This window comes from Diadema antillarum, unplaced genomic scaffold (assembly GCF_040938485.1).
Source record: "Diadema antillarum isolate AM-2024a unplaced genomic scaffold, OU_Dant_1.0 scf00000188, whole genome shotgun sequence".
NCBI classification, from domain to species: domain Eukaryota; kingdom Metazoa; phylum Echinodermata; class Echinoidea; order Diadematoida; family Diadematidae; genus Diadema; species Diadema antillarum.
The window spans coordinates 768,194-883,235 of record NW_027271077.1 but is presented as its reverse complement, the minus strand read 5'-3'; the positions used below and the strand labels follow the sequence as shown (position 1 = coordinate 883,235).

Here is a 115,042-nt window from a genome sequence, read left to right as displayed (position 1 = left end):
CTGTGTGGTTTTGGATCAAGCAGACTACGAACGCTACAAGAGGGAGCACTCACTCGTTTTATGCAGTGCCGTATGGTTGGATGTAAATAACATCGACAGTACACACAGTACAAAACGTACTTTGCATGCATGAAGTACAGTGTGTGATGCGGATAAACAAGCACAAGCAAGACCGAGGGAGTGTAGATAATATAGCACAAGTTTGTAGAGTGCGTCCGCAAGGTGTATTCGCAGAGGTTGAGAAGAAAGGAGGGCGTGCACATAAACTGCGCTAGGACTTCATTATCGAATTTGACAACAGCTGACAAATTGTCTTTTTACTGAGCTACTGTTTCACTTCGCCCATGATCCATATTGCGTATGTCTTGCTGGAATTACCGGAAAGGACCTTTCATATGATGGAATGGACGTGACTGATGGTGGATGTTTCATCGTAGTTGCTTCTTTAAAGTTACACCCATGAGAAAGGGATAATTATCCGAATGTTATCCATTGATATTTACCGATTACGGGAACAGTGTCATGTGAGTCCCATGTGTTAATTTTGATGTTAGTGTGGTGTCTTCACGCCATCTGCACGTTGGACCTCTCTATTCTGCGGCCTGATTGGCAAGGCCCCTGCCCTAGCGCTAGGCTTTTTGGCTTGGTCGGGGAGGAGTTAGTGTGGGCGCTAGTGTACTTTCGCACCTGTCTGTCAAATGATCTCCAAACATGCACAAACTCACTCTAAATATCCAACAGCCTCGAATCGAGTGAGACCCAAGTCCAGTAGAAAAGGAATTTTCATCGTTTTGACTCTACTTGTTGGAATATGTCAATCGCAGCTAGTTCGTTTGCTCTGCGATAACTGCATTGCACAGGAGCAGACAGCGCAGGCGCAGCATGGTGTACAAAACACGTTCACGGCAGAGCCGAGCTCCATGATTGATCTGAATGTAGCTATACCAGGGGGGTGTTTCATCAATGTTTGTCAGCGCTGACAATCTCAATCACCATATAGTACCAGTCAGTGACCAGAGCATCTCATCCAATCAAAACCAAGGATTTTGCTGAAATTGTCGGTGCTGACAAACGTTGATGAAACAACTCCCTGAACAAGTTCTTCGTCTATGGTATCTTAAAAAAGATAATACTTTTTCCGCCTTTCTCTCAGCTTGTACCGAGTCGCGGTAGGCCTACTGATTGATTGAATGAGGATTGGGGTTGTTCGTGTTGTGTGTGTGTGTGTGTGTGTGTGTGTGTGTGTGCACGCGCGTGTGTATGTGTGAGGGTGTGTGGTTGTAGTTTTCCTTTTTTACATACAAAATTTCTTTTTCATTCGTAATATTAACAATGTGGAATTTATGATATTATGAAATTTGTGTTATCTTGTCTCGAATTTGTATATTGTTTACATGAAAAAGGAAGAAAAATAAAAGATTGACAAAAACAAAAAAGTATGTGTGTGTGCATGAAGGAAGCTTGTGAAAAATGTGGTTATAAGACAAGGGTGAAAGAATATGAAGCCTTTAAAGATAAGGTTAGAAAAGGAAAAGGGGGGAAAGGAAATGAAAGAAAAGATATTTAAAAAAATGGAAAAATAAAACAAGGTTTACAAAATAGAGAGTTCACTAAAAGATAATGGAAGGAAAGAATGAAGACTTACTTGCATTATATATGATAAAGGAAAGCAAGGGAGGCCGGAGGAAGCTACAACCGCTAACGCAAGACTTGGCCGAGGAAAAGAGAAAAGCAAATTTTAGCTTTTCAATGACACCATAGAAAAGCCGCTGTGTCGCTACACTCGGACCAAATGATTGACCCTTCGCATGCGCTCAACGTATTCGTACTCTGCTTGTGTACAGAGGAGCATTTCAAGCGATCGAGATTTTCCAACGATTTTCTGATACTTGTACATACTAAAAATGTTAAAACTTAACATCTATTCGACTTTGGAGACTCAGATGTAAGTATTTTTTAGGTTACTGAATAACAAGGGTGAGTTTGTGCATGTTTGTAGGTCATTTGACAAACGGCGAAAGTACTCGAGTGCCGAAGTGTGTACTGTCGTGTCATGCATGTGTATTGACCTGCTGTATTTGACATTGTAACTGGCTACATGTAGGCTAGGCTCGGCTCAGGACAGGGTCCAGGGATGTCGTGTACATAATCTACTAATGACGAATGTGAATAATGATGTAGCGACTAGCGTCTAGACACTATTCTGTCATCACTATTTGTTGCCGTTGACTGCCTTCTTATTTTGCCTCAAGAGTTCACTCCTAATTGCTGATGGATGAAAAAGGGTGTGCCGTGGGTGTGTGTGTCACAACGGGAGTGAAGTGCTGAGTGTCCTATTTATAAGGTGTAAATAAAAATCTTTCCGCTTCAGTCTGATTACCTCTAGGTTTAAAACACAAGATGTAGGTTTAGCCACCCTACTGGCACTACATTTTGTCAGTCCCTCAGTGTTCAAGGAAATGCCTTACAAACATATTTGTTTTAGAAGAAAATGTTCTTTTTTGTTTCCCCAAGATCTGTTTTTATGTTGGTTTGTTTTGCTGCCTATATCCCAACATTATAAAAGGGAGACAACACTTCTGATTCGGGTAGAGTTTTATCTATATCATATTATATTTTTATCTCTTATTTCTTTATTTTTTCACCTTGCACCCTACTGTAGTACAATACCGTACTGACTGATTCTGCAGGAGGCTGCCTAAGAATTTTGTTTCTCTTTAAATGTGCCCCGACATGAAATTATGAAGGTCTCTGTGATATAGAAATTGTTTTTCTTTCAATGTTCTACCTCTCAGCAGTGGAACAAACGCCATGCAATACCCAACACCTGGAGATAACTTTCCAGATTATGCCTCCTCCGAATGGGACGACAAATCTACTGACCCTGCTGACACCAGTGGAGAGAGTGGTTTCAGCCTGGCCATGGATGAGTCCAGCTCCAGCGTGACATTCAAGTTCACAGCCGACAGTGGGGATGACGCTGATACCAGCGAGAACAATTCGACCCCAAAGAGGTCCAAGCCACCAAGACCCCCACCTCCGAGGAAGCCCAAAGTGGATCCTCCCAGAGAAGAAAAAGTGGGAGACCTTGAGGTAGTCAGAGTGCGCTGGTTTTACCGCGAGGAGAAGAAGTGGCTGCCCTTCATTGGTTATGACTCCTGCCAGCTGGAGTGGAAGTATCGGCAGACTCTGGTCAAGTCCAATGGTGATGAAGAAGAGGAGATTGGGACAGTTGGAGTGAGGGGAGGACTCTATGAGGTGGACGTTGTCACAAAGAAGTGCCATGCTATCTATTGGTCAGGTAGGTCTCACATTGACACCCTCTTCTCATTAATTCTCTATGCTTCCATGATGTGGTATCCAACATAAAACTGATATCACACACTTTAAACTTTCTTGATACATCTGATGCTATTATTCTTTTCTAGATGAGAGGACTGTGTCATGTAAGAGAATATTACTGGGAAGAAGAAGAAACTGCTGCATGTGAATATAACCAAAACATGTTTTGACTAATGTTGGCTCATAGTAAAAGAGTTCTTTTACATCACTTAAGGTAGGGGTGGGTCTGAATGGCATTCAACCTGTAGGCTGCCACAAATATTTACCTTCAAGACTCTCTTGTGACAAGTATAGTAACTTTGTAACTGTGACTCCATTTTAGGGTGAGAGATGCATGTACCACTGTGGGGGATCTTGATGTTTTGGTGCTCTCCAAGGAATAGATATTAAAGGGATAGTACAGTATTGGTAGAGATGAGAATTGGGCTTTTAACTTTTTGCGAGATACCAAGAAAACACTTGCAAAATAGTACAGAGCATACCATTTTAAGAGGAATTCAAAGTTTATTTGATGAAAATCGGATGTGGAATGACTGAAACATCCAAAAACAAAGTAAAACAAAGCACTCGTTCTAAAGTGTGGGTCCCACACTTTACTAGAATCGCTCCGCTTTGGACATCTCAGCCATTTCAAAACCAATTTTCATCCAATAAACGTTGAATTTCTCATTATATTACATGCTCTTTCATATTTCATAAGAGGTTTCTCATTATCTCACCAAAAAATGTTAGAAACCTGAAATTAGGTCTCAACCAAAACTATACGATACCTTTAATGTTGAAGATCAAAGACTGAGATCCAAGGTTATCTGCTTTATAGAGCAAAGGTCATTAGGTAGCAATGCTTGTACTTGCAAAACTCTCCTGGTATTCATCTTTGGCCAATCTGGAGTAATAGGAGCATTGTCTACTTTACATGTACAGTATAGTTTTGGTTTCTCTCCATTAGTGTGCCTGTGTGTGTCTCCCTCTTGGTGTCCATGAAACTTTCAATAGCCACTTGAATTCTGTCATGATCCATACCTCCTCTCTGCAATTAACCAATTACACCCAAACTCGAGTCATGGGTACATTGTGTCTAACCTCCATGTTCCTGGTATCTATAGGGTACATGTCTGTAAATAGTCAAAAAGGTCATGTGAGGTCAGCTTCTACACTTTGATTCCTGCCAAGTTGCCTGCCACATTATGACATGTCCTGACCTTTTTTAGCTCACCTGAGCCAAAGGCTCAAGTGAGCTATTGCGATCGTTCTTCGTCCGTCGTCCGGCGTCCGGCGTCCGTCGTGTGTCGTGCGTAAACTTTTTACATTTTCATCTTCTTCTTGAAAACCCCAAGACCGATTTTTACCAAACTTGGCAGGTAGCATCCCTAGGGGGTTAGAATTTCAATTTGTTAAAATGAGCACCATGCCCCACCCAGGGGGCCCAAACCCCCCCCCAAAAAAAAAAAAAAAAAAAAAAGGAATCTTTAAAAATCTTCTTCTCTAGAACCAGAAGTGATAGAGCTAACTTAAGTTAACACTATGAGTTAGTACATTAATAACTGTAGTTCCAAGTTCGTTCATGGCAGATCCAGGGATGCCCCCTTGGGGCGGGGGGGGGGGGGGGTGGGGTTGGGGGTGGGAAGGTCCAAATGGGGCCTAAATTGTGTATTTTCATCTTCTTCTTGAAAACCCCTCAATGGATTTTCACCAAACTTGGCAGGTAGCATCCCTAGAGGGTTAGGAGCTCAATTTGTTAAAATTGGCACCATTCCCCACCCAGGGGGCCCCCAGGGGGGCCCAAACCCCCCAAAATTAAGGTATCTTTAAAAATCTGCGTCTCTAAAACCAGAAGTGATAGAGCTAAGCTAATACTATGAGTTAGTACATTGATGACTGTAGTTTCATGTTTGTTCATGGTGGAATCAGGGGTGCCCCCCTCCCTTGGGGGAGGGGGAGTGGGAGGGGGTTGGGAGGGGTCCTAACGGGGCCTAAATTGTACATTTTCATCTTCTTCTTGAGAACCCCATGACCTATTTTCACCAAACTTGGCAGGTAGCATCCTTAGGGGCATAGAATCTCAATTTATTCAAATGGGCGCTGTGTCCCACCTGGAGGGCCCCAAGGGACCCAAACCTCCCAAAATTAAGGAATCTTTAAAAATCTTCTCTAGAATCAGAAGTGATTTAGTACATTAATGACTGTAGTTTCAAGTTTGTTCATAACAGATCCAGGGGTGCCCCCCTTGCGGGCAAGGGGGAGGGGTGGGGAGGTCCAAATTGGGGCCTAAATTGTACATTTTCATCTTCTATTTGAAATCCGCATGATGGATATTCACAAAACTTGACAGGTAGCATCCCTAGGGGGTTCGGCTCTCAATTTGTTAAAATGGGCACCATGCTTCACCCAGGGGGGCCCAAGGCACCCCCATCCCCCAAATTAAGGAATCTTAAAAAAAGTGTTCTTCTCTAGAACCAGAAGTGATAGAGCTAAAATTGATACTATAAGTGGGGGGGGGGGGGGGGGGGGTCGGGAGTCCGAATTTGGACCCTAATTGTACATTTTCATCTTACTTGAGAATGCATGTTCCAATTTTGGTAGAGCTGTGTGTAATTTAGATTAGTGACTGCGTGAAAGGTGAACTTGCAAATACTCAGGTGAGCGCTAGACCCGCGGGTCTCTGGTTCATTTCATCAATTCACTGAATTAAATGTGGTGGTGAAAACTCGCACATTTACTTGTACATTGTATTATTGTCTTCTCATTTTCATTTTCCACATATGGCTTTTTAAATTTCTCCACTGCTTTTACTTGTTGTTCCATTCATCTATTTTACAATTAGAATCTAGATTGCACATTGTCCCAAGAGGAGAAGCAGTCTGGGCACTGCTCCATGTGACCCTGCATCACAAAACCAACAATGAGTTGCCAGACATGGATTTTTAGTTAAGGAAAAATTCTGAAAGAGCAGATTTTAAGCTTTAAAATGATGTACATGTATAACTCAATTCAACTGGACTCTCCTAACCTGTCTAAATATTGGAAAGAAAGCACAAACTCTGAAAAAGTGTGTACTGACAAAGAGGCCCTGAAGTATAGGGTGCACAGGATATAATCTTACCGAGACGTGCTCTGTGCAATGAATGGGACAAAAACAGGATGTACAACACTTGAATAGCAATAACAATGAAGGGATTATCAGGTTGAGCTGAAATTGAGCATGCTCTTTTAACACAGTCTGTATGGATGGCTAATGCCAACTTTCAAAGCAGTAGCATCATCCTTTCAGAAGTTGTTAGACTTGAAAGTGAAGAGTGTGTAAAGGGTTTTTGACAAACAAATGACAAGAGGCCTTTAACCCTAACTAGGCCGGGGGGGGGGGGGGGGGGGGGGGGGGGGGGGGGGGGGGGGGGGGGGCCTCCGAGGCCCCCCCCCCCCTCGACGTTCCGCGCAATGTATCGCAATCGCAAAAAGCTATCGCCGTGACGTGACTTTTTTCTTTCGAGTCTCCCGCATCTTTTGACACCAAATTTGCGACGGCCGGGCACGCGGTTCCAAAGTTACGCATAAATATGCACATGCATGTCAGACCAAAAATTGCTCAAAAACGTTAATTCGTGTACAGTTTCAATGCAAACTGTGCTTACTGGCAAATTTCATAAAAGCTTGATTATTTTGGTGTTTTATTGATTAAAATCAATGAATAACATATTTTCTTGTTCGGAGCGATGTCGCGGACAAATTTCATCGAAAAAACAATGAAAAACATAAAGTCGAAAAAACAAAGAAATAGATAAGAAATTCAAAAAAACAATAAAATACTTAAGAATTTTTTCTGATATCACAATTTTTTAAATTACATTTGCTAAGGACACTAAAAAGAATATTTACACAAAAAATGTGCCTGTTTTGAGCTTTATTTTGTGATTTATACCAATTAGTCTGATTTTATACATCATCATGCATAAATTAACATAATTTAGCATGAATAATGATTTTTTGAAAAATTGACTTCATGGTATTTTAGATTACATCATAGGCAATGTGTGTGCCAATTTTCGTCGCGATCGTGCGGTCGACGGCCGAGATCTGGAGGGGGGGCCTGGGAAGGCCCCCCCCCCCCCCCCGGCTCTATCAACTACCTAAATAGCCCGGCCTAGTTAGGGTTAAGACACGCCTAACCACACTATTCTACAAAAAAGTGTCCTAGAAAAACTGCTGAAGGCATGATTTCCCACTCGTTTTATGATCCCAAATTGTGAGAATAATCTAGAAGAAGAATTGCTCTTTCAGAAAATATGAAAAAACTCAGCTTTCACTAGGTTAACCTGTTTTATTTATCATTTTGAGTCCCTCACGTAAAACCAGTGTGCATGAATTTTGGCTGGTTTTGTGATTCATATCATGGTCACATTTGTATGTACTGTGTGAGTTGAATATAGTTTCAAAACATTACATTCCTACCCTTCTCCTTACATACATGTATATACAAAATGTATTTGTGTCATAAGATTTTTAAATTTGGTTTCTGCAGAAGACACAGTGGATGTCATGAGGGGGGACCTGGTTCTATGCAAGCAGCTCAGAACCCGTGGAGGAATGTATGGCAATGGACATTGAGAAGGAGCACCTGGAGCTGTTCTCTAAAGGCCAAGCACAGGAACCACCTGTCCAGCAGGGTAAAGGGGCACAAAAAGGTACCCCTCATTTGACCCTTTGCCATCACTAATCCTTTAGATTGGTGATCTCATAGTTTCTGTCAATCCTATCTATAGCAATGCTCAATGTACTCAAGTAGTCAAGAAAAATTTAACAGCAACTCCCAAAATTCTCAGAAGCAGCGAGACGTTTATTTCAAATCAAGATTTACCACTATACATAGAGATGTCATGTTATATTCTAGAGATGTCATAGAATATTTATCAACTACAGTGTATTTCATATTATAGTGGGAGCTGCATATTTTATGCAAAACACTTTCTTGTCATGTTTGTCTTCACTGCTGATGAAAATGGAGCTTATGTTTTTCAAACATATTTTTGTTTCATGTTATGGGGGGGATGTATTCCCTTTTTCTTTTGGCTTGTGCATTTGTAAAAATAGTGAATATAAAATTAATTTCCTATCTGCATTCTTTGTTCAGCATAAATGATACAGAAAGCAACATAAGTACGCTGTAGTTCATTTATTCTGTGTTACAAATTGTTGTAGTTCCTTGTTTACTCATTAAGGAACATTTAAGTTGAAACCAATAATATATCTGTTCATTGTACATAATATCAAAATGAAAAATGTAAATCTTGATGGACGCCTTTGTTCTGAAAGGAAAAAAGCATGTCATTAGTGAGAAAACAGATAAGTGCAAGTAAGCGCATTGTACAGATTCATCTCTTTATTCCCCATTCCTTTTCAACAGCAATGCATGAGCTTAGCTTCAGGGATTGCCATGTTGACTGGTACTCTTGCGAGGCTGTGTACTTCTACAGCAACTCTACCAGCTCCAGGATTGCGAGGTCCATTGGAAACACGTTTGGATTTTCAAAAGGTAAACTTTAGAAACCAACAAGTTTTTAGAATACAATGACTGATAATTTCTTCAAAAAATTGTTGCTACCATCCCCCAGAGATTAGCTACAAAGTGAATATGAAGAGAGAGAGAGGGAGAGAGAGAGAAGGATACACCTTGGTTTTAGTACTCATTGATGTCTCACACTGTCCCCTCATACAGCATCCACCAGTGGCTACAAGTTGGTACGGGGCTACCCGACTCCAGCCAGCCTGGATGACAAGCCACCACCCATCTCTCACCTTGTCTTCGTTGTTCATGGAGTTGGGCATGTCATGGACAAGAAGGCAATCATCAAGAATTGCTCAGAGTGAGTCAACTTTAGATAGATCACTTTCCAATGCATCAGTCTGTATCACTTTGAAGCAGAATATTGGGCACCCCTTAAGTTATGAAAAAAATAAAAAGAATTAATCATGAAGTAGTTTTTCTTTATTCTTATGCAATTTGCAGTTTATAACAAGCTACCATAGTGCTTTCATGCTACAAGCATTTATTCTACATGGGAACAGTTCATCTGCACTGGGAAGATCCAGAGTTTAGAAGATCTTATTTGATATCGTCAAGTACAATGTATCTATGATAGAGCTGTTCACTGTAAGGGGCTTGTGTATTTCATATATTCACATATTAAATACATCTTTAAAGCAAGTTTTTCTCGATTACCACAAATTTTATACAGCTTTCCCAAATATGCAGCTAATGATGCATGGAAATTGAACTCCATGAAACTGAAGTATCAAAATGTGTTTTAGAGGAACAGGTAAATTGAATTTCTTTTTAGTATCCTCAAGAAATTTACATTAGTTTGAATATACATTGTATAAGTGAGCAGGCCTATTTACCCACTACCTGTTTCTCTTGACCAAGTCTGAGGAAAGGAGCAGCTAAGGCCATCTTGAAACACCTCCCAGACCTGGTCTCCAGCGCCTCCACCCAGCGGGTGGAGTTCCTACCGGTGGAGTGGAGGTCGTCTCTCAAACTCGACAATGGGATGGTCTCAGCCGTCACGCCTCAGAAGCTCAAGGGACTCCGCTACGTCCTCAACAGTACCGGCATGGATGTACTCTACTACACCAGCCCCCTCTACAGATCAGAGGTAAAAAACTCAAATCCCAGGCCTCTCTTTATTAACAGGAGGCCTAATCCTTAGATGCTGGAAATTGCTAGACTTCAATGTTCTTATTATTTTCAAGCTTTTCTTGCCAAAAATATGTAGGATATTGAATAAGTCATAGCAATTTAACGGCACAATCCAAAAGAGCTGTCATTTTTTTTCAATGTATAATGGAAACCCCCCCCCCCCAAAAAAAAAAAACCATTTGTGATGGAAGTGTAATAAAGTTCATGTATATGATAATACTGTATATAATTCAACTGTATATACATGATGAATAATGCTTAATGTTTATGCATGTGTGTGTATTCTAGATCATAAAATGTGTGCAATCTGAGGTGAACGACCTGTATGAAGAATTCCGCCAGCGCAACGAGGGGTTCGAGCCCAACGGCGGGAAAATTTCTGTTTTCTCGCACTCGCTGGGGAGCGTCATCATGTATGACATCATCACTGGCTGGAACCCAATCCACCTCTATGATCAGTACTTGTCCCACGAACAGTGCCACCATCCCGACCTGAACTCGGTGACGCCGGATCACCATGACCTTGCCTCTGAACTCCACAAGGCCAGGATGAGGTAAGCACAGAACTTCAACATGTTCATCAGATTTTCTTTTAATGGAGTAATTTCTCTCTTATAAACATTATTTGATTTTAAAGAGTGGAAATTTGACAATACAAAATTATCCTGCAGTCTATGATAAGAATTGATGTTTTAGAGAGTGAAAATGAGGACCCGACCATGATGACTTTGATATATATCTTTCCTTCTCCCCTTCCATTGTCATTTTTTTTCCCCAGCCTTGATTTCAATTATGTGTACTCATGACAACTTTGTAAGACCCCATTATGAAAATCTTTTATTCAGTCTAGATTTTGTTCTTGTGGTCATTGTCAGTCGTGATGACAGTACGTTTTGCTCTTTTTCATGACTTACTGATATTCTAATTGATCAGAAAGGAGGTATTTCTTGATTGACCTATTTGGATTCTAACTCCATGTATAATATAGTAAATCACTGGCTAATATTAGATCATACACCAGAATCACATGGAATAATTATTCTAGTTATAGAGCCTGTTTATTGCAAGTTCTCCTAATAAAAAGAGAATGGGCTTTGCCAGAAAATATATTTTGACTCGTTTCCTTCCGCCCAGGGTGTCAGAACTTGAAAAACAACTCTTGGCAACTAACCAGATTGCTGCGGCTCTCCACAGACCAAAGCTCAATTTCAAGGTATGTGACATAATGTAGTCACATGATGACCTCTACAGACTTTCACCTCCTTCATGCATTTTGCATTTTGATTCAACTTTGATATATCATGATGATCACATCTATAAAATGACATAGATACATCTTTCTCATTCTTCTGCCAATGCTGTTGTTAACGTTTGAGACCTCTGCAGAATGTCTGTAATCTTTGTTTTGTTTTTTGTTTCATTTTCTTCATATGTCATTTCTTTTAACCAACCTTTGTTCTTGTTACTTGTTTGAGTAGGTCTATTGTTACTGCATAACCAATGCAAGAACCTCCAAGTCAGTGTGATTTTCTGGCTGAGTGATCCTAGTCATGCGTTGCAAGCTTCCTGATTGGCTGCCTCTGTGTTGTAAAAAAAGTGGAGATTTGAAGTGAAAGAAATGCAATGCCATCAAATGTCTGCATTTTATTTTGCATGGAGTCAAAAGGGGTCTGGGCTTTCGATCCTAGCAGAATCTTCGTCAGAGGCAAAATGACAAGCAGGCAGGGAAAGCAATCACATTATACAGACTGCATGCAACAAGAACAGTCAGGGACAGGCAAGGGACACAGAACAAATTAGAGGGTGGAAGGTCATGGGCAAGGAGCCCAACTGGTAAAGGGAGGGGGATTAGGGCAGGGTGGACAGACAGTAGGCAGAGGAGGGCAGTAATGATCCTGAGGACCATGGGGGCAACCAGTGAGGGAAAAGGATGAATGGGGAGGCAACATCAAACAAGATAAGGAACAACAGAGGAATAAAGAAAGGAAAGGAGTGAAATAGCAACAGCAAGGGGGGGGGGGGGGGGGGGGGCTGAGCAAACAGCGAGCCCTAATAAGGTGTACCAAGAAGAGGCAACAAAATGAAAGTGAGAGTCAACTAGCAAATGCAAGTAATCAAACATATCAAAGTATATATACACAAAGATGATAATAATACTAACAATAATAAAATGATATTGATAAAAGAAATTAATTTTATTTTGCAGTAGGAAAACATTACAGTCACAAAAGGAATGGAGAAAAGCTCCATGTCTATCACAGAGCCCTTGCCAAAGTTCATTTTCAATCTTGGTTGTGCAGGAGTCATGCTTTTGGACAACATAATTTTTTTTTTAACGGAAATAATTTTGTGTTATTCCTTATTGTGCTAGTCTCAAAGAAACAGTACTTCAGGGCAAACACATCGTCTTCTCATTCAGAACTTTGGACGATGATGAGGCACACCTGAAAATGAAATGATTTATAAGATTTGTGTACAAATGTAAGAATGGCGTCGTATGAGCAATTTAACCTTGGCTGTAGTTCACGCTCATTTGATGCATTTGCGCCGAAATGTTTATAGGATTTTCATGCTGTAATATGGACGTAGATTGTGAATTTTATCATTCACGAACAAGATTTACATACCGGTAGTCACATGACACTATTAACACGAGGATTGGTACATACAACATTAAATGGTTATTAACATTTGACAAGAGTTTACTGTACTTAAAAGACATATGACTGAAATTAAAGTTCTACAAGAATTGTCATGTATTTCATAGTATCTTTTATTTGATGCTGTATTTTTTAGATATTCTTGCTCTTGTTAGTATTTGATGACACTGAGCAAAGAATAATCATACTAAGCAGGGCAGACCTTTCCTTTGTCGTAGGTTGAGAATTTCTTCTGCGCTGGTTCACCGCTGGCCGTCTTTTTAGCACTGAGGGGAGTGCGCCCTCAGGGGAATGGATCCATCTCGCATATCATCCCCAAGGCTGTGTGCAATAGGCTATTTAACATCTACTACCCAACAGACCCTGTGGTGAGTCAAGTTACATGTATATATCACACTTTTGAAGGTTCCAAGGCATTACTGTACATTTACATAGCTTATATACATTGTATGATTGAAACGACTTGCATTTATGCATGTATTTACTTCTGTTGAAGAATTTTTGCTTTTGCAAGTACCGTATTCACTGGCGATTAATAAGGCTGCACTATTTAAAAAACCAATAAAGCAGTAAAGTCGGGGTGAGGCCTATACACCAGCACAAGCAAAATCCCTACTGTAGGTCTATTGTCTTTCCAACTCAAGAGACGCACCTACCTAACCGACACACATAATTATGTACGGGACTATGCAATGTGCCGACTGTTATTGTTATAGGAAACATTTAGAAACACATAGAAATAATTAAGTTTCTTATCAAAGAAAATAACATAGAAAAGTAGAATCTGAGGAAGTTTTGATCAGAACAAAATTCCTCTGAGTTTGTTTTTTTCTGTTTTTCATCTCCAATGTCGGGATGCTGCTTATCCAGCAGTGCGGCCTTATCGCTGGCGAATACGGTATGCTAATGAGGGAAGGGGATAGGAGGTTTGATGTAACACAACCCTGTTCCCTGATGAACGTCCCAAATCCTGAGCTACAAAATAAGCAGGTTGGTTGTCCAGAGACCACAAAATCATTGCTCTTACTACATCAAAGCAGAAAAACTTGTTTGTTAAGCACACATTTTAAGTCTGGGGGCTCCGATCCTCCCAACAGAGAAAATCTTTGTTTGCTGATGAAGTCATATTTTGGTTTTATGATGGTCAGTGAAGAAGTGTGTCATCTTGTGATTGCTTACCAGGCCTACCGCATCGAGCCCCTCATCCTGCGCCACTACAGCACCATCTGCCCCCTACAGGTGCACAGAATGGAGGGGCGGCAAGTGCCCTACCACACCATGAAGACCACCGCCCTCCCCAAGGCCCTCAAGACCAGCGAGGAGATGAAGGGCTTATCCGAAGGACTGCAAGAGGCGGAGCTGATGGTGGGAGGAGCGGAAGAGAAAACATCCCCCGGGTCATCCAATGCATCCTCACCACAGCATGTTCCCAAAACACAGTCACCAGGTAAGGGCCTAACAGCTTCTGAATGCACCGATGTCAAAAACTGAATCTTAACATGTAATTTCTTTCAACTTAATTTTGGATAACTGAAATTCATAGATAACTCCTTTCTAAAGATGGTTTGAATAATAGTAGATCTAGCAATAATTTCATCCCATGCTGCAAGGATTAGGGACTGTTTGAAACAATTGCAAACCTTTTGACATCTCCACTCCTCACCACACTGAACGATATACTACCGTCTATTCTGTACCCACATAATATAATGAATTAGTGTTTTACGAGGCAAGGACCAACGAGTGCATCTGTATACATGTTACAGGTGGTGGTGGTGTCATGAAGGCGTGGTTCTCCAGACCGGTAGAAAAGACTCCGGAGCTGGAGGCCCTGGAAGACATGGAGAGGGCCATCCTGAGGATAGAGAACATGGCTGCCAGCAACGAGAAGGAGGAGGCGGATGAGATGGAGAGTGTGGGTGAGTTTTAGTAGTAAAACTTGAATTGAAGTTTTAGGTTGGGTTCAGGTGAAGGAGTTCATTGCTTAGCTGTTTTTTTTGTGTGTGTTTTTTTTTAAATTAAGTATTCAAAAAGTGTAAAACATAATGTATGCTTGTCACAAAGTATGTCACTTTCGTTCAATTAACATGGTGAATGCATGTTTTTCTTTCTTAGCACACCACTATCGTAGGATCCAATTCAGATTACATGTTATTTTACTGTGCATGCATGATCACTGTCTCAGGGTTCATTATATGCATGTCTTTTCTGTATTGAATTCTTATGTATTTGTGGTGAGTGGTGTACGATATAGGTCAAGTTATGTTGTTTTCATTGCTTCAAGATCAACTATAAACCAGTTATCACAAACCATTTTTGCTCACCAAAGTTTTCAAAAAGCAAAGCATTCTGTCAAGTTTTTCAGTCTGTGGCAATGTGTTTCCAAATCATGGTTCCTCAATTCTAAACAGTATTATCCTCTATACATGCCATTTTTCATTTTCTTTTGCTTGAAGATGCTCAGCTCTTGTGATATGAATTTATCGAACTAGTCTTTTAGAATGCCTTGAGGTGTGATGTGGCGTTTTCTGTTTTGATTTCCATTTAGAACTTGAGCATCGCATAGACTATGCTTTACAAGAGAGCACACTGAGCCCAGCTTTCTACAATGCTGTTATTTCCCATGTCTCGTACTGGAAGTCCCCTGATGTAGCCCTCTTTGTGGTCACCCAAAGTTTCCCCGGGTATCCCATTTCAAAGCACATGTCAAAACTCTGAGGCGTTTCCCTTTGCTTTAAAGGTGGGTTTCGATCAATGATCAGTGCCAAAATTCCTCTCGTTTGGCAAAGTATTGCTCCCTCCTTGCTCGCCTCCTTTTTTTTCTAACTCTTCCAAAGACATGCAAATAATAAACACAAAATGCCTGTGCTTTGCTTTGACCCTTCAAAGCAAACTAAAACTAAATACAAACTGCTTTGAAATGTAACATGAACTGTGAACAAAATGCTGATTTTAACACTTCATTTGAAAAACAAACTAACTAATGTTGACAGTGAATCAACAGTCATCATTCCACTTTCTCAGCTTGAATGGGATATATTGAATGGAGTATGGTGTATCATTCAGTTGAAAACCCCTCATCCAGTCCCTCACTCTTCAGCCACAGTTTGTCTACATCTCCATGGCCCTGTTGCATAAAAGTTGAGATCGAACCAAAGTCAGAAAATTAACCATAAGTCTCGAAATAATCATTTTTGATTGGGTGACTTAACATCTGATTGCATTTTTTCTGCAACAGGGCCCTAAGATGGTCACTGCACCTGCAGCACACACAACTATTTCGTTTTTCCAAAACCACACCCTAACCCTTTTCCCTGCTATCAATGTTGACAGTTAAAAAGCACTGCCCCCACTCTTTTATGATTGGAACAAGTCAATGAGCATAATCCCCACATACAAGAAGATTCAACCAATCAGAACAAAAGTGTACAATGCATTTTGGACTTGTAACTATGGCAGAAAGAGAATTATTATCAAAATCATGACTGGCAGAATTTGTTTCCTTCAATTGCTCTCCTCATTGTTGGAATCACTATTCACTTGAATCAATGTAATTATGAACTTGGTACATTAAAGACACTTAAAGGCATAATTTACCATTTGCAGATGAAACAAAAACCCATCATTAGTGCCTTAAAATAGTTCTAAAATGTGAGTTTGGGATAGAAACAACCACTGTAAAAATTTGAATTGGTAAAATCAATGTTAAGTATTGTTAAATACATGTATACAAAATGTGAACAATAGTTATAATAAAAATGTTTCCAGACTAGACCGTATACAGTTATGGTTTATTGAGAAAAATACGTATATCCCTTTTTTATTTTAGGCTTTAGCGCAAAAAATTTTATATGATAGGATGTTTTGTGGTACAACAGACCTACTCATATGCATTGAATGTCATATCTTGAATTTTTTTCTTCTTTTTTTTAGATCACTGTTCCCAAAGGTAAACAGGACCTTTAAGAAAAATTGTCAGTGTGATAGTGTATTCTTGCACGGAGTGATAAAAGCAAGGATCCTAGGTGCCTCTAGTATAGCACAGCACTACTTTCCATCTTTGCCTCTTTACAACTAACACATTATGTTATCTGAAATCTTAGAACCCCCACCATTTGCAAATTGTGATATGCCATGAAATTGTGCTTTGTATCATGAATCCTCTAACATGTCTTCAAAAGTGTATCTTGAAATTACAATTCATCAATGTTGCAAGATTGTATCTGGTGGGAGAGTGCATGTATTTTTTATGTGTAGTCTTTGGCTTAGCTAAACCATGTATTGTTTTCTGAGCAGTAAGTCATACTTACAGTGTGAGTCGATCGATTCAGCTCTACAGTATTCTTTCCATTTCAGTGGTTGATTACTAAAATTTTTGTAATCAAACCACTGTGACATCACATCTAAACTGATCTAGTTTTTGATCAAATGAATATGAGAAAATGTACAAAATATTTGCTGTTTAGAATTCAAGGAATCAACTGTATAAGCATACATTTGAAATCATCATTAATCTACATGTATAATACACAAGAGCAGATACAATTCAAATGTTGTGCACTGTGATTGGTTGTTCCATTTATCCATTAACTACAATCCAAATGTCAATTGTAGTTCACCAAACAGTGATTGTTTTTAATATTGTTACATGGTTTTTCTGTTGTAACACTTCTTAGTATTGTTGCATGATGCTTGAAGGGAATTCCCCATTACCCACTCTATCTGTCTCTCTTTCTCTCTCTTGTGTGTCTGCAGCTTACAGCAGTAGTAGTAAAGGGGAGCATTGTGGAAGATATGTCTTCACGTTAATTGTGAAACCGGTAAATCAAAGAGTATTCAGGATCTGTCTTAATATTCTCCTTCTCTTTCTCTCAAGGTTTGTAGTTTAACCTTCCGTCATTCTTGCTAATGCATTGAATGTTTCTCGAAATTTTTCAAGTTTCTCCACTGGTGACGTCACCAAATACTATTCTTGCCCCCACCCCTCCCCCCCCCCCCCCCCCCTCCAGAGCTGGAGAATCGAGTTGACTTTGAGCTGAGAGAGAGCAACATTGGGAGCTCCTACCTGTCGGCGCTGACATCCCACACGTCGTACTGGGCCTCGGGAGACGTGGCACTCTTCATCCTTTCCCAGCTGTTCCCAGATTATCTCATCACCCAGTGAGGTAGACTCACTTAAAGTTCGTGTGTCCCTTTTGCGACCCCTGAAAAATTGAATTTCTTTCTTAAGCTGGTATATTTTAGAGGTAGGTAATTCAGACCTATGGTCAGAATGATAAGACTGGAAACTTCTTTATGATGAAAGGGGAAACAATAATTTATAGATTTCCAGTGAATTTATTTAGACCGTGACAAAATTGCATTGGATATTTTCTGTACAAAATGGAAGTGCATTCTTGAGTGACCTGGGTTAGATTTTTCATTTTTTCTTTTAACAACTCTATTGTTATGCTAAAGATTTCATGCATGATGTGGGGAGACATTATTCTTCAACCATGCGCAATTTTGCAATGTTTGCAAAAGGGATGTACGACCTTTAATGTCCTGAGGAGATATTCAGTGGATACCACCTGATGGTCATGACGCACCCTTCACTCCTGGTCTCCTGGTACATGTAGATTACCAGTAGATTAGTCTCCCACTCTGTCTTGTATGTTCTGCCCACCGTCTTGTTAACGTGCAGGTCATACTGATTTCCTTGTCATAGGAGATGTTTCGAATTCAGCTTACATATCACTTACAGAATGGTAACAGAAACAGTGGATCATTTGTTCTGTGGAATGGTAATCCAATATGTTGGATCGTGTATTTAGAAAAGAAAAAAGAAAGCAACATGGAGGAAATAGATGTGGAAGGGATGAACAGGAGGTCTTTGATTTTGGCAGTCTGAGGATGTGTGTGTACAAATGTAACCAAACCCCAAGCATTTCATTGATTAAATTTGTGTGTGTGTGTGTGTGTGTGTGTGTGTGTGTGTACGTGTGTGTGTAGATGTCATTTATATGTACGTATATCACTTTGATGTAGAAATATTTATTGATTTAGAGTCCTTGCAACCGTACTAATTTCAAAGGTCTGTCAGATAAAGCAACTTTGGTGTGAGGTTGCCTTTATGGTAGTTGTCGATCCAACAGTATTGTAGATTGTAATTTTCAAAGCAGTGTACACATACACCATCTTCATGATGCACCTTGTTTGGGAAGTTTGGGTTGTGTAGAATTTCCTCTCAACTTTCAGGTAAAGTGTGTTAACAGCCAATTTGTCACAAAATTTCAAGTATAAGTAGTGCAAATTGCATCAGTAATTTTTAGGGAGGTTACTTCCGATATGTCTTTGTAGATGAGAAGTGTTATTGATACAGCCGTTATTTTAAAATCATTATTTTGACCCCTTCTTTTACTTTGTGAGAATGAGAAAGATACTTCATAATAACTGACTGTTTGTACAGATTCTATGAAGTTTCAGGACTTGAAAAATGTATTTTATGAAATAATATTCAATGGTGGTTGTAATGCCAAGATTTGCTTGCCTTATTTATGTTGTGTACTCACTCTGAGGGAGCTCACAGGTATATAAAGCATGGTAATGTAAACGGTAGGATTCTATGTTAAGGTTGCAGTTCAGGAGGGAGATGAATGCATTGATGACATTGAATGACATACATTGTACATCATTCAGTTGAAATAGAAATCTACTCAACATTAATTGAATTTTAAGTAATGTGTACGACTTGTGTTTCCCTTGTTTTAAACTAAATACTTTGTAAATGTTCTACTACTCTGTCTTTGTAGATGAGAAGTGTTGAAAAATTTGTCTTGAAACGTTTCAATGAATGTCATCTTTCGTACTGAAAATGAAACAATGGCTTTGTTTTTTTTAACTGATTTGTTGATGTACTCTTGGATTTTATAATTCCTCTTTATGTATGATCTCTTCAGAAACACCAAATTTGCAGACAGAAATTACTTAATATGGATACTCAGTATGGGTTTTTTTTGTTTTTTTTTTTTGGGGGGGGTTCAAAACAGGGTAAAATCGATTGACATTGCATGTGTCTAAAATCAAACAAATTTTGATTTCATTTGGAGTAGATTTACGTAGCTGTAAAACTGTCTGTGGTTTAATAGGCTTATGGGGGGAGGGGCAAGAGGGAAATACGTTTTTTTGGTTCAATAATTGTCTGCACCATACAGTGAAAGTAAAATACTGTCCAAATTTGAGTGCATTGGTCATCAAACATGCTGTCATGCACTGCAAAAAGAAATAGGAGGGAATTTTGCTGAAAATGTGTTTTTATGTACAGTTTATTTGGAACTGTAACAGGCACTCTGATTTGGCTTTGTAATGAAAATATGAGGAACAGATTATGTGCAATTCTCTTTCTGCAAAGAGTTCAGTTCAATGTATATGAGATGATAACACTTTGGCAGAAAGAAATATGACTACTTCATAGCTTTTTTGATTGTTTAACGTATGTGTGATCTTATCAAAGACTTGTAAACGGATACTGTATGAGCCATTTCACATTTGTAATACTTTGTGAATCGGGGATTGTAAGACAATATCTTGAGTAGTTGATTTCATGATGGTGAACCACTTTGACAGATTGAGAAAAAAAGTATTATCCTTTTCCAAGAGAAAAAGTTATCGATTTCCCACCTGTTTAGACAATAGGCAAGGCAGTAGATGTGTCATAGGAGGCAGTATTTGTGCAAGTTGGTAATTTCACACCCATTAGATGACTATAGAAAAAAAAGTAAAACACTGTGAAATTTACAATATGCACAATATATGTTTATGCTGAAAATGTGATATTTATATAATGCAACTGAAAAGCTGCAATTTGTTGTAAAAAAAAATACTGTTGTTGTGATTGTATGAGTTTTTCTGATGGAAATGTGTTCTAATCTCTGCATCTTCCTCACAATTATATTTTTGGAATGGCTGTATACACTTTCTTTTTTGTGTGACATAATTGTGCAATCTGCAACTCGACTCCTCGCAGCAAAATTGACATTTGAGACACTCCTAGTGATGTCTTTGTTCATAACTGTACTTCTTGTTGAGTGTACGATCTGAAGAGTTTGTTCGCAAAAACCGATAAGTCCATATTTGCCAAATGGAGATATTTGTGATTAAAGGTCAAGAAAAATAAAGAGAATAAGAAAAACATTTTTGCTTCTTTTGACCATAACTTCAAAAATGTAACTTTATATGTAGTGACCAATATATCATTTAAAAGGTATTATTTTTGTACTTTATGACATGTACTGACTTCAAAATCTTCAAAAATGGACTTACCGGTTTTTGCGAACAAACTCTTCATCTGTTTTTAGGCAACCAAATCACAAGACTTAGAATAATTACTACCTTAACCAGAAAAGATACTTTTAGGGAAGCCAAAAACATAGAGCATGGTACACGTGTAGGTCACTGGAATTATATGCATTTGGAAATACTGTGGTTGCAAGTACTTTTGATGTAAGCATCATTGCTTTCTGACATTAGAATGTGTGGTCATTTGATTTAAATACAGATGGTTCCGGAAGAGGAGTGCATTTTAGTTTAGGCCGCATCCGACTAGATGAAATTGTGTGAACATTGAACAGTATCACTAGGAATTTGTGTCAAAGAGGAAAAGGAGAGAAATGATACTAAAAACCGCGAGTGCCATTCTATGTCTGAATTCAAATATTTGTGTGTAAACTTTGTGGAATGAGACAATTTGTGTATATATTGGATATGTTGTCTATATTGCAAATGATTTTCTGCAATGCCAGTGACAGGCAGCTGATAAATGTTACAGTTTACTAAAATGAAATACTGTCTGATTGTCAATTGTGATTGCACTAAATTGTTTTCACACACTAGCCAGCACATGATAGTTTTTTCCTCATCTGGAGACATTTTTGTTTAAAGTATAAAGAAAGAGAAACAACAAAGCTCTTTGTCTTGACATACATCTGTCAATACTGCTCAACGAATTCCCTCACACTCAGCAGTGTAAAGTGAAGTGCTGTAGAAGACATCTTTTTCAAACATCAGTCAAACCTGGTACATGTATAACTTCAAGCAAGTGCCATTTGCAATTTCTTTTTTTTTTCAGTTCTGCATGGTGTGAAGTTGAAAACTTGTCCCCCAAAGAGGAATAGGTACACTGCACTGTATTTGATTGTCATGATGTTTGCAGGGTGACGTTCAGGCCTGAGATAAACATGGAAAGTTTTGATACATGGCAGTTTCTCTGTTGAGGAGGACAAATTAAGTGCTCTGACACATGGCATTGCGTATTTTCCTTGGCATTGCTTCTTTTTCTGTCGAATATCAGGCACCTATGTGGTGATCAAGATTTGACAATCGGCAGCATTTTTGTTATACTTGATATCCCCGTGATCAGGACTGTTGAAAACTCTCAAATGCACATACTCTGTTTTTGTTTCTCGTATGTATACATCATAAGCACAGAGATAACTTGTTTTTGTAACATGTGGTAATCTCTGTATTGAAAAACCAAGTTGTAAAGAGGTGTGTAGCTCTTGTAAATGTTTACTCTTTGTATGCAAAGCCTATAAATATGAACAATGACACGTTATGCATGTATTCATACATTCCTTGCAGGCATAGCAGGGTATCAAGACCCCTTGTTTATAATGCCAAAGTCTTGTCAAATTGCACTCCCAAACAAGATGCGCCAGCACTGTATCATTTCACAGACTGTGTGCTATACCTTTTGCTAGCTGTACACATCCGTAACACTGACAAAAACAAAGCTCTGCAACTTATTCAGTCTTGTGTATTGCAGTATGCAATGATGATACATTCAAAACGTCTTGCATGTGTGGTTAAATGGCACTAAAAATGGAAACAATAGACAACAGTGAACATTTCAACAAAATTAGAAAAAATGTTGCAAAAAGAGTTGTGTCCAGTGTATTTTCAGCGTGTCCTACTCGCAACACATCTTTTTGAGGAACCAGCTTGATCATGTGACTCTAACATTTATTACACAAGGTATTTGGTACAAGCACTTTTCATTTTGTACACGGCAAAAGATGGAAATATGATTTTCCTTTTAGTTATTTTCAAGGGAATTGACTTCCTCTGTTTGTTTGAATGTGTAATGAATTACTGTCCTCAATATTACTCGAGCATTCATTTTATTGTGTGAAATGAGTGAAGAGCCCTTACCAGCTCCTGACAGAGTCACATGATCAAGTCACATGATCAAGGTGACGGATGTGTCCAGTGTTGTCGTGATGGGTAACTTGCAGAATTTGCATTGGTCGGAAAATGTTGTTGCTCAACAATTTCGCCAAAAGGCTCAATAATCTGTGTGCTTTCCAAATTGTTGTCATGTGAAATGTCTTTCTCAATTGAGGTATATCTGTCTAACTGTATTGTTTTGATTGCCAGCTGTTCAATGCTCCAAGATCTATTCAATGTCTTGCCATAGTCAGAAGTCACTGTGTGTAGGTGAAGTTATTGTATCTATCTGACCTGTGTTCGTGCATGTACTATTGTGATTTCAATTGATGAAGATGTTGACTAATACCAGTTGCAGTATGAAGTAACGTTAAATGGCCATGTGTTTACCACAAGCCTACTATATTGCAAATACCTTTAATACAAGTACATGTATATTGCTTTAATCCTGCAGTATGAAGTAGCATAGTGTCCATGGTACAAGTTTTACAAGTTATCTATTTTCATGTTATCATCTATTCAAACTTACCCACCAGCCTTGCTATTATTTAAGATGATTCAATTGCAATGCATCTGTCAGGCTACAAAAATGCTTTTGTAGTTCAAATTTCAAAGAGCAGGTTGGCTCAAAAGGTATTAGCGAGGTACATGTATTATTATTTTGATACTTACTGTTACTCCCTAGCTACCACTTTGTACTACTGCTTCTTAGTTAGATACGTAGTCACTTTGCATCTAGTATTGCAAGTACACTGTACATGTATTACTTGAATTCCTCTTCAGTTTTATCATTTGGACTTCTTAATTAAAGATTGTGCCAAGTGAGTGTACTTGAGAACTTTGAACCAGTCTATATACAAACATCTACTCACCATTACATTTCAAACATTGCACACACAAAGAAACAGACACCAGCGGAAAGACATGAATACATGCATTGCCAACATCGTGAATATTCAATATTCGATGTTGCCATTAGCACGATGGCATACCTCACCTTTCTTTTTCTTCCTCTTTTCTCCCAAGAGAGCTAGTGTTATCAAATTAGTTCCACTGACATTATCTCTGCGCAGTTACGCTCTATGCATTGGCATATTTAAAGTATGTCACGTCTGGTTCTTTGTTTCTAGTAATGATTTTTTTTTCTTCAGTGCATCGTAATTTGAACTATTGAACTACAGTTACGTGTACTTTCCACTTTCTGTGTGAGCATGTACGTACATGTAGGGCAATGGAGATCAGCTGTGCTCTAAACAAGCTTGCATCAGAGCTACCAAGTCTCGCGCATTCTGCGTGAGACTCAAGCATTTAGGGTCCGTCTCACGATCTCACGCATGGCACCCATTTTTCTCACGCATTGGGTGAAATCTGCAACTTGGGCCTATTAACAATGAGCATAGCTCAAAGGATTTAAGTGATAGTTGCAACTGAAGGCATATTTCCCTTTTGTCTTTCAAAATAAGTAAAAAATAGTCACTTAAGTTGCTCCTGATCGCACCATTAAGAGCTAATAATTTAAAAAGCTCCGTACTAACCCCTCCCACACCTTAGCTCGCGAGCACATGCGCGCGCCGAGACGTTGAGTCGTGAAAATCTCACTCATACACATTTTTCGAACTTGGCATCCCTGTTGCATGCATGTTCTTGGAAGTGTGTAGTATCTGTAGCTTATCATGCCACATCATTCCATGTCCGACACTTTGTCTTGGACATTCGTAATTTACCAAAGATTAGGGACTGATTAATTAGAGTTGAAGTTGTGCAAGTTCAGCTTATTCATTGAATGATTGCTCCACCGATTTTAGAACAACATTTTCAGGCTTGTTCGATAAATGAAGTCATCTCGTCACATATCTAAATACAAAGATTGTAAGAGGACTTCAGGTGAACAAATGATAACATGGTACTACAGTGTACTGTATGTGGGCAAAATCAAAGTACATGTGTATTTCAAAACTGTAACTAATGTACTATTACTGTACAGTATAAGTGGTTATTTTCGCGAGGGTTTAATTTTAGCGAATTTCGCGAATCACAGTTGGATCGCGAATTTAACAACATGCAAAAATGTCGCCATACACTAGAGTAGCAATACATCAACATCATGCGAAAATGTCTGTCACCTTCTAATTCGCGAAAATATCTGTACGCGAAAATAACAGCTTATACAGTATCTTGTATGTAGCATTGGGGGATGGCATCAACATGAATAGAAAAATTTTCATTAGGATTTCGCATTTCCCAAGTCTGCACTATGTATACAAATCAGTCTTATTCATTGGCCCAGTTCACATGATCTACTATGAAGTGTATTTCAAAAGACATACATCTACATCTAACTTCATTCATGTCATACATTCATGTGCATCCTGTACCACATTGTATATGGTTAAAGTTATATGTGCACACATTCAATGTGTAACCCGATTGTGTTAATCTTAAAACAAATAAAACGCCTAATCTCTGCAAATAATGTGTTGGACAGCGTATTCCATAAGTGGATATGTGTGTGTGAGTGGATATGTGTGTCTGTGTCTATCTGTCTGTCCAAATGAAAAATACTTGAGTGGATGTATGCACACTTTATGGTGGATTATTTAGTTACTGTCCTCATATCATCCACGAAGCTTTATAGCAGAGGACTAACTCGGGGGGGGGGGGGGGGGGGGGGGGGTCAACCTTTTCTACTGTCTACGTGTAGCTGAAGAAAGCAGTCAAGACTAGATTCATAATCTGACACATTTAGAGAGATTTTAGTTGCAATCATCTCGGGGAGTTTGCCCATAGGTACTGAAGTGATGTGAATTGCATCTGGCCCTGATATAAAGTTCACATGAAATACTGTACGTATACGACATCCGAGTGTCTTACATTCAGGCTAGAACACAGCACCTGAGCAATCCAGCAAACTTCATTTCACACTTGAAAGCACAGCAAAACAGTCGCAGTTCATGTCAAATATCTGTTCAGCTAATTTATTACTGCCATGTCATTGTGATACGAACAATCAGTTTGTTCTTAGAAAGGTGAAGAAACTGTATGTACTTTTTAATCTTCTTGAGAATAGCAGTGTTGATGACCTGATTCATCAGAAAATGCCACACACAGCCTTCGACCAATCTTAAGAGGATACACACCAAGCCACATGCAACTGTCCACTATTCTGCTGTGACATGCCAAACTTTACACTGTTGCATCGCTATAGAAATTCCATATATCTGCTTCATCAAATTCATGTTCATTGTTCATCTCCATTTTGAAGAGTCTCATGGTTTGCCCGGCGTGGGCTGTGGTAGTCTGCTTTTGCGCATGTCTGACTCCAGATCATAGAAGGACATCTCGTTGTAGCCATAGTACTCCTGTGTCTGGTAGGAATCTCCCTTGCTGGCAGGAGTGGCTTGGGCTGCAGGCTCAGCAGGCTTGGCAGGCTTGGTTCCCTTGGGAGCAGCTGCTGGCTTTTCACCTGAGAGATAGAGAAACAGGCAAGTCTGATTGTTTGACATGTTGTGGGGGCATTTTAATTCTGTAACATGTAATTTGCAGACAATACAGTGGTGGATCCAGAGGGGGTGCACCAGGTGCACTACCCTTTTTTTTTGGAAAATGAAATAAATTACAAATGGGGCACATGTGTAATTTTTAAAAGAAAACATGTCAGCCAATTGTAGTGGCACCAGAAACTTGCGCTGAAGCCTTTCTTTTTTTCTGCTTGTCAGCCGATGAAACCTGGAAGTGGCACGAGAAACAGAAAAAATGTAGCATGGGAGCCTTTTTTTGTGTCAGCTGATTAAACCTGGAAATGGCACCAGAAATATTTTTGCACCCCCCCCCCCCCCCGTTACAGAATTCCTGGATCCGCCAAAGCTGCAATATTTTGAGTAACTGCTAAAATCACTACTGAAACATCTTGAACAGTGATCCTCTTCAATCTTCACACAATAAAATATGTCCTAATCCTAAACAACATCACTTTCTAGACATGCGTTTTCAAACTGAGCATGAAAGTTCAAACAACTTTATGCTTTCTCTTAAACGTTAACTTTAATAGATTAATGACATAGCATCCCCATTTCACATTGCTTTTCAATGTATGATGAGTAGAGTCCCTGTATGCATGGTTTGTGTGTTTTCATCTTTAAACCGTGTTTGTTTGCTTGTCTGCTTATAACGAAATTTCAATACAATGAAAAAAAAAACCGAACAGACAAACTGCTGGTCCTGAGGACTTCATTGTAATTAATATACATTGTACCTAGCCCCGGAGACCGCGCTGCTTTGCGGCGGGGTCCTGGCGGCTACCTCGCAGTTTCGCTAAAGTGAGAATCACGAACAACTCCCTATTGCCACATACGGCGACTTCACGAATAAATCATGGGTAAATTTCTATCATAAACACATTGACAATAAAAAATGAAATATACATTACCCCATTGCCTTGGTTCTTTTCACCAATTTATCAGGAAACTGCAAAATTTTCCACATTTTTTAGGAGTAAGCGGCCTGCCCTAGTGGGAGAGCCGTGCTGCCATTTTGAACGTGTATGTCCATTAGTAAGCATCTACGCATGTAGCGAGTAATACGTAGCCTTTTGTCAAGGCCCTCTCGCTGTATGGTGTAGAGAGCCCAGCCGAGTAAGGTAGCGCGACTTGCTTCACTCGTCCGTTCGCTCGTCCGTTCGCTCGTCCGTTAAAGCGAGAGGGCTTTGACAAAAGGCTAGCATGCAACGTTAGTGAGCATCGGTGAGCTGAAGATAATTCGCCTTATAAGACAACATTTTCTGCATCATAAGCAACGAAATGCATCAAACAGTCGCCGATTTGAATCATTTAGGTTTAATCGACCCATGTAAGTATTCCTAGTAGTTTTTGTTGAAAAATTAAGGAAATATAGCGCCGGAACGGCACCCATTTTGTACAACATTAAGATCTGAATGCGAAAACGGCGCAGCCCCAACACTGCACGTAGTCGTTGGGGCTGGTCGCAGTTTACATTGTACCATACGGAAAATGATGAGAAATATCAAACTTTACTTGCCTGAATCTCCTGATGTTTTGTTTGCTTGGTGCATAAGGCCAACAGACAAGGACCTGTGGGAAGCTATCCAAGCTGCTGGTCGAACCTTTGCAATGAAAACAAACAAACAAACAAAATAATGAGGGAAAAGAAAAATGAACAAGCAGTAGGCCCTACATCCTAAAAAAATATGAATCCACCCCCCCCCCCCCCACCACGTGAATTAAATATTTCCTTTGATTTTCAAAATTCAAGATATCTGCATGTACCCTACATGATGTACATGTAGATCTATCTACAATGATACAATAGGTACATTTACTTTTGACCGAAGATCGGTCTGTATGAAACTATCTGGTCGTAGGGAATATGTTCCGCGGAGACTGCGTCTGGCTTCATGGATCCCCCCCTATAGGAGAGCGATAACGTCAAAAAAATAAAACACTCCTCCAGACAGATGGATCTTTCTGTCAACTTTTAGACTATTTAATTTTCAGGTCCCTCGCACCCACTGCACTGTTCAACTTCAACAAAGCAAGCAAGGACGCATGCATGGTTTCGCAAATGCAATTTGATTGCAATTGATAAGATTGGTTTTAATGAATGTTTGTCAATACAACGTGATAAAATGAAAGGTGCTTATATGCGGGTAATTAATAATGCAACGTAGGTAGGTAGGACATTAAAAATCAGAATCGCTTTACCTTTAATATTATAGATCTGGTCTAGATCTAGTAATACACTGTAGTGTAACGTTAGTATACTAGTATTAGCATAGCATCTATCTTGTACCACTCGGTTACGATGATGAACATTACATACAACTAAACGCATGGGACCACGCAGTACATCCTTTCTAATAAGATTATTCACGGTCTCTTCACAAATGCATCTTTGAGAGCCACAAAATGGGCATATTTGACTCACCAGATGGACAATATTTGATCTGAAGACACAACTTATCAAGGACTCCATCTTATTGATGCTAGTGCTGATGTGCAGGTCACTCTTCGTACTTTTCGCTACGTCGTCTGGTAGTTCTTCAGCGTCCCATATACATGTACTGGAAAATCCTTCACGCAACAAGCCCGTGACTGACAGGACCTAAACTGGGCTGCGGGTAAATACATCAATTTGCGTGTCTGCGCCTCCGGGCAACTACGGGCGAAATACGCGCAATATAGGTACAAAAATATTATGTACATTGTACTGTCATGTGCGGGCCATCTGTTTCCCGCAAGTCACACGGAAGGCTCGTCCGGAATGGTGTGACAGGGCCATACATGCAGATTCACAAATTTTTACATTTTGGGCCCTACCCCTTGGGTTAACACAGCTTTTGGACCCTTCCTCTAGTACAATGTCCGTATAATCTACAAAAGACCTGTGCTTTGAGTGGCGCCAGTGGCCTAGGTCTAACGTTACTTCTTCTTCTTCTTCTTCTTGGCTACTGGCCAACACCCTTTATAGTCAGGTCGCTTAGTGAAATTACCGTTACACGGCGGATAAAAGCATCAAATTTGGCATACGGATTCCTTTAGGACTATTAAACAATATGAGAGTTGGAGCCCTCTGGAATTTTTCTATTTTTAGGGTGAAAATGCTGAATTTTGATATTTCCTTATAATATGAGATTTATACTGTATTGCGTAAGTAATAGTCAGGTCACTTAGTGAAATTAACCATTACACGGCTGATAAAAGCATCATTTTTTTTTTCACACGGATTCCTTTAGGACTATTAAACAATATTAGAGTAGGAGCCCTCTGGGATTTTTTTTTTAGAAAAACACTAAAAAGATCAAATTTCAAAATGGCCGACGCTTAATTGGCAAAACCTTCAATTTTCATGTCATATGGGTGATACCATGACAATATATTACATTTGTTTTTGTATTTTGGGTTTGCTTTAGAACCTTGGCCTGAACATTGCGTTAGGAGCATTATATTCTTACGTGATGTAAAGTCTCTGAACTACTGGGGGAGAGGTATAAGTATGAGGGCAAAAGGGGTGGGACCTCCCCCCCCCCTCCTTAAAAAAATAGTTGTTCGCTTGTTCTTTTGAGTGCTTTTTTCCCCCTTTTTGCTCCATACACGGGGGATGAAAACATAAAATTTGGCGCAAGGATTCCTTGAGGACTAGGAAGCAATATTAGACTAACCATACACACACACACACACACAAACACACACACACACACACACACACACACACACACACACAAGATCAAATTTCAGAATGGCCGACACTTATGGCAAACCCATCACTTTTCGTGTGATATTACTTATAGAATGGTTGATACGATGACAATATTAGTATATATCTTTAATTTTGTTTTGGCTTAAAACCTGAATTTGGACATTGCGGTAGGAGCATTGTTTACATGTAAAGTCTCTGTATGGCTGGGGGAGGGGGTAGGGCAAAGGGGGCGGCCCTCAATTTAAAAAGTGGTGGTTCGCTTGTTCTGTTGCGTACTTTTTTTCCGTCTTGCTTTACACACGGCGGAAAAAAGCATCAAATTTGGCGCACGGATTCCTCATTAGAGTAAGAGTCCTCCTACAATTTTTAAGGAAAACACACACACACACACACACACACACGAAATCAAATTCCAAAATAAATCAATTCACAACAGATCTGAACTTATTATGTTATCACATTCCCTTAGTCAGGTCGCGTAATGTCAACATTTGGGCTTACCGTTAAGTTAGAGCGGATAAAAGCACCAAATTTGGAGAGGTGATCCTCTAGGACCTACTCATTGATATTAGAGTAAGAGCCCTCTGGAATTTTTTGATTTTTAGGGCGAAAATGATGAATTTTTAATATTTCTTTCTAATATGATATATATACTGTATTGCGTAAGTAAGGGAATGTGATAACATATAAGTTCAGATCTGTTGTGAATTGATTTATTTGTCATGGAACTGAAAATATAAACCCAAAATTGAGACCATGATCAACATCAAAGTATCTGAAACATGGAGTTGGTAGAATCAAATATAATGTGAAGGGTTTGTTTGCAAAAACCGATAAGTCCATTTTTGAAGATTTTGCAGTACGGTCTCTGTCATAAAGTTCAAAATAATACCTTTTAAATGATATATTGGTCACTACATACAAAGGTATATTTTTGAAGTTATGGTCAAAAGAAGCAAAAATTTTCTTATTATTCTCTTTATTTTTCTTGACCTTTAATCGCAAAAAAATCTCCATTTGGCAAATATGGACTTATCGGTTTTTGCAAACAAACTCTTCATGTATACAGTTTAAACAGACAGAAGATTCTAAAGAATTATTTTCTAAAATAAACAGTTTTCCTACTCAGTGGCGGATCTGGGTGCATGGAGGCGCACCGGGTGCGCCCCTTCTATTCTTTGTTAAAACAAAGAAATAAAATGAAAAAATGGAGGGGGAGGGCGTGCGCCCTTTTTGCACGCTGAGGGAGGTTTATTTTGCAGGAAAGGAACTAACTGACTATCATAGTCGCTTTACAAGAAACTGTATAGTATCCTTCTTTCCCCCAGAAGATTACCTTTATCATGTACATGTGCTTTCTGCTGTAACATTCCAAGGCAATATTATAAAGAGTACATACTTAGAGATCAATTTTTACCAGAAATGTCTTCTCTAACAAATGCATGACAACATTATTCCAATCCACCGTAAGTGAAATGATGCGATGGATATCAAAGTTTTTACAATAATTGGATTAAATTCCAATACTTTTGCTTTTAAGAATGTGATCCAGTGCATGGGATCGTTGTGTGATTTGCCAGCAAGACACTACTCAACCCTTAAAGTGTCTCTTGAAGAGTTCAAGGGCAAGTAGTGACAAGACAGATGCCTACAAGACATTAGTCATTAATGCTGTTCCAGTTAAACTCTGCTTTGGGAGTGAAGAAACTGTTGAAAGCTTTGTTATACACTCAGCTCAATGGCACAAATCAAGGTTCTAATCGCACCCATTATGGCATGAAAAGCGGGGAGTTTGCCATATAAGTGCTTGCCATTGTGGAATTTGATTTCGTGTGTGTGTGTGTGTGTGTGTGCGTGTGTGTGTGTTTTCCTTGAAAATTGCAGGAGGACTCTTACTCTAATGAGGAACCTGTGCGCCAAATTTGATGCTTTTATCCGCCGTGTATAAGCAAGACGCCGGATAAAAAAGTACGCAACAGAACAAGCGAACAACCATCTTTTTAAAAGGAGGGCCGTGGGGGGGGGGGGGGGGGGGGGGGGGGGGTCCCGCCCCTTTTGCCCTACCCCTCCCCCAGCAGTTCAGAGACTTTACATTACCCAAGAATATAAACAATGCTCCTACCGCAATTTCCAAATTCAGATTTTAAGCCAAACCAAAATAAAGATATATACTAATATTGTCATCGTATCACCTATCTTTAAGTAATATCACATGAAAAGTGAGGGGTTTGCCATAAGTGTCGGCAATTTTGAAATTTGATCTTATGTGTGTATGTGTGTGTGTGTGTGTGTGTGTGTGTGTGTGTGTGGTTAGTCTAATATTGTTTCCTAGTCCTCAAGGAATCCGTGCGCCAACTTTCATGTTTTTACCCCCCGCGTATAGAGCAAAACGAGAAAAAAAGTACGCAAAGAACAAGCGAACAACCATTTTTTTTTTAAAGGGGGGGGGGGGGGGGGGGTCCCGCCCCTTTTGCCCTACCCCTCCCCTAGCAGTTCAGAGACTTTACATTACACAAGAATATAATGCTCCTAACGCAAGGAGCCAAGGTTCTAAAGCAAACCCAAAATACAAAATCAAATGTAATAATGTCATCGTATCACCCATATGACATGAAAAGTGAAGGTTTTGCCAATTAAGTGTCTTCCATTTTGAAATTTGATATTTTTAGTGTTTTTCTAAAAAAAATCCCGGAGGGCTCCTACTCTAATATTGTTTGATAGTCCTCAAAGAATCGGTGTGAAAAAAAAATTGACGCTTTTATCTGCCGTGTAATGGTAATTTCGCTAAGCGACCTGACTATTACTTACGCAATACATTATATTACATCATATTGTAAAGAAATATCAAAATTCAGCATTTTCACCATTAAAATCGAAAAGTTCCAGAGGGCTCCTACTCTAATATCAATGAGTAGGTCCTAGGGGATCACCTCTCCAAATTTGGTGCTTTTATCCGCTCTGTAACGGTAAGCCCAAAATTTGACATTAAGCGACCTGACTATTAACCCTTAGTAGGGGCCAACCTAGACAGTCTTGCTTGTCAAGCCTGTGCCTTATAGCCAACCTATAACTAAAGTAGCTCTGTCCGCATTCGAGATACAATGTATTCTTGTATTTTCGCTCTTCGAGCTCGTGTATAAACATTATAAAATCCAGTAATGAATAAAATGAGGTTGTGGTCAATGGCAGTAGCATAAAATACCTCGGAGGTATACGCTAACCTATAGTAGGCCTACCTCTTTGCAAGGTTATGCGAGCTGAACTGCTTTGACGAAGGTTTGTCAGAGTAATGAGTCAGTGTTGGGCATAGATCCCATTCAATTTTAAGGTACATTTGGTTTGCATGATTTACTAGTATTCAAAAAGATTGAGAAGCTACATATCTCAGGCTTGGGGACTGGGAGGCGACCTGGTTACGACTGGAGTTTCGTTGCGAAGACATCTCCGCGATGTCTCTTGGAGACTAATCTGGTCTCCGAGGAGTCGTGAAAGAATCGAATACTAGCATGTTTTGGTTCCGGAGACGTTTTCCAGTCTCCAGTTGGTCTCTGAGACGTTTCCGCGACGCCTAGAAATTAATCTTGTCCGCGAAGTCTCCTTGACGTCTACGTGACCTCGGGGAGACGATCTCGACCCGTAGGGCCTATAGGCCTATACGGTGAACGACCGGAGACGTCTCGGCGATTCATGAGAAGATGGCGGGCCTATCATAAATTAAGGTCGAGGCGACGTCGAGGCAACGTCTCCTAGACTTGCTGGCGACTTAGTTGTCACCTTGAGTGGAGTCGTCTTATATAAAAGGTGAGAGCGCAAGCCATTTCTTGGTCTTAACCCTTCCAAACCATGAGTTACTGCGACGCAACGCCCGTGCAATCGTTTTTGTTTTTGTTTTTGTTTTTGTTTTGTTTTTTTAAACCCTGCCTGTTTAAACGGTTCTCGCAAAATTTTGCTCGGACATTGTCGCAGTAACTTTTACCCCGATATTACCCCGGACAGCCCTTCTGTCAAAAAGCTATTGCCGTAACATTCCTTCGATACACACGCATGCGCAATTAGTCCAAACAGAATGACACACCACTTGTCAATCACGCATGGATTGTTTAAACCACACCCCTTCGCGTATGAAGGGGAATGTTACATATAGAAACCTATATCCGCAGGTTTTTGATGTGTGTGATCTGTTTAAAAAAAGGTACCCCTGGCTCTCTTTTGCAGTTGTATTCCCTGAGGTGAGGACTTTAGTTCTCTGGCGGACGTTGTCCCGTCGTTGTCGGGGGTTGGGGGGGGGGGGGGGGTAAGGTCTGTTAAAACAGGGTTTTAAGCCCTTTTTACACTTGTGTTTCTTAACCCCGTACTTTCTCTGACCCAGGACTGTCGTTAGTCCCGTACCAATTTTTTCAGCTTTTTACACTCGCCAATAAATCCCGTACTAAGCTCTTGTCCTGGGCTAAGGAGAAAACTGACCTTTTTACACTCGTATTTCTTAGCCCCGTACTTTCCAAACCACATGAATATTCATGATTACGCTGTGCACTGTACAAGTACACGCACGCACCGGCAGCACTGATTTCTGATTGGTCAGTGGGGGTCGGACTTCGTCTCCGTCGCTTAGCCCCGGATGATTTTTTCGTTCTGTTTACACTCACTTGCTTGGCACTGCAATTGCGGTGCTAACCCTGCTATTTTGCAGGGCCAGATAGTACGGGATTATCGGTGGGGCTAGCCCACTTTGGCAAAAACAAGTGTAAACAGAAAGTGGGCTAAGGAAAGTCCGGTACCAACGGTGGGGCTAAGGCCCCCCCCCCCTTAGCCCCACCGTTGGTACGGGACTAAGCAAAAATTTACAAGAGTAAAAAGCCCTTTAAGGGCTTTTTACACTTGTGTTTCTTAACCCCGGACTTTCTCTGACCCAGGACTATCGTTAGTCCCGTACCAATTTTTCAGCTTTTTACACTCGCCAATTAGTCCCGTACTATCTCTTGTCCGGGGCTAAGGAGAAAACTGACCTTTTTACACTCGTATTTCGTAGCCCCGGACTTTCCAAACCACGTGAATATTCATAATTACGCTGTGTACTGTACACGTACACGCACGCACCGGCAGCACTTGATTACCTCGTTTCTGATTGGTCAGTGAGGGTCGGACTTCGTCTCCGTCGCTTAGCCCAGGATTATTTTTTCGTTCTGTTTACACTCACTTGCTTGGCACCGCAATTGCGGTGCTAACCCCTGCTATTTTGCAGGGCCAGATAGTACCGTACTATCGGTGGGGCTAGCCCACTTTGGCAAAAACGAGTGTAAACAGAAAGTGGGCTAAGGATAGTCCCGTACCAACGGTGGGGCTAAGGCCCCCCCCCCCCCCCCTTAGCCCCACCGTTGGTCCGGGGCTAAGCAAAATTTTACAAGTGTAAAAAGCCCTTTAGAGTCGCCACGAGTTCCAATGACTGAATCAGTCGCCGCGAAGTCTCCTCACCAAGGAGATCAGTGATCGAGATCAGTGAGCTCCCTATATCACCGCCAAATACTGTAAATGTAATTCCTATTGCTAACTTGTCGTCCTTTCGCTTTCCTGCTCTTAATAATAATAGTGATGATGATGATAATAATAATAATAATAATAACAATATCAATAATGATAATGATAATAATAATAATAATAATAATAATAATAATAATGATACATACATACATACATAGGCTTACAATTTCTATAGCGCCATTCTCCACTCTGATCAAATGCTCAAGGCCCTTTACATCAAAGCAAAAAGACCGAGAATACATACACCATAATAGAAGAAGATGAAAAGAAGACATGAAAGTCTGTCTTCAAAACGCACTGCTAAACAAATAGGATTTTAGATTACTCCTAAAAGATGTTATGGAGCTTGAGTCTTTCAGCTCACGTACCGGAAGTGAATTCCACAGTGTTTGTCCAGCGTGAGCGAAAGCTCGTTCCCCCCAAGATTTCCTAGAAAACGGAATATGTAAGAGACCAGAAGTTGAGGATCGAAGAGTTCGTGTAGGTTGGTATTGACAAAACAAACAACAAGGCAAAAAATCAAGGAACCCGGGAAATGTGTTGTTTGAAAGTTTGCGTGGTAATGTAAATGAGGATGAGAGGTTGGCGATAGTGCGCAATGTGTTTGCAGTCTTTGAAAGGACTATTATGTGACGACAGAAGACCCACACTAAGGCCATGGAAACTTGTTCTTGTGAAAACTTTCCAAGATTCGTGGTAACACCTTGCATAACTACTTATGGTGTTACCGCGAACATAGTTTTTGTTGCTTATATATAGTTCCATGTGTCATTCCTACGTAAACAAGGAAGTGCCAGATCACATATCAAGGTTTAATGTTCAGCGACACCATTGCAAGGAATCTGTGACATCAGAGTTACCATACAGGAGTAAAGATTTCAACAGGTAATGATCATCATGTCTGCGATGTGGGGATGCCGATGCGATTTTGGTCTTTGCAGACTGCTGGAATATCTTGCTGTTTTCATCACGTTGTGCCCTATGTACCTCCAAGGTTTGTAAAAATACGTAAATGTTAAAGGGATGGTACAGTATTGGTGGAGATGAAAATTGGGCTTTAACTTTTTTTGTGAGATACCAAGAAAACACTTATGAAATAGTACAGAACATACCATTTTAAGAGGAATTCAAATTTTAAGAAAATTGGGTTTGGAATAGCTGAAACATTCAAAAACAAAGTAAAACAAAATGATGGTAATAAAATGTGGGCCCCACACTTTATTAGGATCGCTCTGTCTTGGATTATCTCAGCCATTTTAAAATCAATTTTCATCAAATAAACGTTGAAATCCTCATGGAATTACATGCTCTTTTATATCTCATAGGAGGTTTCTCGCTATCTCACCAAAAATGATAAAAGCCTGAAGTTAAGTCTCAACCAAAACTATACGATCCCTTTAAATTGTGTTGTTTTATGAGGGTACACAAACGTGTAGAATTCATAAAAGTCCTTTACTCTGAAGATGTAATGATTAGGATGGTGTAGTTAATGTTTTGATGAATACATATCAAAGTAGAAGCAGCTCAACCAGAAATAAAAAAGAACACAGAAAAACCAAAGGGATACTCTTTAAAGTCTAGAATTTTGCAACGGGGGCGGGGGATCGGATTTTCACCAAACTTACAAACTGTGTCCATAATGAAGTAAGACATGGCGTTATGATTTCAAAGGTCAAAGGTCATTCGGGTCATAAAGAACATAAAATAGGCTTAATCTCCCAATAACTCAACAACGGATGATCAGATTTTCAATAAATGTATTGTGCAGATAACCCTAGCTCTACCTCTATGTTTGTGTTGAAAATACTGCCAAAGAAATGGCGATATTATGATTATGGCTGCTTGCTGGAGGTCTGCCAGCTAGTGGAACGAGGGATATAAAGTGTTTCAATCTACACTTGTACGATGTATAGAGGATACAAATCAGTGGAGGATTGTCAATTCCGAAGTAATATTATTGCATCACATGTAGGAAAGACGCGATATTGCAAAGTTTGAAAATGAGTTCAATGAGTTCAAAATGAGTTCATGCAGTGGCGGATCCAGTCGGGGCGAACCGGGCGCCCTCTCTTTATTTATTTATTTATTTATTTATTTATTGTGTTAAAACAAAAGAAATAGAAAAATGGGGGTGCCCCTTTAATTTTGAAGAGGCACCCCCCCTTTATGGAATTCCTGGATCCGCCCCTGCCATGTGCACAGCTGAAGACTTGGATGGGGCTCATCTTATAGAGTAATTACTCTTCCGTTACTGAAACATTTACACTACTATGACGTATAGAAAAACAATCAATGTGTTCTAGGAATGAGGCTGGTAGGCCTATATGTGATGATCTACTAATTTATATGTTGTGTGTGTGCAGGTGGATGTTGGTTGTGTATACGCTTAAACCGAAGTCGCTTTATCATTGAATTTTAGTGAAAATGTATATGACTGTACAAGTCTGACAGTGCAAGGCAACTTCTGTAAATTCTGAATGCGCATGACGTGTTTGGTGTAAAGCTTCCGTGTGTGTCGAAAGGCTACCTGAAAAAGATTATGAGAAATCTTTAAATGAGTGAGGTTGTTTTAAATTTCCATTGCTAGCACTATACAGTGCGCTTCGACGACCAATGTGATCCTTTACAGTTTGTTTATTCGAAAATATGTTAAATCGAAACAATAAAGGTTTGCTAATCCAAATGTGTTCATTCATATAGAAAATGAAATTAGACTCTTCCATCTGAATATGAAATGGAAGGCGCCATTCAAAGTAGATTACAAACAAGGAACCTCGGAAATGTATCGTTTAAAAAGTTTGTATGGTGATATTTGCGTCAACTCCGTATATATGTGTCTGTTGTCTTTGAAATGACTTTTATTTGGCGAAAGAAGACCCACAAAGAGTATGGAAACCGTCACTTGTAAAAACTTTGCAATGTGAAAAACCACAAGTATACTTACACATTGTGTTATACCGTGAACCTGGCATAGTTTTCTCTGACGTACAAGCTTCCATAGTCTTTGTTGCTAGGCCTATGGCACTCCTACGAAAACAAGGAAGTGCTTGATAACGAGATTTAGTGTTCAGCGACACCATTGCAACTTAACTGACATCAGAGTCGAGTCAGTAAATTACCAAACATTGAGAGTAGATTTCAACAGGGAGTGATCATCATGTGGGCAATGTGGAGAGGCGGATGCGATTTTGGTCTTTGCAGACTGCTGGAATATTTTGCTGTTTTCATGACGTTGTGTCCTGTATATCTCCAAGGTTTGTAAAATACGAAAAGTTTAAATTGTGCTATAAATGCAACAATGTAGAATGCACTGTAATACCACAGTGATCTTTATCTTGAAGATGTAATGATAAGGATGGTGTCTTTGATGTTTTGATCTCCATTGAATTATTATCTTTTTTTTTAATTGAATATAAATTATTCTGTAAAAACCAATCTCTATGTAAAGAAAATTCGGCATATTTTTTTCAATGTTTGGATACGTAGTAGAAAAATGTAAGCACACGTGGTCTGCATAAAAGCACTATATTGTTCAACAGCCTCGCTGTTCCATTTACCGTTGTGACTTGCTTCCGCATTTTGAAATAGGCCCTATTGTCTTAACCTCTCAGTTGCCACATCATCAAGACTCAGGTATTTCAACTTTTCAATAAGATTATTTGCGGCGTTAAATGAAAAGCTTCTTCCAAGTCTAGGGTAACCGCCGCAACAACTTCCCCATTGTCAACTGAGACCTGAAAATCCTCCACAACATTTTTGTCAATACAGAGGATGTAGAATTTTTAAGCCGAAACCATGTTGGTATTTTATTTAGCAGTTAAATTAACAGTTTAAAAGGTCGTTGACCCACAGAATGTGTAGACTTGTTTAAATGACAAAACTAGGAGCATACCAATTGGTGTATAGTTTGATGGATCTGGACTACCTCCTTTGTGAAGGGGTGTGGCTCGCACAATTTCCCATTGTTGATGTACTTTGCCTGTAGTTAAAGAAATATTTGTTAGGAGTGGAGTTAGGATATCATATGCTGAATCTTTTATGATACCTGCAGGAATTTGAATATGAATGCATGAATTTAGCCCAGTTTGATGATGTTGACATAACACAACTTGATATATCTATCCGAGATACTCTTAAATTAAAAAAGAAAGATGTCGAGCCCGTCAAATATTTTTCATGTCATTCTCAAATCGTGCAATCTCTTTTCTGCGAGGAGATACATTTGCAAAAAAAGAAAATTAATACATATCCTTTGAGCTGAAGGCAATGCCTTTATTACTGCCAACGTCATCACCTGATTTGAGAGGTTGATTTTTTCCCTACTTGGAAATTTATCATATTGAAGTGTTGTCCACATTGTGGCAGAATCACCGGAATTTTCAACAATACTTTCAGTAACGTATAATGACCATTTTGAAGCCATTCCCGTACCTTTTTTAAACAATATATTGTTCCCACTGAGCTTCACATGTTATCTCTTTCACTCATTTTGTGTATTTTGGATGAATTCAACCACGGTGTCTCTTTGTTTAGCGGGCATATTTATCAAGTATATTTGATATGCATTTATAAACATCGCTTTGAGAAACAACATCATCCCATGACACATTGCTGATATCTTTCGCAATCCATTAATGTCGATACTTTTTTAGGTTAAGACTAATAATCTATTCATAATTTACTGGAGGTGGTCGGGATTTACTCCATGCAGCTATAATCATGTATAGTGAAGGCTGAGACCAATAGGAACAACAACGCAAAATGGTATCTTGTCATGGGTGGAAGAAAATAGTACATCAATCAATGTCGATGTAGACGGCGTAACTCGGGTTGGCTTTGAAACAAGTTTTAAATCAACATCTTCAACTGCGCGATTTAAGTCTGGCTAGAGATGGCGGTGTTTTGAGCGGATCACAAAATGGAATCACCAATTGATACATAATCTATCGACATTTATTCTATATAAACATTTCAGCTGTTAAATCTGTCAAAGAGATTACAGGGCGAATCTGGACGTCGAAAATGAAATGGTTGTTCATTCATTCATTCAAAAGTGATATAAAATTTTTGATTCGAAAATGAAAAAGATTCCAAACATGAAACAATTGCTGTAATAAGTTAAATATAGACCATATGAAAAGTATTCATTTAAAATGTGATTTAAAAAAAAAAATAAAACAGCAAAATCCATCTAACAGCAATTGTAAAACTCTTCTATAATATCTCTTCAACAAACTAGACCTTATGTTCAACACAACAAACTTGATCATTTTTTTTCGGATGGTTAAATCCTGTCTGTTTTTCAAATGAATAAAATTTATTTTCATTCTCGGAATAACAAGCTGCCGAATAACGAACCGCTGGGATGAAGAGCCTTTAAAACGAGCGCTCGGATAATTACAACAAATAATACGATACAAACTTTGTTTTCTTCAATTTCGGATTAATGAGCCGCAAGTATATAATAACTATACTAATTTTTTCTTTGTCGGAAAAATGAGCATTCGGAATAACGATCATCAACCCATTGATCAAGGCGCCTATATGGGGCGCCTACACAAATTTTAAAGTCGCCCTTCCGCTTTCCCGTCCTAAGCATGATTGTATTGAACCTTGGAAATGTGTCGTTTGAAAGTTTGCATGGTGGTGCAAGTGAGAAAGAGATGTTTGCGTTAACACCATGTTTGCGTTGTCTATGAAAGGATTATTGTTGGCGAACGAATACCTATAGACAATAGAAACTGGCACTTGTGAAAATATTCCACGACTATACTTACTCATGTTGAATTGTTACAGAGACCTTGGAAAGTGTTCTCAAGTACAATTAAGTTTCTATGATTCAAGTCTTTTTGGTTATTGGCTTATGAAACTTCTACGAAAACAAGAAAGTGCCTGATCACAAGATTTAGTGTCAAGATAACTGTGAAATAAGACTCGAGATGGTAAATTTACTAAACATTGAGTGTCGATTTTAATGGGAATGATCATCATCATAATTATGTGGAGAGGCAGATGATCTTTGCAGACTGTTGAAATATCTTGCTGTTTTCACCATTATGTCCTATGGACACGTAAAGGTTAGATCATGCTTAATGGCACATATAGAACAGAGCCCTGTTTTATGAAGAGCTAGATTGATTATACATTTGATTTCTATCGTAAGTCTATGGCATCCTGTGCGTAAGGAAATTTATTATCGATTATATCTTTTGATAAAACGGGGTCCAGGGGTCGCGGAACGTTACCGGCCATAATTTATATCAGGGCCAATGTTACCCCATTCTCTCTCCCCATTTAGAAGGGAAGACGGAACCTTTGGAAGTTTGTAGGTATCTTTTCAAATTTCTGTTCAATTCATTTATTTTCTTTTCTTCTTTTTTTGACAAGTCAAAATAAGTGTGTGTGTGTGGGGGGGGGGGGGGATTGTAGCCCTCGGTTTCGCGGCCCTGTTAGAAGTCAAGAGGATGGTGCTTTTGGTGTTTTGATTTCCATTTACATTCCCCCTGAACTGGAAAAAAGAATCTAATCTATCTTTATTTGTATTTGCTTATAATCTACTACATATGTCTTATGTAAAATCATAACTGGCAGTCTAGCTATGAAGAAATTGGTGTAAAAATCGAGCTATTTCAACTGGAGGGGACCATTCTATGGCACAGAAATATATTACTTAGTACAATCCAGTGAGGTGGAAATTTTTTATTCCTACTCTCTAGGATAGTACAATCCATGTTATTGATCACTGGAAGACAACTGAGAGTGCCCGCCAGATGCTTCTGTTGCACCCCCCCCCCCACACACACACATTGCACAGACACCCCATTTATAAGCGTCGGGTCTCATGGGAGCAATCCTGAAGCGCTTCGACTTATACTAGTATGCTTCTCTGTGTCTGTTAATACAGAAAATCGCTGATCAATGAGACCACACGAAAAGTGGCTGAGAGGGGCATAACTGTCATGGCGACATTCGAGTGCATAGGAACTGATAACATACAAACTGTATGCACTACTTCCCACGGCATTTTACTTCCAGAGTGCAATATATAGGCTACAGAGATTAGAACCCTTCAGGAGCGCTCCTGAGCCTTGCCTCACAAGGGGCATAACTTTAGAGCGCTCCAATTAATTTCCGATTGTCTTGTCATGCAGAGATCAGAGTGCTCCGGATGCCCCGTTTGGTATGAACTGGAAAAGAAACCTCGTAAGTACCCACGGGGAAATGAGTATGGTCGTCTTGTATCGTGCAGCTGGCTATCACCAGACGTTGAAAATGGTACAAAACCCCCTCCAGGTCCTCCTCCTCCTTCTCCCACCAAATCCAAATACATAGGGAAATTAATACCATTTGTCATTGAAAAAATTAGCAGTTCAACCGAGTAAAAAGAATAAAGTAAAGCCAAAGGGATGTAGTCCTTGACAGGACTGCGTTTGGCAAAAGAAGACCCTACAAAGATCAGAATGTAGGAGTGAATTGAAGCGGCATTACATAGGGAGAGTGTCGGGAGGCATATAGTGACAGTCGAAAGGCACAGGTGAGCTGACGAAGGATAGTCAATCTGCCCGAAACGGCAAGTACTTCAGATATATTAGTTAGAGGCGTTCTCTGTTTCGGTCGTCGAGAATATTAGAAGCTCAGATCTGCTGTGGAGATCGGAGGAACTTGAGTTTCGAAGTGTTCCATAATTATGAAAATGGTTGCGATGATTTATAGGAGAGAACGGTGAGGCCATGGCTGTTTCTTGGACTTGCTTTTAGATTTTTTCATTTCATTTCAATTTATTTTCATATTTCTCACATAATATCACAATAAAGTATATAAATACGAAAATTATACAAAACATAATTTAGATGAGACTTCATCAGAATGTACAGAAGTTTGATTTGGTATAAACACGAGGTCTGTATGCATGCGAATTAAACTGTGGTCATAATGCGAAAAAATATGATGGGGCCTGCGTAAAAGCATTAGCTTGTACAGCCGCAGGTCCCGTGAGTAATCAGATTAGGGGAAGTTTAAAGTACGGATGTTTTTTAAGACCAACTATATCTGGGGAAACCGATTAAAACAAACAAAACAAAAAATCCAATTAAATATATGTCACTAAATAAAAATACAGAAAACAGGAAGGTCACATGTTGCAACAGTGAACAACAACTGCAGAGATTCAAGGGGTTTGTTGCAGAGTATAGAAAATGGCGTAACTGTATGTCATAAATACATAAGTAGAAGGTATTGATTTGTATTGATTTATTATATGCAGTCTGTATATATGTTAAGTTCGTTCTATAAGTTATAACTTACAATGTTTATTTTATGTATTTTGTATATTGTATTGCGTTTCATCATATCTCAATTTTTATATGTTCCATGATTTAATCTATTTTTCCTAATTTTTCTTCAGCGCTTAGAAACATCGTAATAAGCGCTTTATAAATGATATTTATTATTATTATTATTATAAGTAGAAGGTGGAATAATGAGATTTGTCGTGAATGTAAACAATACCGAAAGCTCAGGAGTAACATTCCAGCATGGGTCCTAGAACCAAGCATTGCGTGTGACCATAGTAACCGACAGCTGTCACGCGCGAGAATTTCGATAACCGAGTGGAACAATAGGTGCATGAACAGCGCAACAGGCAGACTGTTCAAAAATAGTGTTCATGGTTAGGATCCCGCCGGACTAAGGTGGGATAGACAAGGGGTAACATGTAAAGAGCAACAAGAACTATACACTATGCATGCCGTACAATGTAGCTGCTAAGAAGATATTGCTTCAGTTTTCGTTTGAATGAGGTTACAGAGGTACAACTTACAAGTTCCATAGGGAGTTCGTTCCAATATTTGGGCCCAGCGAACATAATGGTTTTTTTCGCGAAAATTGTTCGGGTACGTGGAAGGTGATATGCGTAACGTTGACGAGTTGGATAATCATGAACTGTATAATTTCTTGTAAACATTTGGGGAAATACGTCTGGTAATTGGCCAGTTGAAAATTGAAACATAAACAGGCCGACGTTGTAATAAAATAACTCGGGAAGTTTCAAAATTCTATTACTAACAAAAAGTTCGTTCGTGTGGGATAAATATCCAGTGTGGTTAACAATTCTAACAGCGCGTTTTTGTACAAGAAATAACGAATCAATAAGGTTTTTAGAAGCATTTCCCCACGCCAGAATCCCATAGTTGAGATAGGGAGATATCAAAGTTGAATATATGCTCTGTAGAATATTACTTGGAAAATGATAGCTAAGTTTGTTAAGAACCCCGGTATTTCTAGCAATAATTCTGCTTACATAATTAACATGGGTTCTCCAAGATAAATCACTATCGATATGAAGACCCAAAAATTTTGTACTGTTGACCTGTGACAGATCAATGTTGTTTATCTTGACAGAGAGAGGTAACACAGGTAGCGAATTACTGAATAACATATACTGAGTTTTATCAATGTTTAAGGATAATTTGTTCGCAAAAATCCAAGATTGGACAGAAACAAGTTCACTTGGTGGTACAAAACTTCAAAATTGCGTTAAACAAATACATACTGCTACTGAACGTTTTCGACGTGCACTCTTCGGAGTAGAAACCGCACGTATGAAACAAGTTCTTTATTTATTATGTTTATAAGCGCATCAGGATTTTGATGAGAGAAGAACAAATTTGTATCATCTGCAAAACAAACGAAGGAGAGAATCTTAGAGGAGTTCTGGATATCATTAATATATAAAATAAAGAGAAGTGGGCCTAACAAGGAACCCTGTGAAACACCACAAGAAATCAGTTTTGGTTGGGAATCGTGACCGTGAATACTTACAAATTGTTTTCTATTCGTTAAATAATCAGTGAACCATTCTAGCGCCCTTCCCCGAATTCCGTAATGATTTAATTTATAAAGTAAAATGTCATGGTCTATTGTATCAAACGCCTTGGAGAAGTAAAGGAAAACACCGACAGTGTGAGAAACATCATCTATAGCATGAGCTATCTTATCAATAAACTTGAGTAATGCGTGAGTTGTACTATGTTTTTTCCGAAATCCAAATTGAGATTCAGTAAATATTTTTGCCTGAAGAAAAAAATTAAGGGTGCGTTTATACACAAGCCTTTCGAGTATCTTTGAAAAAGAAGTTAAAAGAGAAATTTTTTATTCGGGCCACTACGTGAAAGGAGTTGGAGGCACGTGATGAGGATCAGGTCGTGGATTTAAGTAGGAGTTAGTTTGGTTCTGGATTGTAGGTTCGGGTCAGAAGATGTGCTGTTTGATGATGTATGCTTCCGTAACAGAACAATGGTGAAGAGGGAGAACTGCGTCGAAACTAACTATGTTGGAGGGTCGGATTTTGTTGTTGGAGATGGTGCCGATTGTAAGATGGTGATGTGGTGTTTGGTGAGTTCTACGAGAGGTTCGAAATGGTGGCGAGGTGTGATCTTGTGCTTTAGCTCAGGGAACCTAGGTGTATCTTGCGTTTACCCAAGGAGGTACTAGGCAAGCTTGCCTAGTACCTCCTTGGTTTACCTATGAATCTTGATGCGGAAGACGGCTTGTCTGTTCATGACCACGGTGGAATTGCCCTTTAGAATTGTCGGCTTGGTTTTTACGAAGATCTTTTGACTTCTTCTTTTATGTTCGATTTGGGCAAAAGAGCGTCGGACAGAGCGTTGACAACTGTAAGTCGGATGTTGTCAGCTGCGGTTTTGGTGAGAAAGCGAAGATTTGATTCTGCCCGGTGGATGATATTGGAAAGGGACTTTCTTGGCAAGTTGAGGCCGAGAGAGAGGACTTTGGGTTCTGAGTCAGTTAGTTGGTGCTGGCTGAGGTTGATTACTGTTTCCTTGGTTGCTGGTAGGGCGCGTCATGTTGCTTTAGTGGGTATCTTATAGGGCTGGAGGCTCGAGACTCTCTATTATAGTCGCGGAGACGTCTCTACGACGTTTCTGCGACGTCTCCTGGTATCTAAACGAGTCTCTCTGGAGTTGAGGGAGAATTGAACAAGTTCGATTTTTATTCAGAGACCCTTTCGAGTCTCCAACTGGTCTCGGGGGCATCTTGGAGGCGTCTCGGAGACTTAAGAAATCCCTGTGGTGAAGTTTGGCGTGCATTAAACAGTGTCATGAGTAGGTTTATAGTGCATATGGTTATTTGATGAGAGTCCCTTGACCTATAAAATATAAATGTTTACTAATTATTTCATATGTGAAAAATAAGTATAGAAGATCTTTTATCCTCCACACAGATGCAATGGTGTAGTGATTTTGACTTTAAAGAAAGAAAGATTTTATTTTGTTGCTCAATAACTGGTCAAAAGCAAATTTTTCTCTATCATAATATTTATGCAACCAATGAGACGTCAATCTACTCATCACAGCTGATCCGCGCCTTGCCCTTTTGGGTGACAAGACCTCCTTGCTCAATCAGCGTATTCTGAGAAAAAAATCCTTCCTAACTCATTTTTTTTTCAACTAAGCATTTTTTTTTTTAAGTTATAAAACAGTGTTAACAATGTCATCCAAGACTGATATTCTACACTATATTTGACGTCAAAAGAAAAAATGGCCTTTGTTTGTGTTCCTGAAAAGTCATGATCTTTGACATACAAGGTCTTGTCTCCCCATTGTATTATGTAATCGCAACAGTTACTGTTCAGTGAAAACATGAATTTTGACGCAGCTTCCAACATTCAGTTTGCCAACTTATTTTAGTACTTTTTTTTTTCATCCAAGGCAAGTTGAGTAATGTGTGAAATGAGAAGATTTTGGCATGCAGCAAGTGAGGAAATCTATACAAGTATCTGCATATTTAAGAGACAAGGCAGCTACTTTCAGACATGAGGCTTTTGGATGTCATGTCAATTGAACAATTAATTTTCACACAGTTTTCCCAATATCCTGTTTCATTTTTCGTTTTAATAAAATCAGTCATATTACCCAGGGGAATCTGCTACATAAAATTGATTCATGTATTCGTCAAGTATATATTTTAAAGCATGTAAATCTTATCAGTCTGCAACAGCAAATAAAATACAAATTGTCCAATTCTACGAAAATGCGATGCTATCTTCTCTAAAATGCTTCCATCATATCATGAGGCTTGTATGTGATGAAATTAAAGAGTACTACTACTTGACATATTTAACACTGCGGAAATGTACGAGGGCCTACTGTTTGAATGCTGTAATGTTAACGTGGGAATAACAAAGCTGTAATCTATGATACTTCTCAATTTAAATCTAAACGACTGAAATCCTACTATGTATAATTTGACTATATCCAGGTGAACGGGTCAATATCACAGTTCTTTCAGCTGGATTTTCAAACATTGAGGCAACAAATGATACCCAGTTGCAGTGCTATCGGAGCTCTCCATCCTCGGCTGCCTCTCGTGTCTTTGGCAGGACAGCACCAATACCCAGTGACACTTCACCTGACCCACCTGAAGCTGAATCTTATGGAAGTGGTATCAGACGTGTACAATTTCCAAACATTTCTGAGTGGGATGAGCAGGGATTCGGAGTATTCTACTGTCGTGGTTCACAAGAAGGATATGACGACCAAACAATATCATCATTCTTCAAAAGGAGTGACGGTATGAATAAATGATTGCTACATACAGTATGCAGGCTTACAGTTGGCAATATTATCAAATTTCTGATACTATAGGGCATCCTAAAACTTCTTCTTCAGTTGAATAGAGCCTCATGGCCAATGGCTGTACAGCTACATGTACCATAAAAAAGTAAATTTGATATTGATTTAAGCTTACGATCCGTAAGCATTATGATGCCATTCCGTCCCCTATGCAAGCGCAAAGCCCTGGCAGAAGGAACATGCAAAAGGAAATGCTATGAACACAATCATATTGGACGTTGTCAAAGGGATACAATATCATATTTTAGTGGAGGCGTATTTTCCCATTTAAATTGGGATGGATTCAGAGAGTTCAAAAAGTTCATTCCTCACTGGCCCCGTCATAAGCCTTGTGTGGTTGACACAAATGGTTTTTGTGTATGAATGACGTTATTGGCTTTTAATCTATGTGACCGGTTAAAAAGAGTAACAATATGGTAATTTACTGATGATTAGCATGATGCCCACATATTTTGTAGCCTGGTTGAAGTCATTTAAGGATGCTAGTTTTTGTTTTTGCTTTTATTTTTGTTTTCAAATTAAGATGATGTGTTTCGAGGACAAGTGTGAATAAGGACTAATGTGGACTAATGTGAATAATAATAATAATAAGGACTAATGTGAATAATGTGAATAATGTGAATAAGGACTAATGTGAATAAGAGAAACAGTCTCATGCAAAACGATTTACATCCTATACTCGAAATAAGCATAGTTACAAGGGGTTACAAGTCATACAGCTCACAAGTCATACAACCCACGAGTCATACAGCTCACAAGTCATACAGCCCACTAGTTATACAGCCCACGAGTTCGACACTTAGTAAATAAAGCCCATGAGTTCGACATCAAGTAAAATAAGCTCACGAGTTATACAGCCCATGAGTTCGACACTACACACAAAAGGCTTACGAGACCGACACTACGCTTAAAAGGCTCACGAGAACGCACTAGGCAAACAAAGCTCACGAGACCGACACTAGGCAAAAGAGGCTCACGAGACTGACACTAGGCAAAGAAGGCCCACGAGACCGACAGGATGAACAGCGCCACCTATAGACCAATTTATTGTATAGGGTGTCCTGATAATGGCATAAGAAAGATATGAGAGATGGAAAAGGAGAGTTGCTAGGGGATTACCCCTTTATTAGCCCTCCCTCGCTCTCTGAACTGCTCAAGATTTTTAATTGTGTTTACACGTTTGAGTGTTTGTGGAAAAATAAACAAACTTCAGTAAAAGTGCATGAAATGTTTCAACTTTAATTTCGAAAATGCCAAAACACCTTCGTTTCCCTTTCCGCAAAACATATACCGGTATACACCTGCTTAGAAAGAAAATAGAATAAAATGTTGTTGACATTAGAATAATGCCCAGGTGTGAGATGAAGTTTACAGGAAAATATTTCACAAAATGGTCAATGTTGCAGTGCACACTTTTCTTTACATGATATGAAAGGGGAGTAGTCATCTGCAAAGGTGCTGATTTAGTACAAATTCACAGAAAATGATATAATCGTTTGTTAAGGTAGCTTTAAGGATTCGGAAAAAGAGGATGCATCCATGAAAACAAAACAGCTATTCTATTTTATGAAAATGTACCGTTTTGAGGAGAATAATTTTACAAATGCAAGCCACAAATCGAGCTGAATCGCTGCGATATAAAACGTTTTCATTCGTTGAAATTTCATGCATATAGTTACAGAAAAATTACAAACTGAACTCTAAGCAGGCGGGTATAAGCAGTAGGATAGGATATCTAATAAGGAATATTTAACTAGCGAAACGAGAAAGAAAAAGGCAAAAAAAAAAAAACCCATCATGTCCACCGTCTATCTAAACATTTGGAAAGCCTATTAAAGGTAGCACGATGGCATCTAAAATCAAACCATACATCGTTCTTGTCCTCTATCATTTTTCATACATCTCTTTTTTTCCTTTTTTTTTTGGGGGGGGGGGGTCCCCATGAAGAGGACAATTTTATCTTAGAAAAAGAAATAGATTGGTAGCATTTTCATTTGAATAAAAAGAGATACTTGAAATTGGTGACAACGTCGCTCCCCGTAGCTTGATAGAACTGCCCTCTAAAAGCCATACGTGTAGAAAGACGTAGTTACTTGATAACGTTGATAATATGTAGAAGGTGCTGTACAATAAGTTACAATCTCTCGCTCGATAGCGTGACGAAATTGCACCCGTCAATATGTAATTTTCCCCTTCATGCAACACCCTGTACAGGTAATGGCGCTGTTCATCCTGTCGGTCTCGTGAGCCTTCTTGGCCTATACCGGGTGTCCCAAAAAAAGAGGAACGGTGGATTTTCAGTACCTTGCGGTCTAAAAGTTATATATCTTTTGACATCATTAGAAAGAACATTTTCCGCAGAAAACTATGATACCAAAATCATTTAATTTGGTTCAGTAGTTTTTATTCTACGCCAATTTCTGAAAATGCAGTCATTGTCAAATTTCGCCGGATTTTTGCGACTTATGAGATAATAATTTGAGTGCGACAAGCGATCCATACGGTGAATATTGTGTAAGCTCGGTGATCCATGTCAACAAAAGATACAACTTTTGTGTGTCTGTGTCTGTGTCTGTGTGTGTGTGCGCGCTCCCAATATGAAAGCGTTATCTTTCGTTGACATGGATCAACGAGCGCACACAATTCACCGTATGGAACGCGTGTCGCACCCAAATTATTATCCCATAAGTCGCAAAAAATTGAAAATGACTGCATTTACAGAAATTGGCGTAGAATAAAAAGTACTGAACCAAATATAATGATTTTGGTATCATGGTCTTCCGCGGAAGATGCTCTTTCTAATGATGTCAAAAAATATATCACTTTTAGAAAGCAAGGTACTGAAAATCCACCGTTCCGCTTTTTTTGGGACACCCGGTATAGTGTCGGTCTCGTGGGCTTTCTTTGCCTAGTGTCGGTCTCGTGAGCCCTTTGTGCGTCGAACTCATGGGCTGTGTGACTCGTGAGCCGTATAACTCATGGACTGTATGACTCATGCACCTATATTTGATGTCGGTCTCGCGGACCGTATGACTTGTGGGTGTCGGTCTCGTGGGATGACCCCGTTAGAAGCCGTATCCTACATGCTCAGAGTGACTGCTTTATCTTTTATGTATATATACTAGGTGTTTCAAAAAACATTTTCCACTTTTGATTCTTGATAATTCAAAAACTATATATCAGATAACACTGTCATTGATATGAGTGATAGCTGAATAGTGTACAATTTGGTTGAAGGTGGTTTAAATATGAAAGCATAAATAAGTTTAATGAAATCCATGATTAATTTCACAGTTAGGTTCCAGACTTTGCTCTATTTTCAACCCTCTGTACAAAATTTCACTTTGCACAGGGGTCAATGGGTGTGTATGGGAGTGTGTGGTTAACACCCTGACAATGGTCCTGAACAATGGCCGGCGTTTGAATGCTTCATTATTCATTCATGAGAAATTCCACTATCACAGCTAGTCTTTATTCAGCCTCTGGCAGTATCTGTGTAAAGTCAAACGCCTGTCGATACTGTCGTTGAGTCGCGTCAGTGCTCTCCCTACTTCTGAAAAACAAAATTACAATGAATACCTTCTGTTCTATCGTAAACGTGGTGACAGGAAGTAAAGAAAATCAATTAGAGTATATATACACTTGTGTATATGGAGCCTTAAATATATCTACTGTGAAACAAATCGCCCCAATGATAAATGCTGCCGAACTCTTTACCAAAAATGATCTTTTTATCGAAAAAGCGAAAAATTTGTCAGACTATTTAATTAGTAGACAGTTGTATTAAAATGAGGAACTTTAGATCATTTATGCTTATTTATATCCCAAATTATAAAAGCAAAATTTGAAAATGATTGCCAGGTGGAATGAAATGTGGTGTTTGCAAGCACTTTACCGTGCATGAATTCAGACTAGCAGTGCCCAGGGCAATCCACATGAATTATTGATTAAGCATTCATGTGACAGGGAGCGCCAGACTGACGCCTAGTCAACAGGTGGTTCAGGCATGTTCATTGTTCAGGGCCATTGTCAGCACACACTCACATACACATCATTGGTTCCTGTGCGAAGTTAAATTTTTGTACAGAGGGTTAAAATTTGACCAAAATCTGAAACCTTACTTCAAAATCAATCTTAGATTTAATGAAACTGATTTATGCTTTCACGTGCAAATTACCCCCAACCAAATTGTACACTATCCAGCTATTACTCATATCAATGACAGTTTTATCGAATGAATAGTTTTTGAAATATTTATGATCAAAAGTGGAAAATGTTTTTTGAAACACCTAGTATATAGTGCGAGAGATAGTTCCTTTCCCAAACGTGCGCGGTGCCTCATTGTGGGTATGTATATTGAAAGAAATTAGACTGAGGCTATGTGAATATGTATACGTGTGTGTGTGTATGTATGTGGATGTGTGTGTATGTGTGTATGCATACATATTCGCAATGAAAATAGACTTATGAACGTAATATATATGTACATGATTTTGTTTATAATCATTATGCTCAGAATTATGAGAAAATATGGTTATATGTCAGCAGCTTGATATAAGAATCTATTCATATATATTTTTTGGATATATGATGTTATTTTGATGATGAGATGAGGCTAGATTGGATATTTGTATTGAATTGAATGATTGATTTGTGTATACAAAGGAAATAATTCAGAAGATTGGTAATATATGAAATTGCATTACACATTATATGACACATCAGGTTATTTAGATAATAACTATTCTGTTGGTAGATCCTGAGGAAGGCCTGACTGATGACTGGCCGAAAGCTTGACTGAATAAAAGGGAGACTCAAGATCGAGAGCAACGTCCGCCTCAATCTAATTTCTTTCAGTATATATATAAATATATATACATAAATAGATAGATATCAGTCTAGTATGAAGTTATTTTGCAGCTCTCTAGTTGGACAGAAACGTAATCAACTATTCTTACCACTCTCAGAGAAGTGGTTAGTTTTGAAAATGACTTAAGCATCGCAACTGATTCGGGCCTACCCAGAAGCATCCTTGAATTGACTGAAGGCACAGCTGATTAAAATTTATATTATTCATTTGTATGAATGATGAAATCTGGCTATCACTGAGCACTTGTGTTCTTAGAATAATATGTTTCCAATGATCTATTATGTTTTCAGTGTGCGTGATGCACGTACGCAATATCAGTCCAGCTGGGAACACTTTTGTATAGTTCTCCGTAGGGCTCTTCTAAGGCAAGAATAATCTTAATGATAAAAATCGAAGCAACTAGATCAGTCAACTTTTAATTTGCACTCTCAGAGAAGCGATTACTTTCAAAATGAATCAATCATAGCCGCTGCCCCGGACCTGTACAAGAAGAATCCTTGAATTAAAAGAAGACACGGCTGATTAAGGTTTAGAGTGCTCCACTCAAGAGGAGTCTCGTGAGAGCTGATGGGAAACCTGTGATATTTAAAATGTTAATATGGGGTTTTCCGCCCAATATCATCAGATTAACATTTGAACTCGTGAATACGAGTTCAAGTATAACGATTTTCCTCAGCACTCTTTCATATGCACTCTCTGGTCCTTCGAGCATTCAATTTTGTTTCATATCATTGATCATTTTAGATTGTATTTCATTCAATTTTGAGAGAAATTTATTTAACTAAAAACGACTCGAAGTTGTCTGTCAGTTTCGCGCCAGCCGGACAGATGTTCGATTTTTCCCAAATAACACTTTCAATTTCAGTCGTAGGCACACAATTTTGGCGTTCTATGTAAATCTTTCTGCATTTTTTCTGATGTCATATCCCCTCTTTTGCATTCTTTTGAATGATATAATTTCATTTTTCGCAGTCTTATTTCAAATTGTATATACGTTTACCTAAATTGTATTTTATATATTTCTTTCATTCGACTTTTCCTTCTTCCATTATGCTGTTTCATTAAATCCCGCTTAACAGTATTGATGTAAAAGTTACAGAATTGTCATTACTCCTTTTTTTTTTTTTTTTTTACATATCCACCTGCATGCATTATTGCGTTTTATACAGCACATGAATGCAGGTCACATGACACTGCCTCTATCATTGCCACAATTGACCCAACCGGAAACCTGTGTTTAAGAGCGGCGCCAGTAATCTAGGTATAGTCTTGCTGGTTGTCAAATGCTTTACGAAAGCCAAACTTTGTCAGTATCGAGATCTAAATCCTGAATACACGATTGCATTCAAGGGGAGACCGGGTATAGTTGATACACAGGTATGTTGTTACATGATCATTTTCTCAAAATCAAAACAATTGACGGCATTATAAGCATTAAGATATCATAACATATCCAATGATCTCTGAGTGCGAAAGTTCATTATGTAACCATCCCATGAAAGAGTTGGTTAGAAAAAACAAATGCTTTTTCATATTTCTGAGTAAAATGTTGAAATATTCGATATTGTTTAATTTCATCAACACCAATGTTTGAATGACTTTTGCTGTCGGTATACACCAAAAAGTACTTAGAAATTACATCCAATATCTTATTTATTATTCTTATTTTTTACATATATAGTACAGTAGTTATTTTATTTTTGGTTATTTCCATATTTGTCAGTTGTTTTTTATCTATATTTTAGATTTTTCAGTGACTAATTCAGTGAAATTTAACTCATTAGTATAAACAACAATTCAGCCGGTTGGCTGCTATGTTGTAGTGTGTAGGAGAATCATACATTATGGCGGAGGCATACCAGTAACCATAGCGACATTTCAAGCTGTTTGCGTTTTTGCTTTTCTCATGAAGATGACGTGTTTCGAGGACAAGTAGTCCTCTAATGTGAATGTCTTATGCAAAACGATTTATATCTTGTACTCGAAATAAGCATAGTTAGAAGACGTATCGTACATGCTAGAGTGACTGCTTTATCTAATATAAATAGGAGTCTAGCATAAAATTATTTTGCAGCTGTCTAGTTGGGCTCTTCCAAGACAAGAATATGAAAGAAACGTAAACAACTAAGCTTTTTTTTTTTACCACTCCCAGAGAAGTGGTTAGTTTTGAAAAATGAATTGAGCATCGCAACTGGTTCGGACCTACCCAGAAGCTTCCTTGAATTGATTGAAGGCACAGTTGATTAAGGTTCATATTGTTCCTTTGTATCATGAATGATGAAATCTGGTTATCACCGAGCACTTGTGTCCTTAGAATAAAATGTGAGTTTCCAATGATGTTGTTGTGTTTTCAGTGTGCGTGATGCACTCAATCTCAGTCCAGTTGTGAACACTTTTGTATAATTCTATAGTAGGGCTCTTCTAAGACAAGAATAATCTTAATGATAAATATCGAAGCAACTACTCGTATAGTAGATCTGTCAACTTTTAATTTGTACTCTCAGAGAAGCGATTACTTTCAAAATGAATTAATCATAGCCGCTGCCCCGGACCTGTACAAGAAGAATCCTTGAATTAAAAGAAAACACGGCTGATTAAGGTTTAGAGTGCTCCACTCAAGAGGAGTCTCGTGAGAGCTGATGGGAAACTTGTGATTTTTAACATGTTTAATATGGGGTTTACCGCCTAACTTCATGAGATTTGCATTTGAACTCATTAATACGCGTTCAAGTATAACGATTTTTGTCAGCACTCTTTCATATACACTCTCTGGTCCTTCGAGCATTCAATTTTGTTTCATATTCAGTTTCGCGCCAGCTGGATAGATGTTCGATTTTCCCAAATAACAATTTCAATTTCGTTCATAGGCACACAATTTTGGTGTTTTATGTAAATTTTCCACACTTTTTTTTCTGAAGTCAGATCTTCTCTTTTGCACTGTTTTGTATGATAAAATTTCATTTTTTTTCGCAGTTTTATTTTCAAATTGTATAACTGAATCGTATTTTTGTATAAATATTTCTTTTAGTCGACTTTTTTTTCGTTATGCAGTTTGTACTTTATCCCCCTTAATAGTATGGATGTAACAATTACAGAATTGTCATAATTCATTTTCTTACATATCCACCGGCATGCAATATTACATTATATAACGCATGTGTAGATCCTTGAAATCTGACTGGTTGAATGCAGGTCACATGACTCTGCCACCATCATTGCCACAATCGACCCAGCCGAACACCTTTGTTTGTTTGTTTGTTTGTTTTTTCCAAGAGTGGCGCCAGTTCGAGGTATAGTCTTGCTGGTTGTCAAATGTTTTAACGAAAGCCAAACATTGTCCGTATTCGAGATCTAAATGTCGAATACAATCCCCTGTCATGCATTCATGTAGGGGAGATCGGGTCAAGTTGTTACACGGGTAAGTTGTTACATGATCATGTTCTCAAAGTCTAAACAATAGACGGTACTATAAGCGTCAAGATATCAAAACATATCAAAAGATCTGTGAGTGCTAAAGTTCATCATGTAATCATTCTATGAAGAAGTTAGTTGAAAAAAAAACGCTTTTTCATTTTTGTGAGTAAAATTTTGAAATATGCGATATTGTTTTATTTCATCAACGTCATTCAATATTTTAGTGTTTTCTGCTGTTGCTATAGGCCCTTCACCAAAAGGTAGTTAGAAAGTAGATCCGATATCTTTTTTTTAACACAGTAGTTAAATTTTTTATAGCTTGTGCATACATCAGTGTACATGGCTATTTCCATGTTTATGTTTTTTTTTTTTGCTATATTTCGGAGTTTTCAGTGTGTAATTCAGTGAAATTTTAACTCATTGTGAAGTACAAACAGCAATTCAGGCTTTTCTAAGAATTTGGTAGCTATGTTCTACTGTGTATTTTTTTAATCAATAAACCACTTCAATTCAATTCACCTCCAGATAGTGATAGGTATGTGGCTGACAGTAGTATCTTTTGGATATCTTTTGGTGGGAGTATAATACCATCTGATGCTTGAGTGATTGAGCAGACGTAAAGTTACGGAAATACGGACCGGGTCAGTTGTTACACTGTAACAACTTACCCGATCTGTTGAACGTTATTGAGGTGCACTGATCAATTGATCAAGGGTGATATTCAGGGGTTAAACGATACATTCTTCAATAATTATATCAGTGACTTGCATGTGAACAATAACATTAACTTGGTGAAAAAATTGTTCGTTTCATGATTGGCCTACTGTATGCATTACTGTTCAGTACTTAATTTAATTTACTTTGATAAGAAGTCAGCTGGCATAGAAGTGAAGAGCATAGACTTAATTTATCCCGTTATTTCCATGATGAATGTTCTTAAGGTGAAAGTACGTCATATTAACTTATGTTTTAATGTAAAGATTGCATCCTATCAGAGTAGATACAAATGCACAGTCGTGCACGCACACTCTCACAGACACACACAAACACACACATGTACGCATGCACACACACGCACACACACACACACACATAGACAGGTACACAATTATTCATTAACATATATTCGTTATCAGATCTGCTTTTATCAGATTTACGTATACTTTTTGAATTGCAACAAAGTACCCCAATGTATACTGTTACAACATACCCCAGCAGAAGTTTTTACAAATTTGTGTTATTAATTCAATAATATATTATTCATGTTTAATTGGCTGACAGAGTTTTTAGTATATTAATGTCCATTATACTATGTCCGGGCACTAGCATTGATATTCTATATTTTTTTCCCAACCGGTGTATCTCAAAATAATTACATGTGTATTGTTATAGAATAGTATATCATTTACTCATTATTTATCTAGCGATCCACGTCCGACAAGCTTTGCTTTTTAGTGGATCACTATTTTCCATAATCGAATTTATTTTCCGCTCGCCCACGAAGTATTTATACAGTGTTTTTCCTAAATATTGTACATGTTAGGCCTATATGTTGTTCTATAATTTGTCTCGTATATATATATTACATGAACCTTTTGCAAACGTTTGAACAATATTATTTCATCACATGTATACTTTGTACTATGTTTTTTGATTTTAGATGATTGGAAATAAACTATGATTGAATTGAATTGAATTGAATTGAATTAAGTTAATAGATCGAACAGGGAAAAAGAAATAGATTTCTCTGTTTGGTTAATAGACGAACATAAAAATCATAACCACTAGGCCCGGTCTCCCCTACTCTCTTGGAGTCGCTGCAGTGGTCGTGTTAGACTTATGTAATAAATGTATAAATTTGTATGACAGTGGCATTATACATGTTATAAGAGCTGTTGATGACAGTTTTTAGAGGAATAAGAAGGTCAAGGCCTCATTTTAATGTCTATTAGGTGTTCAAAATTTATTTTCAAACACATAAAGAGCAACGAAGATGATAGGCAGTAAGGAAAAACACTCATTCTGTAAATGATCGCCTATTCGTGAACTTATTTTGAATTCCCCAAGTTTCGTTACAGCATTGCTCATGCCCAATTTGATTATATTTTACACGCCTTCTTGATTTGGACGCGAGTTCGTGTACAAGAGCACCATGAAATTGCACAACGATAGAATCAATTCATTTGAAATAGTTGGCTTTTTTAATGTTGATCTTGGTTATTATTTACCTTGTTTTTAGGTATCCCAGTCATTTAAAAACCAATTTTCATCAAATAAACTTTTGATTCCCCTTAGAATTGTATGCTCTTTAACATCTCATAGAGTGGTTTCTAAATATCTCACAAAACGTTACAAGCTGAATCCTCACCTCAACCAGTATACTGTACAGTCACTTTAAATCGAATGCAACTGTGACGAAATCTGGCAGGAAAGCCTTAATATAATCATATCAAAAATGCATGTCTTCATAGTGATCCTAAGACTAACTGGAGGACTAAGGGCATAAGGTAAAAAGAGTAATACTATATACCTAAATCAACACGTGTATTGTGTAATAGATATTTTCATTATATTGATGCATTCTTCACAATGTCTGTGCATTAGCTTACTTTGAGCCTGTGGATGGGAAATTCACCCGTACAGTGAATGTAGGTGACACAGGAGTGATGATTAAAATGAGAGAAACCAGTAATAGCTCTCTTGAAAACCCTGTGTGGAGAAAGGATGGAGGAGACCCCGTGACAGGACAGACAACCAACACGTTCATGTTTCCTGATCCAATCGTGGCTGAGGATGAAGGCATCTATGAGATTTACTACAGTGGCATGCGAAGTCAAGGAAGAGGAGCCTTGTACAGATTGATTGTCCGAGGTTAGTCATTGAAGCCAGGATAGGTTTTGATGTACATATAAAAGAAATTTCTCAATAAAAATAAATTTGAACTGTTAAGGCCGTGTCACACCTTTCCGGGTAAGCCTTGCGTGCGACTTGCGAAGAACAATTTTTACTACCCGGAGGTCCTCGCAGATGACCGGCACATGACAGTATCTATACGTATCTCACCCGTATAGTCGCCTCTATATAGCAGTAAGACGCAAGTACGGAACTCGCCAGCATCCTTGTTCGCCGCAAAAAAAAAAAAAAAAAAAAAAAAAAAAAAAATATCCCGCGTGCTGTAAAATCCCTACTCGCAACAAGCCCGCGTAGCTTACCAGAAAAGGTGTGACAGGCCCTTTAGATTTTCAATGTTTCTTGCTCTGTCTGCTTGTGTCGGAACTTAACCTGGGGTCACTGTTTGATTAAGATCATATATATGGTATCGGTATGGTCAAAAATGCAGATTTACGTACATCGATTATTACACAGTAACACTTCATCTCCAGTTCCATGCACATCTGAAGAACAGAAAAACTCAATTTGTACTAGGAGTATGTATATGAATTTCTTTACACATGCTGACAAACGCATTTGAATGGACACTGACTTCTAAATGTAATCTGTAAAATAGCAAATCGAAAAGTCTCCAGTTTGAGCCTTGTTCTGTGTGATTGAAGCGATGAATACTTGAATAACGAAATACAATGTTAACTTTAGACGAAATTACAAATAATCCATACCGTTCTATCAAAAATGTACAGGTACTTATTTGTCATGTTGCCAATCAGTCTACTATATCCATACGTTTGTCGTCCATGTACTAGGTGTTACAAAAAACATTTCCCACTTTTGATGCTTAATGCTATATATCAGATAAAACTGTCATTGATATGAGTAAAAACTGAATAGTGTACATTTTAGTTGGAGGCGATTTGAATATGATAACCTATATCAGTTTCATGAAATCCATGATTAATTTCAAAGTTAGGTTCCAGATTTTGGTCAAATTTTAAAAACGACTAGCTGTGATAGTGGAATTCCTCATGAATAGATAATAAACATTCCAATCCTGGCCATTGTTCAGGACCATTGTCTGGGCATCAACTACACACTCCCATACACACCAATTGACTTCTGTGCAAAGTGAAAGTTTTGTACAGAGGGTTGAAAATAGAGCAAAATCTGAAACCTAACTGAATTATGAAACTGAATTATGCTGTCATTGTAAAATTGCCCCCAACAAAATTGTACACCATTCAGCTATTGCTCATAAATCAATGTCATTGTTATCTGATAGTTTTTGAACTACTAAGGATCAAAAGTGGGAAATGTTTTGTTTGTAACACCTAGTATAATTACTTGTGTTTTGTTACCCCATTATAGACCGAAACCAATAACATTTCAAACATTTTCAGACTTTGGCATAATATTATGTTTGCATATGAGTTCTGTTGCCTTGCAGGCCACTTGAGGCTTGTAATTTAACCATGTTGAATTACGTTATAACAATAATCATCTCCGATTCCAAGATCAGTTTCATCTCAATGAACATTGACAATCCCTATGCATGCATCAAATTCCAGTAAAATGAAATACAGTACGTTCATTTCGTTAGCCAAAAAGAAACCGAGTGTCATATTGTGGTGTAACACAATGGACTTACCGAATTTATCTGACTACTTTTCTAACATCGACTACAACAACAACAACATTAGAAAAAACAAAGAACAAAGATGCACCAGGATATAGGGAAATCCACCCATTTAATTTTGGAATGTTTTAACGATGAACAGGTGAAAAATGATAATGAATTTATAGCATTTCGTGACATTTAACTTATGACGTCGTATACTGCAGTAAGGACATTCTTTAGAACAAAGTCATATAATATGTTGATGCGACATGCATAATCGTTTTTTTTTTCTCTCTCTTTCTTCTATGTAGATTGTCCAGCTGGTAAGTGGGGCCCCCCTAACTGCGTCAGAATCTGTGACAAATGCTACAATGGTGGAGTTTGTGATGACCATACTGGCAGATGTGTATGTCCAAACAATTTTAAAGGACCAAATTGCTTAGAGAGTAAGTGTATGGTATACACCTAATCAAGATAAAATATATACACTGTATGGAAGATATGACTTAAGTCTGGACCTAGACGTAAATGGACAATGCTGATGATATCTTAAGAATAAATATTGTGTCTAGATTGAAGCAAATTCTTTTACCAAATGACCTTTTTAATGATAGAATCGGATAAAGAAACGAGTAATTACTGGCATTCTAAGTGGACAAAGGAAATTTACTATAATGGAATCGTATAAGGAATTAAGCTTACGCCTAGCATTGATATTTATATAAGTGATGAACAAGACATTGGTCATTTGCTTGCACAAAGCTGATTTTTCACTGAATTTTCTTTTTGAAGTGATTATAATTGAAAAGATTTCATGCATCACATAAAACATAATTAGAGTTATAATACACCAATGACAACAATTAGAAGGATATGAAGGGCTGTATTTAGTGAATACAAATGAATAACGAGTTTAGAATGTTATAGGCCTATCAATTATAATAAGAGAAAATGAGATGATAGCATCTTTACTATGTTCCATTTGAAATTATAGTTGGACTGACATAGTTTTTCACAAAAAACATGTTAAACTTAAATGGCAAAGATTTTTGTAACTATAAGTGTTCTTTTCGTTGGACAATACCCTCCTTGTAAAGTCTATTCAAATACAGATTTCCTTTTTAAAATGCTTCTCAACTAATAAACCTTAAGCGTAGGTTACATATAAAATAGTTGGCTTGTAAAGTATTTTTCTGGTTACAATAAATGATAAGGTATCACAAAATTGCACATTTTACTTGATAAGGAAGGTTTACCTTCACAGTTTCTATGAGGTCTGGGCTCAAATTTGACAAACAAGGTCTATAATCAGAATGCATTTGCAATGTACTCGAACCAGGAATGTACGATCAGATTTTGGACTTATAGGCTTGCTAGTGTTCCACTAAAAGCAACGCTTCTAGGATCGCGTAGAAAGAAAACAAATAACAACAATTATGTCAATAAAACGTGTTTATGCTAAGTTGAACTATTATTATGTACTATATATATATATATATATATATATATATAGTCCATGATAATACAAAACATGATATTAACAGAAGGTCCTACTTGTTTTAACCCTAACTTACCTGGAGGGGGGGGGGGGCATAATGGCTCCCCCCCCCCCCTCGATGAATTCCGTGACTATTCCGGCGCGCAAAATTTTTTGACTGCGCCGTTCGCTGACTTTTTACTTTCAAGTCTCGCGCAACTTTTGAGACCAAATTTGTCGCGCCCGGGCATACCGTTCCGAAGCCACGCCCCTTCAAAAAATTTTCGTCAACCCCAAAATTGCTCAAAAACGTGATTTTGTGTACAAAGTCAATACAAATTGTGTTTTTTCAATTAATTCATATGAAAATTAATATTTTTGACTTTAATGGCTGAAATCAATTCATTTTAGTATAATTATGCCTCAAAAAAAGTGTGTGACAAATTCTACTGGAAAAACAACAAAACCAAAAGTTCGAAAAAACAAAGAAATACACAAAAAATTGACAAAACAATATAAAAAAAAGAAGATATTGATTTTGATACTGAATTTTTTTTTACGCATAAATGTTTGGAACGTCACTAGGAATATTTACACCAAAAATCAGCATTCCATAAGCTTTTATAAGCCAATTACAGACGAAAATGAGGTTTTTTGCATATATTTGCATAATTACTTGATTTAAGATAGAAAATGCAATTTTTTTTTAAATATAACTTAACAGTCTTGTAGATTACAGCCGGCTTTATGTTCATGCAAAATTTTGTGGCGATCGCGCGATCAACGGCCGAGATCTGAAGGGGGGCCATAATGCCCCCCAGGAATTCAAGCTCGCTAAATAGCCCAGCCGGTAAGTTAGGGTTAAAATACAAACGAAATACTCAAAGTAACATAACACTATTCATTTGGCCGTGTGTATGGTGACCAAAACAGAATACACACAGGTGGTCACGAAAAACCACACACACACACACACAAACAAAACAACACCCAGATAAATAACAGAAATGCACGCATGAACAAAATACGCAATACGCAAGTACTGCACAAAAGAAGAACAACTGCTGTTAGCAGCATTTGATAGCAGGATAAAACTCAAGTAAAGAAGAGTATGCCCTTCAGGGTGCATTTTATATAGTGCACTGACAATTCCAAAATCGCTTGCTGGCAAGTGTTCACATATAGGGAGGGATTCCTACTTATGAAGATTATTCCTATTACATATTCCTGTTATGCATTCCTATTCAGACAGAGAGCTGAAACCAGCTGGAATAATTACTCTTGGGATTTCAAAAGTAATGTTGAAGGTGTATGGATACAGAGATCGTTTGCCATTCATTTGCAAGTTCATCATCTCACGGGGTGAAATAGGTGTTTTGCAACATGATTTGCAATCTGATGTGATGCGCCCTTGATGTACATGTGTGTTGATGATAGAAGCTATACCAACTACCAACAATTGCCAGCAAAGGCAGTCTAAAACTTAAAAGAAATCTAGGCATGATGACAGCATACTAGTACATAAATGAACTTTCAATATATATCCTCTCAGACTCACACAGCCACAGCAGTTGAATAAAATCAGACTAATCAGTTAATCGTATCGCTGCTTGACAAATAAAGAGTTTACTCTATTTATTATGTCACAGGTTAGTACAACAATCAATCTCTCCGTACAACATGAGCCCATCCAAAATGAAACCTTGTGTGGGACAAGGGTGACGTTGTTTCATTCGTGTAATAACTGTATGTCCAACACGAAACTTGTGTGGTATACATGAGTGATTGTTGGATCTTTCAGACAAGTGTCACTGGGTTGAAAAGTATCTTCTGAAATCAAGGATTCCTTCAAAAGTCAATCCAGAGCTTCCGCTTTCCTTATTATAGTCATGACAAAACAGGTTCTGACAAATATCTTCAAAATCCCTAGTTTAAAAAAAAAAAATGGAGGATATTGCGCAAGCACAGACACATGGTATCACTGTCATTACACATTTCAATTGGCATGTGCATAGAGTAGATTTTATTTTGCATTATCCATTGCTTTATTTCTTTCCTGTTTATCCACTGTATTCATTCATGTAATGTGTACAGATGCAATGAACATAAATCTATCCTCCAATATGAGGCAGGTCACATATGGCTGAAAGTATACAACCTACAAGGCACCTGTGATGTAAAGACTATACTTGAAAATGTGTAACATTTAAGCGCACTACCACATGACGTTGAACCCCGGTCACACGGCGTTTTACGGCTTAATCACGGCCAAAACACGTCAAAAAGTAGTCTTCCCTTGTCAGTCTAGATGGATTGTACAGATTAATCAAATTCTGCGTAGACTGATGTACTACACTGTAATTTGGCAGTACAAGTACGTCGGGCATATGGCTGATTCTGAAGTACACATCTTTGCAGACACTTGCTGACTTTACCACACTTAGGTGAATGCATACATACATAGGCCACAGAGTGGACATTAGTGGTTCTACATTGGTTTTGCGATAGTTGTTTCAACTCAATATTTACTGAATCATGAACTTTGGAAAAGTGTTGAAAATAGCTATAAACTGCATCGGTGTGTTACTGATTTCTTCTTAGTCTGCAGAACCGGCGGTGGAAATCGATTTGGACCAAACTGTGAGTTCAGATGTACATACGTTGGGGATCCACCTGCAGAGTGTAGTCCTCATCAGTTCTGCCTGCCTGATCCATTCGGATGTTCATGTGATACAGGAAGACAAGGAATCAATTGTAATACAGGTAGGAACCGTTCTCCTGTGAGTCTATTAAGGCTGCAATCATGTAGCACGCCTGTATTTATTCGTATTAGTCTCCCCACTGTACATTTATACGCTAAGTACCTGTTACAACTTATGCTACTTGTTTACTGTAAAATATTTTATGATGGAAGGTAATTTGAATGATGAATACAAAGGACTAAGAATTAGATATCATAGGGTATACCTGAGACCAACTGGTTGATGTGACATATCTTATGATGAAATGCACATGTTGAATAGAGCACTAACAGCTCATTATAACAGCTTCATATTCAATTCAAGGCTATTGTGCACTTCAAGGTAATGCAATTCATTTTAATCGTCCAACAAAAATTTTTTTCAGGAAATTCAGTGCGGGTTTTTTACATACATGAATGATTGTTACAAACGTCGAGGATCCGAAAAAGTACATCATGAATAAATACCTGTACATGCAAAAAACAAACAAACAAACAAACAAAAAACAGACAAGCAATTGGAAGAAAAATATTGTATAAAAGCACAACAAAAATTGACTCAATTGGCATTATAATTAGAACATAAACTTCCCAGTCTCAGCCCCCTCCCCTCAACTCAAGATAGGATAGCGAGGTTTTGGTGAAACAAAGTATACTGCCGTCTCTCGGACTTCTCTCGGAACTCGGACCTACCACGGCGTCCGTTTCTGCGCTGATCCGGTGGCTTCGTTTAGGAGTCATTTCTCGTTGGTACCAATGTAGACAAATCTATGGGGGTGACGCGGGACGCCAGGGTTCCAGCGAGTCCATGTAGCACACGTTGGTCATATGTAATTGGATTGTAGGATTGAGCCGGAGATAAAACAACCAGAAGTATAGTACCAAACAGACCGACACGACGTTTGAAAATTTGTTAAACATATTGACCACTATACAATAATCACACTGACACAGATGAGAAGTTGAAATCGGTCTTCTAAGATGAAAAATAACATAATAAAGGTTGACAAAAAAGGCAAGAAGTAGAAATTCGTAGTCCCAGAAGAGCAGCGCCCTCTAATTGATTATTTTTTTTTCTGATGAATCCTTCATTTCTCTAAATGTTAATTCACGATTTTTGTTCTAACATCTTTCCTGCCAATTATTGATAAAGATTGTGCCAACGGAACCTATGGAGCTGGATGCAGTCAAACATGTCACTGTCAGTCAGGCCTTTGTAACAGATATTCTGGAGTCTGTAGGCCTACAGAAACTTCTGACTGTGAGACAGGCTGGTCTGGTGACAATTGTCAGAGTGAGTACTGAAGTTCCTCCACCTTTCGTTTGTAGTCTTATTAGAATCTACAACCTACTGTTAAAGAGATAATCCACCCCCCAGAAAAGAAAAAAAAAAAAAACTCCGAAAGAAAGAGAAAAAAAATCCTACAGAACGTTCCAAAAATGACAAAAATCGGTTAAGAAAATATGAAAGACTTGACATTTTGAACTTTCACATTTTTTTCGGAAACTATTTCTTGATCGGTCTTTATGAATATTCCAATAAGGGGAGTTGATGAGGTAATACCCTCATAATTTTTCATGTATGTTATATATGAAATTCCGAAATCTGTTATTTTCATTTATTGCTAATACCGGTAAAAACATATTCCCGTACTAAAATATATCAGAGGGGACATTTTGTTCTACATTATTTTGAGTATAATTTGAGTATTTTTTTGGCAAGATTGCTGATCATCTTGATGATTTGACTATTCACAACGTATTTTCCGAAAAAAATTTGAAATTTCAGAATGTCAGAACTTCCATATTTCTTATCTGATTTTGATCATATTTGCACTGTTCTAGGGGAATTTCTTTTACTTTCTTATGAAATTGATAAAATTTTGGAAAGGATTTCTTCTTTAATGAAAGTTTCGACAAACAAACAAGAATCCAAAAACAAGTTACTGCTCAGTTTGCTGTAACTATATGTCATGTGTGATTTGCACTAGTGCTGGGAGAACCAAATGGATAAACTAAACAACCGTCTCATTAAAATTGGAAAAAAAATATACTGCAATTCATGGCAAGTTTAGTGCACAAGCTCCTTGTAAAGTGGAGGCTACTGTATTACAAAGTTTGTTCACCTTGAAGATAGAGTAAATAATATAAGGTGGCATAGCTTCAGAACAGGAAAGATCTGAACTTACAATGAGTCCACAATCACTAGTGTCTTCCAAAGTAGCTGTTAACAAGTGTGTATTTAGAGCTAGGATGGTTGTGATATTTGTCAGATAGATTTAATATGTTTGTGTTCCATTTTGTCCATTCTTTCACCAGTCCCAGATATCTGTGATGATGGTTACTATGGAACTAACTGCACATATAAATGCCACTGTTTAAACGATGCACCATGTGACAAGATAACAGGAGTGTGTCAAAATCGGCAGTGTGCTCCTTTCTTCAACATCTATGATGGAGTGAATTGCCGAGGTGATTACATAATGCGGTTTCATGGCTTTCTGATATTTTTCCCCGTGGCTTTTACTGAACGCACGACTAGAGACATTCATAGACATATATACATGTGCAGGAGCGGTATACGTTTTTCTGTAATACAACAAACTGCATTATATCCTGTGGTTAAACAATCAATTAGGTATACTACAAAGGGTGCAAAATGCATGGGATGTTCTAGATTATAATTTACAGTTTTCCTCATTGTAGTCCATTATCATGTGAGTTAAATTGGTTGCCTGTAAAGCCGAGAGTCATATTGAAAGTTTTGTTGATTGTAGGCCTATATAATTTATATAGAGGTATTCATGGTACAGTACCAGTGCACATATACAGTCATTTGGAGAGTAAAAATAATAATTCCAAACATTATTTACCATTTTCGAAGTTCACGGGATCAACAATTGAAATATCCATCAGGGAAATTAATCTCTACTGTTGTTGACAGGGCGTTCTTGTATGCTGCACCGAAATAACGGAATTATCTCCCTCTGTTTGTAAGGCAAGCAGCCACAGTTAATGAGTTTAAAACAAGGTTAAAAATTGATCTTTTGAACAATGTTATATTTGTTTGAATTATGCATGTTATGATAAGTACTTTTAATGCGCAGTAGAGTATAACATTATAGTAGCTGCGCAAATAATATAGGCCTAAATGTCCTTTATTGTTATCATTAAACTGAACAAATTGATGACATCCTTACTTCTGGCTTCTGCAAGTTAGTAATGACAGTTATGTTTCCCATCGGCCCCTTCTTGAAAATGGCTATATATAGAAATCAATGCATTTTGTATAGGCAAAGATATTTGGAATATTGTCACTGCATAATGTGACACGGGTATTTATTTGATCTGTGCCAAATCTATTTGAAAATATCGGGAAAGTTATCAATCCGTCGTCCTTGTGATATTAGGGAGCTTTAGATTTGCAGCGCGAACGTTTCAGACGACGAGTGCGCTGGACGTTCTCCTCTCCCCTGCGTCGTGTAGAAAAGTAGCTTTAGACTACGCTGGGACGCAACGTATGAAAATAAAAGCCGCCCCCATATGATAGGCGCACGTAAAATTGAGCGGACGTAAAAATAAAACACCCAGAACGCGTAGTGAAAAACTCAGACGACGCAAGCCATAGATAGATCTACTTGACGCGCGATTTTGCGCTTACTCAGAACATTTTTTTCCCTCTGAACGTCCGCGAAAATCTAAAGCTCCCTATTGACTGATAATGCAAGTACATGTATCCTTTCTTTCATTGTTCTAATTTTATGATCAATGCATTAAACAGACTTTGGTGGTTCCATTGTCTTCTCTTTGCATTTAATGCAACAGAATGCCCTGGAGCATTCTACGGCCTTAATTGTACAGAACCATGCCACTGTGATGAAAGCACCTGTGACAAAGTGTCAGGAATCTGTACGGGACAGTGTCTACCAAACTGGGTGGAGAGGGACTGTCAAACAGGTAGCGTGGAGAATGCAACTTCAGTTAGATTTTACATCGTTTGATGATAACAGTTTGGTGTTTAGACACAATTCTAGACTTTGGTGCGTGGTTTAAATAGGCTAGTGCATTTAACCCTTACCAAGGACTTTGTTTTCTTCACAATGTTGCTCTTGACCATGTTGATTGATGTTTTAAATGGGTACCCAGCAGTTCCAGATACTGTAGTTGGGCGTTCTGTTCGAGCTGAGGCAACCACACTAAAGAGGATTCCCTTGATCGGTAAATAAGAACATAATCATTATCTTTAGCTTAATCATTGCTTTTAGGAGAACTATAACTAGGCCTATGTTTGATAATTATGCCATTATTATCATCATCATCATCAGCATTTCAAATAGTGACACAATTGCAATGGGATTTTTCATCAGAATCGTTTTGAGCCAGTGCATCAGTAGCCATCACAAAATATAACATTGGACTTTTATTGATAACAAATATTGTCAAAGAATGGAAAAAATTCAACTTGGTTTTGATGCTAAATTCTAATTTGAATGTTGTGGAAAAGAAGATAATCAATCAAGTCCATGGTGGTCCGTTCAGCTAAAATTTGTTCATATTTTTGCAGTGGGAAGTAACTGAGAAACTTTTGAATAGTGACTGTGTAAAAATGTTCTTAAATAAAATTTGAAATATAACATAGTGACACCAGGGTATGAAAAAAACTATTTAAATAATCATTGCAAGAAGGGACAGCGAGTTGTAGTCATGGCCCTACGAACTGTTTTTAATTTGGACTTCCGCTCACACACTTCAAATATATTTTTTGAGAAAAAATCACTGAAAATATATGATTTGTATCTTTTCCATCTTGGATGTTTGATGTATCAAACCTATGTGAATGAATGTCCTACTGCCCTTTCTGTTTTATATAAGAAGAACAGTCATGCTCACAATTACTCAACTCGTCAGCAAAACTTTTTCCATATACCTCGTACACGCACCACCTTTGCACAAAACACTGTTATTTTTTCTGGCCCTAAGCTTTGGAACAATTTGCCAATTGATGTTAAATCTGCCCCCAGTTTATCTGTATTCAAGCAAAGATTTAAAAAACATCTCCTTGCATCTTACGTTGATTGATGATAATATGACTTTTAATTAATGACCAATGTGTGCATTTACACCTATTTGAACTGTATGTCACTACTCTCCGTCTTTTATTTCTTTTCCTCTCTTCCTCCCTCCTCTTAATTTTTGTTTCCCACCTCAGCCCTTCATTCATTTTGCAACACACTGTATATCACTTCCACTCATCTGCATGTAATATTTCTTTTTTGAGGGGACCTTGTTTAACGAGCTGTGCTTTCTCAAGGTCCCCCACGCAACATTCCATGTAAATATCAACCTTGTTCAATTTTTTTTTTGTAATTATACTAAGCAATGTACTTGTCCCCACAAGGGGTTTGTGACACATGAGAATGGTGTGTGAAATAAATTGAATTGAATTGAATTGAATGTGAATGTAGCACCTGTTATTTTCTTCCCTTTCAGGAATAACTAATGTCTCCATGAATGTCACAGTGAATCCGAACCAGCCTTCATCCTTCACCTGTGTTGTTGAAGGAGACCCACCACCTAATGCAGGAAATGTCAGCCTCTACAGGCTCAGGGATGGTGTGCGTGATGATTCTGGCATCAGTCAAACCCAGACTTCCTTGGATGCATCTGGAGGAAAGCGTTTGATAATCTTCAGAGTGGATCAGATGACGTCCGGACAATATGAATGCGCTTTATATGGAAACCGAGCTAACCTATCTGTTGATGCAGTGACTTATGGTAAGACAAATGTTCTGAAATATATGAAGTACTAGTATGGTTGGATGTGCGTTGTGTTAACTGTGAAAGAGGGTTCTCCGTAGCCTGTCTTGGTGTGAGGTCCGTGCGGCAGTCGCCACATGAACATGGGAACGTATAGACGTCGACATGCAGAAGAAGTTCCAGCACGTTTATTTTCATATTTCACTTGACGTCTATACATAAACTAAGTAAAAAACAAAACGAAACAAATCAAAAAGCAAAAACAAGCAAACAAACGAACAAGATACAAAATACGATACAAAGTGGGTCATGACTAGACAGTGTGTCAGCATCTGTATATAAAAGACAATTCTCTATAGCATGGGAAATATGAAGGACCCACAACCTTGTTACCATGGGTCCAAGGAAGAAGAAAAATACCAATGTAACTTATTCGTTTCGCAATGGAGATAGGACACAAAGTACTGATGACCAAAACTATATTATGAAAGCTAAAAAAGCAAGGGAAAAAGGTAGAAGAATTAAAAGAAAAGAGAAAGAAAAAAGAAAAACAAAAGAAAAATAATAAGAACTACAATCAAGATCATAACGAGTTCAAAGTATGAGTACATGTACTAGTGTAATAATTTTATGGGAGCATGAATGCTGAAACCAGAGCTACTTTAAAAGCAAGCGCACACTTCAAATTGATCCGCCACGCATTAAAAGATGATAATGTAAAATAACAGATTAACTGACTCTTACAATCAGGGAAGTTATACTAATTAACTAGCATTAATTTGAGTTTCTGCTTGAAAATGAACAGAAGAACATGATGTGCGGAAAGATTATTCCAGACTTTTTTTTTTTTTTTTTTTTTATTAGCAAAGAGTCTTGTGGTGATGAGGATCGAAGGGGTTTCCTTGTAGCTTTTGTGGGTTTGAGGGGGCTTGGTTGCTAATAGCTTGGCAGAGAAGGTGGACGATTTTGAAGTCGTTACTTTTCTGTTTTGGTTTAACCAATGAAGCCAAAGGTCCTTTATTTCCGATTTGAAAAAATGTTATTGTTTTGTGATGGTGGCATTACGTGCACCCAAACCTCCCCCGAATTGTCAGAGATATAGCATTGAGCTTCAGTCTTGTACAATTTCATCAATTAAACCAGGGATTTCTTAGGCACTTACAAACCTTCTTGAGTCTGCCAAACGTAGTGTTCTATTCTTTACTTATACTTACAATCATGCAAAGTACATATTGCAGCTTTGCAGTGGCAACCGGTGGTGTTGATGACTGCAGATTATTCAGTTTGAGGAAGTGTTAACTCTTTTTAGACTAAATTCAAACCGACGAAAAGGTAGCAAGAAACAAGATGCCCACACTGATTGCATTGCATGGCATGTATACGTACGTATAGACATACACTATAGGCAACCAGAAGTGACATATCAACTGAGCTATCCCACATTGCATCTGTGCCAGGGCTCTACAATGGTGTTTTCTGCTTTGGTGATACCAAGAGATGTACATTTGCTCTTTCATATTTTATAAGAGGTTTCTTATTATCTCACCAAAAAATGTTAGAAACCTGAAATTAAGTCTCAACCAAAACTATACGATCCCTTTAAAGTCGTTTGTTTCGTAGACAGATGGTGATATATTCACACCTTTTGTATATGTGGTGCCATATAATGATAGCATCCAAGTTGGAAGTATGACATGGATTTATCATTCATACCAAAATTGTGTTTGTTTGTTTGTTTGTTTTTTTTTTTTGGGGGGGGGGTGAGTGTATTGATTATTTAAAGGGGCATTCCGGACGATTTTCATAATTTCACATCATGTAGTACATAAATCAACACCTCCATGTATAGATCCTTGGAATTTATTGTGGTCCTTGAGCAGAGAAACCAATAAATTGAAAATCTTAAACAAATTACACTGAACCGTGATGATGACATCAGAGCCTTATATATTTCAGAAATGTAGCAGTGTAATTCCATTACAATACCGCTTGCTAAACAAGTTCACCTGTGAAAAATCCATGCATACCTTCTTGTTTTGTTCTGCTTCCTTGAGCCCCAACTCATGCATGCTTATGGTGAGGCTGTCATGTCATCATCCTTGTTCTTTGCAATTCATTATAAATTTTGAAAACATTCTCATTACTTATCCCAATCATTATAAATTCTGAAACTCTGTACTCAGTTTGACTAATTTATAGTTGTTCAAATGTAAAAGTCTGAAAATCATCCGGAGGTCCCCTTTAAAAGGATAGTACAGTATTGGTGGAGATGAGAATTGGGCTTTTAACTTTTTTTGAGATACCAGGAAAACACTTATGATATGGTACAGAGCATACCATTTTAAGAGGAATTCAAAGTGTATTTGATGAAAATCAGGTTTGGAATGACTGAAACATCCAAAAACAAAGTAAAACAAAGCGATCGTAATAAAGTGTGGGTCCCACACTTTATTAGAATCGCTCTTTTTGGATATCTCAGCCATTTCAAAACCAATTTTCATCAAATAAACGTTGAATTCCTCATAAAATTACATACTCTTTCATATTTCATAAGAGGTTTCTCATTATTTCACCAAAAAATGTTAGAAACCCCAAATTAGGTCTCAACCAAAACTGTACGATCCCTTTAAGAGCGATTTGCAAATACATATTAGCATGATAGCTTGTGTTTTACAGTGTTAAGCGGAGGATTAAAGAAGCAATGATGCCATTTCATAAACAGCTCAATTATTTTGACCATAGGAACAAATGTTAAAGGGATAGTTCAGTATTGTTGGAGATAAGAATTGGGCTTTTAACTTTTTGCGAGATACCAGGAAAACACTTATGATATGGTACAGAGCATACCATTTTAAGAGGAATTCAAAGTTTATTTGATGAAAATCGGGTTTGGAATGACTGAAACATCCAAAAACAAAGTAAAACAAAGCGATCGTAAGAAAGTGTGGGTCCCACACTTTTTTAGAATCGCTCTTTTTGGATAACTCAGCCATTTCAAAACCAATTTTCATCAAAAAAACATTGAATTCCTCTTAGAATTACATGCTCTTTCATACTTTATAAGAGGTTTCTCATTATTTCACCGAAAAATGTTAGAAACCCAAAATTGGGTCTCAACCAAAACTGTACGATCCCTTTAATTGGAGGTTATGTACCACTGCTGTTTTCATGTCAATGAAATCTTCACAACATTGCTTTACATTAAGTTGCTGCTGATTTTTTTTCCATAATCAAATGATGGAAGCATTAAAGCAACTTTCATGAAATTATGCATAATCCTTTATGAACTCATTATGTGGAAATGTCCCAATTTCACAAAGACACCTTCACACAGTATGGTCTATGTGGAAATGTCCTTATTTCAAGATAGCTACTGTGTAAAATTGGGACATTTCTACATAAACCACAGTGTGTGACCGTGTGTTTGTTCCGTAAGGGCAGAGATGCAGCAGACTTTGTCTAATTCATGTTTCAGTAAAAGCCACAAAAAATCCAGTTTGCAGCCTCGCGTACAGGCCTATCATTAATTATGCCAATTTGCATTTGTAATTACATACAAGATAATGCACGCCGTAGCATATGAAGTTCATCAGATTAGTATTTTGTTTGATTCCTTTCCTTATTTTTTTGTGATATATCTTTCATAGTTTTGCCTGTAACAGAAGTTGCTCCAACAGTGAATGCATCAACATCCAGCTCTCTTACCATTGAGTGGATAGCTTGGAATGAGCAGAGTGATATTGGAGACCCACCCTTAACAGAATACATCATCTACTACCGGATTCTTAATGGAACCTGGATTGATATACCAAAAGTAGCAGCCTCAATGACATCTGCTGTATTAAGTGGTCTAGATCAATGCACTATGTACGAGGTCAGTGTAGCAGCAGTCAGGGAAGGTCCAGGAGGAACTGGACCGAAATCCATCTCATCTGCAAAGGAGACCGAGTGTCCAAGTAAGATATTGTTGTCATAAATCGTATATGCTTGGTAGGCCTATATAAGATACTACCAGGATTGTAGAATAAAAGTTTTTTTCTTACAATGCAGACTATTCGCGCAGATTATTCTTGCTGCTTTGTAGACAGTGCTAACAATATGAAATGATAAGATAACAAGAATGATGCTGCATCGATACTCACTGACACTAGGGCGTATCGTTTGACATAGTAATCCGTATACAGTACAACTTGCAATGTAATTTTCATTTCTTTGCTCATGCTCACTTCCACACTCTGAAGATTATTTGACCTCAGTAATCTCTTATTCCAAAGACACCTGAGATTACAGCTGTATTTTGCAAACCACCTAACTCGGATAAGACAGAAAATATTGTCATTGAGAACAACTTGTCAACCAATGAGAAATCTAATTCACCAGCATGTTATTACATAATCATGCCTGTGAGCAAAAATTCCTCTTCATGTAATACAGTAATGGTCCGTGTTTTGTTGTTTTTTACCGCTGTTAAAAACATTGAGAATTAGGATTCATTTTTAACTCAGTTCAAAAACTTCAGAAGTCATTGAACATTTCATAGAACTTTAATAGGACATGTAAGAATGGTGAAAGGCTAAATCACCCCAAATGTAATTGAATCTGACTTGAGACATGTGGTTGTGTATTCTCTAAAGATTTTGAAATAGAACATATGGCACCAGGGTATAAATAGACTGTTTATCCAAAAGGTGATGCAACAAGAGATCGTGAGTTATCGTCATGTTAATAAAGCACTTACCTGATATTTTCTTTCCTTCCAGAAATTACTAATGTCTCCATGAATGTCACAGTGAATCCAAACCAGCCTTCATCCTTCATCTGTGTTGTTGAAGGAGACCCACCACCTAATGCAGCAGATGTCAGCCTCTACAGGCTCAAGGATGGTGTGCGTGATGATTCTGGCATCAGTCAAACCCAGACTTCCTTGGATGCATCTGGAGGAAAGCGTTTGATAATATTCAGAGTGGATCAGATGATTTCTGGAAAATATGAATGCGCTTTATATGGAAACCGATCTAGCCTCGCTGTTGATGCAGCGACGTATGGTAAGACAAACGTTCTGAGATATGTCAACTATGGTTTGATGTGCAATGTGTTTATGCTGGCATTTGCAGTTCATTTGAGCCAAACGTCTGGAAAGGTTTCAGTTGTTGTGATGGGTGCTATCGCGGCCCAGGCCTGTAACTAAAAATACACCTGTGCTAGATCCTACCCTCCTCGGCCCCTTCGTTCAATCAAAAATATGATAAAACTGACAGTCTTGTACAATTGCATCAATTAAACAAGGGATTTTTAGGCACTTAAAACCTTCTTGAGTCTGCCAAATGTTCTATTCCATGACGCAAATCTCTCGTTTAAAGAGGCTACACCCCCGTAAATAATGCCAGTGTATATCTTGGCAATCAATGACTTAAAGACCAAAGATATAAAACACCTGTTTCTTGACCCTGGCCTAGTCTAAGCATCAGTCATCGCCACAGCGCCACAGGGGGGGGGGGGGGGGGGGGGGGGGGGGCACCGCGAATGGAGGAGATTGTTTTGGTTTTGGCATGGGCTATGTAGCTCCATGGTGCGTGTGTGTGTACGTGTGTGTACGTGTGCATTATATACGCGGATGATATTTCTTTGTTTGTGAAAGATGAGGGTTCAATCAAAAGGTTACATTTTTTTATTTGATGAATTTGGGAAAATAAGTGGTCTCAAAATAAATAAAGGGAAAACAAATTTTTTATGGCTTGGGGAGGAAAAAGATAGGCCAAATATTCATTTGTTTGGGAATCTTGTCCAAGAAATCAAAATATTAGGAATTTATTTTTCCTTAGATGTCAAGGCAAAAGAGAATTTAAGTTTTAAAGAAATATTAAGTAAGATAAAAAGTCTTTTAGGATGGTGGAAAGAAAGAGATTTAACACTTATGGGAAAAATACATCCTATGAAAACATTCGCCTTGTCAAAATTAAATTATGTAGCACCACTTATTGTTGTTCCTCAGTGGGTATTTTCAGAAGTCGAAAAAATTACCTTTGATTTCTTATGGCATGGCAAAGACCGTATAAAGAGAAGAGAAATATTATGTATCAAGATTATGAGTTTGGGGGTTTAAGAATGACGAACTTTCGGTTATTTGTTAAGGCACAACGTATTATGTGGCTAAAACGCCTTCTATATGGAGAAAAAGAAGTTGGGTGGAAATTATTTTTTGACTTCTGTTTTAGTACAGTAGGAGGTAGATTCCTGTTTATGTGTGACTTTGATTCATCTATTATGATAGATAATGTACCACCTTTTTATTCGGAAATATTGAAGGTTTGGCTCGATATCTATAATATAGACAATTGGAAAATGAGGTTGTAAATCCAATAATATTTAATGATAGGAGTGTACGCATAGCAGGTAGGATGTTTTTTCATAGAGATTTATTTGATGCAGGAATAATTACAATACAAGATATATTAGATAACGGTCATTTGAGATCTCAGTCACATTTTCAAAGCTTGGGTCTTGGTTTTAAGGTAGAAGAATTGCTTAAACTGAATGATATATCTAATGCTATACCCCAGAAATGGAAGGACTCTATGAGAGCAGGTACACTTCAGCAAGTTGATTCCACAAACTTTGACTTAAAATTGATTTTTTCTGGTCAGAGAGTAAATTTGCAAGTTTTAAAATCGAGAAAAATATATGAGGCTATGGTGGAAGATTTACAGTCATCTTATGTTTTACAAATTAAAGATGACCACAGTAGCTATGATTATACAAACAAAGAAATAAAAGATCTTCTTATTAAACCGAGTAAGTGTACATTGATAAGAAAATATAGAGAATTTCAATTTATGATGTTACATGGCGTAGTTTACACTAAGGAGCGTTTAATGAAGTTTGGGTTTGTAACAGACAGCCTTTGTTCCTTCTGCCAACATGAGCCTGAAACTTATCTGCACTTATTCTTACACTGTGTTAAAGTGAAACCGTTATGGGAATTCATAATTAATTATTTTGATATAAATGAGTTAAGGAATATGGATTGGAGAGATATATTTGGGGGAATCTCGGGTTATTCAAATAGATCAAAATGTGTAAATACTTTATTTTAATAAAATACATCATTTTTAAATCTAGAACGGGAAATAAGTTACCCACTGGAGAAAAGATGCAAAAGATTATTGTTGAATTAATAAATGAGGAAAAAATCCTTGCGACCAAGGCTGGGAAGCTACATGTACATTTACAAAAATGGGAATATTTTGAGACTTCGTTGAATAAACCAGTCTGAAGCTACGTGCAACGTCTGTGACTTTCATGAAAATAGTAATGTTTCCATAGTATTCCACTCTTTCTTTTCTTCATTTTTTTCCTTTCCTTCATTCCTCCTCTTCTTCTTCTTTTTTTTTTCTCTCTTGTGTTGTTTTGTATTTTCTCCCCCTCCTTTCCCATGCGTTCCTGTCAGCCTGTTGGCGGGCTGATTATATAACTATATTTATTATATTGTGATGTGTAGGCAAGAGCAGTTAACCAAATTAGGTGCATGGGTATGTGTGTGTGTGTATGGGTGTGTTTGTGTGTGTTTGTGTGTTGCATGTGTACAGATAGGGGTGGGGGAGGAAACAGGAAGGGAGGGAACTGGTGGGGGTGGTCATAGGGACTCAGGAAGGGATATGAGTTAGTAGGTGGGCGGGTATTGGTTGATAAATAAAATGGTTCCATTATTTATTACTGTATAATTTTGCTGCATAATTTATTTGGATGATTATTAAGATTAATGCTAGAAGAATTGAATCATCACTGTTAAATTTAAGCAATTTTTGAGAGCATAGGGGAAGTGACTGTATGTAAATTGATAATTGTTCATGAAAATGTAATTTTTGTTATGTCATTATGTACAGCAATAGCAAATTTGCTATTATGATCACAAATGTATATTTTCGTCATTTCAATTGTAGCAAATGAAAATTGTTATTTTTTTTCTATTACTTTGAATGGAACAGAATAAACATCGTTGAAAAACAAAAAAAAAATTACACATTGTCAGCACCGGCAAACTGGGAATGCTCTCCTTATTCCTGTATTTTCGTTATTTACGGGTCAATTTTTTTCGTTCGAAATGTAAAATGGATGACCATAGAATTTCTCAATAGAATATAAAATTGAAAACTTTAGAAAGGATAGAGAAAATTGAGTTCACTTTGAATGGTCTGCCACAGGCAGATATCCTTATCATGCTCTTACGTACTACAACAGCTGCTGGAGTCATTAAACCCTGGCTTGGCCTCCAGGTTTGTCACGCCTGAGCAGAAAGTTAATTTGCAATGGACAAATACCTCGACTCCCAACTCCCAAACGAAAAATCTTTAGCGAGGTATAGCACCCCATCAGCTTCGTGGAAGTGGGGTCTCGCCTCAAACGAGGGATTGACGGCATGTTTACTTTTAAATCCTTGCAATCATGCGAAGTGCATATTGCAGCTTTACAGTGGTGGCCGATGACTTTAATGACCCAAAATCATTTAATTTGAGGAGGTGTTAACTCTTCTTATACTTAATTTAACCCGACGAAAAGGTAGCAACGAACAACAGTGCCCACACTGATCACATTGCATGGCATGTATACATACATATAGGAATGCTATATAGACAACCAGAAGTGACATTTCTTACCAAGCTACCCCACAGTGCATCTGTGACAGGGCTCTACAATGTTGTTTTCTGCTTTGGTGATACCAAGAGATGTACATGTAGGATTTAAAGCTCGGGATTTTGGGTATGTATTATAATAATGGTTGTATTTCGTTGTTTTTTTTTCTGTTCATCAAACATTGTATAGGTGTTCATACAGATAGGAAGTCTTCAAAATTAAATAATATAGGTTTTCCCGGTCAATTTCATACTCTTGTCACTCAAATTCATTAAATGTGCATTCAAATTCACACAGTGCACGCGCGCGAAAATATTCGGGCATTCAAATTCAGAATCCAAGCGATCAATTTTATTTATGGGCGTTCTATTTTGTTTTCGTCAATCAAATTCACGCTTGGGCGTTCAATTTCCAAATGCGAGCATTGCATTTCCTACTTGTGGATTCAAATTCACGCGATAGTCATGTTATGGTCCCGATGAGCTTGTTCGGAGCGTTCATATTTAATTTCAGGTGATCAAGTTCCTACTTCGTGGAATCAATTTAACGAGGAAAATGGAGTAGAGTTCTTTTTTTTTTCTTTAAGAAAGGAGAAATGACATACACAACCAATGAAGGCTTGCATATAATGTAATTATGATTGTTTAAAGGTTCTTCATTGTTCTCTGTTCATGTATTCTTTGTTTTTCATCTCAAAAACTTTTAAATTGTAAGGTCGAATCATTAGTGCATCCAAACAAAACAACGACAATCTAATCATATTTCTTGATGATACTGCATACTGACAACGCCCAAACACTAACCACATAATGGCAATGCATCAATTTAAAGACAAACTGACAAACAATGACCTCACAATAGCATAGTCCCGCAAAAGTAATCCAATGAGATAGCAATAAACAACAAGGCGTATACAATGTTCATGTTATCAGTTTCAATGTAGTCGAAATCGTTCCCCCCACCCCGAAGGTGTCAACCAACCTTCCGTATCATGCTCGTCTGTAGGCCTATACATTGCCTAATGTTTGTGTATTTGTTTCATTTTCCATCCAAGAAGATGGCTGCTATAGATGGACTTCCGTGGGGTCCACTTGGATGTAAGGTGGGACCACTTCACCGGGTTAAACACTCTGCTCTTTGCGATGAATAAATGAAGTGGGATCTTTTACGTACATTGGTAGTGACTCTGTCACACATCAGAGGGATATGTGCCTGTATATTTCTTTTCGTGAAGCCCGAGTTCAAATTTTTGAATAAACAGGTGGACCTCTACTGCATATAAAATTAGAATATTATATTATCATAACATATTCATTAATATATAAATAATATTTATAAGTATCATATTATTATAATAATAACAGATGATATCCATCATAAATCCCATGTAAAGCGAAATGAAAAAGACCACACATACACGGCCTTGAACTAACTAAATTCAAGCCTTCTTTTAAATTGAATGTAATTATTTAAAACATGGTTGCCTATTTATGAATTTGAATGACCGACGAGATTCCGTCGCCAGCTTGACATGAATTTGAATGCTCATTGCTGCGTGCTCCTCTGGTAAATTTGAATGCTCCGATAGTGAATTTGAATGCTCTGATAGTGAATTTGAATGATCGGATTTTGAATTTCATTGCTGATTCAGTGCTGCGAGCATGGAATGCGTGAAATCGAATGCTCGGAATAGGAACTTGAATGAAAAAAGCATGAAATTGACCTGGAAAACCTGCAATTTAGACACCCTTCTATGAAAAAAATTGTAATTTACTCCCGCGTGTTGTTAGATTTGCTAACATTGTTAATTTCTGGCAAAAAGGACCAGTTTAGTGTGACAGTTTCTTTTTGTTTAAGTTATACATGTATTTGTTTTGTTGCTAGATAGCATTTACAGCTAACGTAGTTTGTGGATCAGCTGTGGTCTGAATAAGTTGAAATTCTTTGTTACTTAGACAGCTGGTGACGTATTTGCACCGTTCATATAAGTGGTCCTATAATAATAGCATCCAAGTTGGAAGTATGACATGGATCTATCATTCATACCAAACATGGTTCTGGGTGAGTGTATCAATAATGTAAGAGCGATTTGCAAATACATAGGAGAATAATAGCTTGTGTTTTACAGGGGTCTAGTGCTATTGCCCCCTGGGCAATTACCCCGGACCCTTCTTTTGACCCTAACCCTAAGCCTTTTCCTTAACCTAATCCTAACCCTAACCCAAACTCGATGTAACCCTAAAGCTAACCCTAACCCTAATTTTTGTACTCTAACCTTGTCACTAACAGTAATTAGCCGTGGGGTAATTGTCCTAGGGATAATTACCCTGATATGCAGTGTCAAGTGGAGGAATGAAAAAGCAATATTGTCATCTCATAAACAGCGTAATTATTTGACCAGGAATAGCAACATTTATGCCACTAATGCTAATTGAAAGTTTTGTATCACTGCTGTTTTCATGCAAATAAAATCTTCACAATATCGCTTTAAATTGAGTGCTGCTGAATTTTCCTCTAACATGTCAAATAATGACATTATTAATGCAACTTTCATAAAATTATGCATACCCCTTCATGAACTCATTTATAGGCCTAATTTTGCAAAAGAATACAAATTCAGTCATGTCAGTTTTGAGTAGGTTTCAATCTATTTTTTTTTTTTATAGGAGCAAGCGATGCTGGTGATAGTGCAACTGGTTAATGTTTCATGTATTGTTTTGGACATCAGAGTTGCAGCAGGAATTTTTAAATTCATTTCGCTCAGAACCTTTAGTCGAAAGCAATTTATAAAAGATATTTATCTATTTTTCATTAAATGTCCTAGTAAAAACCACAAAATCCGGTTTGTAGTCTTGTACATAATATTAATATGCAAACTTACAATGTCATAATCACAAGATAAATGCAGATCGATGCACAGCGTGGCATACAACGTTTATTAGACTAGTATGTTGGCTGATTCCTTTTCTTGTTTTTATGATATGTCTTTCGTAGTTTTGCCTGTAATGGAAGCTGCCCCAACAGTGAATGCATCAACATTCACCTCTCTTACCATTGAGTGGATAGCTTGGAATAAGCAGAGTGATATTGGAGACCCACCTGTAACAGAATACATCATCTACTACAGGATTCTTAATGGAACCTGGATTGATGGACAAAGAGTACCAGCCTCAATGACATATGCTGTATTAAGTAATCTAGATCAATGCACAAAGTACGAGGTCAGTGTAGTAGCGGTCAGGGAAGGCCCAGGAGGGACCGGACCCAAATCCAACTCATTTGCAACGGTGACCGAGTGTCCAAGTAAGATCTTGTTGTCAGAAATCGTATGCTTGGTATAGTAGATACTGCCAGGATTGTAGAATAACAGTAATTTACCACGCAGATTATTCTTGCTGCTTTATATTGCTAATATGAAATGATAAGATAACAAGAATGATACTTACACTAGGGCGTATCGCTTGACACAGTAATTCGTAAATCCATGTATACAGTAAACTAGCAATGTGATTTTCATTTCTTTGCTCATGCTTATTTCCACCCTCAGTAATCTTTTCTTCCAAAGACACCCGAATCTAAAGCTGTACTTTGTAAACCACCTAACTGATAAGACAGACAACATCGCCATTTAAAAGAAACTAATTGTCAACCAATTAGAAATCAAATTCAGCAATATGTTATTATATAAACATGCCTGTGAGCAAAAAAAAAATCCTCTTAATGTAATACATTAATTTTGCATGTTTTTTTTTAACGCTGTTAAAAATATTGAGAATTGGGATTCAACTTTAACACAGTGCAAAAAACTTCAGAAGTCATTGAACATTTCATTGAACATTAATAGGACATGTTTGAATGGTGAAAGACCAAATCACTCGTAGCATTTGTGGAAAATGTAATTGAATCAGACTTGAAGACATATGGTTGTGTAAAAAAGCATTCTGTAAAAGCTTTTGAAATAGAAGTTACGGCAGCAGGGTATAAATAGTTTATTAAAACGATGATGCAACAAGAGATCGTGAGTAATCGTCACGTGAATGTAGCACCTGTTATTTTCTTCCCTTTTAGGAATTACTAATGTCTCCATGGATGTCACAGTGAATCCAAACCAGCCTTCATCCTTCACCTGTGTTGTTGAAGGAGACCCACCACCTAATGCAACAGATGTCAGCTTCTACAGGCTCATGGATGGTGTGCGTGATGATTCTGGCATCACTCAAAATCAGAGTTCTTTGGATGCATCTGGAGTAAAGCGTTCGATAGTCTTTATAATGGATCAGATGATTTCTGGAAGATATGAATGCCATGTACATGTATATAGAAACCCATCTAGCCTCGCTGTTGATGCAGTGACTTATGGTAAGACAAGCGTTTTTAGATATGTCAAGTATGGTTGGATGTGCATCATGTTTTTAAGTAAATGTTTGTTCAGGGTTCAACAATGACGTTTTGTGCATTGGTTATACCAAAAGAAGTATGTTTTGTGGATTTTGCTCAGAGTTTGTTTTTTTTTTTGTACATTATTGCGGTTGCAAAAATAATCTGACAGATTGGATTTGGTGTGAAGTACTATTGGTTGTACGTTATGGTATCAGTATCGAGCATCGTAAAGGTGTTCATAGATAGGTCTTCACGATTTACACATCCTTGTATGAGTAAACATGATTCATACACCCCCGCAGGTTAGTTTACCAAACATTGTAATATTTCTGCAAAAAGACCTGTAAGTCTGACATTTTTTCTTATTTTTTTCTTAAGTTATACAAGTACATATTGTTTTGTTGCTATAGGTAGCATCATTTTGTAGATGAGGTAGTTCGTGGATGAGGTCTGAATTTCGTAGAAAGATGGTGGCATATTTACACCTTCCGTATAGGGCCTAAGTGGTCCCTAAATAATATAGGCTACGATCCAGTTTGAAGTATGATACAGACTTATACTACATATATGGTTGTAAGTGGGTGTATTTTTTTTTATGTAAGAGCAATTTGCAAGTAAGTAAGGCAGTTTGTGTTTGTAATGTTTGGTTAAGGAAGAAAGAAACAATGCCATTTCACAAACAGCTCAATTATTGATACGAAACATATAGCACCATCTATGGTAAATACTGATTGAAGGTTGTTATGTACCACTGGTTTGTTTGTGAATAAAAGCTTCACAAACGTGTATAAATACAACTATCACAAAATGATGTATAACTCTTCATGAACACATCTAAAATGACCACACATAACTTTGAATATGAATACAAATTCAGTAAATTTAGGTATCCATGTCACTAGGAACAAGTGATACTGGTAATTGTGTGACTGGTCAGTGTTTTATGAAGTTGCCAGATTTCTTTTGGACAATAGAGCTGCAGCAGATTTTGTCTACTTCAGATTTCAGTAATAACCACAAAATCTAGTTTGCAGCCCGTGAATCATTTATGCCAACTTACATTTAGAACTGATCATGTAATATACATGCACGTATGCACATCGTTGCATACGAAGTTTATTACTGGTATTTTGGTTAATTCCTTTTCTTATTTTGGCGATATGTCTTTCATAGTTTTGCCTGTAATGGAAGTTGTCCCAAAAGTGAATGCATCAACATCCACTTCCCTTACCATTGAGTGGATAGCTTGGAATGAGCAGAGTGATATTGGAGACCCACCTGTAACAGAATACAGCACCTACTACAGGATTCCTGATGGAGATTGGATTGATGGACCAAAAGTAGCAGCCCCAAGGACATCTGCTGTATTACGTGGTCTAGATCCAGACACCAAGTACGAAGTCAGTGTAGCAGCGGTCAGGGAAGGTCCAGGAGGGACGGGACCCAAATCTGACTCGCTGACAACAGTGACGAACTGTGCAAGTAAGATCTTGAGATCAGAAACCGTAAGCTTCATCTAGTAAATACTACCAGAATTGTACATAAAATAACACGGTCTGTACAATGCCGTTTTGTGCTGCTGTGTATATTTCTAACAATAGGGAGCTTTATAAATTTGCGGCGCGGATGTTTGAGATGACGCTTGAGCTGGACGTTCTCTTCTTTCCTGCGTCGTGTTGAAAAGAAAATTTAGATTACGCCGAGACGCAACCTATAAAAAAATAAAATGGCGCCCCCATAATACAATGATCGGTGCATGAAGTACCTCTCTACGTCGTGAATTGACCGGACGTAAAAATAGCACAAAAAGCGAAGTGAAAACTCAAGGGCTTTTTACACTTGTAAAATTTTGCTTAGCCCCGGACCAACGGTGGGGCTAAGGGGGGGGGGGGGCCTTAGCCCCACCGTTGGTACGGGACTATCCTTAGCCCACTTTCTGTTTACACTCGTTTTTGCCAAAGTGGGCTAGCCCCACCGATAGTACGGTACTATCTGGCCCTGCAAAATAGCAGGGGTTAGCACCGCAATTGCGGTGCTAGCACCGCAATTGCGGTGCCAAGCAAGTGAGTGTAAACAGAACGAAAAAATAATCCGGGGCTAAGCGACGGAGACGAAGTGCGACCCTCACTGACCAATCAGAAACGAGGTAATCAAGTGCTGCCGGTGCGTGCGTGTACGTGTACAGTACACAGCGTAATTATGAATATTCATGTGGTTTGGAAAGTCCGGGGCTAAGAAATACGAGTGTAAAAAGGTCAGTTTTCTCCTTAGCCCCGGACAAGAGATAGTACGGGACTAATTGGCGAGTGTAAAAAGCTGAAAAAATTGGTACGGGACTAACGATAGTCCTGGGTCAGAGAAAGTCCGGGGTTAAGAAACACAAGTGTAAAAAGCCCTTCAGACGACCAGAGCTATAAATAAATCGACTTTGATAAGCGATTCTGCGCATGCACAGAACAGATTTTTTCCCCTCTGAACGTCCCCGTCGCGAAAATCTAAAGCTCCCTAATATCGAGTGATAAGATAACAAAGATGGTGCTGAACTCAGACTATTGATATTTAGACATACGTCGTAGATGCATGCACAGTGCATCTAGCTATAAGCGATTATCATCCGTGTGCTCATACTCATTTCAACCCTGTCAAGATTGTTTGACCTCATTAATCTCTTCCCAAATGACACCAGAGATTGTAGCTTTATTTGTTTGTGTGTGTGTGTGAGAGAGAGATTTTTTTTTTTATTGGGGGGGGGGGGGGGGTTAAAGACCTAATGCTGATAAGACAGACAATATTGCTAATAAAAAGAACTTGTCAAACTAAAATGTATGTTGCATGCTTGTGAGCAACAATTCCTTAAAATGTATAATATAGGAATTTTTGCATTTTTTGTTGCTTTTTTTCACTGATTGCAGTTATAACGTTGAGAATTGTGATTCACAAGTTGATTCTTCTCTCATCATCTATGTTCAGATCTCAGCGCCCCAATCCTTGTCTCTGCAACAGCAAATGTACCCAGACAAATCACTGTGATATGGCAGGTATGTGATTTATACTGTGCCTTGATATACTTAATAAAAGGCAAACAATGCTATGATAAAGATAATTCTCATCTCGTTATGTTATGTATAGATGGTAGTTGAAGAGTACATTCCACACCATGTAAGCTAATTGTATACATGTCATTACATCACATGTAGATATGGATTCTGCTGTATGGGGACTATACATGTATTCAAACCCCATGTAGATTACTGAAACAAGCAATTTTAAACTTTGAATAAAAACCAAGGTCTTACCCAGCTTTTAAGTCTGTTCGTTGCCTCTCGTAACATACTGACTCTATACTATATCAATTGTGTCTCCAAGCATGTGTATTTCGATTCTGAAGAGTTCCTCTCCTTTTTTGACTTGTTTTTAAAACTTTATGTTGAAGTGTTTTTGCACTAATTACAAATCTATAGCAATGTAGGCCTACTGAATAAGATCTGATTAATTCAAGCATATTATTTCATCGACATGATAGGCAAATGGGACATTTGAAGATGATACAGAACTATTATTTTAAAAAAATCAATTCAGAACAGAGTTCTCCGTGCTTGTCGATATTATTGAATGATTATCAACTTGCCTGTCAAAAGTATTCTTGAGTTGTCAGTTTTGTCATTTACAGAGTTTTCATTTACTTAAACCACAGTGAATCATCCTTGCAGCCATGAGCCCCCCCCCCCCCCACCTCCTGCACTAAGTACGGTTAACCTGATTATGACAATCTGCAAGCCCTTTGATGGCTGTTACAAAGTATGTACAGTGCACTCCCGTTATAACGAACACAAATGTATCGAAATTCCTGTTACAACGAAGTAAAAATTCACGCCGCAAAATTATCCGCTCTTTGTTTTTTATTGTTTATTTGTTCGGTTATAATGAAATTTCGATATAACATAAGAAAACTGCCGGTCCCGAGGACTTCGTTATAACGAGAATCCACTGTACATATCAAGTGACTTTACATTTTTGTTGACTTGTGCCGGATGAAGGAAGGTTCTATCCAGCATCTACGTTTTAGCATGAGGCTGACACAAGTTGTTAACTGCTGGACGTTGATTGACTGAGTAGCAAGGTTCCATGTGCTTCTGCGACAAGTGCTCCCATGAAGTATCTGCGCGCTAAGCCAAACGTATATTCTACCAACAAACATAACTCTAACCCTAATCCTAATCCTCACATCAAACTAAATCTAAAACCCTATCACAACCCTAACCCTAACCCCAAGTCCTTAGAGAAGACCGGAGCAAATGTTGCAGGAGCAAATCTCGTGTCACCGAGAAGCAATACTTTGAGATCTCTAGGGCAGTGGCTAGTGTAAAGAAAGAAAGAAGTTTGATATTGCTTACTCAAGCCTTTGATAAAAAGATAATTGCGTACCTCAGAAGCCTTTTTAAAACACAATATAGAATAATGAAAGTGATATGAAATGAAAGTTTGAATTGAATTGAATTGAATATTGTGTTTCAAATGTTCTCAGACAAATTTCTGAATGAAATTGCCACCATATACATGATACTTCATGTTCACATTTATTACATAATCCAAATTAAAAAATAAAATGTCTGATAACTACGTTTATGAGTTGTAACCTTGTGTATCTTTTTTATGCCTCCGCCACGAAGTGGTGCCGGAGGCATTATGCTTTCGGGTTGTCCGTCCGTCCTTCCGTCCGTCCGTCCTTCCGTCCGTCCGTCCGTCCTTCCGTCCGTCCGTCCGTAATGAATTAACTAAAAAACCTTTTGAGGTATCGTAATGAAACTTGGCATGTATGTGTATTAGGGGGTGAAGTTGTGCCCATCAACTTTTGGGTGCACGTGCTGAAGGTCAAAGGTCAAAGGATCAAGGTCAAATGCTTAACATTTCACTGTTTCCCCCATATCTATGCAATGCCAGAAGATATTTCCTTGAAACTTAGTGTATATGTGTATTACCCAATTAATATTCTCTGGTTAAAGTTTGGGGTCATGAGGTCAAAGGTCAAAGGTCAAAAGGTCGTAAAATGTTAAAATTTCAGCTTTTTCTCCGTTTCTTGGAAATTGTTCAGGGTATCTTCATGGAACATAGTACATGCATGTACTGACTGGCAGTGATTATCTAGGGATTTTGGTGTTCATGGGGTCAAAGGTCAGGGGTCGAATGTCAAGGGCAACACTCCAAAATTTTACTATTTCCCTCATATTTATGCAGTGCCAGCAGGATTATTTTTTATTCTTTTTAACTTGGTGTTTGCATGTATAACCCAATAGAGATTCTCTGGGAAACTTTTTTTTTTTTGCCCAAAATGGTCAAAGATCAAAAGGTCAAAGATCAAGTGAAAGTGCTGAACTTACTTCTTCCTCCATTACTCGGAAGTGGCTCAGTTATCTTGAAAATTAGTACATATTTATGCATGTTCTGCCTGACAGTGATTCTCTTATGAATTTTAGGGTCAAAGGCCAGATGAAAATGGCAACAATTTACTATTCAATACAGAAATTGCACTTTTTCTACATATCTTGAAAATTACTCAATGCATGAACTTATGAAAGGGTCAAAGTCAAGTTGAAGTCCTTAAATCCCCAAATACATGCTCTCCTATTCATCCAATTAAACCTAGATCAAGGAAGGTGAACATTCAACACATTTGTGACAAACTTGTCATTTTAATATTTTGCCAATTTGTAAATGTAATCACACGTTGTCCACATGTACTATGGACCTATTAGGAGAATCATGCATTACGGCGGAGGCATACCAGTCGCCATAGCGACATTTCTAGTTTTTCATGTAAGTTCATTGTCATGCGTACATGCAAATTCTTAATGATTTGATCCCTTCAATAATTTTCCAGGCACGCCCCAGTGGAACAAAAAAGTGCAGCACTGGCTTTACCAAATACACATTCCACTACACAACAGAAGACACACACTTCTCTGGATCTGAAACGTTGAATAATTTTGAGGTCATCCAGACAGACCTAAGACCATATCTACGGTACACCTTGACAGACCTAGAACCATATTTACAATACACCATCACCGTGACTGCTGTCAGAAACGATTCAGAAAGTGCAGCAAGCAGTGAGGTCACTGTGAGGACACTAGAAGAAGGTAAGATATGTTTATAGTGTTGTCTGTGATAATATGCCTAATTGCTAACAACAGCCGGGTGCAAGTCACGAGACCGACACCATGAGTCGTACAGTCCACGAGTTATACAGCTAATGAGTTATACAGCTCACAAGTCATACAGCCCATTAGTCCGACACTAAGCTAACAAGGCCCACGAGACTAACAAATTAACTAATCTGTCGAACTCGTGGGCTGTTTGTACCTATAGCGTCGAACTCATGGGCCTTATTTGAGCTTTCTTATAAATGCTCTATTTTATTCACAGCAACTGATAAAGGCAGGGCATAGAGCCGAACAAACTTGCACCCCTCAAAATTCTCTAATTATATTTGTAAAATTTGAACTGTAATTTAGATATTGACCCATTATCAAAACTATTTCAATTTGTGTATACAATCACCGCTCGCACACACACACACGTATACACTTTTTATACACACACATTCACACACACACACACACATATATATAAATGTATATAAAGGTTATGTATGTTAACTTTATATTGACAAATAGTTTTCACATTATTTTCAACGTATAACCTGATATGAGAAATATGAAATAAATAGAAAATGAACTTGAATTATTGACACGCTATGCACATTCACATCGGGACCACTATACATACTCTTCACCCTGACCTTGCTTTCAAATATTCATTTTGTACCTGTATGTACTATACATATTTCTTAAAAGGCACTCCTGAATTTCTATACCTGGTCTTTTTATCAGCTCCACCCGTACCAGTTAATGTAGCAGTATCAAACAGTACCCAGGATTCTCTCATTGTGACGTGGTCTGCAGCCACTCCTATACACCTTAATGGAGAAATTCGGGCGTACAAGTTGCAGTATCGCCGTACGGCACCAGAAATGGATGATTACTACATTCTCGCGAATGTCACTGAAGTACAGTATGATATGAGGTTCCAGATTCTTGATCTCTCAGCTGGAAGTATGTATTCAATACAGGTATGTTTCTTACCTAATTATTTTATTTTACCTGTCATAAATTCAAACAGATAGTGCCTTAGTCCATTGTTTCACTTGATCATAACAATCACAGATGCAACCATGAATTTGTAAAATTGTCAAATGACCCTTTCTGAAAGTGCTTTTAATATTGTAAGAGCTGATTTGGAATGATACACTCTAAATACACACAGTCATGTATTGGGGTGCCATTGGTTGATTAAAGGCATGAAAATATGTATTTTGGATCATCCCTCGATATTTTGTGTTTGGATGTTTTCTGACAGTGTTCACTATATTATTTCTAAATTCAGAGTTTTCGTAAGTGTTATGTTCACATGAATCACGACAAGTACTCCATGAGTCTTTGTGTATAGTGCCTGTTAGTTTCATTCACTCCAACATGACATTCCGAGATAGTCTCAATATTTTTGGCAAAAACGGAACTGATCCTAATGTTGAACTATTATACAGGATTTCGAACACAACTGAAGCCATATTTCTGATTACATCCATTTTTCGAGACCTTTTTTTTTTCGCCATGAGATACTCGACAAAGGTAAATATAAACCGTCATCAAAGTAAAAACTGTTGTCGACTTCCATTTGATTTCGTGGGATAGGAACATTCGATTTTGATGAGTTAAATTCTTATTGGTCGTCTCGTTCTGAGGTATGGAACTAAATAATTCATTTTAATGCTTGTTCACACATGCTTAAAAATGTGCATTGGTTTCATCCCATTGCAACGAATTAAAACCTCTAGATTTGTAGAAGTGAAACCTAAAGAGCATTCGAACCTCAGGGACTCAGTGTTTGAAGTCCATAAGACCGTAAGGCAGATGTTGGCCAAGGAGACCAAGAAAAAAAAATCAAAGTCCCACAGGACTGTACTGGTTCACTGCAAGTACGAATTGTGAAAATGATTATGACGTAATAAAAGAAGTTTTCATTTAATATCAGTACATACAAGGAAATGGAAAGAATGGACCACTTATCAAGGCCTGTATGTCTCTTATAGACATGTATATTTCATCTTTATAACTTTCTATCCCACAGGTTCGCACCGTCAATTGTGCCGGTGAAAGCGACTGGTCACCTTTAACCACTGGTGAAACAAAAAGTACGTTGTTAACGAACTTGCAGTTGGATTGATTTACTCTAGTTACATAATACAATGGATGTTTTTGTGCTGATTCTCACCGGATGCAGATGATAAATCTGACTTACACTTTATGACAATATGAAGGCAGTCGATTATTTCTTGGAATATACACCCTGGTTGGGATGCTGCAAATGCTGCAATGCTGCCCTTCACCATAATGGCAATGGATTGTACGTGCCTGAAATGTTTGTAACCTCACATCACTTAGGTAGATTGCCATGAATACAGAGGTGTACAGTAGAAAGTTGGCCTATCTGTAGCAACACGTCAAGAAGATTTGTAAGGGATGTCTATTTTATGTGTGTTCGTATCCATCTGCTTCTTGCAATTATTTGCACAAAAATTAGATTACTGCATGCATATGCATGCAAAACTGTTCATACTGTCATGTGAATGTGTGCTTGACACCCCGTGTACAAGCTTTCTGCCACTTTGCAGTTGTGTATGATTATGTGTGTTATTGGTTCCACGTACGTCACATCTCACTGTCATCTCTGTTTCACAGGCGAACCTGATGCAAATGGTGCTTTAGCTGGTGGTATTGTAGGTGGTGTTTTCATCTTCTTCATTATTGTGGGTCTGGTGGTGGGCTTCATTTCCAGGAGAAGGTATGTTTTATTAGGAGCCAAAACCATCGACGCATTTTGCGTATTGCCGTGTGTTCTCTACATTTCAACAGAGTCACTTCTGAGAAAAAGGTTTGGTAGCATAAAACTGCCTCTTACGGCTCTCTTACATCCGGTCGTGCGTGGTGCTACGAGTGGTTTGCGTGCCAAAAATGGGCCAACTAGTGAGATGCACGCAAGTGGAAAGTACCTTTTTTGGTGGTCGCAAACATGACGCATAGCACGCAGCCTGAAAACTGGCCGGCCAGTTTTTTTGCTACGACCTGGCTGCGACAATTAGCACGCGTGGGGCACGCTGGGAGTACGCAAGACAAAAGTACTAAGTAAGTTCGATAGGCGTGCGTGTAACGCAGGCAAAAACATGCAACAATTTCGGGGGGTATTTTCCCACGAAGGCGTACTTACCACGCAAGAGGCTCTTACTTTCCACTTGTTTTCCATGTACGTGTTAACAAAAGGGGGTGAGCGCACTTCCTCCGTGCATATTACCTACTTCCAAAATGCGTGGTGCGTACTACTACCGTGCTTGTGAAGTACGTCACACTCAGACGACGAAAGTGATCAGCACGATAAAAAGTGCGTCAGAAGTACGTATGTTGAAACATGCTCAGGTGCATCGTGCTCCTATATAGAAGCTGATACGGACAACGTGCGTTCAGTTCCGCGTCAACATTTTCTGCAGTGAGTCCACATAAATAATGTAGAGACTCAGTGCACCCTATTGTGATTATCCGTGCGTTCTTCCAATTTGACGCACGATTGTCTAGCTTAACACTTCCGTGCTCCTTACGCTTCACTTGCAATTCACGTACAATTATCCCACTCATTGTGTGCGACAGAAGTAGAGATCTTACGCGCTCCTTACTTCTTCCTACTTCCAAAAAGGCGTACAGACCACTTGCGGGTCTCACTTTTCGAGCAAGACACACCCACTCATTAAGTACTTGCTACATACTTCCCCTCCGATTTAATTTTAAACCCTGCGACATCTCCACGCCTGACAGGAACTCCGAGTCCGCATGATCTCTAAACACGCACGACGGGATGTAAGAGAGGCTTTATAGCAACCAATATAGAAAAGTAGGCAAATTGTCACCATTTAACTATTGAATAAGTTCACAAACTTTCCAGACCATTTGGGTGTTGTTTATTTTTGAATGGTGTGTATTTGTAAAGACATATAATATTATTATGTCACATAACTGTTATACACAAATTGATTTAATCGACTAGCCAGCACGCTGTTGCCAGTTCTTTTTTGCCAAACTATATTTCAACCATTCATTGTTGTGACTTTGTTGACGATGTTTTTTGTTTGGTAAATAAATTTCATTTCATTTCATTTCATTATTGCGCTGCATATGATCCCTTCCCAGCCAAAGGCTAAATTACATCACATTGTGTTAGTGTACATTGATTAGTAACAAAAAATAATCACTAGGATATCTCGTAATATGAGTAGGCAATGAGTTAGTAATAAGGAATTATAAATTTGCCTTGAATTGTATTGCATTTTATTGAATTTTATTTTCCGTCATATAAAGATATACAAAAAGAAAGATATGCAGTGTATTAGATGAAAATGGATACTTTAACGGAGGGATGTCCCTAATCAGTGCTGGTACCATAACAGCGGTGTTTTAAAAAGGGGTCCATTAGATGAGAAATATAGACAAACAGAATATCCACTAACGTGATAAAAAGTATATACATTCAGATTATTTGATTTTGAAGAATTTGCAATTGTTTGATATATTTCTTATCACTTGAATCAAGTTTGATATCAGCAAAATGATAAAGTAGCAAGGTAATGGACTGATAAATCACCTTCAGATTAGTTTCATTGATAAAATGTCGAAGTCTGCCTAAATACTTTACTAATCTCCCAGCTCTTTGCACAGATTTCCGATATATATATAAATATATATTTATCCCATTTTATTTTTTAAATTGCAACAAAACCGAGGTATCAAATATTATACACTTGTTGTTTAGTGGTATACTCTATATAAAAAACACCTAATCTGTTTGTTACATCTATTCAACATGTGCCTTGATCCATCAGTAACTAAAGACAGAGTCTTTTCAAAATGGATAGTTTATTTGCTCACATCCACTTGTAGACAAAAAACAGATCATTTACCAAGATTTCTATGTACACTATCAATATTGTTATCAGAAAAAAATACTGAACTGAAGAATGAGGGAAAAAATCTGAATAAATCACTGATAAAAACGATGAACAGAAGCGGACCAACAATCGATTAATGTAGGACCTCAAAAGATATTGGTAGTAGAGCTGAAACCTTGAATTAAGTGAAGTGCAAATGGATCACCCCTTCAGATAATCGGTAAACCATGGCAGACACTCATCTGATACACCAACATTGCATAATTTAATTAGAAGCTAATCGTGATCAATGGAATCCAAACGGGTTTTTTTTGTTCTTCAAGTCTATGAACAATAGTGAATACGCTCCCTGTGTGTTTCCTTTCTGTGGCTTTCATCCATTCATTGGTAACTTTGACTAGGATGTGACGATTTAATAATGCTTTCACATAAATTTAACTTGTTTGGAAAACAAAAAATATTTTCATTAAGGAAGACCATCTCGTTTTTGTACAAATCTTTCTAGCGGTTTAGATCAGTGGGTAATGCTGAAATAGAACCAAACTTATTTCGAGAATTAATAATACCAGATTTATGAATAGGAATAACCTTTGACATTGGGGGAGCTTATTCTCAAACAAAGATCTTTGAATGATATAAGTTAAACAAGGCACAATGTTGGGGGCGCTCAAAAATCCCATCAAGACTAACCAAAATACTTTCTCTCAAATTTCTCAATTCTCTAAGCATATCATCTTCAAAAAAGGAAACCAAAAAAAAAGTAAACACTTTTTCTAGTTGTTATATTTCATAGAAGATGTTGATAAGAATAATTTTGTCAACTACCATATTAAAGATTTGGCTATCAATCTGGTAGCTTTAAACAAAGTGAACTTCAGCATGAGTGAACACAATCGTTTTTGTCCTGCAAGGCAGAAAAGTAAAAAGGGCAAAAATTTACATATTGAAATTGATTTTTCAGATGCCCTTAAAGATAATGTGAAGAAAAGACCAAGTTAACGCAATGAGAGACATGGATGAAAAAGCAGAAATAAGTTTCCGTTCCCTTGTTTGTCTTTACATTCTAAAAAAAATAAAAATAAAGGTGAAACTGAAGGGGGAACATAAGAATCTTCTATCAATTCATATGTTAAATGACAGAGAGTAAGCCGAACAAGGTGATGCAATCGACAACATTTTTTCATTTCACTTTTTAATTGAGGAATTTAAGAATTCGTGAGAAATTTCAAGAATTGAATATTATTTCATTTTTTTAAAATTTGGAATGATGATTCATGATTTTGGGGTTTTTTTGTGGCAAACTTATATGCATTTCTATTGTGTTGAATTTGTCTCTTTAACATTGTTATGTGGAAGAGCACATTCGCCTGAATAACAACTTGTCCATTTTTGCAATTTTTACTTTTGTGCCTTTGAAGAAAAAAAAAACCCGAATGTGTTCACTCATGTGTAAAGTTTCCCTTTCTATTGGCCTACTCGGTTGCTAACCAATTAAATTAACTTTAACATGGTATATAAAACATAATTACTAGCCAAATAGCCGATGAGGAAGATGAACTTGAAAAAGTGTTTACGGTCTTTTTTGTTGTGTGTATATACAATGTATCATTTTTAAATTGTGACACAGTGGTTTGGACAAACAAACAAACAGTCGCAGAAAACTATCAAGTGTAAGGTCTACACAATACTTACTATAGACTGAAATTTCTCAAGACTGACAAGTTTGGTGATCTGTTCAATTCATGATTTTATATATAGGGGCAATTTACCATTTCATTTTTGAGATGTCCATGTTCATCAAAGAACAGTTACAACAAGTTTTGATAGAACAGACTGGCAAAAAGACTATCATAACTATTGGCGGGCATTAAAGGCTCAGTTTAGTTTGTCTAAGAACACACAAACATTACTAGGAAAAGGTTGCACAAAAAAAAGAAATATGACAGGAACTCCGCATCAATTTTTTCATTCAGATTTCTTCAGATTTACACATATTAATGTAATTTGCTCTGTACAATTCATGTCTCGATGTACAGGAACCAGGACCAAAAACAGCTTAATATCATAGATGGTGAGTAATATCTTTAACACAACTCTTCGTAGATGTATGATACTTATTTTGTTGTGCCGAAATGAAAGCCCCTGTAAAGAGTTATATATAAATTTATCCTTGTATTGGTAAATTACTTATACAAAAACAAAATGATACAAAACAAAACAAAATATGAGTCTTGTCAAGAGTTCTGAAAAAGGAGAATACTGTAGTTGATATGTAACAAATTCGTTACAAAAAAGAAATGAATGAATAAAAACTATCAAACCTCAGATTAGAAAAGGATGATAATACACCCAACACCAAATCGAAATACTACCTTTTAGATTGAACGACGCAAACTTGATGCAGATGAATATCAAATAAGTAATCAACTTCTACTACACGAATCGAAAATTCACTAACCCAATCCTATATGGTGCATTCCAATCTTTGTGATGACAATAATGGCAATTCTTTGGAAAAATATGTGTGACATGTTATATCACTCCTCCGAAATGAAACTAGTCAGTCCGAGAGAAAACGTGCAAACGTTTCTCACTAAAATGTGTGCGGCATAAGTTACACACACGGCAGCTGATGGGTGAAATCCACATGTACAAATTCTATTGCTTATCATTTATTAGAAACATAATTCATTTTTAACTGTAATTCTGTTATCACGTGGATATCATATTAAAGTTAGGTAATAGTATTTGATAGTGAATTTGTTTAATTGTATCAGGAAGGCAATCATTTTACACCTGATGAATTCCTTATTCTACTTTTGATTTTACTAAAACATATTTTCTTGTGATACGTATTTTTCTTAAATGTAAGGTCAAAATTGTGATGCACATCCTCTTCGTTTGTATTTGTTGATCCTACTGTTCTCATCTTTTTATCCTTGAATCACAGTTTCCGCCCCAGAGCAAGGCCGTGATACCGTTGTGTGTGAAAATGCTTATGCTGTTGCACCAGAAAATAACCTGTATGAAGGTTTAAAAAATGTTCCAGTCATAGAACTGGCTGCATCCTCCTGTAACCCAGAACGCAAATCAGAATCAATGAATCCAAGGTGCTACCGCAAATACGAGCTGATTCTTCAGGATGACAGTAGGAATATAGAGATGACTACTTTCAAGGGGTGTGGCTCCCCCAGTTGTAGCAAGAAATGGAGTGGTAGTCATGACAACCTAGATGAACCAGAGATGGAGGAGAGTAACAGGAATAACATGTACCAGAATCTTGCAGCTCCTGGTCCTATACCTGTTCATGAGCTCCAGGCGTACATTGAGCACAAGAAGGCAGAGAAAGGCAATGGACTCATCCAGGAATACCAGGTAAATGTTGCAATTGTATGGACATAAATTATTATTTTCTCAACTGATGAATGATGTGATTTTATATGCCCTTCTGTACAGAAGTCAATAGGCACCGTACTAGTAGCTGCATACAGATTCAAGAAACAAGCCAACTATGGAAAATTCAATGTACAAAACAGATTATGAGCTGAATTCAATTCACCAAGATCGCTGAATAAAATGCCTGTGGGGACGCAGTATTATGAAATATATATCACTGACTTCCATTATCAAATGTGATCCAAAATTCCTTAACTACCATATATATATATAAAGTCACGACCGTGGAATGATTTGTGAATAAAAGATATTTGTGACTCCTTGTGGACTTCCAATTCTTTTAAACATATTTTGCTGTCCTATATGTCTTTTTTTTTGTGTTTCCAACTAATTGTTGTTGCTTTGATGCTGATCTTTTACCACCATTTTCATCGATTTTTGTTATGAAGGGTCCACACTCTACAAGCACTGTCTTTTCAGTGGGTCTCTCCGTTTTTCGAAAGTCTATATTGATATCTCAATTTATTTCACTTTATACTTCAGTCCCATTACAAGTAAGTTTACAATTATTGTTGTTTACTCTGTTAGATCCACATTGTTTTGTTTACATGATTTCAGTTACTAAAGAAAATGAGATGTATAAATTATTATGTTATCTTTACTGGCCAACCCCCCCCCCCGGAAATTTCAATTTGAATTTGAAATTGAAATATACATAGAGAGAGTGTGTGTTCAGAAGATGCCTATAGGCATAATATTATGCCTCATATGGGAACGGAGTGTACATGTGTTATTGTAGAAAAGTCATGAAGCATAGTTATTTGTGCATTTCAATTTGGTCATTGTTACACATTGCACATATCTGAGTCAGGGTTGGGTGTAGAAAGCTTATTTAACAGGTGAATGCAAATACAACGACGTATATTGGTGACACACTAAGTTTTGACGCCATAAAGTTAGACACTATCCCTGTCTTGTTCATGAGTTTGCCACTACGTATATATCATATATATATATTTACATAACAAATATTATATACTTATAACTTAGTATATATTTATGCTTAATGTATATATATATATATATATATATATATATATATATATATATTCAATGGGAACACTAATGGATTATGCATTGTATCAAAAACATTGCTTTCTATTGTTAAGATGCTAAAAAGCAACCAGCTTCACCCATGGAATGTGGCATCAAAGGAACAGAACAAGGCCAAGAATCGCTTCGAGAACATTATAGCATGTAAGCCTCACAATTGACTATTGAATGTTCTGTCTTTGCTAGAAAGTATGCCTATTCATAAAGGAATGTATTGGCCTATCGTACTAGCTTTTTGTGTCTTGTTTTACGTGTCCATTTGGATGCTAATTTGCCTGGACCCTGTTCTGACTCAAGTGTTCAGATCTGGCAGTTGAGCATAGACTGATTTCATGTGCTTCACATGCATGTCTGGTCATGGTTACTGAAAGTGTCATGGTGTTAGTTACGAGTCTAGTTTGATCAATGCAATGTCTATGTCCAAAGTGCCGCTAACTCCGGTACGGTTGAAAATGATATCAATATTAAAAATGTTCACTTCTACATACACTTGCTGTTGTTTCGCGGTTGCATGTGTTTAAGTTCCGAGATGTTATAATTTGTTCAAGATTGTGCCAAAACTTTTTGGAAATGTTTAGCAGTTTCATGTGAAAATTATATGACAGAAAACAGTAAAATTTTGACTTGTTTGTTGTGCAGTTGCATTTGATTGCTATGTTTTATTTGTAATCAGTGCCATAGCAAACTGTCTGTCTTTGTCACCGTGCAAAACTACTTCGAACAAAAATTGTCCTGTTTATGTGTTTGTTTTTTTCTGTTCTCTGTTACTATGTTTATAAATACTCTTATGAGTGTTGTGGCTTCATGATTTGTGTATAGATCTCAGTGTACCAACTCACTAAAAATGACACTCAGTAATTACAATGCAAATGCTACATATTCCATCAATGTTACAGCAGTCGCAAATATGGCATTAGCTGGACACCACTATTGACAGAATAAGTTTGTGAAGATGTACTAATAGAACTGTTTTTGTTTTTTGCACACATTTGTTTTAAATGATGAAACCTTTTAGTGGTAACCTATCTTACAGAGTCACGTATTTTATGCAAAAGAAATCTTGCATTTGTTAGAGGAGATATTTTACGCTACTTGTTACAAACATGGCAGCGTACAATGGCGGTGTGGTATGACATATATGAGTATTCACACATTGCCAACAACATACATCTATACCTGTTTATCTTGTGGTTCTTAAATTGGACAGACGATCATTCCCGAGTCGTTCTGGAGACTGTGGATGGTGATCCCCACTCAGATTATTACAATGCAAACTACATCCGTGTGAGTATCATAGTCATTCCATGACTACAATTTTCTTCAGAGGTGTAGCATAGGGTTTTGTATCAAGCAAACATTATAAGATATTCTCCGTGAAAGAGGAGAATGTTTGGGTCACAATTATAAGTTATTTCAGGAAATATTTACAAAAGCCAGTTCTAGACCAGTAAGTGTATTTTTTTTTAAATTTGTGGTGCTTCCAGTTGTCACTCTGTAGCTCACTGCAATCTCTCCAGTATGGCTTATGAAATGAGTGATGTGAGAAAAATAAAATCAGAAGTCTTTCTGATAACTTTTCCCCTGATAAGTTCAAGACATTTTACTCATTTTTAATGTTTAAAACAAACATTAAAGTCCTTCTGACTGAAACACAAAGTCTCTTGAATATATTATGATCATGGACAGGCCACCACTTAAAATTCATATTTCTTTGCAACAGAATTTCAGAGGAGAAAAGGTGATAATTGCATCACAAGGTAAGAAACTACAAAATATACAGGATGCAATCATATATGCTGTGTGCAATTTTGTTTGTAGATTTGTTACTATTCCTTTATTTTATACTGAGTTGAGTACATATGAAATTATGTGACTGTGACGTGCATTGTTAAAGAAAGTTAACTGAAAAATGAGGTAAAATTAAAGTATCGACATTAGAACATGAGTGCTACCAATGTGCATATTTACATTTCTTTTTGATTTGTAGTGCTCTTCGTCCTGAAACTGATGTTGAGAATTATGACAGATGGAGTCAACATATTGCTTGGAATATTGTATGACAATTTCAAACGGGTGCACATCACGAGACCGACACCCACGAGTCATACAGCCCACAACTCATGCAGCCCATGAGTCATACAGCTTACGAGTTATACAGCTCATGAGACATACAGCCCATGAGTTCGACACTAAGTTAACAAGGCCCACGAGACCGACACATAAAGCCCCGTGTTACCTAGTGTCGAACTCATGGGCTTTATTTCCCTAGTGTCGAACTCATGGTCTCGTGAGCTGTATGACTCGTATCATTATAGCCCTGCTTTCAGTGTTTGAACTTGTGGGCTGTATGACTCGTGGGTGTCGGTCTCGCGGGGTGGCCCCTTTCAAACAACTACAAATCTCTTCCCTTTACAACTGCTGGGATCTCAAAAGCAGACCACTTTTCATTTTACTATAATAAAAAAAATATATTGTTCTCATGTCATTATCTACCAAATTGAAAACATTAGAATCCTACAGAAAAGGACAAACCAGTTGTCATGTGTGTGTTCCACATAAGTAAAGAGAAGTACTTAAAATGACTGGTATTGAACAAAGCATTGTTTTGAAAAGAAAAGCAAGAAGTAGGAGAAAATACAAGATTTTCAATGAATATCTATCAGTCATGATTTATCAATCTTGTTTAATTGCTGATGCAATACACGACTAATGATAGTACTGCTAACCTCCAGTATTTTTGTTGATGAGAAACCGATTACAGTTGATATGCGAGAACTTCAATTGCCATCTCAAAATGTCATGTTAATGGTGGAACGCCTATCATGGAGCTTACTGATACCATTTGATCTTTATACCAATCTTGCCATGGTGCCGAAATCAATTCTAAAAGTTACAATCCCTATCAATTGTGTCTAATATCATACTAATTCACGATGTTTGTGTTCTATAGGCAAGGAAATCTTAATGCTATAAGATTTCAAACATTATCATCTAATGATCTATTAGAACTTTGCATTCTGTAGATTTTATTGTAAAACTGTACAATTGGATGTGGATTTATTTTTTTTTGTCTCATGATTTGCATTTATTGCCTCTTTACTACAGATTGATCATAATATTATACTGAAGCAAGATATGTATAGGGAAAGACTGATAGGATACTTATGCTTGATTTGTTCTCATAAGCACATTAAGTTAAACACCCGTTCTGTATAAATCTTATTTCCATGAGAGTTACTGGTATGCAATAAATGTCTTCCCTCATGCACACCCCTCAATAAAATGTGTCTCTGACAACAGCACTTCATTCACTTTCTGCGTGGTATAATGTAACATTACTGTGTGATAATATTTGTTATTGCTTTCAATTACTTTGCTGTGTAGCTCCAAACGAGGCATCACTGACTGATTTCTGGAGGATGATATGGCAGGAAAATGTTGAGACCGTTGTCATGGTGACAGCTTTGACTCAAAATGGAAAGGTCAGTATCACTTTCTTTTGAACAATGTTCATAGAATGGATAATGAAATGAGTGTGTCGTTTGATCGTTGATTGTCACCGTGCATTAAAAGACATGACCACAAAACTGCTTACAAATCAAATTCGAGGCAATTAAAAAAATCAAACTGTTACACCCCCTTTGCCTCTGCCACAGAGTAATGTTTTATGATACTTTTATTGTCACTTTGCAAGTCTTGAATACTTTATTTGCATTGTTAATGATAACTAATCAATTATATGGACTATTCCTCTTGATACCTGCTTTGACAAAACTGTCCCTATAGGAACTGAAATGTAGAGTATCTCTTTTTATTAAGGACGAATGCACGCAATATTGGCCAGAGGAGACACGATCCATCAACATTGGAAACTTCTCCATTTTCTTGTTTGAGGAACACACATTCTCTGATCATGTCATCAGGGAGTTGGACGTTAAGATGGTAAGATGTATTCTCTTGAACTTGAAATCTGCACGTGAGAAATGGATCTTCAATTAGATATAAATTAAGCTACGGTCACAAAGATTCATACCAACGATGCTTTCGTACGAATGTCACTGTTCGTACGAATTCTGAAGTTCGTACTACCACCTTACGAAGAGAGGGTTTCGTACGAGGTTAAAAACAAAATCGTGGACAAGACCATTGACCAGGCTACAAATTTACGTATGGTTTACGAACGTTCTACGAACGCTGGTTTCGTATGGCCTTCTTAAGAAGATCTTACGAAATTGTCTAAAATTGTTCGTACGGCGTTCGTAGCAGTTCTTATGGTATTTGTGACCAAGCCATTAGCAAGCATGTTACATCATCTTAAAGAACCCCGACCCTCCTTGAAAAAAAAGTAAATGTGGACAGTCACTAGGTTAGAAATTTATTTTGCTGCAAAGTAGATACTTAGGCTTTTTGGACAATCTGCAGTTCGCCCGTCCCCCCCCCCCCCCCACACACAAAAAACAAACTGAAGTTTGCTTTGTATTGCTTTGTTTTGAATGAACTCATAGCATAAAAAAGTACAACATCACAAAGTTATTGCAACTACAATGACCTGAAAATTGCAAATTGCCATGACCCGCAATGTTTTTTAACTCCTAAAGAATCCAGAACACAGCAGCTCGTCTCGTCTCTCGCACCAAGAAATCCGACCACATCACTCCCATCCTTCGCTCCCTTCACTGGCTCCCCATGGTTCAAAGAATTCAATTCAAAATACTCACCCTTACCTACAAAGCCAAGCACGGTTTAGCCCCTGGATACATCTCTCAACTATTAGTTCCCGAGAATTCATCCCGTGTCCTGCGATCATCTCGCTCAATCCATCTCCAACTTAGCCCTGGACCCATACCACGTACCCGCTATGGCAGTCGTGCTTTCGCCGTCGCTGCGCCCCAACTATGGAACAAGCTCCCCCTGCACATCAGGTCTTCACCCTCGCTAGATACGTTTAAGACCCTCCTGAAGACACATTTAATGAAGTCAATATAAGTTGAAGTTACTATGATGTCATGTTTTTCTACATGCGTATGTTATGTTTTCTTCTTTTCTGTGTGTGTCTATTAAGTATGCAAATTCTAGTATTTGATTATTGCTAAAGTATATTATGTAATGTAAATTATTGTAGAGTTTTGTAGTTATGTTGAATATAATATTACGTTTTGGTATAATTATGATATATGTAAGGCGCTTAGAAACTGTGTATTAAGCGCGATATAAATGTTGATTATTATTATTATTATTGTTTCAATTTCAGGTTTCATTACACCTGCTGAAATGCAAACTGTAAAGTCCACTTTTACTACTTTATTCAATTTGCAGGGAAGAAGTGAAGAGAAAAGAACAGTCACCCAGTTCCACTACATGTCCTGGTCTAAGAAGGAAGTCCCTGAGGACTACACCACTCTCCTTGACTTTGTTGACGTTGTTCTCCGTCACCACACGACAATGCCTCTATTTAAAAGGAACAGACCAATGCTTGTACACTGCAGGTTAGTATGCATCAGCCTGTGCTCTGTCGTCTTCACGATCGAGTTACTTGTAATTGACTTTCTGACTTTTTGACTTCTAATTGACTGTAATCTGACTTTAGTCACTGTTTAATGGTGAATACATGTACAGGAGATGTGTTTAGCATGAGAATAATTGGGCAGAAATACATTATTTCACAGAAAGTGTATTTCTTTTGTTTTGCTCATGCAAAAAAAAACGAAGAAAAGAATCTCGTAAGATTATTTCCTGAGCGATGAATTACAAGAGGGTTTTTGTTTTCATTCTTTATTTCATAATGCATTCAATAACTGTATTTTTGCATTTTTTAAAAATCAAATACTGCTGTAGACTTATAGGCGTTTGTAATGGATACATGTAATAGGGTTTTGTAATGGATTAATCTTCCAAACACTCAATCTATTTAGTTTGAGATCTGTAAAACTTTGTTGTGTTGTCCTACAATTTACAAGTGGCTCATATTCTATGGTATTGACATAATTATTGCATAGTTCTTGTACATGCTCCATTCCATATTCTTGAAAATTCTGTTTTCTTTTGCTTGGTTTGGAAAACTGATAGTTTGCTATGATGGCCTACACATTTGTCATTTGCTGCATATACCAGTGGCTGAATATGACATCATTTGCTTTCTGATGTTGCTTATCTGTCTCCTTCAGTGCTGGAGCAGGAAGAACAGGTACCTTCCTCACCCTCTATAACATGCTGTTTATGATGCGAGAGATTGAAAAGGTGGACATCTTTGGCTTTGTCAACCAGATGAGGGAAAACCGTATCAAGATGGTAGACACACAGGCAAGAACATGCGATTCATTTTGACTTCTCCTATGTAACCCTGACCTTGAAAAATACTTGTGCAGCTTTCAAGTCTTTCTTGATATTCTGTGGTCATGTTTTAAAAACACTCTTGCAAAGACAGTTAATCACAATCTAAACCCTCCTCCTCTTTCAGGATCAGTATCTGTTCATCTACAATGCTCTTCTTGAAGTCTACTTCCTGGGCCAGACCCACACTCCTGTGGCACAGTTCAAGAAGAAGCTATCTACTCTGAACAGAGTGGACCCAAAGACAAAGAAAATCAACATTCAGCTTGAATATGAGGTAAGAAAAATTGAGCAACACCAATGCCACGACACACAGCTAGACTTTTGTTCATGACTGGCTGAATGAAATTTTGAAAAAGTATACATTCTCTTTTACCTTGGGGGAAAAATGAGGAAACTGGGAAATGAAACAACATTCCTGCAAGATCTACCTCAATGCAAATATGTTGTGGTGGAATGTTGCATAAACATATGCAGAGATAGGCTGACGTGACAAAAGGCATCTATTGTCACAGTGATCACTTATCACTGCACTCATAAATGCTGAGGTTATTATAGAATCACTCATTGCTTTTCTTCTGAGGACAATTTAGAGAGAGCTCTTTTAACTTGACAGAATAATTTATCTCTTACAGTTGCTCGACTCACTGGCACCGGTTCCTCCAAGGAACGCCTTCAGAGGAGGAAAGATGCCTCAGAACAAGAACAAGAACAGATTCCCAGACATCTTGCCCTGTGAGTCAATGCATCCAACTGATGGAACTTGCACTTCTAAATAAGAAAATAATTTAAATCATTTCTCCACTTTTATTTTTTTTTTCAGTATTGTTAGGAGAAAATAAATTCCTTTTTGAAGAGATGATGTCTAAGAGATGATGTCAATATGATAGGGGTAAGAACAGGGCTGGTGCTGCATTTTTAAAAAAGGGGGAGGGAAGTTTATATTTCCTGTGCCACTAACAGTTTCATCAGCTGACAAGTAAAAAAAAGTCTTACCCACACTTTTCTCCTGCCACTTTTTTGTTTCATCAGTTGACAAACAAACAAACAGACAAACAGACAGACATAGGCCTTTGGCTGCAATTTTATTGATGGTACAACTTCTGGGGGTTAATCGGCAAAAAGGCTTAACCACAATTTCTGGTGCCACTTCCAGGGGAAAAAAAGTAAGTGGATCCCAAAGTGGTTATACCCTATGCATTGTGAAAAAAAAAGTGGAGGAAGGGGGTCTGAGCCTCCCCCTTGCACCTGCCCTACTTGAGTGGGGGGAGTACCTTGTACTCTGCTCATTTGTGCATTATTATAATACATATCACCGTGATTTATTCTTTGCACCTCAAGTGGAGAGAAAGAGACCATGTCTTATCTCAGAGGGACTTGAAGATTCCACCGATTACATCAATGCATCGCTAATGAATGTGAGTATTGATGATTACCACACCTTTTCTAGGAGTTTATTCAAGGCCATAGGTTCCCATGACATGTTGAAAACACAAAATCAAATAGATATGACAGAAATGGGTTTAGAGAAACTATACATGACTTATATCTAATGCTTTGAAACCTCAAATTCAGCTTTAAAAATGGTAATGGCCATCAAAAAACAAAACAAAACAAAACAAAACATTGCAGTGGATATTGTGTCCATAATCATGATTAAACAGGTTTACTGGAAGATTTCAACTTCTTGAATGCTTCTACAGAGCAGACAGAAACAAGAAGGAGACTGCTTTTACTACTACCTACTGCTGTCACTTTTGTTTCTACTACTTCTGTCGGCACTACCTGGTGCGATAGGTTACACTGTTATGAGCTTTCTATTTTATATTTCACCACTGCAGCCATCACTCTGCTTCAATAATTGTTGATTTCTTTTTTTCTTTTCAGACCTTCACAGAAGAGGGTGCCTTTGTAGTTACCCAGGCTCCCTTGCCCAATACAGAAGTGGACATATGGCGGCTTGTCTTTGACTGGAAGTGTCCTGTCATCGTCATGCTTAATGAGCTTGACCCGTCTGATTGGGTAAGTGGCAACTCCAAAGAACCAGCATATACAACCCGGCAACAACACCCTATGTGGTACATCTTGTCTTGTAAACAATTGTTGACAAGATAGAGACCTGTACGATATTCCTTTTTTTTTAATACAAACTTTCAACTGTATACGTTCTGAGTAATTTCTTAATATACCTTATGACTTTTTAGCTCACTTTAGGCAAAAGACTCAAGAAAGCTATTGCAGTTATTGATCATCCGATGTCATGTCTGATGTGTATCATGAGGTGTGCTTCATGTGTCAACTCTTTAAATTGTCAGCTTCTCTTGAAAACCCCTGGACTTTCACTTCACTGAGCAAGTAGCATCCCTAAAGTTATGGGATCTTGTCCGACCTTGCCTCACCCAACTCCCTCTTCCTTGAAAGATGAAGTATATAATTATATTCCGACAGTGTCCCCACGACAATACACGTGATTGAGCGTTGAAAGTGTCGGGATATTCGATCACTTCCATGTCAGAATTTTTGTCACGTTGAAAATGTCAATGAGAAAATTTAGCTCTCTCCCGAACGTGAAGAAAAACCCAGAAGTATGTAGGAATGAAATGGAAAAAGACATTGAACAGAATCTTCCAAGAACATGTGCAAAGGTTGCAAATGAATATGGGTGTACTAAAATTTTTATCTGCGTTGTGAACGCTAGGTTTTACAGATAATCTGAAAATTTTATAGTTATTATAAAGGATATACCATGTTCCCCGAGGCATTGTGTTAACATAGCCCACATTTAATTACTATCTCTTCATTCTACTCCTCCACCATTTCAGACATGTCCTCAGTACTGGCCCAGTGCAGGCACCTTTCAGATGGGATCTCTAAACATTACACGAGTAGGATCTTCGAGTGAACCGCACTTTGTTTGCAATACCTTCACTGTCTCAAGCAAGGGAGAGGTTTGTGTAAACTTTGAAAGCAAAACTAGATTTCGGGGTTATCGTACTTTCTCTTTTCTTATACATAGCAGCTCTATACTCTTTGGGGGATGTCTGTGTCTATAAATAGATATATATATATATATTTGTGTGTGTGTGTGTGTGTGTGTGTGTGTGTTTGTGTGTTTCCATTATTTCCTGTTAATGCACTGTGGGAGAGCTTAGAATGGCATGAGATTTTCGTGTATAATTAGAATTTTGTCAGTATCATATCAAAGAGACAAAGCTACAAGTCCATTAATGCTCTAACTTGTGTCTGAGTGGATGGGAAAAACGTATGGATGAACCAAGAGACTGAATTAAAAACCACAGTGGCTTTATCATTGCTCGATTACTGCATTTTTTGCATAAAATCATTACAAGGTAATTGACAGATGTTAACATGATACAGCCATCATACCAACGTATGAAATCCAAACTACCGGTACTCACTCTGGGCATGAACTACTAAGCAATTGTTGCACAAGGCAAGTCTTATCATCTTCTTAGAGTACTGTAATATACAATGAACGGAAATTAGATAGTCTTGACAGGGAGGTCTCACCTCCATGGTCTTGATTTATAAGATATGAAAACCAGTTACGGCAACATCAGCTTAGATTGCTAAGATGGGGATGGTAGTTACAATGTTGAAGTTTAATATTATACTGATGATAAGGATTCCTCTGTTGGCCATTTGTTGTCACAACCAGAGTGTGACTGTGACCCAATTCAGACTGCTTGGATGGAGTGCTGCGAGCACATACCTGAGATCTCGAATGTCACTCATCCACCTTGTGAGGGCAGCACAAAAGGCAGTCAAGACTGCCCACACCTCAGGTCCAGTCATCGTCCACTGCATGTGAGTATTACCCCTACTCTAACTTCTGACTAGGTATAACATTGATGGTTCCAATAGAAAACTCTTTACTAATATGGGAAAGCTTTCGCGTTTAACCAGCAACAAACTTTTCAGTTCAATTTCAATTTAATTTATTTCACATCTTTCAAAAAAAAACCCACGATGATAGACATACATGTACGTATAAAATGTACAGAACAGAACACAGAAATATACACAAAACAAAGCATAAGCAGTACAAGGACAGTTACAATGAAGTATAAACGCAGTAAAAACAGTAAGATCTGCAGCAGATGTGTGGGAATGACAAAAGGCCATTGGCCTGTCAAAGGTCAAACCCTTGATGGACTGCATCTTACAAGTTTGCATTTTAAAAATTATGCTTTTCTTTTCTTTCTCTCTTTTTTTTAATCAAAAGGTCATATTTCTGCCTAATATCTAAGTAACAATATTTAATGTATGATCAAAGAAAAAATATTCATTAATGACCTAACTTTTCATTGAATATTATCTATCTCAGAGCACAAATACTACAAACCAAATACTCTACATAGGTAGGATGGATTGTTTGGAATTACCCTCTGTCTTACAAAGCTGTATAGATGTTGTTGAAGTCATCTTTAAAACATTTTTTTTAATGATGCAGAGAATACAGCAGACCCGGCTGTTGGTACCCATGTATTAAGTTATGCTAGTTTCAAACAAATGCTGGAAGATTCTGCAAAGGAGAAAATTATTAGAACTCTCTAATATTATGTCATATAAGTAGATAAGACCCCTTTTTATGCTATCCCCCCTCCCCCTTTTTTTTTTTTACTGCATACACAGGTCTTTTGAGCAATGTGGCTAACTTTTGATGTGATTGCATGGTTTTAAGTCTAGTGGCTGAGTAGTATTATGTTGGTTTCATAAACAGATGTGTGAAGTGCAAATAGGCACTTCCTACCTTCACATTATCCGTCTGGATTCGATCATGAAATTCATTTCACTTTCGGTACAATGGTCTGTTTGATATGAGCAAACATAAGTAATGAAAGATAATGACCATCGCACTTACTTGACTGAAAAAAAAAATAATATAAGTCGATATAATTGATCACACATCATTGCTCACATTTTGCATGAATTGAATTATGGGTGTGGTTTTACAAGGTGATGACCTTTCATCCTCCACAGAAATGGAACAGGTTGGAGTGGAGTGTTCTGTGCTTTGTGGTCTGTAATTGACAAGTTCGAGAGAAAGAACACAGTAGACATCTTCCATGCAGTGAAGAATCTGCGTGCCAACAGACCCAACATGGTGGAATCACTTGTAAGTGTCTCATCAAGGATGCATGTATAGGCCTATAAGATGCGTATATGACATTCTCTATAAAATTTGTCGTATGTGATGTGGCAAGTCTTGTGGCGCTGAAAAACTGTGATGGTTTGAAAGGTCTCCCTCTTACATAAATCTTAGGCTCGTAATTCCAGTATAGTGTACATGGTTTGAAATTATATTTGCAACTCTGATTTTTTTGTTTGACATCATGGAGCATTGTCAATCCAATTCTTTCTGTCTTAGAAAACATTGCTCCCAAGAAATAATTGAAGAGATTGCAGGAGTTGCAAAGCTGAAATTGTACGTAGTTAAACTTCAAAACAATTCAAGCATATCCGATATTCTTGATAATATCCCATATCCCTCTGACACAAACAACTCGCACTCACCCTGATATTACATGTAGGTACCAGTGTAAGTGTTTTGTGCCTAACATTTATGTATATTGAATGATTTAGTTTTTTTTCTCAATATTGTGCTATCTGCAGGACCAGTACAAACTGTGCTACGATGTCATGAGCAAATATCTATATGGGGAGTCAGCAGGAGAATGTGTGCGTGGATATGCATACTTTTTACTACGAGAGTTGGAAGGGGAGTGAGGACACTTACTTTGTTTGTTCATTTTCCATCTGCTCACGAGAAGATGGCTGGATAGCCCATATTCAGCTACGCAAAGCTGGTCTTTCATGGAGTCCAGTTAGATTTGAGGTGGGACCACTTCACCGGGTTATACACCGTGCTCTTTGCGATGAATGAATGAAGCGGGATCTTTTACGTGCAAGAGTTGTTACTCTCTCATACACGGGACCTCCATTTAATGTCCTATCCGAGGGACAGAGTGTTTTGCCTTTTGCTAGAGGGGACGGTATGCTTACACACAACATTGCTCAGTCCAGACTCGGGTTCGAACCCGGGCCGCGTGATCGTGAGGCCGACACGCTACCGACTGAGCCAACTCACCGCCCAAAAATAACAAGTCACAGTACAAGTTGAATATTAATGTATTATTATCCTAACATTGCATCATTTCTTTAACAGTAAGTTTTCTTTAAAAAGATAGTATAGAACTATCATGCATAACTAGATTGTTATGAGAAGGATGTAGGAATATTCAAATTTAGTAATTCTTTATTTGTAGATAGGGATCAGTAAATTGTGATTCTGCTCAGTTTAAGTGTGTATGTGTCATGTATGTGTTGTGTGTAAGCGCTTGTTTGATTGAATAAATGCATATGAAGTGTTATGGCAGCACCCTTCAAATTCAGCGTACAGCTTTGACAACGAAGAGGAAGTGAGCTTTTCTTGGTTACAACCATTCTTCCACCCCGATACTTGTTAGCGGCAGACTGATGCCCACCAACTCAAAGCTAGCAATCATTGCTTGCTAATGATTTTGGTGTTCTCAATAGAACATGCTTAAATGATTATAGCTGATGCCCACGGAAACCTCATTGATTCTCAACTTTATAATGTACATGTACAACTCGTCAGAAATTAAATAAAAATAGTGAGGGAGAACTCAATCTCATTGAAAAAAACAACAACAAACGAATTTCTGAGTTGTGAAGTCAAGGCTCTATTGCTGTCTGTCTTCCTCGTTACTTTGCCTAGACTAAGCCTGATTTAGACCTCAAGAGCAGCCATTGCGAAGAGATTGCCAGATTATCCTGAAGCTGGCCATGACCATTAGGCACATTCTATCCATAACTGACTCAAAGTATCTATTCTACCTGTCTGTCTATTGTGGGTTTGTGAGGTTTGTGAAGCCAAGTCCCAGGATTCTGTTGTACTAAAAGTGCCATGGCAAAACAATGTCTTTAATATCTCAGTAAGGTTTTATGGTACTATAATAGTGACTATTGGTGGACATTTATTGGTTGCAAGACAAAGTGCTTAATATTGAAGTTCAGTAAAGGGAAGAGTTTAGCGTTCCTGGCCTGAAATAGGAATACTGACAACTTATGGGATTAGAATTGTGTGAGAAACGGAGGGAAAGGATCACCACTTGCTGGAGAATTTATGTGTAAGTTAAATACAATTAGCCATGTATAGATATTACAATGCTTATCGTATATTACCTAAGATATACAAGAGTAATTTGATGATGTACATAATTATAGTCTAGATACCTTCGCTAATGCTTTGTTTGTGTTTATATGTATTCATCCTTTACTTGGTCCTCAGCCCCTGCATTGTAAAAGTAGTGATTGTGTACTATTATGCGTGAATGTACTCACAAATCCATTTTTTCCTGTGAAATATTGATACAATCAGGATCAAATCGACCCTAATGATCTAAGAAAGGTGGATAGTGGATGATTTTAGAAATGATGCTGATTGTGGATAGATTCATATTATATCCTGATTGTTTCCAGGTTTCATTGTAAGGGATAAAAGTGGATATCTAGCTGGAACACACACTGTCCACAGGATGAAGCAATAGCAGTTAGAGTATATATATATATATATATATATATATATATATATATATATATCTCATGTGGATCTTTGTTTGCAGTCACGAACTACTGTGGTCTGCACAAGAATAAACAGGACTTCATTGAATCTTGTATCCCCAACCAAAATCATTTATAAATGTCTTGAAGTTATCAGAATTAACACAATTACACAAATAAAGATTTAATGTAGATGATTTCTCAATTTGCGAAGTAGAAAAAAATTAATACTGATGCATTTTCAGTTTGTGAGGTAGATAATAAGATATAATGTGATGCAACTCCATTGTGTGAAGTAGACAGGAGAGACCAAACATATACAATGCTTACAACTGCTTTTAGACGACATAATTATGTAGCAGTTCACTATGTCAACATGCATTAAAACCCATATTCAAGACACAGCTATATTGGGTGGACAAGCATTAGTGATCTTAATATAATGTACATCGGTGAACAACAGTCATGATTTTACACAAGTCACGAGAAACAATGACTTTATGTTATAAGGATAGTTTGTTTTACAGTTCTTATGTTATATATGTCGATAGTTCCCAGGGACCAATTCAGTCTCCACTAGATTTTATGATGGATGGTTTGAAGTGGTCAGAAGAAATTTTGTGTACCAGGTATACACGTCAGCTTTCTCCAAAATGTGTGTAGATGTAGAATACTCCGGTCAATTTTCCAGTAAGGTAATCTAAGAGCATGTTCTTAAACTTAATTTTGGCAATGTTCAGCTTGTGATTTGCTCATGTACTGTGGCTATTCGATCACCTTTGTCCAAAATATTTCATGTGATTTGTATGTACTATAGATTCATACCGCACTATACTTATGCAATGGCAAATAAAATATTACAAGGAGTGAATTAATTGTGCAGGTCAATGCTATTACATAATCAGTCTATGTTTGCATACGTTATTTACCACTGATGTTAGTCTCACATGATAACTATGATTTAAAACATATTTAAAGGAGACTTCCGGATGATTTTCAGACTTTTACGTTCGAACATGGACCTACTACACACGGACATTCATCGCTCGTTAACTAATTCGTGCACCTGTTTCTGTCAAAAGCGTCACTAAAACATTTTGAACATGCTTTCCTGCTTTGATCCAGTGTTGTCCACCGACAGCCAGCCTGGAAAAAAACAAGACGGCGCTTTGAGAAATCTAAAAACTACGTGCGCAGAAGCTAATAACTCTCTTAAATCAAGAAAAATACATGTGCAGTTGTAGTGTATATTGCGAAATCATCGCTAAAGCAATTTTAATTTGCGAAATGCAAGTACTTTACAAGAGAAAGCAACTAATTAAGCAGATTGACTGTGATTTGTAATCTATTTTTCCCCATTTGTTGCACATTGTTTTAGAGTAAACATGGACAGTAACAGTAGACGACATGCTTGTCTTGCCATTCAGGGATGTTACATGCATGGCCGCAAGTGACCGCTTCAGTAATTAC

The 115,042-nt window shown here is 37.8% G+C and overlaps 3 protein-coding genes across 3 annotated transcripts; 2 read left to right on the top strand and 1 right to left on the bottom strand.

The window, feature by feature from the left end:
• The first annotated feature begins 338 nt into the window (after positions 1-338).
• On the top strand, positions 339-17,995 carry LOC139723398 (phospholipase DDHD1-like). Its single transcript, XM_071634644.1, is given in 13 exon segments — positions 339-524; positions 2,796-3,301; positions 7,859-7,881; positions 7,883-8,021; positions 8,741-8,869; positions 9,053-9,200; positions 9,761-9,989; positions 10,322-10,587; positions 11,168-11,246; positions 12,912-13,061; positions 13,876-14,140; positions 14,460-14,612; positions 17,703-17,995. Coding segments are annotated over 12 exon segments (2,226 nt in total). The 5' UTR covers positions 339-524; positions 2,796-2,811; the 3' UTR covers positions 17,858-17,995.
• A 7,870-nt stretch (positions 17,996-25,865) lies between these two features.
• Positions 25,866-28,960, bottom strand: LOC139723397 (uncharacterized). The gene is made up of 3 exons (XM_071634643.1): positions 28,837-28,960; positions 27,931-28,015; positions 25,866-26,359 (listed from the first exon to the last, which is right to left on the bottom strand). Exons 1-3 carry the CDS (start codon positions 28,882-28,884, stop codon positions 26,163-26,165), a joined length of 330 nt encoding a protein of 109 aa, XP_071490744.1. The 5' UTR covers positions 28,885-28,960; the 3' UTR covers positions 25,866-26,162.
• A 7,338-nt stretch (positions 28,961-36,298) lies between these two features.
• LOC139723384 (receptor-type tyrosine-protein phosphatase mu-like) lies at positions 36,299-111,715 on the top strand. The gene is made up of 30 exons (XM_071634631.1): positions 36,299-36,640; positions 47,923-48,234; positions 59,185-59,451; positions 61,402-61,536; positions 65,169-65,330; positions 66,461-66,601; positions 67,627-67,779; positions 85,249-85,557; positions 87,046-87,113; positions 89,954-90,212; positions 90,966-91,204; positions 92,263-92,326; positions 92,874-92,976; positions 97,162-97,196; positions 98,076-98,500; positions 99,691-99,778; positions 100,842-100,918; positions 101,355-101,391; positions 103,019-103,116; positions 103,454-103,576; positions 104,951-105,120; positions 105,799-105,934; positions 106,092-106,241; positions 106,600-106,699; positions 107,306-107,382; positions 107,852-107,986; positions 108,787-108,912; positions 109,644-109,792; positions 110,969-111,104; positions 111,602-111,715. Exons 1-30 carry the CDS (start codon positions 36,535-36,537, stop codon positions 111,713-111,715), a joined length of 4,494 nt encoding a protein of 1,497 aa, XP_071490732.1. The 5' UTR covers positions 36,299-36,534.
• The last annotated feature ends 3,327 nt before the right edge of the window (positions 111,716-115,042 follow it).

Bases quoted from the DNA above. Each gene is read 5' to 3' on its own strand.
- LOC139723384 (XM_071634631.1), top strand. From the start codon at position 36,535: ATGATCATCATGTCTGCGATGTGGGGATGCCGATGCGATTTTGGTCTT. The intron at 103,577-104,950 runs GTAAGATGTATT...TTCAATTTGCAG, and splicing joins GGGAGTTGGACGTTAAGATG to GGAAGAAGTGAAGAGAAAAG. The intron at 105,121-105,798 runs GTTAGTATGCAT...TGTCTCCTTCAG, and splicing joins CCAATGCTTGTACACTGCAG to TGCTGGAGCAGGAAGAACAG.
- LOC139723397 (XM_071634643.1), bottom strand. From the start codon at position 28,884: ATGGAGTCCTTGATAAGTTGTGTCTTCAGATCAAATATTGTCCATCTG. The intron at 28,016-28,836 runs GTGAGTCAAATA...TTCATTGCAAAG, and splicing joins GATCAAATATTGTCCATCTG to GTTCGACCAGCAGCTTGGAT. The intron at 26,360-27,930 runs GCAAGTAAAGTT...TCTATCTCTCAG, and splicing joins CAAAACATCAGGAGATTCAG to GTGAAAAGCCAGCAGCTGCT.